We start from the raw sequence: 125,264 nt of genomic DNA on the forward strand, positions 1-125,264 counted from the left end.
GTACATTTACTCAAGTACTGTACTTAGGTGCAATTTTGAGTATTTCCAATTGTCTATACGTTTTTACCTCTACTCCACTACATCTCAGAGGCAAATATTGTACTTTTACTCCACTACAATTATTTGAAAACTTTAGTTACAAGTTACTTTGCAGATATAAATATATTATATTATAAAACATACATTGACCACTTTATCCCTATTTTATCCATAGGCCATTTGAAAATAGCCTGTAGATCTGCTATTTTCAAACATTTTAGTACTTTTACTTTTGGTACTTCAAGACGTCCACGATCATCCCTTTAGTCTTTCCGACATTCAGGAGGAGGGTGTTTTCCTGGTTGAGTAGTCCTCTCTACTCTCAGCCACTGAGGAGCTCAGCTGGAGTGAGGTTTTTAAATGGGTTTTAGTGCCTTGCGCAGCAGCACATCCGTAGTGGTGGTTTAGTGAAGTTGTTTTTATGTTCTCAGCAGTGGTGTAAAGTAACTAAGTACATTTACTCAAGTACTGTACTTAAACACAATTTTGAGGTATTTGTACTTTACTTGAGTATTTCCAATTTCCAATACTTTTACTTCTACTCCACTACATCGCAAATATTGTACTTTTACTCCACTACAATTATTTGAAAACAGTTACTTTGTAGATTTGGATTATTATTACAAAACATACAGTAACCACTTCAGCCCTATATACATTTTGGCCATTTGAAAATAGCCGATCTACAAGTGCATTGTGAGCTTATAGATCTGCTATTTTCAAAAGAGTTTTATACATTTGAAAACTTGAAATGGGACATTCAACTTTTACTTTTGGTACTTTAAGTATATATATATATTTTTATGCCATTGCTTTTGTACTTTTACTCAAGTTCTACATTGCAGTATTGATACTTTTACTTAAGTAAAAATGTTTAGTACTTTTTCCACCACTGGTTCTCAGCTGGTCTGGGGTTTTTTGTTTAGCTAGTTTCTGGATAGGCGGTTAGAGGGACAGGGCTGAGGTGACGTTAGCAGCACCCATCACTTTGCACTAAAGCAATGGGTGAGCTTACAGAAGATGAGGCTATGGGCTATGAGCTCAGCCTGCTGTGGTGGGAGGGAAGTTCTAACCTGGCTTTGTTGCAAAAGCCTGTATCATACATCTTGGTCATAAGATGCTGGCACAGTTTAAGGTGGGTTGAGCGTAATATCACCGTCAATACGTACAGGAATTGAACATGACTCAACCATGACTGAGTCCATTTCATCTTCCGTCGATCTGCGGCAGTCACATCTCTGGCTGATGATAAAACAATATTTGGTATTATAGTGACCTCTAGGGGATGCTCGGGGAAGTACTTTAATTGATGGATTATTTTCTGTAATTGTACACCGTCTACTTCCATAGAATAAAACAAAAAGGCTACATATTAAAACAATACAGATTATTGTTCTAATATCATGAGTCTGACAGCCACTCATTAGCATAAAGAAAGCCCAAGTAATAGGATATTAGTGCTTGGATTATATACGGTCCTTGTTATTAAAAACAAAATGCAAGGCACCGTAGATTTTTTTTTAAAGAAAGTCATTTCCCACTGCTCTATCTTGCTAAGCCTCATGTCTGTCAGTCCACCTTTTTCCCCGTTGCTCTGAGCTCCTGAACCAATCACAAAACCACATGCAGTACATCAGAACCAAGCTGCATGGTCGTCCACACTCAATTCCAGACTTCTCTGTAGATTTTTCGGTCAAGCCACCAGAGTACAAATAGATGTTTATTATGTAAATAAATGGTTTTAAAATGTTCCAACTGTTAATATGGAATGCATTCGGATAATACGGTATAGGCTGAGCATTACGTTGCCATGTACAGCATTTCAGTCCCTCCACGTGCCAGTGCCTCTCCCCCGGTCCCGGCAGAGTAGTTCCGGAGAAGCGGACTGAGTGGCCCCGTCTTTCCCTAAGAGGACTGACCGTGGGTAGCGACTGGGACGTAAGTCGGGGCTTGATCAACCCCGGCTGGGTCACCTGGGCGAGGGTCTATGTTGTTGCGAGACCCGAAACACCCCATTTCCGGGTCGCGCGGCCCAATTATTAGTTACGTTAATGTTTGGGCTGGGATGCTTTCCAGCAGGGACCTCAGTGCGGCTGCAGAGTTCATGTGCAGGGCTGGGCTGAAACAGTGAAACGCTAAACCCCCCCCGTTGACAAAACGGCCCGGGGGGTGGTGGGCTGGTTCGGACCAAAATGCCAGGGCTTAATTTTGGTCCCAGTCCGGCCCTGGGCTGCAACACTGATGATGTTTTCTTTATAGTCGGTATAGGCTGTGCATTACGTTGCCATGTACAGCATTTTATTCAAGCTGCAGTGTTAACACGGTGCAATGTTATTACGCACACACACACGTTGGTATTACTACTGTATATTTGTGACATCAACATTTTAGGACGGTGATGTCATGAATGCCATTTTTATGAACGCCTACGCGTTGAGCTTGCAGATCAGCAATTTTCGTCGTGCGAAAATGTTACTTCATAATTTGTACTTTTGAATACTTGAGTATTTACTTGAGTATATACTTTGTCCACCACTGGCGCCGACTCACCACGCGGCTATAACACCATTCGGCTCGTGGGGCTCAAGCCCACTCCTGCCTTGTTTTCAAGTGATGTAAAAAACTCATGCATTCGTTGATAAAAACATTCTTTATTTAATCCAATATTTTCATGGCACATGATATGGGGCACATGTTATGACATGATTGTAATGTTAGCCTGACTGGTGTAGTACAAAACTAACGTAACTAAAACTCATGAACGTGCACTCGGAGCACGGGCTGAGAAGGTCATGGGGCTCGCCGAAGCGTACGCCGCAACGTCCCGCAAAACCATGCCCGTCCAGGTGAAACACCTGCTTTTAGGGAGTCCTATAAGGGCAATGGTTGGTCTGTATATACACATATGTACAAACATAACTACAGTCGATTCAAAAAGTGCCACGTTAACACACTTGCACGCACGCATTCACAGTACACACACGCCCACACATGTACAATATTTATAAGAGCATTCATTTACATCCGAGTCCTACACAGACAAAACCCAACACAACAATGGAAAACCGACATGAGAGGTTCCACACACCTCTGCTCCACTCCTTCTCATCCCTCCATTCTTAGTCTTTTTTTCCCAGCTCAGTAGAGGCAGACCCTGAAGGCTCTTGTTTCACCTTTGCAGAGGTGAACAAGAGAAACAGGAGGGATACCAAGTCCTGTGGCGGTTCACACGTCCTGCTCCAGTCTGACATATATCCGCACATCAGTGGTCTGTGATGTCATCAGCGGTCTGTGATGTCACCAGGTCAGCCCTCTGTCTCAACCTCCTTTCAGAACAATCCTTTGACTTTCTTCAGCTTACCTTGCTTCCAACTGGCCAAACTTTCATACTCCTCTCTTGTCATCTCCAAAGCTTTCTGTGGGAGTACAAACACGCAAGATATTCAGAACCACTGCACTAATATACAGGGTCTGAAACGACTCATAGGATAACCAATTATTAAATATGTAATCAATTAATTAATCGAATAATCAGTTTAATGATGCATTATGTAGAGAAAATCAGACGCGCCATTTACAATTTTACCAAAATATTAATGCTCATTTGCGTTAAATTATACTAGAAGTTTTTTGACTGCTGGTTAAAAATATTAAGCAATTTCAAGATGCCCATTTGGCTTCAGATTACCATAATTGTGTATTTTATTACCAAAGTTTACCATCATTCTATGGTCTACGTACGATAATCATAGATTAATTGATTACGATTAAATAATTGTTAATTACAGCGCAACAATATACAAATAACACAAGTGTTATGGATGAGTATAGTCTGTCTTTCAATATTTCACAATCCTTATTTGGGGAATGCATCCCAAAACCCTCGTCATCTCCAAGGTGAGAAATGCAATGATGTAAAAAGTATCCACGAGAATACACTCATGCAGATGAAAACCACACGTCATTCCTCAAACGGCTTTTCCAATAACAATGTCCCATCAGCGTGGACAAAAGAGTGCTTTATCACTCGCACATTCAGAAAAGTGAAACCACACAACTTTGTTTTGTAGCCTGTGAGTGAACAACATGCCTGAAAAACACACACATTCACAAGTGAGATGTCATAACCCTATTTTATACTTCGTCATATGATGGTGTTGCTAGGCACAAATACCCCATCTACAAGCCCAAGCTTGTATATTGGCTATTTTTGCTATGTGTGAATGTTTTTGAAAATGTTTGCCTATAATGACAGCGGGTTGAAAGTGGTGAAAGGGATAATTCCCCCCCCAAAATTCCTTTTTTTCTATCGATTAGTCACCCTTATGGAGACATTCCTAAGCCAATAATTTGATGACCGGCAGCGGTTCCGGTAGGAGACACAAAGAAACTCCTTTGTATCTCCTACCGGAACCGCTGCCTACCGGTCCGCTGGTGGTTTAGGATTAGGAATGCGACAATAAATAAAATAATCCATTAATTCATGTCTCCATGGGGTGATTAATCGATGGAAAAAAATTATTTTTGTTGGGTGAACTATCCCTTTTGTGGCAGAAACGGAAGAGGACGTTAAGATTCGGAAAAAAAGACAGAATTATGGGCGATGAAAGTTGAATAACTAAGTGCGGGATGCTTGTTGTCGGGGCCTGGCCATGCTCACGTCAGAGGACTCACCTTCCCGTCAGCCCCTACACCCTGGAGGGTGGAGTGAATGAAATAGGTTAAGTATCAGAGAGACAGGCGATGGCGAGAGGATGACTGAAAACATAATGAAATGGTGTCACAACCACGTGTGTCCCACGATCCGACACAGAAAAGAGGGGAGTCAGAGATGGAAAGAGAGAGAGAAAGAGGATATTTTGAGGCCAGGGGGTATCCACGTTGAGACATTAAAGACATGTACAGTACCATCATGACACAATTATTATTATACTATAAACCAGGGGGCTTCAACGTTTTCAAGGCCAAGGACCCCTTAGCTGAGAGGGAGATGAAGCACCCCACTACAAGTTGTATAAAATTGTGTTGCAGATTAAAAGTCTTCATAGATTTCATAGATAGCTTCATATACTGTATACTTTCAGACATTTAACCACTTAAATCGTCAATACTTAGTCAATTTGACCGTTGGCTCTATACTTGGTCTGCTCTTTTCCCCCCTCTACACCAAACCTCTTGGCCGAAAATAGCCGATCTACAAGCTCACGACGCCTCGCGCTGCGAGGCGTCGTGAGCTTGTAGATCGGCTATTTTCGGCTAATGTTCCCCTCAGAATAGGGATTCTAGGGTTCAAGTTGTTCATGTAAAAAAGTTCCTATCACACAAAGATTTGGCGGACCCCCTGTAGTAACTCTGAGGACCCCCTTAGGAGTCCCGGACCCCCTGTTGAAGACCACTGCTATAAACAGTAATCGCACATTTGACACACGTACACGTTCTAGGCGTACGTTGCATCAGTATCAATCACTAAACCTGGGTCTCACCTGAAAGTCCTCGTCGTTCAGATAGACCTCCAGCCGGAGGGGGTCTACTCCCTCGGGCAGCGGCCGAGCCAGCAGGTCTGCCAGTGGGTAGGTGGTCTTACACAACCTGGCCAGCACGTCTTCCACCAGGATTATCTGGTTACACACCTCTGCCTCCTGGTACGACACACAATATTTACATCATTTATATACAGTAGCATATTTCAGACATTAACACATTGCGTGGCCAATCGCGTAGATCTACGCAAAACTAAATAATTGCGCAGCGTGCCAGTCGCGTAGATCTACGCGAAGTGGTCTTTTTTTCTCTCGCAGGTTCACATTTCATTGTAGGCCTCCCTTGCAGTGACACATTTCATTGTAGCACACACCCGGAAACGGAAATATCCGTATCCGGAGATTTTCGTTCCCACCCGCCGTCGCTCTAAATCTTCCCCTAATCCGCCATTATCTCGGTTGTTGTTTTTCTCCTCGCTGATCGCTGTTTAACATAAACCGCGACAACTGCAAAATGGAATGTCGCCGATTGAAACGGTCTTCTCTGGGCCACTCACACAGCTACCCTGTGTGTCTACAAACAGTTTAACGAGCGATCTTAAGGTATTTAGCGAGGTCTGTGGTGACGTGAAAAAAACAAACAAAAAAAAACTATAAATCACTGGCACTGGTGAGTACATTATGATATTAAACTCTGGCGTGGAATGTGTTAAAGACCAGCTGAAATGAACACTCTTTAAGCAGATGCATTTTCATAATGAATTTGCTGCTGTCGGGCAGCAACCTGCTAACTCCATTTTGATGCTTTAGCATTTTTTTTACTATAAATCAGTGCTATTGAACACCCTTGTGTGTTGGTAAAAAAATAAATATATTGAACCAAACCAACTGACAAAACCATCTAACTCCATTGGATCCTCAAACTTTCTGCTAAACCAGCTAAGTCCACCAAAGAGGGGTGGAGTTAGCTGGTTTTGCTGACTCCAGGCTCCACCCCCTTGTGACCTCCAACCTCATTGTGAGCTTGGAGGTCCATTTAGCTGTTCTTATCAATGATGAACAAAACCTCCTAACTCCACTTTTTTTTTTTTTTTTTTTCCCATTTCCTGAAAAGTGTATATTTTGGAGTTAGCTGGTTTCTAGCAGAGATATATAATTAACAATGCCAACACATTTTTACCAGGGACTTAATGCTGATCATTTGATGTTGCACTCCTCAGGAGGATTATTGGGTGATCCTTCAAACATTTCTTTTTAAGTTTTTATTTTATTACCATCCAAGAGCTGGCAATAGAGAATCTGTCTAGGAAAGCCGTGGGCACTGGGCAGGCATGCAGACTCATCACATGGGATCACATGCTTGACCCATCTAAGGTGTTTTGGGGCAATGAGCACTGCAATGCAGGGTACAGTATGTGGATCCGGTCATGGATTTCCACATGTAGGGCAATCTGCCTACCCAGGACACAACCAAGGATCATTTAAAGGCAGCAGATGTGGAAGGCTGCTAGAGTTTGTATGTGTCTCTTATAGGGGGTTCCAGGTTTCCAAACCAGAAAGCAGTGTGGAGAGACAGACTTCCTTCTGGCTGGGTTCCTGTTCTGGAAGATGCTGGACTCAGGCAAAGTAGCATGCTAGCACCTCCCTGGCCACTGATAGAAGGGTAATAGCTCTGCTTTTACCAGTGTTTGCTTCCGGTAAGAAGATATTCCCCATGTTTAAGTATTTCTGCAGGGATTCAGGCTCAGCATACCTCTCATATACACTATCTCTCCCCCCCCCCCCCACACACACACACACACACACACACACACACACACACACACACACACACACACACACACACACACACACACACACACACACACACACACACACACACACACACACACACACACACACACACACACACACACACACACACACACACACACACACACCTGTCTGTCTCTCTCGGCTGAACTGTTCAATAAAGTAGGACTACGTTAAAGCAAAACAATCTGTGTGACACGATTCTCTTGTCTAACGGTTCCTTCTTATGGTTTCAAATAAAATGATAGACCGTTTACAGTACACCTGCAAGAGCGCACATCCTGTAGCCTGCAGTGTTTGGACAACGACCTACCCTCTCTGTGATCTCGGCGATGTCCTCTCTGTGCTCCCAGCTAGGGAACATGTTGGTGAAAGTCAACGGTTCAAGACCAGCGTGGATGAGATACGATTTGGGAGGCTTCTTCTCATTCTTCTCTGTGGACGATAGTAGGCCAACAAGGATGTTTTAATGGAGAGCAAGGGAATGTAATTTGAACTGTATAGCACATTTGAATGGCAATTCAAAGTGCTTTACAAAAAACATTAAATGAAGCGGATTAAGACAAAGTGCAACAGAAACAGAAACACATACAATAAAAATAGGTATACGGTACAACATAAACTACAAGAATAGAGTTACAGCGCAGCACAATAAGTGAATAAAAAACTGCCTCAGTATAAAGGCAGTGGGAAACAACAGAAAGGTCTTCAGATTGATTTAAAACTAGAAAATGTGCTCCTCGGAGCACAAGTCTCCGCCAGCAGACTATAGCAATTATATTATCATAGCAATAACTAATGGATCAATCAGACTTGATTGGAACAGTACCTTCAGTAAGTCCAAGTCACCCGTCTGTGCGTGTGTGTTTCCCTCTGAGAACACCTAACATTGGTCAAGCAAATGTGGGATCATTTCAACTCTAGTCCTCTTCTACGTTACAATTGTAGATGAGTATGCTTTCTTAGCTTTGGCCTTCTGCGCCTTTGCTTGACCAATGTTAGGTGTTCTCAGAGGGAAACACACACGCACAGACGGGTGACTTGGACTTACTGAAGGTACTGTTCCAATCAAGTCTGATTGATCCTGTTTTACCTCACTTCAAAAAGTAGGAACTTTTTGAAGTGACACACCTATTTATAGAATTTTATTTCGTCACGCGTCCCTCTAGCCAATCAGAGGCATTGGTGTCAACAAATTGACACGTGTCACGTGGAGCTTGCCCAATGTTAGCTTGGCTAACAATGTTTGCTCACACAAAGCGAAAACATATTCTCCACCTTCGGCCAATGTTAGGTGTTCTCAGAGGGACACACACACGCACGGACGGACGGGTGATTTGGACTAGAAGATACTGTTCCAATCAAGACTGATTGATCCTGTCTTACCTCGCTTCAAAAACGTAAACGTTTTTTTGAAGTGACACACCTATTTATAGAATTGTATTTCGTCATGCATTCCTCTAGCCAATCAAAGGCATTGGTGTCAACATATTAATACGTATTAAGATTTCGGTCTTGTTGTGGGATCAATTCAACTCTAGTCCTCTTCTGTGTTACTGTTGTAGATGAGTATGCTTTCTTAGCTTTGGCCTTCTGCGCCTTTGCTTGACCAATGTCAGGTGTTCTCAAAGGGACACACACACGCACGGACGGGTGATTTGGACTAGAAGATACTGTTCCAATCAAGACTGATTGATCCTGTCTTACCTCGCTTCAAAAACGTAAAAGGCTTTTTGAAGTGACACACCTTTTTATTATAGGATTGTATTTCGTCATGCGTCCCTCTAGCCAATCAGAGACATTGATGTCAACATATTGACACGTATTAAGAGTTCGGCTTTGTTGTGGGATCATTTCAACTCTAGTCCTCTTCTACGTTACAATTGTAGATGAGTATGCTTTCTTAGCTTTGGCCTTCTGCGCCTTTGCTTGACCAATGTTAGGTGTTCTCAGAGGGAAACACACACGCACAGACGGGTGACTTGGACTTACTGAAGGTACTGTTCCAATCAAGTCTGATTGATCCTGTTTTACCTCACTTCAAAAAGTAGGGGCTTTTTGAAGTGACACACCTATTTATAGAATTTTATTTCGTCACGCGTCCCTCTAGCCAATCAGAGGCATTGGTGTCAACAAATTGACACGTGTCACGTGGAGCTTGCCCAATGTTAGCTTGGCTAACAATGTTTGCTCACACAAAGCGAAAACATATTCTCCACCTTCGGCGGAGACAATAACTGAGGCTTTGTTCCAGAGATGTGGTGCATAAAAACTGAAGCTGAAACTCAAAAGGAAAACAAGTGCATATTGTTTTGTTTTGTCTTATGCCCTGGCTGGGACTGGGTGCATTCTGCTATACACATTGTCACAAGTCAAACAACTGCAACGTGCCACTACAGTGATTCATTGCAACCTTTCGCCGCAACGATTCACTATAACGTTTCACTATAACGTTTCACTGTAACAATCACGCTAACGATTCACTGTAACGTTTCACTGTAACAATCACGTTAACGATTCACTGTAACAATTTACTGTAACGTTTCACAGCAACATTTCACAGCAACATTTCACTGCTTACTGGAACATGTAATTGTAACGTTTCAACTGTGTGTTTCAGTGACTATCATTTTGTCACAGTATTGTCTCTTGTGCGACCCATGTTGAGGTGGCATACCTCTACAGTACTGCAGCACAGTCTCCATGGCGCACTTCCTGTCCTCGTCCCAGCGGATGCGGGCAGATCCAGTGCTCTCACTGTCCTGGGGCCACCAGCCCTGCCACAGGTAAACCTCATGGTGGTTGTCCACCAAGAACAGGGCTAAACACAAGAGAGAGAAATGGGGAAGATAATATCAACCTGACGGTGCATACGACTAGGCTGGTGGTCAGCGTCATATTTATTGTGCATTGCATCAGGCCAAGGACCTCAATTCTCACATTGTGTTTCAAATCTGTCAATGATAACAGTGATTTCTTTTTTTGGATTTGCAGAGCAATCGTCCCTCCCAGGCAATGGGATAAGCGTCCTGCCAGGCTGACCATTTGCCAATGCTCCGGAACAAGCCAATCGCAAATTTCACTAGACGTTAAATTAACATAAAAATATACATTTATAAATGTGCCCCCATACCCCCAAATTATGAGTCTTAATCGCTGTGCACATTAAACTGAGCTGTCTTGAGTCAGTCTTTAGCCCCGTTTACAGAGTTTAGAGTGCATACTTCGTTGCATGTCAAATAGCGATATTTGTCTATTTATGCTGAATGTTCGTCTATTTTTGCCTATTATGACAGGCCCAGAAATAGGGATGCTGGGGCTCATGTGGTTAATGGTGTCAAGCTTCTTGATAAATTATGGTATAAATTGATGTATTGTGTATAATTTAAATTGGTTGTTGTGTATGAAGTTCAAGTGTGTGTGTGGGTGTGTGTGGGGGTGTGTGTGTGTGTGTGTGTGTGTGTGTGTGTGTGTGTGTGTGTGTGTGTGTGTGTGTGTGTGTGTGTGTGTGTGTGTGTGTGTGTGTGTGTGCGCGCGCGTGCGTGCGTGCGCGTGTGCACGTGTGAGTGTGCGTACCTGGTTGTGAGGCTGTGTAGAGGTCCTCCTGCAGGTAAGGCAGGGAGTTGACCAGCTGTGGGTCTCTGGCAGGGTAGAAGAACTCCACGGCAGAAAACTCTCCTGAGCTGCTGCTCAGCTGGAAAAGGCGTGGCGTGAAGTTGAACCTCCCGGGGTCTAAGGGTCAAAGGTCAAAAAGGGGTTTATGAGTAAGGTCACTAGTAGATTATACAGTCAATAACCCCTTTCACTTTGTGCAAACCAGCAGTGTTCAGTGTTCAAGATTCACCAGAAATTGATCTCATCCAGACATTAGAGGAAATACTACAATCTTTGTGCTTTGGTCTGCCACACAACTTTCAGTTCAATTGCGTGGTGGAACTCGTGACCCACGTGTGTTACGCTCATGTGATCCACCTACCTTGCAGCATGCAGTCGTAGGCTTTCCTGTCTCTCCTGCCCAAGGCTTCCCAGAATCCCGCGGACTCTGCTCCTTCGTGAAATTCACAGATGGTCACCTTGCTGCTACTGTGGAAGCCGGTTTCTAGCGGACAGCTGAACACACAGACAGACAATAGTGTCACACTGAATTCTAATAAATGGCAATAAAAGACATTTCATCATCATCATCAGTTTCTCACCAGTAGATACTTTAGAAGTCTCTGCTGGATGAGTTTTTCCTAACCCACACCACAAATTGTGCACGTCAAATATGTTTTTTTGCTGGGCAGAGAAAAATTGAAGTATTTCTGTGTCCTACTCACTGTTCTTTGATCTTATTGGCTGCCGTGCGCGCCACCTCCTGTGTGTGCGCCTGGGACTTGCAGCCGTGCCACAGGTAGATGAGAGCCTGGCTAACGCTCAGCAGCAGCATGGAGACCCGCGACCGCAGGCTGTTACAGTGACACGCCACCTCCAGCAGATGGCCCTCTACTGCCACCTCCCCCCGCACACAGTACAGGCGCCAGTCATCTGGGGGAAGAGGGATGGAATTCATGAATACATCTCTGAATTAATCAACCAGACAGATAACTGATCACACTTATGGATCCAACGGTCATGAAAAACAATATTGTAAATATTTAAAAAGGTAGGGTAAGTGATTTGCAATTATTCAAATAATTGCATTATAGGTCTATGTTCTGATAGAAGTCGTTACTATAGAGTGTCCTGTCCATATAAGGAGTCTCCCTTGTTTCTCCAGCTCTTTATTAAACAGAAAAAGCATTTTCAGTGCTCTCTCCTGATTGGCTCAAATGTTGTCACCTACCTGAAAATGTTCTATATTCTGTTTACTAAAGAGCTGGAGAGACCCCTGTGACCGAACAAACGCTCTGTAGCAATGATTACTATCAGAATATAGCACTTTAACCTTTTTAACAAAAAAGAAAAATACCCAAAAATATCACTTACCCTACCTTTAAATATATTGGAAGTATAAGCTAACAAAATCCTCAAACGTTTCTCAGTCAAAATGTCTCTCTGTAATATTGTTATTTCAATTCATACCCTTTCATAGAGAGCTACAGGGGCGAGGACAGAGAACAAGGAGATGAAATGCGGCACAGATCGCTAGCTGAATGCATGACGTGATTAGATCATCTGTACTTGTGTGGGATGAGCACCGTCTGCATCAACAGGATACAAACTACACAGTTCGTTGTTAAAATGAAATGAAGTGTTTCATCTAGATGGGGAAATAACACTCCAGCTATTGTCGCGCTGTTAAATTGCGCTTGAAATTGAATTATGTTAGGAAGTGCAACAGATTGTGTGCAGTGAGAAGAACAGAGGGCGTCACCTCGTCAAGTCCTTGCAGGCTAGATTGTGCATTTGTTCGTTCCTTCCACAATATCGGACAGAATAAGGGCCATATTGTTCTCCATGTCTGCTCTCTATATACCTCAACTCAAACTTTATTTACAAATCACATTTACAATGACCAAGGTCTGACCTCAGGGCTCTGGATGGTGTGATTGTATATAAATTCTGATGGCCAGACCATAGGGCTTTGAAAGTAAACAATAAAATCTTAAAATCCAATGGAGTGATGGGAAGACCGGGATGATGTGGCCGAGGTTTTTCTTGCCAGTGAAGTGGTGGGCGGCAGCAATTTGCACGAGCTGCAGACGCCTAAGAGTCGCCTGGTCGATGCCTACATACTGGGAGTTGCAGTAATCGAGCCTCGGAGAGATAAATGCATGGATTACCCTCTGTACAGTAGGTCGGGTGGGGAGAGATAGCCTTTATACTAGCCAAGAGCCTAAGTTGAAAGAAACTGATTTTGACCACAACTGATTTGATTGTCGAACTTGAAATTACAGTCAAAAGTCACAACAAGGTTCTTGACTGATGAGTGGACGTTAGCACTGAGCGGCCCCAGAGAGGTGATAGAAGGGAAGCGACTGAATTATGGCCAAAAGTTGTTGTTTGCTTTTAAAGCCAACTACAGCTATACACCTACTGTACGATCTATGTAGCGAGGTGGAGGATGAATCATTTGGTACAAACATAAGTACACAAAAAATATGTTGTTTCATATCAATTGTTTTGTAAATTTCTGCCGAAATTAACAACTACAGCTCAGTCCCTGTTGCTGCTAACCCCCACTAGTTGGTCTGGGGAGGGTGAGGCAACCACAAATAAGATGCGGTCACCAGCCACTTCTTTTCACCGAGAAGTTTCACCAGGAAGTGTTCTGTTTGTTTGTTTGTTTTTAGTTTTTAGACACTAATACATTCTAATTATATGTAATGTAAACGGTGAGGTTCCCTCCTAGGGTTTCTTACCTCACCGGCACAACAATATTCAGTCATCTTTCCTAGGAAAAGAAGTAGTATACTATGCACATGATTCCTGTTGTGCAAATCAATAAATCAAAGTCCAGTTCCACTCCCTGCGCTGCTCCGACCAACCTGTAGGAGTCGCTAGTGCAGCGACAGAGACCACCTTCCCCTGTGTTGAAGATATATTGTGGAAAATGAAATGTAATGTTTTATATCACTCTAGGACACTTCATGGACAATAGGACAGTGACCATTGTCATCCCAGTGTCATCCCTAATTAGTGGGATTGAGCCCATCTGTGCCAGAGACTAGGCTATCTGTGCTTATTAGGCAGACAGAAACACCTGCCTTCATGAATCTGATTTGAATTGTTTGGAAGATGACATGCCAACACATTGTTCCACCTCCCGTTTCCCCCTTTATATTAGTATTGTTAGACTTATAGAAAATAAATGATTTTAACACATTGGGTGCCAGAGGTTTATTAAAATATTATACGTTGAGTGCCAGCATTTCTTCCATCCACTTGCGTTATACATTTCGTGCTGTGAGAAGCCCCGACGCGGAAATGCATGTAAACAAAGCGTGCGTGCGAGACGGCGGAGGGTCCCGACTAACGCCTGGAACAATAATATTTCCAACGCGACCCTCCATTGCAGCGTGATCGCCGATCGAAAACGGCTCGTTTCCACCACATTAAAAAGAAATGGAGATATTAAGCTTTTAATCAAGGAGATAACATTGAAAACGCCGACCGGAAGGATTTTTGACATGGAGCCACATCCAGCCTCTTCTTCTCAGAAACTGCTTGGGTGATGTCAAAGTTTCGTTTTAGCGCCCCACGTGGCCCACATGTATAAAAATAGAATTGGGTCAAAAACGGTCCGGACCGTTTTCGGCACTTCTCGTTTGGACCCTCAAAAACGGTCCGGACCGTTTTTGGCATTCAATGTGTTAATTGCATAATAAGAAGTTGTCCGACTCCGATGATATTCACGCAACACCCTGCTGGCTTCTCACCCACGAACACAGCCAATTATTTTTGTTTGAGCGCCCGGCCAAGCCGGATGCACTGTGGAGAAATTGAAGTGGTGGGCAGGTACTTTAACTGTGCGCTACCCAGATGCCCCTCTAAGACTAATTTTAATAGACACACACCACTGCTGAATTGACATGTCATGATGCCTTTGTAAATTCATGTATTCATGAATGTGGTCTTACTCTGGGAGCTGTCCTGCTCTTCCTCTCTCTTCCCTGAGTGGATGGCCATCCCTCCTTTGAAGCACTGAAGGAAACATGGTGGCTCCTTGCCCTGAAGGACTTGCACCTGGAGGAGGCAGAGAAGTCAGTAATATGTTCATGAGAGAAACACACACACACACAAACACATAAATAATTGTTAGTCAACTTCTACTTCAGTTTATTGTCATGTCACAAGGGGTGTGAAATTATTCCCATGAATTGCAGTTACATTATACAGTATATAATGTAAAAAAAAACGAATCAAATATAAAGTGTGTGAGTGTTCCACAGTCTGTTGTGCAACATAGGAAATAAAAACAGATATCAAATGTGCACAAAGTGTATGGGAATAATAATGCAGGTACAGTCACTTGAAATGAGTGAGTACCAGTGAGTGCACGTAAGACTGACATTGCCATCTAGTGGCTGCATTCAGTAACAGGTTAAAAAAGTGCAGCAAGTACAGTAGATCAGGTATCGTTGCTTTCAGACGGAAACTTTGTATGTGCAAAAGAGTTACTTTTCAGTAAATGGGAAGAATAACCTGTGTTATTTAGTCACATTTTCATTGGTTCAATGTTTCTAAAATCAGCAGACATCACTTTCACTTACGCTTGAGAAAAAAAAGAAGTAAAAAGAAGCTCTACAAGCTCACAACGCATCACGACACGTGAGATTGTAGATTGGCTATTTTTGCGTAACACTGTAGTATGATGGAGTAGGGAATACATTTAAGAAAAAACATAAAAAGGTTGAAATATGGAGATACATACAAAGGATTCTGCCCGACAGCAACGATACATAAAGTAGGTTTATGGGTGTAAATATACAGACATGTGAGGCAGCGGGGTTCAGTGCCTGTTCAGCAGCCTGGTGGCATGGCTGTGTAAACTATCCCTTTAGTTTGCTAGTTCAGTAACTGATACTGCGGTACCGCGTCCCTGACAGTAGAGTAGCAGCATGAACCAATGATTGTGGCTGGGTGGTTAGTCTTGTTGGGACATAAATCCAATGTGCTCACACGCGCATGTACACACGCATGTGCATACAGGCACATACACGCGTGCGTTGGTATTACTATTTTTCAGGACAAAACTTTTAGGATGACAATTTTATAAACGCTTTTTTTTTTTAAACAATATATTTATTGGCATTTTCAATTATATAACATAGCAACAACAATATGGCTCTTGTGTTAAATGCCTATAAAAAAAATCAAACAAAAACAGAGCAAATAGACTTATAAACACTATTTGTACCCCTAACCCTACAGCCAGAGTTATAATTAGTTGCAAGCCGGTGTCATGTACCGAAAATGGCTTGTAGCGCTTCCATTTTTGGTGCACGACAATGGTTTGTAATAGTATAAATCAGGTATAACTCCATCCCTAAGCAAAGCCCATAAAATGCCTAATTTATGGGTTGGATCAAGACTATAATGTCTGCACAATCTCTATTTCTCAAAATTCTTCTGTACTTGTTGGGATTACATTTGGCCCTCACAAGTATAATATTACAAATATGCACACACGTGTGTGCACGCGCACACACACACACACACACACACACACACACACACACAGCTGTACCTGCGCTCCCCTCTCCTCATCCAGCTCCACTGTCATAAGTGCTGACGTCCCCTTCTCGCTGACGGTGGAGTTGCGTCCTTGCCAGAAGAAATAGCAGCACTTCTCCTTGCCGGCTCCTGCTGTCCTCATCTGCTCTGGATTATGTCTCTTCCCCACTGGAAGATCAGCAGACATAGATCATTAGCAAGATCAAAGAGCAAAGACAAAAAGACAGAGTGAAAGAGACCAGAACCAGACAGTTGTGCAGTGTGGTAAAGAGAGAGATACTGTAGATAAAAAAAAAGAGAGATGATTGGCATTACTATATCACAAACCGAGCTTTTCTATCTGGTGACAGAAGGATTCTGTATAAGGATGGGTGGGTGCAAAGGCCAAAACTAAGACAGAGCATCTGATCAGTAGCAGACCAACACGATTCTGTGTTAATTTTAGAACAGCCTGTCAAATGAACAATTAAAGGGAGCCTCCGCACACTCAAAACTGTTTTAATTTAAAATTTTCATAATACGGTATATAGCAAGCTTGCGGTCATAGACCTTCTTCAGAACAGCCTGTCAAAGAAATCTCACTCACCTACTGTACTACACTTCACCACTTATGTGTCCCCCTCTACTGTATCAGGCTATAGTAGACGTCTCACTGACCTGCGGTGCTAACCATGTACTTCCACTTCACCACGTAGGTGTCTCCCTCGTGGAACTGGCCGGTGCTCTGGCGCGGCAGGCGGCTGTAGTCGAACTCCAGGATGTGCCACACCTCCACGGCTAGCGTGCTGATCTCGTAGTTCCGCCTCTCTTCGCCCTCCACCAGACCGTAGCCTCGCCCCACGTTGACTCCCTCCAATACGGTGCGAACGGGCGCCTGGTGGACGGGCAGCATCAGGGAGGCATTGTATGCCCGCGGCTGCTCCGAACAGGACTGCTCCTGAGGTAATGACAGGGGTGGGGGATTTAAAAACATGGACGGACAGACGGACGGACGGACGGACGGAGAGACGGACACATGTTCCCCCTGTCCCCTCCGTAATTTGTGCCCATGGATATTGACCAATCAAGACATAGGAGGGAGAGGGAATGAAATGTCAAACAGTGGGGAGACAATTTTTTTTGTGCATCTCTAATTCTGTTGCTTCCTGTGTCTCATTCAAGAAGACTTCTATCCATATTACATTATTTCTTCCCAGGGAAGAGTTATTGTTTTCATTCTGTTTGTCAGTGATGGTCCCTAGATTACCTGAGTAATTGGGTCAAGGTCAAAGGTCACAAAAAAAGGTCAAAATCGTTCTTCAGCCATAACTCAACTTACCTTAACCTTTTGCTCATTCACGTGGTCATTGCCGTTCTTAGTGGGACTGGGTGTCTTCCTGGAGTCGCTCCAGTCCAGGAACTTCTCCTTGAACAGGGTTGTCTCGTTGTGTTGGGTTAGCCTGCCAAACACGGCCCAGTCAGGACGGCCCTGGCCTTTCCTACAGGTACAGAGCAAAGGAGAGAACAATTACGCAACTATACAAATTCATTCAATAATTCAATCACAGGGGTATTTGAAGTCCTCTTGATGCACCAGGCACACAGATATGGTTTTGTGATATGCATAACGCAGTGCACCTGGTTACTGTTAAATATAAATTATTGTATTGTTTTTTCTGTAGCTTGTTGCACAACAAAATGTACAAGTTTTTCTATGGAACCAAGGGAGAGAGAGAGAGACAGTTTGCCTCGGTGGTGAGATGAAGCCTGTCCATTTATAGCTTGTGATACATGCTGAGCTGTTTACAAGGCAGCTATTTACTGCTGTGTAGAAGCTGACAACTGACATTGTGGGAGGAATGTAACATGGGAATGCACAGCTTGACAGCTTGTGCTGCTGCCCTTGGAGTAGTTGATGGGGATTGTCCTTGATGCAAACGTATGCATTTCTCTAAGCAATTTAACTTCACATAAAGGACCTGGTGTGAGTTTGGGTTAACGTACAGTATGAATCAATTAATGCACTTGATTATATACTGTAATGTAGCTTGGTGTTAATGAATAAATATGCTTATCTGCGTGTCTATGTCATTTTTAGCATTGGCATGAATGACCTTCAGTAGTGTGTGTGTGTGTGTGTGTGTGCGTGTGTGTGTGTGTGTGTGTGGGGTAATGTAATGTAATGTATAGATCTCCGTTGTAGTTTGTGGGTTTCATACTTGGGTATGAGGGAGTTGCATTCTCCAGGGTCCAGTGGGTTTATGTCACAGTTGGTGTAGTCAAACGTGCCATTCCACAGGTGCTTGGCCAGCTGGAAGGCCACCTTCCTCTGAGCCAACGTCACTTCCTTCCCATGCCATATATACATCTCACTGCCAAAGTCAAACACCAAAACCTGCAGAGGAAACAAACAAAAGTGAGCGTGTCATTTTCTCCTATCCAAAAGGGTAATGATAGACTTTGAGACTTGAACTGTAAACGAATCAACAAAAGGGCAGGAAATATAGATTATTTTATTTTTATTTGATTATTAATCAAATAATCCAAGTAATATCATGCTCATGCGACATCGTCATCAAATTGGGTGCCGATGATTTCAAACATGCTGTGTGTCTAACTGGGCCAAGCCACGTGTCTGAACCACTCATGCAGAAATACGAAATTGGTGTTGAGACGATTTGGGCTCCGACCTGGGCTTTTCATCCAGCATCTCAAGAAAAATGTCTTGCCGTCTGCACCTAGAATGAGCTAGTGTGAGTTCCAAGTCTCACTGTACCTCTTTAGAGGTGAGCAGGGAGCAGCGCGGGACCTTGGCCCAGAAGTCATCATCAGGGACCAGCTTGTCGTCCATCAGACGGTATATACAGTTTGTCTCCATGATGGCTACCTCGTACAGTTCATCTTCATCTGGTGTTCCTGCTGCTACAAGGTGCAAAGAACAAGGGTTTTACATTGATTGCAACAAAAAAAAAAACATCTGGATTTTCTACAGCAGTGATTCTCAAAGTGGGGTCTGGGACTCCCAAGGGTCTTTGAAAGGATTCCAACGGGCCCCCAGCAAAATGTGTTAACCCATTGAGACCTGAAGCCGATTCTACATGTCTCCTAAATCTCAACAGTTTTCTGAAAAACCTATGTTTCTACATCAGTGGTGCTCAATCTTTTTCGTGTCAAGGACCCCCAAAATTATATGTATTTGGCCGCGGACCCCCATCAAAATAATTAGTTCCAGGGACCCCCAGAAGCAAAGATTTGAGTTAAAAATGTTCGCTTAAAAAATTAATATATTCAAAGATTTGCACACATTTTCACGATTTTTCAAAAATAGCAGATCTACAAGCTCGTAGCGCGGCACTCGGTGCCGCGCTATGAGCTTGTAGATCTGCTATTTTTGAATAGCCCAAAGTGTAAAATAATGCTTTTTTAGCTCAAATATAAAAATGACACAGTTCCAGGTCTTAATGGGTTAATATAGCATCAAAATCTGTTTAAACACTTCGCTATTTGAAAATAGCCGATCTACAAACTCGCAACGTGTCACAATGAGACATGTTGTGAGGTTGTAGATCTAATTAAAAAAATACATTATTTAAAAAAAAAATGAATATTTTCGAAACATTTTAACAACTAATCTTGCCCCTGGCATAAAATGTTTTCAGATGGGCATCAGTGGTCAACCACGGATGCCCTTCCCATGCATTAACTCATTCAGTGCCAAACTTATTTATGGCTTTATCATCCCTGTGCCAGAAATACATTGTAAAAAAAAAAAGTGCTTAGGAAGCGAGATACAGCCTTTTTCGGTAAGATGTTAAACAAGAAGTGAATAGAGCAGCAAATCTTCAAATCATGATATCTGGGGTTCTGAACTTTTCTTTTTTTTCATGACGTCGGCGACGTCATTGGCACTCTGGGCTTATAAAAACGTGACGTTGGCGACATCAATGGCACTGAATGAGTTAATTTGGGGGTCCATGACATGAAAAAGTTTGATGACCATTGCTCCAAAGGTCGAGGCGTCTAGTAAATTACAGTAAAACAGCGTACTTGTTTCAAGCATGTTATGTCTATACTGTATGTCTGTCACAGGCTATAATCCTTACACTGGTAGCTGCCCTGTCCTCCCAGAATCTTCCAGAACTCCTTGGAAACCTGACTGCTTGTGTTGACTCCCTCCTCAATGACTTGTACGTAGTTGGCACGGCAGCCCAGGTCTCTTTTGGTCTGGATGAAGTTGGCCAGCTCTTGAGCCTGCAGAAGATAAGACTAACTTTATTATTATATTCCTCAGACAGTCCTCCTTGCTTTCTCTGATTCCAGTAACTTGGCTGTAATTACTCAGTTGAGTAATTGGTTAATTTACCCTTTTACCTTCATTCTGAATAGGCATCCCTCAAAATGCAGGCCTATACTTATTTGTTTGGTAGCCTACTAATAATAATAATTATAGCTGGAATTGATATAGTGCTTTTCTGAGTACCCAAAGTCGCTTTACAGTACATGTGTGTGGACCGGGGGAAGAGGTTAAGTAACAACAACTTTGCTATCAATCTGTGCCATCAATCATTCTGTGAGAGTACCACAGTGGTTGTTTTACAAGAAAATAAGTATGCTTTGGAGTGCAACTCTTAATTCAGAGTGTAGTGACAGAATCTACAGTTAAGGATTAATGCATGAAGACACCAATGGCAAAGAATCTGAACCTAGATCAGTAGCAGGCTTCCTGAGCATCACACTGACCGTGTACTTCCACTGTCTCTGATAGACCTGTAATCTGCACTGATCTGATCAGAGCTCTGAAAATACCTCTTTTCCACCACCATTCTGAGACCAGTCCATTGAGTCTCACCACTCCGTTCCATGACGGAGTGGTGTGAACCACTTATTATATGTTATTATTTGTGTTCCCACTGTAATGGACCTGGGATCAGGACTAAAACGTCCCTTCAAAACACTACAGTGATAACATAAACAATGCTACGCTACTAAACAATAAACCCATTTCAGATCAGGCATTAATTGGTCGGGCTTGATATAGTCATTACAGACCAATATTAAAATATGCCTTTACCAGATCCCTAATTTTTGCGTCGCCATGGAGGTGCTTTGCTGAGCGCTGATCAATGGCTGTATTTTATACAAAACTATTTGTATTGTGAGAACTTGAGCTATTTACCTGAATAGTCTATAATCAACCATGTGATAACATATCATTAATTATCTATAGTTGACAACGGCTGTATTCTAATATGAATAGTGGTGGATTTGGAAACAATCGTCTCTCCTCAACTGTCTAGCAGTAGTAAATACATGCATTTTGGAGCAGCCTTTGGAGTGATTTCCCACCGCAGGGCCTAAAGCTAATAATTGAATACATAGATCATTAAAACACTTAAACCCTATACATAGTTGACCGGGTTCCCAAGGGCTCTATACTAGGTCGTCTCTTGTTTTCGCTCCACACTAAATATCTTTGCCTTAATGTTAGCCCCAGAATAGGCATGCTGGGGTTCAGATGGTTCAAGCGGCAAACGGTGTGCAAATGGAAATATAATTGGAGCAGTTATTTACCGTTCGCAGAACCGTTCTATGGTGCAGTGGAAAAGAGGCGTATACTCAGATCGAGGTCAATGACCCTCTCAGTCATCTGGCAAGGCAAACTTTGAACAATAGCCTCGGTCACTGTGACTGAGCAGAGCTTCCTGCAGCTGTTCACTTCCCTCCACATGACAGGGATACACACACACACACACACACACCGCCCTGTACTTCCTCCCAGAGCAGTGTATAATTCCTGCACGTGAAGCCCATCAATAACAGACCCTTTAAAGCGGTGTCAGTGTGCCTCGGTATTTAAGACACGTCATCACAAGGCTGTGAAGCTACGTTAGAGCCACTCACCGACTGAGTGTGTTGGACCACACACAAAACTACACACTACGCACTGCTACTGTACCTGAAACGTGTGAACCAGTGTACCCAGAAACTTTCCCTCTACATCAAATCTGTTCGGCGAAAATAACCGATCTACAAACTCACAACACGCCGCGGTGCGTTGCCACATGTGTAGATCTGCTATTTTCGCAGAATGTTCGCCTATCTCTACAGTCAGACTGACCTTGTTTTTCTCAATGACGTTGGCAAACTCTCCCGTCCAGACGAAGCAGTGATGAGGGGTCAACAGCAGAAAGCAATCTCCGCTGTTCAGGGATGATGCTCTGGGCTCCACTAGCCTGGTCTGGACATGCCGTCGGCCTGGTGTTCCACACAGACACAAACAACCACAAAGAGAGACAGACTGGGTGGCTTATCACTTGATGATGGATCGTCACATGCCAGAAGTTGTCGGGAGGAACTGTTTACTACAATGAGGCTGGAATAGTTAAACCCCCACAATAAAGGAGGTAGCCCCTGATTTAGTGGATTTGGTCTGGGATTATGGATAGAGCAGGCCTGGAGAGGTTGGATCAGCCAGGATAGATAGTGAAATGACCTGGAGTGGGGACGTGATTTAGGACTGCAGCTGTCACCCACAGTGGAGATGGAGAGACACGAGAATAGACCGTTTCTCTCATCTCCCATTTTAGACATCCTCTGGAGGGGACAACCTTGAAGCAGCATCCTCCAAAGCTTTTCCAAAAAATGCCAATTATCCCCCTCCCCCTCTTGCTCGAACTCAGAAATTAGGTTTGCGACAAGTAGCTTGATGACCCATAAGCAACAGACCCAGTGTGATTTGCTAGACTAGCCTGGATTCTCCAGACAAGGGGAATTCTTGTAAACAGCCAAGGGACATTAAGCTAATCTAAAACGTCGGCAAGAAACAAACGGATAATTTGCCGACTGTTCTGCTTGGTTAGCCTTTGCATTGTCTGTCTAGCTACAGTAATCTACTGATCCATACAGCAAACAAGATGCCTTTTCCAGCATGTCTCTTCCAGGGGACTGCCCTCAATTTCCCTTTTCTAGGGCAGTGCAGGAGATATTTCTCAGCAGTGTGACAGCCTCAGAGGTGTCATTATCAGTACGGTAACAGATAATTAGCACTCAGTCCCCTGAGTGTGTGTTGGCACAACAATCTGTAAGGCGTGCGATCGTTCACCACTGCTTCTTTAAACACTGTTCATCATCCATGCCTGAGAAGACAGCTTGTTGGCAAGATGGAAGAGGTGATAACAGTTGGTATTACAGTATACCCCTAGAAGGCCAGATTAAAGGGATCATGCTTGTCATCATTGACTGATCTATGCCCATAGCAACACTTATTTTACAGTAGCTTTTTAATCCCGTCTAGAGACAATACCTAGAATGGATCCCTGTGTGTTTTGTGTGTCGGTACACATCTGTTAGTTCAGGGGCCATGGGGGTCAGTCAACTGACCTTTGACCTGCAAGAGCATGAGCTTCTTGTAGGGCACGGCGCTGTTGTTGGACATCTGCTCGGAGATGTTGACGCTGCGCAGGTTGACACTGCTGAAGTTCTCCTTACTGGCCAGGCCGGCCAGAGCCACCTCGGAAAACCCGGAATTCTTGCTCACTGCAACACATGGGGCAGGGAGAGAGTGGGGTCATGACACAGATAAAGTGACACAGATACAGACAGACTGACATTGTAAACACTGCGGGGCGAAGGGCTCGCTTCTTTTTGGGCTTGTTTTCTTAAACCTGGTTGCTTGTTTCTCTCGCTAAACCTGGCAACTGTAAGGAAAACGACACACAGACCGCATGGGGCCACGTGCAGAACTGTTGTTATTAACGTGGTTAATAATGTTGCCGCGGGGGTCCCCGGACCCCCTGGGAGTCCCCGGACCACCGCGAATACATTGCGGACCCCTGCGAATACATCGCGGGGGTACATACAGCCATACAAACCTGTATGTATACCGTCGCGCATGAACGCGACTCACGATTGTATTATAGGATAACACACACACACACACACACACACACACACACATATATACATAACAATCTATAAATAAATGCATCTGATCTCTGAATACACTATTTTCCAAGGAGAATAAGATGATACTATCTTTCTCAGCCACATACAGAATTGAACTGGAATGATTTTTTGTGCCCAAAAGACTTGGCTGCAGTTGGGCTAGTCTCCACATTCTATCACCTCTACACAACATAAATAAATCTGTATGCATATTTATAACCGAAGGTAACAGTCAGCCAACAGATAAAACATTGCACAATAGTGTGGTAATTCACAGCCAGTGCAACAATCTCTCAGGGCAGCCAGAGCCGGCACAAGCGCGGCCTTCATTCTGTCAGCAAGCACTATAGAGTCGTTTTAAGCTGTGTTTTTATTGCTCTCACCGGAGATGTTTGGAGGAAATTGTGAGCAACACGCCTTTGACATTAGTGACTTTAGTGATGTCACTCTAAAAACAGCCCGCACATGGTAGATGACCATGTGCAGCTTACAATGGTAGAAAAACAATGGCAAGCTTTTGAGGATTACCCTGCATAATGGCAGGAAACTGACAGCAGTCCCAAATGTAGGACAGTTTAGCAGCATTTATATGCAATGTCCCATTGGGTTTGAATGTTTATGGAGCAATTCATAGTAATTTAATAGTGCAGAGAACTCATTTAAAAATATGTGCAATGTATGAGACAATGAATGTTGAAGGTCAATATTTTAGGTGATATGAAGTCTGCTATACCAGGGGTTCTCAAACCTTTCCATGCCAAACTAGAAAATGTGCTCCTCGGAGCACCGGTCTCCGCCAGGTCAGGTAGGTTATTGTTGCCTCCTGGTGGCCAATGTGAAAAGGGTGACATTTGCTCAACATAGTGTGAATGTGCGTGCAGTTTGAAAAAATATGAAAAATCAAACACGTCCATCTTGATCACATGACTATAGAGATCATGTGTACCGATTTGCGTGAAATTTGGATAAAATCGGAAGGAGTAATATATATATTTTTTTAAATATAAGTCGGCCTCCTGGTGGCGCTATAAAAGCCAGATGTGAAAAATGCAGGGCAAAGGTTTTTCCTTGACCTCTAGGGAGTGCGCTTACAAAGTTTTACACAGATCGTTGCAGTTATAGGTAAAAACACGAATCGGCCTGTTATAGCGCCACCATGAGGCTGATTAGAAAATGTTCAAGTGGCATTTCTTCCTCGGCATAGTGGAAATATGCGTGCAAAATTTCAAGGAAATTGCATGCTGTGTTCATGATTTGAGGCATTTTGTTCAAAACGGAGCACTTTTGGACAAAATCTGTAGGAGTACTGTCAAAAAATATGTTTTGCACAAATCGGCCTCCTGGTGGCGCTAAAAAAGGCCCATGTGAAAAATTTGGGGCAGAGGTTCTGCTGTGGCATCCAGGGAGTGTGTGTGCACAGTTTCACTGCGAGCAAGCCAACGGTGCCGGAGATTAGCTGTCCACAGACAGAATGACGGACACACAGACACACGGACACACGGACGGACGGACGGACAGGGGGCAAAACATACTCTCTCGCCATGCCTTTCGGCCTGGCGGAGACAATAACTATAGCCTCTGACTATTGCGAAATGGAAAAAAAGAAAAGAAAATAGCAAAAAAAAAGCATAATCTACAAGCATGACGCATTGTGAGCTTGTTGCTATTATCTCCTTTTTCTTTTTTTGTACTTTAAAAATAAATTACAAATACCCAAAATGGGGATGTCAGGTTAAAATGTGGTTAAAATGGCCCAATAATCTTATGAATTGAAATAGAACATTTTATATTTTAATTAATAAAATGTCCTCTCCTTTCCAATTGGCCCCACTTTGAAAACGTTTGTGCTATACACACACAGAATGCCCCGCACCGTTCTATCATCCGTGTCTGTCAGCATGTAAACTGTGAAGCTCTGTAGCATTAAGAGGTCGGTGCAGACTAACTCCTCAGTTATTGTATTTAACGATTACAGTGAATCTGAACCTGATCAAGGGAACTCTTGAGGCTGTGCTTTCACACAAAGGCTCTCTGTCATCATCTTATTTGTGCCATGTCAAATCTCTATAGCAGACGTTTCTTAAACCACATTCACACATGCTGAGTGACCTCTCACACCAAAACACAGAGAGAACATCAGAGAGCAACAAAAAACTGACAATTACTGAATAAAGGTTCAATGTGGATGCAAACAAAACATCTGTTACAGTTTATTTAAAATGTGCAAATTCCCTTTTGACTGGCAACGAATGGGGGGCTTTTTAAGTAGGAAAACAGAACAATTATAAATAATTATTGTATAATTTGGCCGGATTCAATGAATTGATTAATGGTATATATGAGGTATTCATAGAACGTTTTCATATTACCAGGTTCTGCAGTGACGGGTGATGTAATTGACGGCTACAATAGTTAAGTAAACAAGCAAAAACGTCTCTCTAATTGCACCAGATTGCTTTTTGTAAATTCTGGCAGTGATTTCAAGCAGTTTGAAAAGACCACCGGAATTGTCATTTAACCTGCCATGACATCAGTCCTTTTATGCCCATATATGAGATCCCTGCTGTCATCAGTAAATGCCCATATATGGGCATGACCCCTTTTGTGCCCATATGGACCTGACTGATTTGTTTGCGCTTGATGCCATGACGACATATTGAGGTTAGACGACACACTCAATATTTGGGCGTCACTGCATTGTGAACTCCTTATTGGTTATGGCTGAGTCATGGTGACATGTGTGTGACGACAGAGGTCCGCCCACCCGCCCACCCACCCATCCGCCGGCCGGCCCGCCCTCCCTTAAGCCAATTTTAGTATAGGATACAAAACAAATAGCAAATTAAACTTGAGTATTGGTACATCACACCTTTCATCCATTCACTTGTACTTGGTGTCATCAGATTAGAAGAAAAGCTGAGGTAATCATTTATTGTTGATCAAATTAAGCTAAATCAATTGATCACTTAGCAGAGCATTTTCTTTTTTTCCCACTATCCTGTTCCAGATCAATCCATACACTCTATCCACTCAAGAATATAGCCAATCCATCCACCCTAGAATCCATCCACTAAAGAATCCATCCACTCCAGAATCCATCCACTCCAGAATCTATCCAGTAAAGAATTCATCTACTCAGAATACAGCCACTCCACCCAAGAATCAATCCATCCTCACTCACTCTTCTCAGCCTTCATCCTCTTGCTCTCCAGCAGGCCGACATTGAGTCTCTGCTCTATATACTCGTGTCTGATGTCCTCCCTGGCAGCGAGCATCTTCAGAGGGTTCTTGGACGCCTGGACATTGCGGGAAGGTCGCACCGCTCGCCTGTGCTGCACCATCTCTGAGGTCAGCCTGTGAATGGGATCAGAGGTCAAAGGGTCGGGTGAGAGGGTCATCGTTGACAGAGAGCAGGTTTTATGACATTGACTTACTGTACGCTTGGAATCCCTCACAACATCTAAAGGAGCAGAGAAACTGTGATTCATAAACTTGGAAAACCAAATGTTAACCATCAAACACTGCATTTGTTTATTTGTTACTTTGTTTACCAAAGCAGCTTTTAGTCACGAGTACTTACTTTGGCGTCTGAGGACCGAAGATGGCATCAAAGTCATCGTCTATCGCCACCTTGCTGGTGAGGGTGGGGAACTCGTCCACCTGGCGGTAGAACTTGGAGAAGGTCTCATCTTCCAGCATCATCACTTCCTTTACCTTCTTCTCAGTCACTGTGATGGTGGCCTCAGGCAGTCCTGAAACTGTGGATAGAAAAAAACTAGGCTCTCTTAGTGAGGAATGGGACAGTAAATACATAATTCTGCACGACATACATACATAATTCTGTGTGTCAGTGAGGCAAACTGACCCTAATCTCAGTGACAAATCACTACTTAAACCAGAGGTGTAAGTAAGTAGCCTTGGGAACCAACCGAGCCATGGGGCCTTAAGGTCAGGATCTCCTGTTTTTCTAGTGTGAGCGGGCTTGATGTACAAGTACACCCCCTGGACATGATGCTAATATGTCACAGGGACTTTCCCCCAATCAAACCCTTGATGAGTGCCAAGCAGGGAACATCGGGTACCATTTTTATCGTCTTTGGTATGACTCTAGCTGCGATTGAACCCCGACCTCCCAATCTCAGGGCGGACACTCTAACCACAAGGTCACTGAGCTGGTGTAATCAGACTGTTGACAGTCTGATCACACCTCATAAAGATTGTGTGCAGACTAGAGGGAACACGGTGGTCACATTCTACACACTTTGCCACAGCCTGGACTTGAACCAAGAACCTTCTGCTCACCGAGTCCACATGATCACAAAAAGTTGGACACTCAGCATCATATCCATTCCACCACCTGACAAATGGGGTGTAGGCATTTGAACCAAGGGTCACCTTTCCAGCGAGAAGCTCTACACCACATGATATCAACTATCAACTATCAACACTACACAGACAATACTGACCTGGATTGTTGAGCTTGCCCAGGAAGGATTCCAGTTTGTCCAGCTTTCTGTCTGTTTCCATGTTTAAGTCTGGTATGGCTTTGATCTCTACACACACACACACACACACACACACACATACGTTAAGACACACACGTTAGACCCACATAGGTGCAACACGTTTTTTTTTCTTCACTCAGACCAGTGTTATGATATTTTATTGTTTAGAAGTCATGTTTGACACTTGTGCTTCACACAGCGATGACTTCTGAACAATTATTGAGAATGGGTAGACTAGACACATACCGTATGTTCACTTACATTCAGATGAATACGATATTTTTTTTATCTCAAGGCCATTGCTATCAGTCACAAGCATGTTACAAGAATGTTTAATACATTCAATGTAGTACAAATCATGCATGTTTATAGGCAAGACCAACAGCTTTCATATTCTATCAGCCATTAGTAGCCAGATAGAAATATCACTATTGGTGACTGATTATGACGTTCGTTACTTTAATGATGATGATGTACAATGCACAAGGTACAACACCAAAGGAAATTAGAATACACCTTCAATTTGAGAGCTCTCGTCCACATCTTTAAGAAACAAAAGGGCAAAGACAACACATTACATAGTGCCGAAATGATGTTTGGGAACCACAAACATAAGACACTGGGCTTTATTCACGAAACGTGCATACCATCAGATTGATTATAGTACTTTTTTTTTCTTTTTTTTTACTCGTTATAACTCGTTCTTGGCAGCCAGGGCATTCAGAAAAATACTCGTGATAACTCGTTCTTGGCAGCCAGAGAGTTCACAGCACTGTGTGTGCACTCGCTATGTCACACAATGATGTATACTAATGCAAATCAACATCAACAGGCATGTGCATTCATTTAACCCATTGAGGCCTGAGGCCGATAAAAAAAAAAAATCTAAATCCAAAAAGTTTTTTGAAAAAAAAATATATAAAAAATACTTTTTCACTTTTTTTCAAAAATAGCAGATCTACAAGCTCATAGCGCGGCACTCGGTGCCGCGCTATGAGCTTGTATATCTGATATTTTTGAATAGCCAAAGAAATCTAAAATGACACAGACGCGTCCCCGGTCTTAATGGGTTAAGGAGTGACTGGGATTCATAATTTGGTACACCTAGGGCTCACACTCCTGTGCATGTTTCATGAATACAATGTTGGCCTTTCGTAGGTTCTTTTCTCAAGAACAAAAGTAAGTAGAATTTAAGAGAGGTTTCATGAATGAGGCGCATTCAGTAGAGCACACAGTACATGCTGAATTAAAGAGTCACACCAAACCTGTGCACAATAAATCAAATTGGAAGATTGAATTAGGGGCCTGTGTGTAAAATCCGTTGTGGCCAATGCATGACTGGTGACAGTGAAATACTAAAGTCATAATGATTAACCACTTAAACCCTATATACTTAATTGACTGGGGTCCTCCAGCGGTCGCATTGCAACGTGTTGTAAGATTGTAGATCTGCTATTTTTGGTCTATTTTCATTCATGTTTGCCTTTTATGGCACGCTAGGGTTCAAGTGGTTAAGGGAAGGACAACCTGTCCCGCTGTATTCAATTAACCCTGCAAATTATGAAATGATGTCACGTGACGTAGTAGCTATAAATAAATAGCTAAAAATAGACTGTGTGGGAAAGAGAGAGATACTACTGACCGTCCTGAGGCTTGGAAATGGCAGGAGTGTTGTTCTTGGGTTTGGATGGCGGTGGAGTTTGGAGGGCAGAGGGGTCAGCCAACCCTGGTACACAAACACACGTAAACAAAAACAGTCAATAACTATGATTTGCTGCTGTGTATAACATTTACATACCACCATTGATGACAAAAGATCGATACCTGCAAAAGTCACTCGGAATTAAGTTTCATGAATTAGAGCAGTGGTTCTCAACCAGTGGTCCGGGGACCACCAGTGGTCCTTGAGGGGGGTTCCAGGTGGTCCCCAGCTAAATGATGGAGAGTTGGAAATCAAATGAACCCTTATAGATCTTTAACTCTTGAGAGTGTAAAATGTTACACTCTCAAGAGCTAACTCTAGCATTCAGGTGGCAAATGTTTCACCAAGCACACTAAATAATGGATGAACACAGTAGTTGTTCATGTTTTTTTTCAGTAAAGCAATGTTGTGGGTCAGTCAACATTGAACAAAAAATAGATCTTGTGCTGTGTGATCCCTGCTCTAAGATGACCTATCAGTGCGGTCCAGGAAATTTGAGAGGTTGCCCAGTGAAATGAAGAATAAATAAGAATAAATGAAGAATTTCACTTTTATATCTTTTGCATCAAATCAACACAATGAAAGAATGTACTATAATATAAGAATGTCTATCTGGTCAGATGTTATGTTATGGTACTGTAGCTAGCTAGCTAGGCCGGAATTGAACGAGTATATGTCCGTTTTCCATTAGCCATGCTGCTAATTCCTTTGCTAAGCCCACCAACCAAACACCCCCTCTGAACACAAACCCACCACCAGCTGGCCCTCTCTCCTGGACCCTCACTAAATAGGCTAACAGGCCAGCCATTAAAGCATTCCCTGTCTGAGTAAAGACCACACAGTGACCACTTTGAGTTGCCTGTTGGATGGGGTGGGTGGCAGTTAGGAGAAATGGTAAGGGGGATTCTGGGTAATGTGACTGATCTGTGGGCCAACGTCATGGTCACTCTACTGCGGTAGTTCTCAACCCGTTTTCCCTTGGAGCCCCCCTTTCATCTTTCTTACATCTGACAAAACTGAGAATCAGAATCAGTGTTATTGTTACATTTGCTGAAATTTGTTGGGCGATACGGACGCACACAGTTGTGTTTTTCAGACATGTTAACCACTTAAGCTCTATACGCGTATGACGAATAATGAAATTGGCTGATGCACAAGATCACAACACATCGTATCGCGCCATGTTGTGAGCCTTTAGATCGTATAATTTTGCATTTTTTTTAAACCCTTTGAAACATCTTTTTAACAATGTTATTAGTGTGCTTCAAGTTTCAAAATGTGGACTACCTCCAAACAGACAAGGCCCCCCTGTGAACTCCGGCGCCACCCCTAGGGCATTAACAGAATAGTCGAATATTCGACTATCAAACCGACTATTCGACTATCAAACCACTATTCGATTATTCTATTTTTTTTTTATTCTTTTTTTTTTAGTGGCTTCTACAGCAGACACGCAGCTGTGAGCTCTGGTGTGACGTCAACTCGCATTCCTTGAGTCGAGTCATCAATGCCATAAAAAAAAAAAAAAAAAAATTTTTTTTTTTAAATTATTATTATTATTTTTTTATAATCAAATCGATTAATCGAATATTCGAATACTTATAGGTCGAATAATTCGAATGCTAAAAATCACTATTCGTGAATTCCCTAGCCACCCCTAACACTGCCCGTTTTTATTGCTGCCGATGTGTGTTTGTGTGTGTGTGTGTGTGTGTGTGTGTCTCTTCCTGCCTTCAAAAGTGTGATACCCTATATTTTGTCATCAAAGACTGGAATGACTGACCTTTCTTGACCATGCGCGCGGCCACAGTGAACTGCGTGGAGTCGTTGGCCGCTCCCTTGCCCCTGGACTTCCAGGATTCCTCTCGGGCCACTATGAGCTGCTTCCTGTCCTGGATGGACATGTGGGCCTCTATGCTCTGGCTCTCCACGTCCTCCGCTATCCTCTGCTGGAGGAGCAGAGAAACAAGGCGCCGACATTACAAAACCCTCCAGAAAACCGACGTCACGGTCACACAAACACTTCAGAAGTGGGGCCACGATCACACGACTCCACAGTAGCCAAGCATCACAAAGGCATTAAAGACGCATCTTTCCTTATAGAACACAAAAGCAGCCCCTTCCCAACATTCAGAGCATTATGCCTGGTTTGAGTTCTCTGCTGATGATGTCATTCAACAACACCACAGCCAGACGGAAAGTGGAAAAGCCATCAGTCACACTAATTGTACAAGTTGCCGTTTTATTGCTTCACATTAAAGGAGAATACCGGACAAATTAAGTGTCCATTTAACACTGGATGCTTGTTTCTTTCCAGAACCTGGCAACTCGTGTTGCCAGGTTCTGGAAACAAGCAACCAGTGTTAAGTCGTTCGCCATTAACGGTGGCCTAGCAGGAAATTTCAGCGCATGTTTGACTATCATGAGACTCCACAATGACTAGCAGTAGAGAAAAAAACAACTTTCCATTGGTTATAATAGACGAATCTCCCTAACCCACGCGCTCCCATTATGACAACGGAGGGGGTTTAAAAAATGACGACAGGGGAATCTATGGAAAAAAAGAACGCCACTTTTCACGTCGATAGGTGAGTAACGAGACATCAAAGACAACACTTAATTTGTCCGGTATTCTCCTTTAAGTTTAAGTGAGACAAGCAGACAATTACGATGACACAAGCAGACGAGTTCTGACACAGAGCGACAATAACGTCATTTAGTAACAGTGTGCGACACAAATCTCTGAGCAGCTGGGGATTTCCGATTCATTGTTAATTAATTGGACAACTCAACAGGTGTGCATGGACTGCAAGAAGGCTTGGGGTGTTAACGTTGTTTGACTTCAATCTTGTAAAGTTAAATAAAGTGCTGAGTTTTGGACAGGTGTGGGAGTCACCTTCCGCCTCCAGGGATGCCTCTCATCCACTTCGCTGGGGGAGCTGGCGGCCTTCACGACCAGAGGGAGCGACACATAGGACGAGGGATGGAAGAGAGAGGGATGAGGATAGAGTGATAAGGAGGAGAGATGAGAGAGCAGCCATATACTGTAGATCGTTGGCTATAGTATGTGGGGCTGTCATGCTACATGGCTTCATAGGCATGTATCAGAGCTCTGAAAGAGTGAGGAAAGCAGTGAGCAGGCTGGTGCAGAAGTATAGTGCGGGTGGGATACTCATACAAAATATACAAGAAATGGCCAAGAATGTATTTGAAACTTTCTTTAGGAACACCCTATGGAACACAATATTTTAAATGCATTTTTGGCATTTAATAATATTTTGTCCCATAATTGAGTGTCCAAAATAAAGCATATAAGAAAAGTAGTTAAAAAAAGTTAAAATTTTAAATAAAATTGTTAATATTTATAAATGCACAAAAATGGCCAACAATTGTTGGCCATTTTCGTACATTTATAAACAAACAATGTTATTTTACCTTTTTTTCTGGGCGAAAGGAGCTAAGTGGATTCTAAGTTGACACTATTTTTGGACAAACATGTTTGAGCAAGGTGTCAAAAAAAAGCATCAGGAAGGTCATAAATCTGCTGTCCTTGGAGTGTGCTTGACATGTAGCCTCTTATTACAAATTCTACAGACACACGACGACTGTCCATTTTTTTTTTTTTTTTAAATAAATAAACATAGCCTTTACGATTAATAATACATTGATACATTGATCTATGGATGTCAGCTCTGAGCTATAGGGGGCAGAGAAGGCGAGCAGGCAGACAGACAGCAGGCTATACGCAAGGCAGCAACACCTGATCCAACCGCATGCCTACCTGGCTGAAAGGCTCATCAGGGAGAGAAATATGAACAGGGGGCTCAGGAGAAAAAGTACAGGCAAAGACTGGCTCCTATTGATGCATGGCCATAGAAAGTGGAAAAAAACACATACACACCCAGACACAAACACACAAAAACACACACCCACACAAAAAATGGGGACGGAGTAAACAGTAGAAGTGGCTGGAATGGAAACAGAACAGGAAAGAGAGCAGAGGTGTGCCAGACTGTTGGGATTAGGTTTCACTGATGCACGGGAGGTAGGGAAGGTCTCAGTCCTTGAGGTTTGTTAATGGAAGAAGGGAACGTTGCTGTCAACGTATCCAGTTTCAAACAACACCCACATTCTTTATATCTTTATCAAAGTCATGCAGTTTAGAGAAACTTAGAGATGGAAATCGCCATATTAATAAATGAATAAATAAGATAATTTTATTGTGTTCTGGCTTTTACCATTTGTTTTAGTTAAATCTCATCACTCCTGAAACTCTGATTTAAGACCATTTCTCCCATCCACGCGGGCACAAGCACACGCACAGTCGCACACACACACAGTAAAGACGATGACGAGAAAGCCTCGATACAACCCTGATTTTGAAAAATGGATTAGAGCACTTAACACATTGAATGCCAAAAACGGTCCGGACCGTTTTTGAGGGTCCAAACGAGAAGTGCCGAAAACGGTCCGGACCGTTTTTGACCCAATTCTATTTTTATACATGTGGGCCACGTGGGGCGCTAAAACGAAACTTTGACATCACCCAAGCAGTTTCTGAGAAGAAGAGGCTGGATGTGGCTCCATGTCAAAAATCCTTCCGGTCGGCGTTTTCAATGTTATCTCCTTGATTAAAAGCTTAATATCTCCATTTCTTTTTAATGTGGTGGAAACGAGCCGTTTTCGATCGGCGATCACGCTGCAATGGAGGGTCGCGTTGGAAATATTATTGTTCCAGGCGTTAGTCGGGACCCTCCGCCGTCTCGCACGCACGCTTTGTTTACATGCATTTCCGCGTCGGGGCTTCTCACAGCACGAAATGTATAACGCAAGTGGATGGAAGAAATGCTGGCACTCAACGTATAATATTTTAATAAACCTCTGGCACCCAATGTGTTAAAAGGTCACACAGACGTCAATGCAACACCATCACCATGATTGTAAGGGGGACACACGAACACCATATCACCACTTAGTTATACCTTATCTACAGGCAAACGCATACACACATGGGTATCACACTATGTTACACTGAGGGTCATATTTATCAAGGGATGTATGCTCTCCAGAAAACTGTTGATTGTAGATTGCTGACTTTGAGCCACTTGATAAATACCCTTCCTCAGTGTCGAGTGTGTGTGTGTCTGCGTTTCTGGCCTTATACTGGTCTTACCCATTGCTGATCGGACACATCATACTCATCGATCATCATGGGCACTTCATCGTCCTACAGACACGTGACCAGGTGGGGAGAAAAGGTACACATGTTCTGAAGAGCCAGTCCCAACAAACAGGACCATGGATTGCCCCCCAAAATCACAATCATCATCTCTATTTGCAGCCAATTAGTAGAATTTCAGGAGCAGGACCACGCCTCAAACAAATCACTTCTGTTCTCCTATATCTCCCTCCCGTTTGCTCTTGCATTCAGCTACGGCGGACTCCCTACAAAGCTTCCTCACAATGCAGATGGCAATCTCAGCAATCAGGTCTCACACTTCATTCTTTTCATTTCCTTTTCGTGTTTTCGTTCAATAAATCTACTAAACGCATCTTGATTGTTGGTGTGGTCCTTGCTAGAGAAACTATCATCTCACTATTAGTTTCCTTTCATCTGAATGCCCATTAACCTCGGGCAAAACAACGGATGACTTTATTTACTGTAACCGTTAGCATTCTGTTCCAGTCTCATTAGCCTCATCCTTACTGTCCCTTTGCTTTGATGCATCACAGGAAATGGAAGTGATTGGGCTCACTGGCTCTGCTGAATGGGAGGATGACAAAGTAGAACAACAACAAGAGGCTCTCCTTCCTCCCCAAACCAAATTTCGAGGCCTTGAACTTGATTAAGGAGACCTTTCTTATGCTTTGATTAAAACATTATGGCCTTTTCCTCTCACTTTTTGACTTTGTAATCATGGTGGGAATGGCCAGGAAAGGACTGCTCCAAACCCAATGTGTGTCTGATATTCCACAAAAGGGAGTTAACAACAATAAAAACCCATTGGAAAACGTGTTCCGGAAGCCAAAATTAATCAGACAAAGTAAAAACAGAGGTTGGAAAAATGGTTGGAAAACACCGTGACTTTAGGGCTAAGCTGAACAAACCCGGATAAATGAAATTGCCAAGCAAAACAGTTGTTGATGGAAAGATACAGTAGGCGGTGTTGTGAATACTTCTAAACAGAGAGGTATGTCATGTGCCCAATCCAACCCGCCCTTTCAGAAAAGTCACAACAAGAACGTCAAACACAGAACCACACTCCACATGCAGGGGTGGAAATTAGGTTTATTTGGAAAGGAAAAAAGGACATGCAAACAGAGAAAAAGGAAAACAAAAATGAAAGATGAGGTTTACAGGAAACATGCAGTCTAATGAGATGTAAGGTTAAAATTATAGGCAGCTCTGACTGAAAATATAGAGCTTAAGTTGGGTGACGAGTTAGACGTTATACAGTTGTTAGTCAAAAACAAAACAAATGCAAATTAAGTATACAGCCATCTTCTTATAAAGATATAAATTGAAAGAACCAATTACATACCATTACAGTAGTGATACATTGTGTGCTTGTAAATTGGCTATTTTAGCTACTTTTCACTGCCATATGAAGTATAAAATAGGCTATTAATCTGTGCAAAAACACAATAAAAAGATGAAATGCAGAGATACAATGCTTCTGCCCGACACCGACGAAATGCTACTGATGCTGAAACCATTACCAGATACTACATTTCTGCTGTTCAAGAACATGCACATAACTCTTATGTAATACAACTGCAAGCACATAAATCATGCAAAAGGTGTTGCAAAAGGTGCAGAAGAGAGAAACAGAAAGACAGAGATCAAAGGACAAAAGACAATACACAACCTCTCTGTTTAGACATATCCACAACTGCAGCCAAACTATTTGGTTTGAATCTGCCTCAAAAAACGAGATAATTTAATATCCAATTATTTCTACGGATCCTACAGTGTACAGCTCGACTTCAAAAGGCAGACACAGGGGAACTTGACAACATATGTTTCTACAGAGTGGCCAAATTATTCAAAAATTACTGCATTAAGATAATACAAAACTTATTTATGTCTTTTTTTGTTACATTTTTTTACTAATTTCTAAAGTGACAATTTAAGGACTTTTAAGACCTTTTTAATACCTCTAAAAGGAAAAGGAAAAATAAGACCATTACTGCGTCAAACGTAATCAACAAACTATACCATAAAGAATGGTCAAATATTGGCCAAATTGTCAAATATTACCTAAATGGCCGATCAACAGAAGATCGCCTATTTTCACAATATTCATCTGTGGAACCGAGTCAAACTAAATGTTATGTCTCAACTCCTGCCTACAAAATTCCACGTGCTTGACAGGGTGGCGAGGTCCCCGTTTCAAATATGATCATTTTGAAGGGGTCGCGGCCTGAAAAGTGTGAGAACCACTGCTGTGCGTTCCCAGTCAAAGGCTGAATGTGCGGATCAGATGGTTACCTTCTTCTTGAAGCTCTGCTCCACCTCCCAGAGCTGGGCTTGGCGTTCGGCCACCGCCAGCTTCACTCCTTCCTGTTTCTTGTTGATCCTGTTCCTCCAGTCATCCTGACCACTCTTCTTCAGCAACGCCAGTCTAGACGGAGGGAAGATGATGGAAAAGAGAGATGTTGTGGAATATGTGAAGATGGATATTGGAGAAATCTCACAGACAGACAGCACCCGCATATTAAAAGGTGGTGTAAGGGATAGTTTTTCTTTAAAGGTTCTATGACATTCATTTTCACTTTTAAAATTTTTTATGTTTTTTTGGGGGTTTTATGACCTCAATTACACCCCAAAAATCTGAACTTTGAACATTCAGTGGATTTTCTGTGGTCTGGGGTTTTCTGAATAATTAGGCTGAAAAGTAACCCTTCGGCAGTGAAGTCACAGGCGATTAATCCCGCCCACTCTCCTCCTCGCCCCTCCCCTCCCCTATCCTTTCCTTTGGGGGGGGGGGGGGGGGGGGCGGAGCAGAGGTGATGATTGACAGGCAAAATCCCTCAACAGCGACACCCGCAGGCAAAGATTTCTTTTTTCATTGCAGTTGAAAAGGCTTTAGAAATGTGAGAGAAAAACACCTGCCATGGATCAATGGAGTGGAATTTTTTGTTAAAACTTTTTATACACATTTGAAGGACCATGACAAAGACTTTTAATGTGTGGTAAAACTGAACGTCATGAAACCTTTAAAACAAAAGGTATTTTGTTAAAAAGTTAAAACTCCATATTCTAATAGTAATCATTGCTACAGAGTGTTTGTTCGGTTAACAGGAATAAATGAATTTGACAGTTCGGGGACACAGGCCGTAAGGCGTTGAGAAGGGTCGTTCGCACTGCAGAGAACATCAGCGGGTGTGTGAGCTGCCTAGCCTGGAGGACCTCTACACCCAGCGCTGCCTCAACAAATCCCTGTGGATTACTATAGACCCCACCCACCCCCACAAAAGCCTGTTCACCCTACAGTGCAAAAGGTTGAAGGGATACAATATCCTCAAAGCACACACCGGCAGGCTAAGGAACCGCTTTTTTCGGTTCTGGACTCTGGAATAATAGGAAAGAGTGACTGTGCAATAACTCTCAGCACTTTGCACTTTCACTGATATTTTGCCCTGTCTTTAATGTTTTTAGGTTGTTGTTTTTATTATGTTTTATTGTAGTGGAGTTTCCGAGCGCAAGTAATGTACAGTATGTACCTAACCAGCACATCTAAGTGACAATAAAGAGCATCTGAAGTGAATCTAATCTAATGTAATCAGGAGAGAGAACCCATTATCAGCTTCAATGTTATAGTGTTCCAATTCCAAATTCATCACTTCCTATTTCACTTGTTTATCCTGTATCCTGTAGGAGTTCTCTCTACTAATTGGATGAAATTGGCATCGTGACCTGAATGCATTTTCTGTTTAGTAAAGAGATGGAGATACTGAACAAACACTAGAATTTTATACTAGCAGTATATATAGCAATTTCACTTACACACCCTGTAAAATAAAAGGTCATTATGTGTAAAGAGAAAAATGTGGACGCTCCGCAAAACTCAAAACCTTTACTCTCACAATTGCCTGGCTAGCCCTGCCCTTGGTCCTAAACTTAACCTAATGGCAACTTTCCCTAACCCTAAAACAGTCAAGAAGTGAAGGCCAAAAAGACGTCTTCACTTTGAGGGATGTACTCGTGTTTCTGTAACACTGTGAGGACATTTTGGCCCCGATGAGGACAGAAGTACATCAATCATATACAGATGCTAACGTGATGAAACAAAGTCACAGCACATTACCAGAATACAGACCGAGTCTATAGCACGCGGTTCCTCTCTTTACACGGGGGATTCTCTTCCGTCAACTAGTCTAGCATGCTCTATACAGCATTTGCTATAACAAGAATCTCTTTTCCCATTAGCCTCTACTTCCCTCTGTCACAACACTGAGGTGAACAAAGAACAGGGTCTTCCCAGTTTGGTTTCTAACAAGCGTGTCCACAGACTCTCTGCAGTGAAGCAACGAGACGCTAAACAGAGCCAGCAAGCGTGTCATTTAGCAGCAGCCACGCTTACAAATACTGCGAACGTCTGGAATATAGCTAAACGCTAGTGACACATGAGCACGTTTACACCAGACATCACTTGGAGATGTCAGTCAGTGTAACTGGTCAGTTCATTCAGGTCCCTTCATTTTTACTGTCCAGAATAGGAGGTTGTTTCCTACACACTAGTTCACCACATTAAGCTTGGTGTTCCTATTTTGGGCATGTTATATCTATCTATATCTATATCTATATATATCACACATAGAATAGAAGGCTTTAACAGTAAAACAGTATGCTACTGGTTACAATCCAATCCAATCCACTTTATTTATATAGCACATTTCACAACCAGGGTTAAGGGTTTACAAAGTGCTGTACAGAAAATCATGCAAAATACAAGCTAAAATAAGCTAAAAAACACAGAAAACACCATCAAAAAACACAGAAAACAAATAGGACATAGACCACAGAAAACTCTCAAGCGGGGTTAAAATGCCAAGGTGTAAAGGTGTGTCTTAAGCCGAGATTTAAAAGTCTCAATGGTGGGGGCCCTTTTAACATGGGGGGGGAGCGCATTCCATAGGGTGGGGGCTATGGCAGCAAAGGCTCGGTCGCCTCTGGTCTTTAATTTGGTCCTTACTGTGACCTCGAGACTTAGCTGGCCAGCAGACCGCAGTGACCTTGGGGGGGTATAGACCTTTATGAGGTCAGAGAGGTACTGAGGTGCCAAGCCATTCAGGGATTTAAAAACAAACAATAAAATTTTAAAATCAATTCTGAAGCGAACAGGTAGCCAGTGGAGTGAGGCCAGCACGGGCGTAATGTGCTCACGCTTACTGGTTCCTGTCAGGAGGCGTGCCGCAGAATTTTGGACTAGCTGCAGGCGTGCCAAGGAGGCTTGATATAGCCCGACATATAGCGCGTTACAGTAGTCCAGACGTGTGGAAATAAAGGCGTGAATGACTCGCTCAAAATCATTGAAGGACAGAACTGATTTAATTCGGGCAAGCAGTCTCAGATGGTAGAAGCTGGAGCTGACCACAGCATTAACCTGTTTATCCAATTTGAGCAGATTGTCAAATTTGACTCCAAGGTTGGAGACAACATGTTTCACATAAGACTGTAGGGGGCCCAGATTGGTGGGTATAATGCCAGGACCACTAGGCCCAAACACAGTATTACACATTACACACTACATTACACATTACAGTACTAAGCCTTATAGTTTAGAATCTTGAGTCCACTACTAGAATTATGAATCCATCCTATATGGACATTTCAATACCCAGTTATATGAGCTTATAGAACACAGTACAGTATCTTTGTGAATTTGGGTCCCATGGAGATAGATGCCAGATTTAGCTTTTGGCATCAAGATGAAAACATTTAAGATCCCCAGCTATAATGGTATGATTAAAACACTATACTGGCAAAATGTGATTACATACAGTATGATGAATATGCATGGTGAGGATCACAGACAGTCATACTAAAACATTTTGCATAAAGAACAGAGGGTCACTTATTGAGCACTAATTCTTAATAGTGGGAAGCAGACCAGCTTGAACAGAGAGAATCAGGGGAGGGGGACACATGTTTTGATGGGTTCTCTCTCCCCATCTTACAACCGCCTCACTGTGTCCCAGTGAGGGGACATGCTGTTCTGACTGTTTTTGTACCAAAAGACAGGATAAAAAGGACATTGACTGGACATAGCCAGCTGTATCTGAATCTGAGAGAGCTGTAAGAAGGGGTTTGTTGCGCACAGAGAAAGCTATTAACACATGAAAACACCATGAAAGAATGTGAGACCAGTATGTTAGACATTTAGGTCTGCATCATGCATGTAATGTGTATTTGGGCAGCAAAAACTGCATGTGCTGTATCTGTATGTGTGTGTGTGTGATGCAATTCCATTACATCAATCAATTTGCAGCCAGGGGGTATAGCTTAATAGCTCAGCCAGCAAACTGTGCTTGGTAACATTGTTGAGATGACATAACTGTACTTATATAATCAATGCTGGTGCAAGAGCAGCTAAATCCAACACACCCAGTTGAGGATTTATTGATTAGTATACCAGCAAACACGACAGAGATCATGAAAAGCACAGTTGACTAACCTTTTTAAAGCCTGTTGTTAACAATATACCACTAACCACAATTTTCATTTGAAGTGTTCTTAAGGGACAGCAGCAGATAAGGCAAATAGACAAGCCAACCCAGATTCTCTGCTCCCATGGGTCCAGGAAACTGGGGCTATAGAACTATAATAGAATCCAAACGCGTAGAAATGACAACTGCAGTGACATGCAATGCATGACAATGAAAAAGGTGAAAAGACCAGCATAATTACCAACGGAACAACTAATGGACACAAATGCCACGACTATTTAATCAATGCTTCTTTCCATCCTACTATAGCACTAAGCACAAGCAGCATTTAATGTTGCAATGGAAAAGTCTGTTCTATCCATTCCAGTTCCCTGCATCAAAATGCTCCATCATGCTGTTACTGACCGTTATTACTGAGACTTCCTCCTGCCAGCAACCTACAATAAAAACTAAACGGTTTGTTATCATTGTGATTAATTTCTCATTCTCCTGTTAACCTACTTCTCACGGGAAGAGTTGAGGTGGAGGTTCAGCCTCCTGTTCAAGCCTTGTTTTTTTGGTCTACTGCAGTGCAGAATGAACCGAGAACCTTAATTAATCTAAACAGCTGCAATAACAAGGCAAATTATTGCAGGACAATCCATAGTCCCCCACGAGGAAAAGCAGTGATTGGGCTTTTAGGTTCACAGTGACCCACTTTTTGGTACACCACACACTGCTTAACTGGATTTTAACCAAATAAGTTTGGTCATCTGGTATAGGACAGGGGTTTTCAACCCTTTTCACATCAAGGTCCATTATTTATTCGGCATTGAGCCACAGACCACCATTTGATGAGATTTAGCCTCTCAGACCCAAGAATTCCATGCTGTATTGATGTTGGTACCATAGGAGAGATACTGTAACAGGCAAACGTTGATCAAAAATAACAATTATTTAATTAAGTAATGCAGATGTTTAACAATAATTGAACTCTTGAGAGTGTAAAATAAAACCAAATGGACCCGTAAGGGTCCATTTGGTTTCATTTTAGGCTCTCAAGAGATAAAGATCGAATAAGGGTCCAATTTGGTTACCAACTCTCCATCATTCAGCTGGGGACCACCTGGAACCCCCTCAAGGACCACTGGTGGTCCCCGGACCACTGGTTGAGAACCACTGGTATAGGATATGCTCTGTGAGATCACAGAGTGATAGAAGGACGGCGGGAAGGCAAACCTACAGTATAGTCCCCCCGCACAGGTCGGGTGGGGGACAAATAATAAAGGTAACTTATAAATGTATAAATACACAACAAAAAAAATACTTTCTCTCTCTCTCTCTGGAGTAAAAAACAAACAAACACAACTCCTTACAAGCTTCAGGCTGAATGAAGCTTTGCTGACACACCCAAAGAGGCCCACCTGTCTTTGATGGACATCTGTCTGGCCGTCATTGCGTCTGTCATCTCGTCTCCCTGTCCGATGCCGTCGATGTATGTGTCCAGCGCTGCAGGCTGAGACACACTTCTGCTGGGTGAACCAGACGCTGCCCTAGTGGACTCCTGCAGCTCTGTGAGTGTAGAGCGTAACACAGAGAGAGAGAGAGAGAGAGAGAGAGAGAGAGAGAGAGAGAGACACACACAGAAAGAGGGGGAGAGAGACAGAGATAAAGGGACAAACAGAGAGATTGAGAGATACAGAAAAAGAGACAGAAAGAGAAACAGTGAGAAATATGAGGAGAATAACAGTACAGTATATCAATAAACCTAGACTAGCAGCAGGTTGAAACAGCACACACACACACACACACACACACACACACACACACACACACACACACACACACACACACACACACACACACACACACACACACACACACACACACACACACACACACACACACACACACACACACACACACACACACACACACACACACACACACACACACACCCTCAGCAGCACACACACCCTCAGCAGCACACATAGAGCAGCATGGGAAGCCTTTTCTCACCAAGAAGCTCTCAACCATTTTTCTTTTTTTACAGGTACAGTAGGGATGCAATTCACAGCCCTGTGAGACAGCAACGGTGGTTAAACTGTTCTCAACCTCTCTCCCGCTCTTTGTCCCTCCCCGCTCGCCAAAGTGTGGAGGATAGAATTAGCCCTCTCCCTAGCGTGTGACATATTTCATCCGACTGTGTCATGCTTAATGACAAGCCCAACAGGCCGGCGCACACAGACTAAACCTAGGATGGGACTCTAAGTCACGTCTGCAACCACAAACCGCAACCTGCCGTGTAAACGTTCTCACAGAAGACACAGGAAACGTGGTTTTAAGAAAGATAGTAGCCGTTGTCTGTCATTTTCACTTGACAGCGACAGTGATACTTTGCTTTACTCTAAAAATAAATACAGGCTATATAAGGCTACAGTGCTATTTTCTCTACCAATCAACCGCAAAAAAAACAATTCTGAAGATTCAGGTGAAGGTAGTGTAATATTGCAGTAGATATATTCAGCTAGTTCAGTTTGTTCAGATTACGACAGTAAAAACAGAGAGGGAGATAAGAGAGATGAATAGAGAGAGAAAGAAAGATGGGTATCACACTGAGGTGTGACCTCTGACAAACGGTAAGTTAGCCAGGTAGAATACACAATAACAGCGGATGATGTCACCGAACTCAATCCATCCACCTCTCTCCCACCTGCAGTGGTGGAAAGTAACTAAGTACATTTACTTAAGTACTGTACTTAAGTACAATTTTGAGGTATTTGTACTTTACTTGAGTATTTCCAATTTCCAATACTTTTACTTCTACTCCACTACATCTCAGAGGCAAATATTGTACTTTTACTCCACTACAATTATTTGAAAACTTTAGTTACTAGTTACTTTTCAGATATAAATTATGATATAATGAAACATACATTAACCACTTTAGCCCTATTTTATACATAGGCTATTTGAAAATAGCAGATCTACAAGCTCTCGTTGAGAGCTTGTAGATCGGCTATTTTCAAATATTTAGTACTTTTACTTTTGGTACTTTAAGTACATTTTTATGCCAATACTTTTGTACTTTTACTCAAGTATTTTTTTAATTATGGACTTTTACTTGTAACAGAGTATTTTTATATTGCAGTATTGGTACTTTTACTTAAGTAAAAAAATTGAGTACTTTTTCCACCACTGCCCACCTGTCTGACACGCTTACCTTCAGTGACCGCCCTGCTCCTGTGGGTGTCTGGGTAATGGAGTTCCTGCGAGGAGGAATGCCTCTCCCTCCGCTGGCCCCTCGGCTCCTGTCTGTCCGCGAGCGGCTGGCTCTCTGAGCCGTACACGGCTCCGTCCGCCCTCCCCCTGGTCCGCCCCCTGAGCTGCTGCTGCTCCTCCCCCTCCTCCTCCTCTTCTCCTCCCCTCAGTCGTCCCGCCTGGGGGTGAGGGAGAGGGGCCTGCCGCACGGCGCTCTCGGGGGAGGGCAGCTTCCTCTTCCCACCTCCTCCCAGGTCGGCTTCCTCTCCCTGGGGCAGGGCTCGGTTGACGTGGGCCTGGTGGTCCACCACCACCACGGCTCCCTGGGACCTCCACTCTGTGGCCGTCTGAGGGGGTGGTAGAGGCCTGCCGCCGCCGTGAGGGAAAGGGGAGGGTTCGGCCTGGGCCGCCACCTGGGCCAGGTGGATGTCCCCGGCGTGGTCCGTGGAGACGGTACCTCCTGGTCTCAAGGCAGAGGACGAGGAAGGGAGGTGGTGGCCGAACCTGGCACCTGCTCCGTTGTGAAGCTGTGGTGTGTAGCAGAGAGACAGAGAGAGAGAGCGGGAGAAAGAGAGACAGAGAGAGAGAATGAGAGAGGAGAGTGAGTAAGAATGAAAATAAGAGTAACAGTGTTAGAAAGAACAAGTGACACAGACAGAGAGAGAGAGAGAGAGAACTGGGTCAGTTTGGGGAGGTGGAAGCAGCCTAATCAGCGAGCCATCCTGTCTAACACAGAAAAAAAAGGGCCAGGCAAAGGCAGACAGACAATGGCACAGAATCACGCTGAGTAATCGCCGCCTGACTGACTCACCGCACTTCCTGTGCATCAAAAGGCTGCCTGTTCACTCGGGTCAATCGTAGCCCACGTCACAAAAGCCATGCCAGCACCCCACTCCCCCCCCCCCACACACACACACACACACACACAAACACAACTCCAACGGGGCACAATGCATCCAGATATAGCCAAATGACTCCAATGCAGACTCTGAGGGTGCAAGTTCATAACCCTTTTACTAGCAGTTCTGTTCTAAATCAAAACAGACGTTGGTTCTTGCATTCTGGGCACAAAGTTTTGGAACTGATTAGGAATAAAAAATAATTTTGGCTAAGAATTCTTTTATCAAATACCCAGCTGTAATTTGCCCTGGGTGAGGGGATGATTAGCTTGTGCTGAAGTGCCACTGCACAATCAGCTGTCACCTCTGGCGACACAGTAGCTGTGGATAATGCGACAGAATTCTCAGCAGAGAAGACATTCAACGGGGCACAAAGGAACCAAAACTGCAGAAAACATTGACCTTCTAAGGTTCACAGAATGGCTGCATACCAGCAAGGTCAAGGCATCAGCACCTGCCGTGTTCTCAGCCAACTCCCTCCCCACACTGTCGGGGAATTCCAGTGGAAGGACCATTTTATTCACCAGGCACTTCCTCGTTGACAGTGATAAATCTATTAATTAATTTCAAGTGTTGATCAAATGCTATTTTCTTGTCTTGGTGAATAAATAAGACTATGACTATGTGATGTACAAATTATCGCCCGGCATTTGTCATTGCTTTCGGACACGGCTGTTATCGTAATAAACTGGCCCTCGACTGGATAGTCTGGATTACCGTATGACGAATACGTGGGTGATTATCTATATCAGTGCTGTTGGGCAGAAACCTTGGGCCCAATTTTGCGCGTCTTAATTACCGCCAGGTCTTAAGGCCAGTCCACACCAATGCAACTCCTTGCAACAAAACCGTTTTAGAGACCGTTCCAGCGGTGGACTCCCCTTTCCATCTATCTCAGCGCAAGTGGACATACATCGGTAATCGGTATGTTTCACTAATTTGCTCAGTGCTACTGCCGCCCAAAAATACCAGATCTCCAAGCAAAAAAATGACATCTGTGCAGGTGTCAGAGCGATGACAGGTGCATGGGCAGGAAAACATTTTTGGTCTCGTTAATTATGTTCTGGTCTTTGTTTCTGAAAAACATCTGTATCTGGTTTTCGTTCATTGCATCGGTTTCATCAGTAGAATTATTTTTTTTACTATAGGGTTGATGAGCAAATATATTTAGAATATCAAAATCAAATACATTTTAAAGATCTTTATCTATACAGTACACATTCAAAAGTGTAAAGAGTGAAACTGTAAATTACATGTGTAAATACTAAGCCTGACCTCTGGTAGTCGAATAGTCGACTAATTAGTCGAGGGGTGTCTGAGTCGAATGCCAATCTCTTAGTCAAATTATTAAAAATATATATATATTATTCGACTGAGAGATTGGCCTAGTTTTTTATATTTATTAACTAATAGTTTGCCAAAAATAGGATATACATCATGATTTATTGGGAGGAACCAATAGTATATGTTAAATCAGACACTAAGCACCCCTACAGCCCAAATGGAATGTTCCTCTATTGATGATGATGCCTCCTACGTGCGTCTGTTTTCGACCTCCTCCTTCCCACTCACAGAGACCGTGGAATACCAAATAGAATACAAATACCCATTTGTGGGTGAATGATGAATTAACTGCTCTTGTTCCCTCTCCTTCATCACAGAGGTTTCATTCATGGTCATGCCAGGCTGAAACACGGCCAGCAGCAGCATCCACAATCCATCCACGCATCAGTCCCCACCATGACACAGCAGGCTGATGATGAAGGACTGTACGCATGGTAAGCCGTAAGTGCCACTGAATCACACTTGTTTAAAAAAACCTGGGCCATGCAATGATACACTGCATTCACAAAAGACTCCACATGGGCCAGTAACTGCCTGGATAAGAGTTCTTCAGCTGTGGCCCTCAGGGTCCCCCCTTAGTGCTGCTGGTTTTCAATCCTGCTCCAGCAGGGGGGGGGGGGGGGGGGGGGGGAGTTACGTTAACACATTGACCGCCAGAGGTTAATCTCATAATGTACTCACCAGTGCCAACGTGTTATTGTTGTTTTTTTCATGTCGCCATAGATCTTGTTAAAATCCTTAAGATTGAGCCGTACACGGTCTGTTTACATCCGCGACATCTCACTGTATCTCCCAGTGAAAACCGCATGTCAAACGGATCTCCATGATTGTAGTTAGAGCGGATTACGTTAAACAGTGATATGCGAGGAGAAAAAACTACAGGAAGAGAATTGAGTTTCAGTGTGCGCTTTAGAATGGGAGCCGACGTGATCGTCAAAACCGGATCCCAAATAATTCTGTTTCCGGTCATCAAACCGGAACCGGAAATGGATCAAAAAATTCCGAAAGTGCACCTGGAAAATTTTCAACGCGAATCGGCGGTTCACGTAGATCTACGCGACTGGCACGCTGCGGCTTTAAATAGGTTCGCGTAGATCTACGCGATTGGCATTCAATGTGATAATGTCATCCCACTTCCCAGTCTGGGGGGGGATTAATATTGCATGTCTTGGTAGATGAATGCTGGGACACACTCGTCCATGTTTTTCATGCTGAAATTACATAATGCCCAGACAATCAACGCTATGAATAATAGTGTTTCTGAGCTTAAATGTAACCGTCCATTCATAGACTTGGAGGAAGATTTTAGTCAATCATGATGGGTTTGTGTCCTCTGATAAAGTACATTACGTTTTTCGTCTTTTAATGCCCCATATTTCTTAGAACATAACAAATCCTTTTTCTAGAGAATATTGTTATAGCACCCCCTTTAAAGAAAAGGTTGATGACGCTCCTTTTTAGGGATGGTACTATATATCTACAGTATATCCTATATCTATATTGAGGTTGATTACCAGCCCCCTGGGAATCCAGGTACCGTATTAGACCTGAGAAGGACACCAGATAAAGTTATTAATTTCGCAGTATTGTAGAAAATCAGCAGTACTAGGGTGCCCTAAGTACCAGGGTGGTTGAAGAAGTGGTTTTGCGAAACGACGCATCTCACTTAACCACTTGAACCGCAGCATCCATATTCCCGGGGGGGGGGGAACATAAGCCAAATATAGCAGATCTACAAGCTCACAACGTGTCAAGTTGCAACACGTTGTGAGCTTGTAGATCGGCTATTTTTGGCAAAGAGATTTGATGTGGACGGGGGGGGAAAAACTGTTTAAGTACAGAGCTAACTTATGTCCTGTTTCTAGTGGTTGTAAAACAGCCACAGAGGCATATTAGAGTCATTGCCTCGGTTGTATAGGCCTCTGTGGTTCAGCAGTTACTTTGCACCTGCCTGCCACACAACTGCCGACACCGGGGCTGAAAGCTTACTTGCAGGTGTTCTACTGGGCTGTCACTGTCAGACAGCTCCTGTTCATCACTCAGGTCTATGTCTGAGGCCTCCTGGAGCAGAGACAATCACACACAACTGAGGCTGTGCTCAGACTTTTTCACTTTAAAAAAATACAGACAGAATTTTTGAATGTGTTGAATTACCCATCTCAAGCTAGCTTAGAATCTGTGCAAGTTGATTTTAATACCGTAGCTAAAAAACAACAACTTGCGCTTAGGTGAGCAGTAATATCAAGTACACTGTGAGGCACAGTCAATGCCAGACGATGGTATGGTACTTTAAATCATTGGTTCTCAAAGTGGGGTCCGGGGACCCCCAGGGGTCCTTGAGGGAGTTCCAGGGGGTCCCCAGCTAAATGATGGATAGTTAGGAAATGGACCCTTATGGGTCTGTAACTCTGAGAGTGTACAAATGGAACCAAATGGACCCTAACGGGTCCATTTGGTTCCATTTGGACACTCTCAGAGTTAAATTAACATTGATTTTACAATATATAAATTGGGGTCCCAGAGATAGAAATGCCATTAAATGGGGGTCTGTAGCCAAATGCTTGTAAAACTGGGGGTCCTTGCAATTAAAGTGGTTGAGAATCAGAGAGCCGTAAAAATCTTCTCTTATGGGGGTCCCTGGCATATCTTTTGAAATGGGGGTCCGCGGGCTAATAAGTGTCAATTTGGGGGTCCTTGACATGAAAAAGTTTGAGAACCACTGCTTTAAATAGTATGTGATGTTATTTTAAAAAAAACTGATGATCCATGTCATAATGAGATGCATTGTAGTTGTACATGGTAGCATCAGTGTGACATATGTAGATGTAAACAGTGTAAAAGCAGAGTTCCAAGTAAACAATAGAAGAAAACAGGAGTTGAAAACTTTTTTTTTTGTTCCGTTGTAAAAACATTTATCTAGCTCTTCCCTACCTGCTCCAAATCGCCCAGTGTGATTGGCTGGGTCTGATAGCGGGCGTTGGCCCTGCGCTGGCGAAGGTCCCCTCTGGTTCGGGTGACCCTGATGGGGGGCTGTGAGAGGCGGTTGAACAGCGCCATCTTCTCCGACAGGCTGAGGGCGCAGAGGTCAGGTTCGTCCGGTGGTACCACCTGGCTCTGCTCCCGGTTGTTGTTTTTCTTCATCTCCTCCTCCTCCTCTTCAGGGGAAGCTTGCTTGCAGCGCTTGGCCTCCTGGGCATCTTGGATCTGCCGGGCCTCCCGCGCATCTTGGATCTGCCGGGCCTCCCATGCCTTCTCCCGGGCTGCCGACCTCTGCTGAGTGGACGCCTGCAGGCTGGGAGGAGGAATGACAACCAGAGGAGAGAGATGGGGGGGGGGGGGGGGGGGACACGAGACTTCTGATAAACACAGAGACACATGAGCACATGCAGGCCAGGAAGAGGCATGCAGGCATATAGTATGGCAGTCAATAATGTGTTGCTAAGATATGAATGCCAATCGGGGAGAACACGTAATCATCAGGAAGATGCTATTAAACAATACCAATGGTCAACACTTTAGACATGCAAGGTGAGACATGCCCAATGCAAACAGTGTGGCATGAGTAAGTTGCAATAGTAGATGGTTACACACACACACACACGCGCACACACACACCCCTATTACGAGGCATTCATTATGGAAGATCATTCATATACACCAATTATGCTCCACAAACACCTTTATTTGAACAAAAGACATCGACCTGACAAAGATCCTTAACATGATCAGAATGTGTCTTTTGTATAAATACATGCGTTGGTGGATCAATACATAAGTTGGTAGCAAAATAAAAAAAACGGTAAAGAGATTCAGTCAGTCTTAATCATGTAGTTCCCTCCAGTCTCACACGAGGGCGCCAAACATAAACAAAACCCCTCTCTCTGTTACAGTATTTCCAAATCCACAGAGATCTCATAGCATCCAGCACTTTGAGCAGGATAAAGCCTCAGTCAGTAACACCATCAAACACACAAAGACTATGGAGCAAGTGGCTTAGATGTGAGAACATATACATTCAGACACAACAACAACAACGCATTCCAGGGTGAATGTCGTCATGTTAGTCACTAGGGTCTGTGAGTGGGACCCTTTAAACCCATGCACATGTATGTGCCATGTATGTACCTGTACGGGGGCAGAGTACTGCTGACAAGGGTCGGACTAGGGACGCGTGCCACAGCAGTGTGCATAGTCACTGTTTGTGACACGGGTGGGGGGACACTACAGGGAACGTAGTCGAGTACAGAGACAAAGTCACACACACACACGATGACAGAGGACACACGGGTGAGAAAAACATGGAGGGAATTAAAAAACATACCGTCTTGCAATGGAATTCAATTATGTACCATGGAGGCACAAGTGGATTCAGACTTTCATTCTAAAGACGACTTATTCTTTGTTGTACGATGGAGTCGTGCATAGAATATAGCCGGTCTACTGTATAAGCTCTCAACGTTGTGACCGTTGTGAGCTGGTAGATCTGCTATTTTCGGCATCAACTCTGTTGTGCGACAAAGTATAAGTCCATAACAACACTACATCAGGAGAATTGTAACCAATTGGTTCATTGAATACCGTGTCTATCACGCTGCTTTTTTAACTGCTTTTTTAAGTCAATTGACGTCACCTTGAACGGTTAATGCAGCTGAAGAAGGTTACGTTAATTGCAGTTGTGTTTCATTTCAAAATCAACACCATACTGTGATGTACAATGTACTCAGAAGCTGTTGAAGACCAGCACTACTGTATATGGACTAAAGATGACCAAGTCATCCTCATACATAAGGTGATTAATTAGTGAATTGCCAACCCTACACCCTGTATCACATGCGTTTAAAATCAAAGATAAATCATCCATATAAAATATAGAGGTACAGTTATACAATAATGCTAAAAGGATGACACAAAAAGCCCTGAGGGCTTGTTTCCATTGTGGTCCTATGGGTCTGTTGCTACAGGCTACAACGACAAAAGATTAAACAAGTACAAGTACGGACAAAGTGTGAAACCGAAGACGGAGCTTCGAGCTTGATGACAGACACGTTAAATATTTACAGGACTTGAGGTGCGCTCAACATAACCGTCCAACCACAATAGTGGCTCACAGTTGATGAGGCCATTCATAAATATTTATTATGTGTGGTCATCTCTTTTGAAAGACAAAAGCGAGAGAGAGTCTCACTCATGTGACACAGGCGCCGTGCTATTAGATTCGGGTTTGAATTATAATTACGTGGTCACACGGCTCACAACACTAACATTATGATCTAAACGTGTGGTAATAATATGACTATTGACATCAATTCACAATTTAGGCATTTAGCAGACGCGCTTATCCAGAGCGTCAAGGTAAGCGCATACTGTACATCAATCAGTGTAGGGCATTAACGAATAGTGATTTATGATATTCGAATTATTCGACCCAAAAGTATTCGAATAGTCGATTATTCGGTTTGATTATAAAAAATTAAAACATTTAAAAAAAGTTTTTTTTTTTTTTTTTTTTTTTTTCAATGGCATTGATGACTCGACTCAAGGAATGCGAGTTGACGTCACACCAGAGCTCACAGCTGCGTGTCTGCTCTAGAAAAGCCACTAAAAAAAAAAAATCTTAAAAAAAAAAAAAAAAAAATGCTTTTTTTTTCTTCCGAATAGTCGAATAGTGGTTTGATAGTCGAATAGTCGGTTTGATATTCGAATATTCGAATATTCGACTATTCTGTGAATGCCCTACAGTGTAGTGCCTAGAATCAGTCTAAACAATATACTTTCAAAATAATAATCTGTACATTGAAACTATAGGATACCAGGTAAACAATGAACCTAGCATATGTCTAAATAACATGATATCTAAATGACATTTACCCTTTGCTCAAGTCTGCATGGTCGTCAAGACTAGGTCAACTCAAGTGCTACGGGCTAAGGTGGACACTGAAGAGGTTGAGTCTTCAGATAGCGGCGGAAAATTGGGAGTGAATCTGCAGTTCTAACTGCAATGGGGAGTTTGAATGCGTGTGAAGGTGTGGAGAGAGAAGAGAACATTGCAGAGGCTTACGTGGCAGCGATGACCACCTCCTCGGTGGTGATGGGCTGGGTTCTGGAGCGATCCAGGGTCCGTCTCAGTCTCCTCTCCACCGCCGCGTTCTTGGATCGCGGCTTTGGAACTCCGCCATCTAAGCTCTTCTCCAACTCCTGAAGTGGCGGGGTGGATATGGAAAATCGTTAAGAATGTCAAATCAATTTTCCCCTCGCAGTGAGTCAGAAGGGATATTTCAGTAGTGGAGATAGTCGCAGCGTTTTGGAGTATTAGAGGATTATTAACATTGAGGGTAAGAGCGGAGTTCGATGATTGAGTTTGACTAGCAGAGTAGATTAAATAATGTATCATGAAAGCTTAAAGGTAATCAGTCAAATTCCCTTTCATGGTTTCAACTGATGCTTGTTTCGTCAACTAAACATTTTGTACATGTGCTTTTTGCTTTTATTTTACTGCATTTTCTGTTGTAAAGAGAAAAAGGTTTGGTTTCAGTTATGTATTGGTACATCGTTACATGTTTAAATCTGAATAATGTGTGTTCTTTTGTTCACACTTACCGTGCAGGACAAATGTTTGTCTACCCATTTCTACCCTTAAATGTAGGATTAGTGGTGTCATGGCTGACATTATTGGACCAAACCAAGTGAAGCGGTATCTTTCCTCTAGGGAGATTTATTTCCTTTTTTTTAATGCATTCTAAAGTAAAGGTGAGTATTGCTTATCATTTAGACCCTTGTTGCTGTGCAGGGCAGTTATACTGAAAATGATACTTTGTGTCTTGAGTGGAACATTGCGCTGGGCTTACACTAACACTGTCTAGCATGAAGTGTAGAGTCAAAGTGGAGGAATGCGCTTTTTACAGTGATTGTGCGTGAGTATAAGGACAGAGGGAGACGGGGGCTGTGCGAGTGCGAGTGTGTGTGTGTGTGTGTGTGTGTGTGTGTGTGTGTGTGTGTGTGTGTGTGTGTGAGAGAGTGAGAGAGTGAGTGAGAAACGGAATGAAAGGTCAAAAGGTTAGACCTGTTGTCTGGTGTTGAACCTTACCCTGAAGAGTGACCGCTTGGCTGCCACACTTAGCTTGGCTCGTTCGTCCAACTTCTCCTCATCAGCTACGGAGAGAGAGATACCACCACAGAGTCAAGGGCTTGGAGACACCAGATCATAGACTTAGATGCACACTCTAAACCAGTGGTTCTCAAACCTTTTCATGTCAAGGACCCCCAAATTGACACTTATTAGCCCGCGGACCCCCATTTCTATCTCTGGCTCAATTTGGTTCCTATGGAACTCCCTCAAGGAGCCCTGGCCTGGGAGTCGCCGGACCCCACTTTGAGAAACTATGGCTCTAAACCCCCATTGGGTTTCCAAAGATCACAGGGGGGGCATGAGGCATGAGGCCTTGTCAGTTGATAACATGTTGCACAAAATCATAACTTGCTATCATGCAGTTTCAACATGGCATCCATATTTTGGGTCAAAATAGTCCTAAATATTGAAAGCATTTTTCAAATGTTTCAAAAAGTAAAGAAAAAACGTAACAAACTCTTAAACTTAACCCATTAAGACCTATTTTTGAAAGATCGTGAAAATTTGTGCAAATCTTTGAATATACAGTATATATTTTCAAAGCGAACATTTGTAACTCTAATCTTTGCTTCTTGGGGGTCCCTGGAGATGGGGGTACGCGGCCAAATACATATAATTTTGGGGGTCCTTGACATGAAAAAGTTGGAGAACCACTGATATTATAAGCAACATACGGTTTTCAGAAAACGGTTAGGATTTAGAAGACATTTGTAGATGCGTTCCCGGATTGAATGGGTTAAAAGGAACGTTATGGCGGGAAAAACACACAAAACAGTAAACAACCATATTTCTACATAAGACAATACAATTTTCCTTGCAGAAATGCGGTTAAGTCTCGCAGTGACTATCATCTCATTTATGTTCATCACCCCCTCCAGCAGTGTGACATCTGGAAATATAGCCTCAAGCTAAACTAAAGCTGAACCACATTTCAACACTTTGTGGCTGGAGTCACTGTGGAAGCCTGTGGACCTAGACAGGTGTGAGGGGTAGGCTATGTGCGTGCGCACACACACACACACACACACACACACACACACACGCGCACAAACGTGCGCACAATGACATCACCAAACAGCTATGTCCTTTCACTGATGCTGCAGAGCTGAGATCCTAATTCAATACAGTATATTGTGACTGTCGTGGCAGAACCCTTGTATCTCCATATTTCTTATTTTTTATGTTTTTTCATTAATTAATCCATTATGACCGGCCATATTTTACTTGGAATTTTAAAATTACAATAAATTGGGAAAATGCCCACAATGAGGACACCAGGTTCAAGGATCAAGGTGCTACATGACGTCTTGTGTACAGGTACATAAGAGTACAGTAAAACACATTCTGTTTCCGACTCCACAACATTGTAGCAGCGCACACTAATAATAATAATAGTGAACAGGGAATAAAGATAAAGGTAATCAAGAAGGAAAAGATGTTGAAAGTGGTTAGGTCTGTCTGTGGGTTTTTATAAATATCTAAAACAATGAAAAGTATCAACGAGAGCTTGTGACTAAATAATAACCAGTGGTGGAAAGAAACTAAGTTTTGTAGTTAAGTTCTGTAGTTAAGTACAATTGTTTGTGAGTAACTTTTTACTTGGCTAGAGTATTTCCAATTTGCAATACTTTTACTTCTACTCCACTACATCTCAGAGGCAAATATTGTACAAATATTTGAAAACTTTAGTTACTAGTTACTTTGCAGATATAAATTACTATATTATAAAACATACATTAACCACTTTAGCCCTTTTTTTTATACATAGGCTATTTGAAAATTAAAAAATCTACAAGCTCACAAAGCGTCGCATCGTGACGCGTTGTGAGCTTGTAGATCTGCTATTTTCAAACATTTTACTTTTACTTTTGGTACTTTAAGTATATTTTGATACCAATACTTTTGTACTTTTACTCAAGTAACATTTTGAACACAGGCCTTTTACTTTTAGCAGAGTAGCCTACTTAATCCACCACTGATAATAACTACTTTCTTAAATTTTCTGAAATGTAATGGTTTGGGACATAATACACTGTACAAGTTTTCCACTCGACAGCGACGATAGAGCATCCAGGGTCAGTGTGTGTGTGTTTATGAGAAGCAGATGAGGCTGGGTCTGCGTTCAGCAGATCTGCTGTGCTGTTATGCTACTGTGAGCACCAGTAATGAGTCCATAAAAAACCCCACTTCAAAATGTTGTGCTTTCCCATAAATTAACCACTTGAACCCCAGGATCCATATTCTAGGGGGAACATTAGCCAAAAATAGAAGATTTACAAGCTCATAACCACATTGTTTGAGCTTGCGGCTCACAACGCTATTTTTGGCGAAGAGATTTGGTATAGCTGGGGAAAAAGCAGTCCAAGTACAGAGACAACTCAGGTCCAGCTTACTAAGTCTACTCTAGAGGGTTTAAGAAAAAAAAGAAGAGTTATAGATAGAAGATAGTTCACCCTCAAAAAGTATTTTTTTTAATCAATTAGTCACCCCATCGAGACTTGAATTCATGGATATGTTTTAGTTTTGTCGCATTCCTAAGACAATAATTTGATGACCGGCAGCGGTTACGGTAGGAGACACAAAGAGTCTCCTTTGTGTCTCCTACCGGAACCGCTGCCTACCGGTGCGCTGGTCATCAAATGATTGGCTTAGGAACGCGACAAAAACTAAAAAATATCCATGCATTCAATTCCGTGGAGTGACTAATCGATAGGGAAAAAAAGTCATTTGGTGGGTGTACTATCCCTGCCGTCTCCAACCTCATTGCACCGATTCTTGCAACTTTGATATGAAACGACTGGAAAAAGAATAAATGTTCATTTACTTTTAGCTCAACTTCAATTTCTCTGAACCTCGACGAACATGCCAATCATGATGTTTTCACTGGCAAATAACTAAGGCATAAAAAGGCAAAACTCAAATCAACCGAGTCAAAACAAAATAATTTTGTTTCGGTGAGATTTTGATCGCTCCTAGCATCCAATATATGTGTTGTTCCTTGCCAAAACATTTGGATGTTTCAATGCTCCCTCCAACAAAAAAAATTGTATAAATGTAGCTATATCCTAAAACAAGAAACATACAGTATTGCTCGTCTATGCTGGCTAAAACGTTCACAGAGTATTGATGATACTGTAAAGCCAGTTTGACATTGCAGTAAATAAGGGGCACCGGAGGTGGAGTCATTGTCTGGGAATCTAAAGATATAAAGCCGCTTGGAAGAAAAACATGATCGTTTATAACCATTTACCAAGTAAATTGACTGTTTATAGTGAAGTACGGTAAGGCCCAGAGTGCACCCTGAACAAAATTGGATCCTCAATGATGAGTGCCTTGCATAAAATGTAAAGACACTCATCACAGTCAATTCATCACTGCATCCGATTAGCTGCTGAAACACATCAGCATCACTTCTGTGTGTCTGACCTTCATTCTTTTCTTAGCGATTATTCTATAGTTTAGTTTTTCCATTGATCCAAGAGTGTTTTTCAATGAATCACCGATTTTATCCTACACAACGTTGTAGTGCACAAATTGTGAGAATACCCAATCTACAAGCTCACATCGCGTTGCGATACGTTGTGAGCTTGTTTATCAGCCATTTTCACTATTTTTAATTAATTAAAATTTACACGTACAGTATAATGACATGCCCAAAATAGGGATCGATTAATAATCAATTATTCTATAAAATTATCGATTATTTTGTATTATCGATTAAATCGATTAGTTTGATTAACTGCATCCCTACATTCTGGTGTAAAACTTTCAGTACTACAGAATGTGTGTGATGCACCACTGTTTTCTTAATACTGGTTTGTAGTTTTTGCTGTGATACTGTTTAAACGCTACTGTAATATACTGTACTTGACCAGGGTCTGCAAGGGCTCTATTCTTTTTTCCCCTCTACACCAAATCTCTTCGCAGAAATAGTCGATCTACAAGCTCGCTTGTAGATCGACTATTTTCACAGAATGTTCGCCTCCAGAAAAGGGACTCTACAGTTCATGAGGTTAATTACAATCATTATGTATCATCAGTATTTTGGATGCATGTCTATACTGTAGCTGTATTCATAAACAGAATATCTATACATATTTTTTCTTTGTCCTGCTTACCTTCATTCGTGATGGCAAGTTCAGAGCTGGCGCAGGACCTTCAAGATTATGAGGAGATAGAGAACAAAAGACAATCAATTAACAAAGTGCTGCTAATATCCATGCAAACGTTACCTTATCCAGTCATGTGTATGGAGATCATGGAGACAGTAAAGAGGACTACCGGTAGTAGGTACAGAGCCAGAGGTGATATCGAGCGTGAAAGCAGCAGTTTTCTCATAAGCAGAAAAGTGGTATGTTGCCAATGTGACAGCGTGTGTTAGGAGGGAAAACTACGGAGGGGGAAATCTAGCGTAACGGGCTAATCTGGAGATTTAGACAGCATTACCGAAGACCGCAGGTTGTGTAAACACCAACAACAGCTGATTCATTCATTCAAGCCCTACTGTGGTCACATGTGATGTGGTGGTCAATGGCCACTGCTCAGGCCCAAATACAGAGACCTTTGGGCTTTAAGTTGCCTTCTCTGTTAGGTAGACCAAAGCATAAAATGATTAGAGAATCTAAACCGCAGAGAAAGAGTTTGTCTCTCTATGAGTGTACAGTACATTACATAGTGTGTGACTCCATCTTCCTCCCTGTGACGGAGACAGGGAGCGTGTGTGTGTGTGTGTGTGTGTGTGTGTGTGTGTGTGTGTGTGTGTGTGTGTGTGTGTGTGTGTGTGTGTGTGTGTGTGTGTGTGTGTGTGTGTGTGTGTGTGTGTGTGTGTTGCAATCCACACACTTGTCTTGACATGCTTCAAGACTTGATTCAATTCCTGGATAATGCTATTATATTACAATACTAATATATCTGATAATACTATTGTGTCTACCTCAGATTGCAGAAAGTACTGTGGAATAGCATGACGCTGATTAGCTTATTGATTATCTCAATTATCCATAAACCACAACAGGATCTCTCCTTTTATCCATATATTTAAAAAAGACAAACGGTTAGCTTCTGTATGATTTTCACTGACATGCATGGGGTGATCTCTATACAAACACAGCCATGCATGCTCCAGTTCAGCAAAAAATACCTATCGGTCTCCTGGCGCTCAGCAGAGGTGATGGGCTGCGTCCTAAACCTCTCTGAGGTCTTTCTACTCTCCCCGGAATTGATATACTGCCTGGGCCTGCGGCCCCTCTCCCTCTCCCCTCTCCAGGGGGCCTCTGAGCCCGCTGGCACCCTGTCCACCTCAACATCCCTTGGGGACCACACCCAGGATTGAGAGATAGACCAAGGTGAACAGACAAAGACAGCCAAGGAAAAAGAGAAAAGACAGTATGGTGAGATGGAGAGAGCAGACAGAGATCTTTAAAAAATAGAGGCATGGTTAGATTTTTGAATGAATATTGAACGTTCCCAGATCCACTGCAACCACACCCCTGGTTTTTAAATCGATAAGCAGCCGGGTCATGCCGATTAGTTCGCTGTTAGAGCACGGATTATTATAGTAGTCATAATGCCACAAATACACACGGGCGCACACATACACACACACACCTCTTTTTTAGCCACGAGACAAACAACACGCGGCACGAATACTGTAAGTCACAACCAACCACTGGAACGTACTGTCTTAAGTGATCAGCAGAATCATTAAGTTCATGTTATCGCAGAGGATTTAGTCAATCGTTAGTCATTCATTCGCCAGGCCGTGGAAGACAACAAGCAGCGATGCGTGCTCTGTGGAAGCCAACCAGCAGACAATGCCAGAGTGCCAATTTTTACTGTGTACCACCTACAGCTCAGGCCTGCGGACGGCTGGTGGGGTGGTGGCGCTCTCGATGTAAGAATGCCTGAGCTGGGCCACAGAGATCCTGGCGTCCAGGTGACTATCCCCGTTACTGAAGCCCTCTTCACTTGCCTGGAGCCCCCCGGCATCCCTGACCTCTTTGGGGCCCGGGTCCTGATGCTGCACGGGTCTCTGTCTGGCCACCCGTGGAGCTCCCACGTCTGCTGTGGAGCCACTCGGCACCTTGTCGGACGTGGCGGAGCCCTCGTGAGTCTCTCTGGGCTGGACGTGGGTGGCGGCGAGGCCTCGCTGGACGTAGATGGCGTTCTCCCGCTCTCTGGCTCGGCTCTCAGCCGCCTGCAGGCGGGAGGTGTGTTCCGCGGTTCTGGGTGAATCGGCTTCATCCTCCCATCTAGTTCTGGATCTGCCGCCTCTCGTCGTGAAGTCGTCCTCTGCTTCGGTATCCCTTCCCTGGCCAAGGCTTCGGGCCCTGGGTGCTCCGTGGTCTTCGTCCCCCTTGCCTCTACGTGGGTCCTCTGTGCTTCTCTCTCTGCGGCGGATCTCCGAGGGCAACACTGCTTTCCTGCTCTTTAGAAGGCCTGCTGTCTTGACCTCATCTTCTTCACCTTCTTCCTGGGACTGCTGCTGCTGCAGGGCCTTGGGGCTGCCGCCGGCGGCCATGGACAGGTAGCCGGGTTGGCCGCCTCCCTCTTGCACATCGGACTGCCCAGACTGGGACAAGTGAGGCTGGGGGTGGTGGGAGTAAGCCGGCCGAGGGCTCGGTGGGTCCGCATGGTAGCGTGTTGACGGCTGGGGGTGGGACTGGTGCTGTCTGCGGTACACCGGGGCTTCCATGACAGTTTCAAACTCGGGGCTCCTCTGGTAGCCGTCCTCCCTGGCAAGTCGCTCCCTAACTCGGATTCTTCAGGGAAAGAAAGAGATGGTTACCAAAAAAAACCCTAACACACACACATACTTCAATCATAAGTTCATAACTGTAGTAGCTGTTGCCGGCCAACTTCCACATCTCTTTCATCTGTAGAGACGTTATCATGTAAGGCTATTCTTCTCTTGCTGGCCCATCGGATACAAGACGAGCTGACACAGCACAACGCACAATCTTTTTTTCCGATCTAAACAACAAAGCAAGATAAGCTATGACTAAGGGATTTTATCCCAGCCCCCTTCCACCCCCACCCACCCCCATTTTTAAACCTTCTACCCTTCCTACTTCTGGGCAAGTCAGCAGAGAGACAGAGAACTGTTAGCGTAAGCACAGTAACCTGATACGAAATCTGAATAGCCTGGGGGGTAAATAAATGAGTAGCACTGTGACAACATTACCACCTGTGGGAGAGCTTTTATTTCATATTACTTGAACATCGTCAGCGTACAGAAAGAGGAGACAGTGTTAAATGGCAACACAGCAACAGTTGTATGACACGTTGGGGGGAGAGGGGGGGGTCAACTTGCTCCATGGGAACCAGCGCTTAGGATGATTGATGATGATTATGATGATGATGGTAATGTCATCAGATGAGATGTCAGGTGAACCCAGGTGAGTCTTGATATGCCAAACTAAAGCAGAGCTTCTTAAACTAGGAAATCCTCAGTGTCATAGTAGATAGCACTCTATGTCCTATAGGAACTTCTGAGGAACATAGCCTAGCCATTAGCATTGTAAATGACCCTTTATATAGCATCTTGTGTTATATTATTTTTTAAAGTTACTTTCAGGGCATTTATGCTTTTATTAGACTGTCTAGTGGAGAGACGTGAGAGATGCAGAGCGAGGAGCCGTAACGCATGTCAAAGACTCAAACCCATTACGTCATTAATAGGTCCCCAGCATTAGTGATGTAATACTGTACAGTGCAGCTATGTGTACACTTGGTGGCACACAGTGGTTCTCAAACTTTTCAGGCCGCAACCCCCCAAAATAATCATATTTGAACTGGGGACCCCCGACCCTGGGAAGCACTTGGAATTGTGGTTGAGGTGTGAGCATGTGTCGTATATTATCATCGATAAGGTCGCAGGCCTGCCTTGGAAGAGAGTCTTGAGTCAGACTCAGAGTTGAAGATACTTTGTAAGTCTTTATTTGCAAGCGATTACAGCAATGGTTGATTTCTTGTAAGGTGACTCCTCTGACCAGCAGGTTGTCCCCAAATTCTCACAACCTTGGGGCCAGCCTGGTGGATTGTGACTGGTCAAATGAGAACTAGGGGAGGAGTTGGAAAGGTAGGGATGATCTCTTGACTGAAGAGTATAAAATGTATTGATTGATGTGATTTTGTGTGCTCTGTGTCGAAGGACGAAGGACAGACACCATTGCTGTAATCGCTCTCTTGCAAATAAAGACTTACCAAGTATCTTCAACTCTGACTCAAGACCCTCTTCCAAGGCAGGCCTGCGACCTTATCGATGATAATATAGTCACATGTAGATCAGCTATTTTCTTAGGTAATATTTGGCAATAATTTTGGCCAATGTTTGACCATTTTTATATTATAGTTTGTTGATAGCTCTAACCCTTTTGATGCAATAATGGTCTTATTATAAAAATAAAAAAATCAGATGTATTAAAAAAAGTCCTTAAATTGTCACTTTAGAAATGTGCAGATTCTCTACACTTATACTGTATGTTGGTTTGTTTACTGTTGAGTGCTAAACAATGTTGCACATTAAGCAAATCATCTGGGGCAGTTTGAGAACTAGTGTAAGACACTTGAGCCACCAGGTTGCCCCATATACTGTAGCACCTTTAACAATAAACACACAAAACATTGCATGACTTTAAAAGCAATACATCATCATAGAGTTTTAAGATTAGTAGTTTTAAGATTACTTTTTAAACAGTGAAATCAACTCGGCTTCACTTATAAGCCATTCTCAGACTCATCCCATACGTTTAAGAACCTCTGCTCAGAAGGGTCCATGTGTTACGGGGAGGGAGGGGGGGGGGTCCAGTAGGATGGGAGAATGGTGGGTAATGGTGTAGGGACACACAACCACACGCCCACTGAGAGATGGGTGGTACCTGGATGGCCAGTTGATAAGCGACTGGGTGTCGCCTTCAGCATCAGTCTGGAGAAACCAATCACCGCTCGGTTTCACTCCAGCACTGCACCAATGGAAACGTTGCAGGAGACAGCATGTGAGTTATTGTGTGGAGTGGCTTATGTCAACGGACACTTGCCTTCTTGTAGAGTATGAGCAGTACAAGCACACACTATCGGGTTCACATTGAGCTTTGACCGGTATGATAATGGGCTTAGCGAATGGTTGGCTATTCCCAAAATGGATGTTCAACTGTCTGACGGGCCATTTTTGTTGTTGTTGCGGTACGTGGAGAGATGTCACACGCAATGAAACAAGAGCAATAAATCTCCCCTGGAATGTTTGTGGGAAGAAACGGTGATAGTTACGAAAACTCGCTTAGAATGAGAATGCTTAGTACTCATACCAGTGTCAGTCTACCTTATGTGGATTATGCGGTCGACACACACTGACATTTTGCACCTTAATCCTTAATGTACAACGCACTGACTTTTGTCTTTTTTATTGTGTGTTTTTCTAGCACCTTAATTAACGTCCATAAGTATATCATGCACAGTATACATCTGCTGCTATGCTCACGCACCTTTATCTTATCTCAGGTACCATGTGTAAATATGTAGATAACTTGTTTTGTTGTTCTCTTGTTTGATCTCCTTTCCCCCCCTTCTTATTCTTCCCTTTCTTTTTTTCTATGGAAATAACGATACGATGGGAGCTATGCACAAAAACAAATTTCACCCATTTTTTTACTTCTGTAAACCTGTGATGTGACAATAAAGCTGATTCCGATTCTGAATGCACAAGGCTGTCGTTCTGTTCCTGCAGATAGCATTATGGAGAGATGGGCACCGGTGAGCCCATGACAGTCAACTACGCATCCGTGAAAAAGCGGGGCACCATGAAGAACAATCCTGTCTGTAACCAAGCAAGGCCTTATCAGTCAGAGCAGATACTCACTAAAAAAGACCTCTGCCTCCAGCAAAGCCTGCAGGAGGCAGGTGAGTCATGCTGGTCCTCAGACATTCAACAAAGACACAGCTGTATTCCTCTCAGCCCCAAAAAATGATCTAAACATGGCAAATGCCCCACACAAAGAGAGCATGTGTCAGAGCAAGAGTCATTCATGAGAGAGAGAGCGCACGAGAGAGAGAAAGAAAGGACACAGGGTGGGTAGGTGAGATATGGAAGGGAGGAAGAGGACGAGGATGAATGACAGCGAAGAGAGGTGGACAGACAGATGAAGGTAGAGAAGGAGGCCTAGCTGGTTTTGATCAGGTCCAGCTGTGGGTTTTGTGGTCACAGTTTGACCGTGGAGTCACACTGGGATGCCCTGCTGTAATAAAACACCCTCCCCTCCAACACACATACATACCAAGCCAAGTTATGAAACCTGAGATAGAGGGAGAGAGAGAGAGAGAAAGAGCAGAGGGGAGAGAGATGGAAGTGAGTGAGAGGAGAAGAGAGAGGGGCTGAGAGAGAGAGAGAGAGAGAGAGAGAGAGGTTGAGGTAGGGCTCGGACAATAACCACATTACTGTAAGCTTACCATAAACACGATAATTATTGTTTAGTTTATTATCATCACTGAAACACCTCCATTCTATGTTCACGGGCTTAGAGAGATCAAACGTATGGCTTGTCACTCCACATCAGGGGGGAGTGGTGATGTATATTATACCCATACAGTTTACAATAGCCTGTTGACCTCGTTTCTAAGCCTATTTTGGCAAATTCTGGCTTTGAGCCAGGCGATGTGGGGCAGTTGTCAAATTTGGATGAGGCAATATGCCGCGTTTGTAGGGAAAGCGAGGGCAATGGATATAAAGAGAGAGAGAGACAGAAGGACTGGCTGCCTGGTGGGTAATGGAGTCAGAGCAAGTATGTCCAACTGTTCTAATCTGTGTCAACATTTAGCGCCAGCAGGGTGTGGAATTGTAGCCTGGTCTCAGCTGGGCTGCGTTGGGAATGGGTGGGATGGCCGTCCTATCAAAACTGATGAAGTCAGAATCACAATCGTGTGTACGTGAATATGAGAACATAACTAATTGCTATGAGTTGCTAAACTCTTTGTCTTAGCTTGTCTTGGCTGTAGAACATTTTGTGAGAGCCATCATCACCATGTGAGGAATTCTATATAAAACGTCTACGTAATTCACTTCAAAATCAAAATGAAACAATAAAGGTCTGGTGTGTTCAGGACAAGACAAAACATGCAATTTTTTAGTCAGGTTGCATCCACTTTTTCAGCTGCGAGTCCCAGTTGGACCAGGCCCAGCTCTGAAAGACCATTCTACTACATGAGGATCAGGTTGTCTGTCCTGGTGTAAATCTACAACATCGCCAAGAACAGGAACTTGGACACAAGTAAAGAAGGAGGAGAGAGATGGTCAGAGAGAGAAATAGGAGTCAAGGCAGGAAAGAATGTCAGCATAACTGATAACATAGTTCGGTGTGGCGTCACAGAGAATGACCAGAAGCTGGTTAAGGCTACAACAACACTGGAGAAAATCTGAACACAGAGAGATCGGGGAAATTAGATTTCCATGGAAGAACTACCATAATTTCTTCTCAGGAAATCATTGAGACAGAGAGAGAGCATACTATGTGTGCGAGGAGGCTCTGAGGGAAGAGATAAACAATCTCTTTTTGATTGATAAAGAAAGACGGGGGGAAAAAAAGAAAGAAGGTACAGACAGAAATCAGTGCCTGTCTGAGAGCACTCACCCTTGTCTGCTGAGGATGTTGTGGGCCTGCTGCTCAATGAACAGGTCCCCGGGAGAAACTCCGTGTTTGGGCGAGGGGACGGACGGCTGCCTGCTCAGCTTGGGCGAGCTGGGTGGCACTCCTGCGACCGCGTGGTCCTTAGCGGGCACCCTGGCGGACGACGACAGCGACGGCATCACGTCCATGTACGCGGAACCGGGCGGCGGGTCGGACGGGACCGCCTTCTCCTGTCGCTGAGCCCGGCGCTGGTTCTCCAGGTTCATCAGCCTCTCCCGCTCGGTGACGGAGTCCACCCTGGGCCGGTACGTCTCGTGCCCAGGGTCAGGCTGGCTGTATTGGGGTGCCGTGCGGCCGGCCCGGGGGCCAGGGACGGAAGCGGCGGCGGTGGTGGTGGTGGTGCAGGAGGTCAGGGTGATGTCCCTCCCTTCCTCTCCCACCGGCTCGGCCCTGCCGCGCCTCTCCGAGGCGTCGGACCCCTTACGGCTGCGGGTGTAGCGCGAGGAAGCGTCTGCGTCGGCGGGCTCGTGGTCCAGGGTGATGCCGTAGCGCTCGGCTAGCTGACGGCGCCTCTCCGCCTTGTAGCGGGCGATGCGGTCGGCCTTGGATTCCAGTTCCGGCGCGTCGGGGGCGGGGCCGGAGCCGTAGACGGGCTCGGTGTGGACGGAGGACTGAGGTTCGGGTCGGTGCTGGGCTCGGGGCTGTCGCTCTGTCGCGTTCAGGTGCATCTCTGGGCTCTCCATGTCCTCTGTGCCATAATGTTGAAGTGTGACTGGATGACAGAGAGAAAGACACACACGGAGAGAGTGAGAGAGGGAGGGTGAGAGAGGGAGGGAGAGAGAGAGAGAGAGAGTAATTACATCTTATGAGATGTATTTAAAACAATGGTTGTGAGCCAGATTTGAACCCACAACATTGTGGTTATGATAATATTACAAACTTATATAGCGCTTTTCTAGACTCAAAGAAGCTTTACAAAAACAAAACAAATAACGGTAATAAAGCAAAAATAAATTGTTTTAAATAAATAAAAGAAAATAGGGGCTAATATGTGTTTGTTGCATAAATAACTGAGTAACTACAGTAACTACCAACCATATACAACCATGTCATTAAATCCTAAACATCTCTGCTAATCTACTGCACCTCTGTATGGTACGGCTTGTTCCCACTAAGTTCTGTGTTATGTCCCTAATTCTGTGTACGCAATATTCCCTCCAGTGTAAATGCAAGGAAATGCCTTTAATTTGCTGATGAATCAAAACAATAATTTATTATTCATGTATAGTGCAACCGAGTACCCTGAAATGTGCACTATGAATAAAACCTCTTATTATTAACATAGTGGACCAACTGAACTGAATGAAATAGCATCTTGTGTGCCAGCGCTGTTTGCTGGCACACATTGCATACAGAAATCCTCAAAATGTTCTTTTTGTGTTTTTGCAAACACATTCGAGATCAGTCACAGAGGATTCGAGAGGAATTAATGGACTAAACAGAATTACGGACTTCACACAGAGCTTAGTTGAAACGAGGAGTAAAAGAAGTCCAAAATAGTGCACTAGTATTCTCACCACCACAGGGCTCACAGGGATCGGAGGCACGTGTATATCGGGGTGTGTCTTCTTCGAGCAGTCGGTTGGCTACCAGGCTGGGCAACACAGATGGGTGTACCTCGCAGTCTATCCCTTCCAACCTTCGGGCAATACGCTCCTTTCTACGCGAGGACAGACGAGAAACAAACTAGCAGTCAAAGTTATGTCATGGTGTTGTCATCAACGTGGTTATCAGCAAAAACACCTGCACCTTCTTAGAGGCTGTGTTGTCAAGTGCAACATTGCAGGGTTTTTCCTGCATAGAGTAAGTTTTGGCGTCCCCTAAGAGATTTTAGCCACCCACCCCCAAAGGAAATTCACCAGCATATAATGTTGATGTTAATGTTCAGTTTTACATTGCATTTTATTATTGCAATTACGGTTCAGTTAGTTTCACTTATTAGTGTGAATATTGCGCAAGGAACAGGGATTTTCTTTCTTGATTTTTTTTTGTTAAACCCATTTAGAACTGGAAAGCCTATACATTGTTATACCTTTCAATCCAGGAGAGCATCTGTGTCATTTTAGATGTTGCTATGTATTTGTTTGAATAACATATATCAAATGGTTTCAAAATGTTTACGGTCATGCATAGTCACCCCCAAAGGCCCATTCTGAGCCCTGAAAAACCCTGCATTGTACGACATTCATCATCATTCCTCTTACCTGTTCATCTCCCAATCGCTTGAGCTTGTAGTTATACCTTCAAACCGCTTCCTTAATTCTGAGACTGGAAAAGAACGATAGAAAAAATCAGCTGCAGCTGCTATAACAAACAGAAAGATAAGTAGGTAGTATTTGTTGTATCCTGAGTCAAAACGTACACTATACTATAAATACTGTACATATTGCTCTGTCCCAATGGCTATAATGTATAATGCTATACCGTAATCTACTGTACCTTGAACTACACCGAGCTGTATAATTGTTTTACAGTGAATCCAATTGATGAGAGAAGTCTTTCGTTATAAGTAAAGTCATCTGCTAGAGTCGCAAAATTAGGACTTATGACTTGATCATAAGTCCTGATTTTTGCAACAACTTCTTCAGGCTAACAAGCCAAGTCTCAAGTCTCCAGCTCTGCCCATGCTGTATCCACAGTATTTGTGTTCAGTAATGAGCAGAATTTCTCATGGGTGCATTGCAACCCACATACTCATCCCACAAATGCATGTTCCTTACAAATGGGGCACCATTTAAAAGGGAAATAAAAAGGCTTTAAAACAGCATCAAAGTTATTGCCAAGAACCATTGTTGAAACATTCTTTCAACCTGGCTTCCCTAAATACATGTCATTATTGTCAAAATTGTTCAAATGTTTTAATGTGAAGTACTAAAGTGTTTCAGTGATGAGTGATCGCTCTCCCCCTCACTGCCTCACTTTGTGCTGTCAGTGAAAATGTGAATTAAATGCTCTCCCTTCCCAACGAGACCCACCACCAATTAAACGTATTTGATTGGGCACCACTAATGGCGCAATACACACCAAGCATTATACAACCAAATTTCAAGCACAAACACTAATCGATGACCTGATTGCCGACAACAGCTTGGTGTGCAGAGGCTTTAAGCCTCAAGTCTACAAGCTCTACACAGCAGGGCTGTTTAACCGGGTTTTCCAGTCCTGTAAAGTACTTTCTTCAGGCTTTCTTTTGATTTCAGCCATAACTATTACACAGACTGCTACCAAATACAACCAAGATCATTGATTATCACAGGCCTGTGAGAAACTATAGCATGGATCCAGCAGACAAATCAATAACTACTCCAAGAGGGGCCTTCAGTGCTTTAAACAGCTCATCAGAAATCCTGGGACTTCGATCGAATGTCAAAATCACAAAGGACCCTGTCACTTAAAAAGGCTCTTTTAGAGTAAATTGTGAGGTTGATGTACTGCATACATAGTATGCTATGTAAGGATGATACATTCAGGTAGCTTTAGACAAATCTAGACAAGAATTAAATGAAACCTTTCCTCTCGCATTCTGATACGAATGCGTTTGTTGCACAATAGTAGAGCGTGCACCACGCACGCACGTACGCATGCACGCACGACAACACTTGGGAAAGTCGACATTGCATGGGTCATGTGTGAGCAAGCGGAAACAGAAAACCCTTACTCACCTTTGGGGAGGTTGGCCAAGAGACTGACATCTATATCCTTGGTGTTTTTGGCTGGGTCGTCTTTCTCTTCAAATGAGAACTCTTTCGAAAAGCTGAGGCGGGCAGGAAGAGAAGGAAAAAAAAACAGCTCTTACTGAAACAGTGCTGAGCTTCTGGGAAGCAGGATTCACTTATAGAGTGAAAATATAAGCAATTATTGGTAAAGGGCTCATTGACTGAGTTTTAATTTCTGTGCAATCTGAAGAATGTCCAAGTCATTAAAAAAAATAAGAAAGAAAGAAATGTTTCTGGAAGCAGCATCAGCTTGATGGATGTTCAAGAATCCACTAAATGGACCAGTTAGTTTTGGACAAAGCTGCTAAAACAAAGAAATTACTCATTCGAATAAGCACAGTGTTCACTTTTGAAACCAATTTAAAGGATTACTGTAAACTGCATTGAGTCCAGAGTTTTGCTATACTTATTGTAGGACACACACACGCACACACACACACACACACACACACACACACACGGTGCAACTTCCCCTTTGCTGTAAACATTCTGATGCTGCTCATGTCAGATTGGCTTCAAATTCAAAACCACAACCAAAGTTATGATACATTTATAAAACTCAATGAAAGACTATCTGTGGGAGGAAATGGTCAATTAAAGTAATGGTCATCGGGGGGGGGGGGGGGGGGGGCATTACTTTGTGGTCTTGTCCACTGCGGATGCTAGCTCCCCACAGAGCTGTGAATAAACTGACATGCAGACACACAAAATCTGGCACGTGTAAGCCCTATATCCGATGATCTTAAACATCATAACAGCGTCTACTTTCTTACTTACTGTAAGACGCTGATAAACGTCTTACAGTAGGGATTCTGACGTGTAAGCACAGCGTTTTTCTACCTCGGCTCTAGGCCTGTCGAATAGTCGACTAATCAATCGAGGCAGTCGAATATCTTTTTTTTTGCATGATTTGACTGAGAGATTGGCCTAATTTGTTATAATAATTAACCAATAGTTTTGCCAAAAATAGGATATATATATTATGATTTATTGGGAGAAACCAAGCAAGTATATGTTAAATCAGACATTAATTACCCACCAATGATCCTCTATTGCATAACAATTGTATTGTTTTGCATGATCATCGACTGAGAGATTGGCATTCAAATCAGACTGATTCAACTGCCAATCTCTCAGCCGAATGATGCAATCTTTCTTTTTTTTGTTGTTGCATGATTCGACTACCAGTCGACTATACCTAGGCAACATTTGGCCAATCAGATTCGACTATATAAATTCGGGGGACAGGCCTACTCGGCTCACAACAACAACACCACCGGGGTCGTTCAGCACCACAGTGTCAGGGTGTCTGTGCTTCTTGCTGCCGCGGAGGAAAAAACATTATATATAGAGAGGCTATAAGTATAGGTGGCGGGGTGGAGTATTTTGACACCGAGCCAACAACGTGACGCTGAACAATCCCACTAATGCTGCAGCAAGGTAACAGCGCCGTGACCTTATCGTTCACTTTCTCACTGGGCTTGGACGCCGGCCCATAGTCTGATCCACTGTGGCTTTGTCTGAAACCCTGTGCTGGCTGAGCCCGCGCGCTCACACTGCCTTACGGCCATACAAACACATGGGAGGAGATTGAGGAGCTATTTATGGATGAATAGAGACTGCAGTGTGTACATGCTGTATTAGTGTATGAAGTTATAAGAAAACAAGAACACACCATCGCCGTCGGGTGGAAACCTCATATGTCCAAACAGTAACTTTTTATTATAAAACAGAAGCAACAAAAATCGTGAAAATAGCTGATCTACGAGTGCGTCGCATCGTGAATCGCGATGCGTTGTGATCTTGTAGGTTTGCTACATTCACTAATTAGTGCAACACGGAAAAACATATGTTGAAATATGGAGATACAAAGGTTTCTGCCTGACAGCGACGATATACTGTAGCATTATTTTTGCTATATTTAGACCAGTCCAGCCTTTTCCAAACGTCTTACCTTAGAGCTCTTTTCTGTAGTAATCTGGGGTTGCTGAGTTTTATGGGGGTCTCACTCCCAAGTCCTGCAGAGAGAACAGAAAAAGGGTCAGTGTTTACAGAGAGGTCACGGACGTCATTTAAAAGGGTACAACTAGAGGAGACAGGCAATCATGCACGCTCCGCGTTCATTTAGAGCTTTTAATGAACAAATGCACAAATCAAAGAGAGCACATTAAGAGTTCTTGGGGTCAAACGGATAGTTTCTCCAGTGCTATTCTCTCCAAGGAGGCATTGGCACAAACCCACATTAAATCAAGTAGATCAAGTAGAAAAATGTGAAAGACGCTGCACACTGCCTGAATTAATCAGGTGCAACAATAAGTGACGGGCAAAATTGTTGTAATGAGAGCAATGTGTCAGCATGTTTTGTTTACAGACACCAGGTGAAAGTTCACAAGCAGCTGACTCACAGGGGGGCACACACACACGCACACACACACACACACACACAGTAACAGTCTCCATCTCAAGTGTCAGCCTACAGTATGTTCTGTGCATGAGGCAATAGCAAAACGCAGCGGACAGAAGAGTGGCTGTGTGATCCATCTCACAGAGACAGATGCTATAAAGTCCGATCGCACGTGTCAAGGTTGCCTTGCCGAGCGGATCAGACGATGCCAGCGGCCCATCAAATCACTGAAACAGAGGAGCAACCCAGAATTACCCATGAATACAGTAAAGGGAGGTGACAGCATGAATAGAAGTTATATTTCGTTGCTGTCCGGCAAAAACCAGCTAACTCCATTTTTCTGCTTTTGCATTTTTTTACTTTACGTCTGTGTGTTGATTAAAAAAGTATTAAAAAGTGCTTCTGACAAAACCAGCTAACTCCATTGGAGTTAGCTGGTTCCCCATCTCAAACTTTCTGCTAAACCAGCTAACTCCACCAAAGGGGGGTGGAGTTAGCTGGTTTTGCTGAATCCAGGCTCCACCCCCTTTTGACCTCCAACCTCATTGTGAGCTTGGAGGTCCATTTAGCTGTTCTTATCAATGATGAACAAAACCTCCTAACTCCACTTTTTGTTTTGTTTTTGTCATTTCCTGAAAAATGAACATTTTGGAGTTAGCTGGTTTCTGCCGGACAGCAGAGATTTAATAGAATTGTTCCAAAAACAAATGTGATACAGGGATGCTATGTAATCCCCATTGGTGGCTATTCCATTCTTTTAAAGTCTGGTGTGTATTAGGGAAATGGTCAAGAACCAGTAAACAAGGACAGCGTGCGGTGGTATAAACACCTGCCTTAGGAGATATACAACCTCATTACCTCAAATGCGTGGCTATTAGGCATCATAAACATCCTTTTCGGAGAATGTCAGTTATCTGGAATATCCCTTTAAGGAACATCGGTGCCTGGCTGAGTTATTGACTCCAAAACCTCAAGCGGGTGGTTTTGGCTGCCCCTGGACCTCGGATTGGCCACAGCAGGCAATTCTGGGACAAACATGTGGTTTCACTTCCATCCGGAGAGACCACCCCTCCAAGTTCACCTCACGGGCGCCCGACACACCCCTAACCCCCCCCCCCCCTCAGCCCGTCCTCAGAAAATTGCCCTTAATCCATTTAGACCGGGAACGCAGCTGTGTGTCATTTTAAGATTTCTTTGGGCTATTCAAAAATAGCAGATAAACAAGCTCATAGCTTTGAGCTTGTAGATCTGCTATTTTCTTTTTAAATCGTGAAAGTTTGTGCAAATCTTTGGAATATATATATACTTTTTTAAAGCGATTGCTTCTGGGGATTCTACAAAATGTCTTCTAAATCTTCTTCTAAAACAGTTTTTCTTTGAAAAAACATATGTTTCTATATCAGTGGTTCTCAAACTTTTTCATGTCAAGGACCCCCCAAACTTATATGTATTTGGCCCACGGACCCCCATCTCAAATATGTTGTTCCAGGGACCCCCAGAAGCAAAGATTGTAGTTAAAAATTTATATTAAATTCAAAGATTTGCACAAATTGAAAAAAATAAAATAAATAAAAATAGCAGATCTACAAGCTCATAGCGCGGCACTCGGTGCCGCGCTATGAGCTTGTATATCTGCTATTTTTGAATAGCCAAAGACATCTTAAAATGACACACAGATGCGTTCCCTTCCCGGTCTTAATGGGTTAACCTCCATTCCAAGCTCTGTTAGTCCTTATTAAGGGTGTTTGCATTGATGCTCAAATCCCTCTGACTTAAGGGAAAACATAATTTGAGAAGGAAGAAGTGGGAATAATATAGAAGAGGTTGTGTGCTGGGATCTGTTTTGGATAGAGGCATATTGTTTCAGCTGGGTGGAATAACAGGGCTCATTCCACACACGTCTTAACTAATAATCCTGGTTATCGGAGCTGATGCCATATTCCCATGACAATAGAAGAAAAGATTGCACTGCTGTAACAGATTGCTGGCGCGCACAATGCATGGATACAAATAGGCTAAATAGACATGACCCATGACTTAAAGAGGACCATTTGGATATTATGCAATTATCGAAGATTCGAGATACTTGTTGGCAAGGAAAATCCTCAAGCTCTAGAGTCAACTGTCAGTTAACAGAGAAAAATCCTCCATTTACACCTATTCATTTTGGGGAAAATACAAACATTTTTGATAAGCGTCAGTGTTCAACATGTAAACTTTGCATTTAAGTACCAAAAAAGTAGGGCTGGGTATTGTTCAAAAGAGTTAAGATTCAATACCGGTTCCTGAACACAAATTATTTCGCTACCAACTGTTTAATATATTTTTTTTAAAGACATTTTTATTACGATACAAATAATTCATTTTTGTTCTTTAAAGAAGTTTGATGAAAGTTACAGCATAAATGTATGTTGCATGCTTATTGGTTCAATGACGGCATCTGTGGACGAGACGGGACCAGTGGCTTCCAATGTAAAGGTCCGTGGGCGGTAGAGATGCGCGGATCGCGGTTTTAGCCGCAGTTAACCGCAGTTTGGGTGGATTTGGGTCAATCAAATATAATAATTAATTAATATTGGCTAAACCGCGGGTAAAAAAAATTGGGAATTACATTAATGATATCAATCTATAGGCCTATTATAGCTTTTAAAGAGCACAAAATCTCGCCGTGCGTGCGTTTGTAGTATTTCAATATTACGTCATTTTACATCAGGCACAAATTAGCCGCCTACTGCACGTTGACCGGCAAGGGGTCTTTGTACCGGCTGCAACCAGTGTTGCCATATTTTGCGAGAGAAATAAGCAGCAAGGTCTAAGCCCCAAAACAAGCACCAAATTACCCCAAAAGTCGCTTATAAAACGCAGACATGGCAACAAAGCAAGTTGAAAGCGAAAGTAAAAAGCTTCAAGCTCCGTCTTGTTGTTACCATAGATATGGATTGTATACAGTCACTACATCGCGACAGACAGTGGTGAGTAACATTGTTGAAAACTAACGTCAGGAAAATAATAATAATTTGATGCGGTTGGTGCAGATCTAGAAATAGGATGGTATAATTAACCGCGGTTGGATGGCGGGATAATGAACATGTATATGCGGATTCGGGTGACGATAAACCCTATCCGCGCATCTCTAGTGGGCGGGGTGGGACAGAGCCTTCCAATTTTATATTTGAATCAATTCCTGACTTGCCTACGTAAATCGGTGACATTTGGAAATCCAGCTCAAACAGGATGATAGCCAGACGGAGAAGCGAAGTGAAACAAAACCAAACGCTGAACGAGCGCCTCTGTCTGGATTCCAGGCTAACTCCCGCAATCTTGGAAGGCAATTGTAGCTATTCGGAATGAAATATGAAAAATAAGTCTTGATTACATGACTGCAGAGATAATTTGTACCGATTTGACACAATCTGTAGGAGTGGTAGCAAAAAAGATTGTTCTGCAAACATCGGAGGTTATTTTGAAAAGTTTTGATTGATTGATTGATTGATATCTTTATTGAAAAATAATCCCTCGGCTTCAGTCATTCCGGCCTCCTGGTGGGCATAATAAAAGTTGTGTGTTGTGTGTCTAAAATGATGTGGCGTATACAGTATGCCGCTCTAGCTAGCTGTGTAGAATGTATGTTATTAACACTGTACTGGTATTATGTTCAGTACTGTCTAGGATTGGCAGATGTACTGTATCTGCATGATTCCTGCAGGAAAATGTAGATAATTTCAGTTAATTTTCAGTTTTCTAAATGGCTAAATATTCTAATATTCAAATCACATTTGATTCCAAAAATCCCATAATGAATGGGCTCTACTATGACCGGCCTATCAGTCACACAGGCTGATCTAACCCAGAGCTGTGTTCCTCCAGCACCTCATATATAGCCCATGAATATGGGCATGTGAGCACACGCGAGCCTATCAAGACGAGTGACCTTTGAAAAGCCCTGGTGCCTCAACACATTCGTCATTCCAGACGTGCACATAAAAACCTCCACAATGATCACAGATGTCGCTCAGCCTTTGATGCCAGCTATAATCTACAGACGCACTACGTAACGTATAGTCTAGCACTGTACGGCCCGGGGGGGGAATGGTGCTGAGGAATTCTCCAGCACTACAGTGTGTGTACGTTGATGATGCTGTAAAAACAGCTTGACACTGATAGAGCGTGGGAATGAGATGGTTTCATGACTCAGTGGAGCTTCACTCATCCTCTGAAGGGAGTGCAGTGTTTTATGTGACATTATCAAATTTCTTGAAACACCATAACACTGACGGTTCATTTTTTAGGAGGCCCGTAGCTGAGTGAGTGGATAGAGATGCCTTCTGTTCTGGGAATCGGAAGTTTTGACGGTTTGATGTCTATATGTCAAAGTGTCCCTGAGCAAGACACCTTTGATTGATTGATTGATTACTTTATTAACAAGTTTGAAAACAGTACAGCAGTTAAAAAAAGCTATGCTAAAAAGGATAACACAAAAAGCCCTCGGGGGGCTCGTTTCCATTGTGGTCCATTGTACTCAATTCATCATCACGACATGCAATACATACAATAACAAAACATTACATATCAGCAACAACACTAAAAGCGATAGATATATTTACAGAAAAAAGGGTGAGGTGGGGGCGGGAGGCAGAGGATGCTCCTCCCACATGGCTCCTTGGAGCTCGCTGAGGGAGTGCATTGTTTGGCATCAATCTGAGCCATCTGAGCAGCCATCTGCTGGGGTGAAGCAGTAAAAGTAATTTCCCCCTCCCCCAGGGACCAGAAAATACTCCCTTTACTTCAATTTCCCCCAAAAAAGAGAAGATGGTGGTCTCTGGGAATCGAGTTGCTCTCCTAATTCTCTTATGAACTACAGCGACCTGTGTCACTGAAAGCTATGCAGAGATGCATTACATTAAAAACATAGAGCTGCTGATGTCAAGCCTAATTCTAACCAGACACACACACAATAGTTACGGTACCAAAGAGGCATGCGGGGTGAGCATAGGCATATGTCTAAATGGAGGTATAGGATTAACTTCCGCGATTGGGATTAACAGCAAAGCCAAAAGGAAATGTGTCACTCCTAAACCATGGACATTACATCACACACTTGTTGCGGGGTGTTCGCGTGTGTGCCGGAGGTGTGGCTGGGGTCAGCTTAAGCAGCCCACCCTGTCCTACCCTACCCCGTGACCCACTCCGGTTAGTCACCCACCTGCTGACTAACTCAGAGGAGCTTATGATGTAAAGAGACAGGTGAAACAGTCAATGGGGGGGGATCACAAGGTGAAGTAGTCCAAGTACTTTCGTGGTACAAATGGTGTCAACTGCTAACATTGTGCTAGCTTGTAGATCAGTTCTTGTCGTCAGTGGCGCGACACATTGTTAGGTCGTAGATCTGTTCTAAGTTGTCCGGCAAGTGACGCCGTCATGCAATGGAGTACAAATCAAGCCGGAGACAGGCCTTCACACGGAAAATGATCAAGCTCAATGATCAAATGACAAGCTCACAACATGTTGGGTTGCGTTGCAACGCGTTGTGAGCTTGCCGATCGGCTATTCTCAGAGAAAGCTTTCCCCACAATAACAGAAAACAGTCTAGAACCCTGAGGCTCAACCATATGGGGATTAATGGCAACGACAATGTGTGATAATGACACAAATGGCTCATCTCAGATACCAGGCTCAAGTCCGGATGGGGGAGGGGTGCGGCAGAAAGCAAAGGAGCAGATAAGTGGGTGCTTTGACAGTTATGTGTGGTAAATCAGGAATGACAACACACACACCCAAACAAGCTTCCCAGGAAGTCCTTTACTGTCGCAGCAGGCAGCATGGACACCTGTTGTGGTGGTTTCCCAGCCAATATGGAGAGCTGGATCACAACCCTCCAACCCTTCCACACTTCACGCTGGGCAAGACCTGGGCTGTTGGTTGTCTAGGAAGTGACAACCGGAAACGGTTGAATTTGACGGAAGTACCGCCCAAGGAAATGACGTTGATGCTTTACAAATCTGTTAACATTCTCCGTGAATGAAACGAGTGTTGTGATTGGTCAAAAAATATCGTTTCCGGGGGAAAAGCGTACGACGGAAATCCTACCCACTCAGGACTTCCTAGACACTCGCTGCTTTAGGTCGTGACCAGGCTCTTCTTTTCGCAGATGAGTGAGGATGGGACCGAGGATACTGACACTAAAGGGAATGTGAAATGATTGTACACCAGGACACAGCCCTATGGCAAGGCAGACACTCACACTATGCACAAGTCCTAACTCCTGCATACACACACGCACGTCGCACACGCACGCATACAATACGCAGTACGCGCAATTGGACAGATGTAAAGCCTAAATATGGCCACACATTTACAGTCCACACACACAACCAGATAACGGTTCCCTAAATAAGTCAGACAAAGTGGCTGTGCAGTCCAGGAATAGCTCTCTCTCTCTCTCTCTCTCTAACCTGCCTCCTGCAGTGCTAAGAGTTGCTTATCTCTGGTGCCTGGTTGGTGTGTCCTTGGAGGCTACAGCTGCAGCCTGCAGCGCAAGGACAGCTGGCTGGAAACGGGGGCAGTAAGCAGAGTGTGCGAGAGAGAGAGAGAGAGGGAGAGAGACACACTGCAGTTTGCACAGCATGCCAACTCCCCACCACACAGCACCAGTCTCACAGCCTCTAGTCGCTCACGCAGCTCTGCTCCGCACTATACCTCGTCCCAGCAGAAGCTTTCATCTCGACTCTCGCCCAAAACCCCCATCATCCCCTCCTCCATCCCCCCAGATTGCAGGCTCCCTTACCTTGGCTGCAAAACTTGACATGGCTCAGGTAATTCGAAATCCACGGGTTGCGATACATTTTGGCAAAACAGGTGAAGGACACAGACACACAGGAAAGAAATGGGGAGAGAGAGAGAGAGACCGAGAGAATGAAGCTGAAATGAAGGGAGTGAAACAGATGGAGGGGGTTTAGAACCACGGAGCAGGCATCTGACTGGAGGGTGATGATGCAGATATACACGCAGTAAGTCAGTGCCCCAGGACAGAGAGAAAGAGAGAGAGAGGAGAGAAAGAGGGGAGGGAGGGAGGGAGAAAGAGGAGGGGAGTCAGGTAGCGCTAGAGCAAGGAGTGGATGGAAAGGGAGGGGTGGATAGAGAACGAGAGACGATCCACGTCCGAACGGCAGAGGCAGTAAAAGTAGCGGTGATCCCTGCAGGTGGAGTAGAGCTGTGAAGAGACGCTCCCCTTCGCCTTGGCCCCTCGCGCTAGCCCGCCGCTATAAAATGCTAACTGCTGCCCACCGCCACTCCAGACTGCTTGGAAAGGCTAAAAAGCCACTCAACGCGGGCTAAGCTCATTAGCCGAGACGAGGAAATTAGGCCCCATCCTCGCTACGCTGACAGATGGGAGCCTTAAGAAGAGTTCCTGCATCCTGCAGAATGACACTCCGCGGGGTGGCAAGGGGAATAGAGGGAGAGGGAGAGGGGGAGAGAGAGAGAGGGGAGAGAGAGATAGAGATATAGTCAGGAAGTCCCAGGAGTGTGCTGCGTTCCCTTGGCAGGCGGACAAAGAGTTTGAAGCCAAAGAAGCCGGTGCAGAGCGTCAAAGAGGCAGCGAACGCAGCATCGATGGAGAGAGGCTGAATATAGAGTGAATACAGAGTGAGAAGCGAGAGGAGCATGAAGTCCAAAATGACCCTCTCAGATGGATGAGAAATTCCACTCATCTCTCAGTGGTGACAAAATAGAGGAACGGCGAGCAAGGAGAGAGGAGGGAGGGAGGGAGGGAGGGACAGAGGGGAGAAGAAGGGACAAGGTGTGTAGGAAAAAGTGAGAGACAGGCAGAAATGAAGGAGAGAGAGCGCAAGAAGACGAGTGAAAGAAAATAAAGCAGAGGGCGGGAAGAGGCTAGAAGGAGCAAGCAAGAGCAAGAGAGAGCGAGAGAGAGGGAGGGAGGGAGAAAGAGAGAGGGAGGGAGGGAGGGAGAAAGAGAGAGAGAGAAGGAATGCAAGCAAGTGAGAATGAGGGAACCAGAGAGAGAATGTGAAGTCAGCTGTGCTGTGGGGGCTAGTGAGTAATGGTGTTATACCAAATGCTTTAGCCATCCACAGAACGGTCAAAAAAAGGCACCGGGGGGACAGAAATAGACTGATTTATCGCCATCTCAGAATTCTCCCATTCTCTTTAACACACTCATCAAAAGTCTGCGTGTGTGTGTGTGGGGTGTGCGTTTCCGAAAATACACACGCTTCAATATTCCCTGAGAGTCGGAAGGCAAATGCATCGTCATAAATCTGCACCCTGAATTTATTATGCTGTAATTGGATGCCATTGAGTAAACTCTAATCCCACTCACCTGCATACAAACACACACACAGTGTACATATCAACATGAGGGCAGTGGTGGAAAAAGTACTCAAATGTTTTACTTAAGTAAAAGTATCAATCCTGCAATGTAGAAGTACTCCATTACAAGTAAAAGTCCGGAATTCAAAATTTACTTGAGTAAAAGTACAAAAGTATTGGTATCAAAATGTACTTAAAGTATCAAAAGTAAAAGTACAAAAATGTTTGAAAATAGCAGATCTACAAGCTCAGTTGTGAGCTTGTAGATCTGCTATTTTCAAATAGCCTATGTATAAAATAGGGAGTAAAAGTACAATATTGCCTCTGAGATGTAGTAGAGTAGAAGTAAAAGTATAGACAATTGGAAATACTCTGGTAAATTAAAAATACCTCAAAATTGTACTTAAGTACAGTACTTGAGTACATGTACCTAGTTACTTTACACCACTGCATGAGGGTCATGACTTGCTTATCATTCTACAGATAGGGTCAAGGGGTTGGCACGGACCCCCAAGATGCCTTTCAGTTGCAGCTCCGAAAAAAGGTTGACGGCTCTCTTATCTCGGCAGCAACACAACAGACCAGAGCCTGTCACCACCAAACACACAGGCTTCAACATGAACCAGTTCTCCTGGGAAACGGCAAAGGTCACATGCGTGACTGCGTTGAAACCCATTTGGCACCTCGGAATTAAGAATAAATACAAACCACGTGCATGCGTATGTGGCTCTTGTGCCACCGTGGCAAAATTACTCACATTTTTTACTTAAGTAAAAGTATCAATACTGCAGTAGATATACTCTGTTACAAGTAAAAGTCCGGAATTCATAATTTACTTGAGTTAAAGTACAAAAGTACCAGTATCAAAATGTACTTAAAGTATTAAAAGAAGAAAGTACTATTATGCAGAATGTCCCGTTTCACAAGATTTCAAATGCATAAAGATCTTGTGAAAATAGCAGATCTACAAGCTCACAATGCGTCGCATTGTGAGCTTGTAGATCTGCTATTTTCAAATGGCCGAAATGTATATAGGGCTGAAGTGGTAAATTTTTGTAATAATAATAATCATAATCTACAAGGTGACTAAAGTTGTCAAATAAGTGTGGTGGAGTAAAAGTACAATATTTGCCTTTGAAAAGTAGTAGAAGTAAAAGTAAAAACTACCTTCAAATTGTACTTACTGTAGGTACAGTACTTGAGTAAATGTAATTAAGTTACTTTCCACCACTGATTACTGAAGATATAGAATAGCATTCTAGTATTCAGTGCTTTCTTTTCCTTGCAGAGTGCAAGACTGCCTGGGGTGTGTTCATAGTAAAAGAGGGTGGCATATTATTTGTATGCCTCTCGGAGGTGAGCTCATAGGGTCTAGCATGCAACCTCACACTGTGCGCTCACACTGCTAACGTGCCAATTCACACTGGAGGCGAGGGGAGGGGGCTCTGCCTCCACACAACGCTCTACCACGCTGCTATGTGCAGCCTTCACCCTGCCTGGGGGGAGGTCCTAGCCTGGGATTTCTTTTACCCAAGTAAAACAATACACTCAAATGTTTCCGTCTGCCAATTCAATTCATAGTTGTGAAATCGAATCCAGATTGAAAGCATGCCCACGCGATTGATTCACACAGCCATACTGGTTTTCATTCACCTCATTTAGAATGCACACCCAATAGCATGAACTAATCTTTTAGTTTTATGTTTTTTGCAGTTTATGTCAAAACAAATCTAGGAGTCTCTTTTCCTACATTTTTATCCCACGATTTTGTAACCCATTTTTTCACCCAGTACCAATTGCCTATGTAATCCTGGGCGGTACTCTCCCTCTGCCAGCCTGGGGAGAGCCCATAACTGAGCTCATGCCTCCTTCAATGCATGAGGAGCTAGCGAGCCGCTTCTTATCACCTGACAGGGGGGAGTTTACCCGGTAGGATGTAGCGCGTGGAAGGAACACGCTATTCCAACCAGTTCCTTTCCCCTCCATCAGGCGCCCCGGCTGACCAGGGGGAGGCAGTATAGGGACCAGGATTACTGCATGCTTTTTGTGAGGGTACCGACCCTAGGAGACACGGGGAGAACATGCAAACTCCACACAGAAAGGCCCTTTCGCCAACCCCACCTAGGGTATGGGCACTGATGACACGGAGGAGAGGACACGCCCCCAGCGTCCCCGGCGGGAATCAAACCCAGGACCTTCTAGCTGTGAGGGTACAGTGCTACCGACTGCGCGACCGTGCCAAATCTAGGAGTCTAAAAGCAGCACTAGCAGTCCCTAAAGGCCATACCGATGCTTACACCAAACCTAGGAAAATGAGGAAAAGCCATGGAGTGACAGAAATTAGTTGAAATTAGTATGCAAACTGCCTGTTAGATCATAAGATATCTTGTGTGCAATTGGAAATGTTGGCCTAAAGGTGGCACAAAAAAGGTTGTGAGGTCACAAAAATTAATAAAAGTCATCTTCCAGGGGGCATGAATGTGCTCAGCAGGTTTCATGCAATCAACCCATTCGGTTTTGAGATCTTGTGTGCAGTTGGTAAGAGTAGCATGCTTAATAGGTATCTTCGGCCAACTACCAATATACCGGTACCTAAGCATGTTACTCACCTTAACAAGAAATTGCAGGCCGAGATCCCAGAATTGTATAATATAGTGCAGTGCCTGTTGAGGGGTGGTGTGGCCGCTACTCTGTCTCTGGTGTTTGAATTTCCCCCGCGGGACAAATAAAGGCATCTATCCATCTACAAAATGACAAAGCATGGCCGGCTACATTGCTGTCAAGTTGCAGTTTAAGTGTTGCTAAAGTCACACTGCGTAAAATGAAAAGGGTAGGGTAAAATAACAGGGAACTGGTTGACAGCAAGAATGAGTTTTAGTTGCATTCATAGAACGGAGCAGAAATTGTGGGGACTGGGGAGATAAATGGTGAAACAAAAACATGATTGATGCGTCACTGCGTCATTGGAGCGCAGAAAAAAGTTGACGCCAGGTCAACTTGTTTTTGTAGTGCATAATGCGCGTTACGCAGAAACAAGTGCCAGGCGTCACTTTGTAGCTTCATGTTGCAGACTTTCATTGAAAATGACTTGTAAGCCTGTTGCTTTGTCACCGCTATGAACACAACGTGAGCCTTCCTCGTTCCTCTGCAGTGCCTTAGTGTTGTTCTCCGTCAGACACTTAACATTCATGACTGTGTCTCCACAGCAGCACTGAGCTCAGGGACTGTGCTCTGTCACCAGAGAAATGTGGTGCTGATGGGTCCATCTGCATGGAAGAATAGTAGAGGGTAACCCATTTACAGCCACTCCTTAGGCAGATGTAACAAAAGTAAAAAGGTAGAAGCAGCGATATTAGTATTGGAACTAATAACAATAGCAATAGAATTAATACAAAAAAAAAAGTCCTTTCACACAAAGATTTGGTGGACCCCCGGTAGTAACTCTGAGGACCCCCTAGGGGTACCGGACCCCCTGTTGAAGACCTACAGTATGGTGTAGTGGTAGTATTTGTTTTAATAGTACACATACTGACAACTATTAGTAGTTGAACAATATATTAAATAATCACTGGAAGAGGCCCTAGTGTAGATCAGGGGTGTCAAACTGATATGACTGAAATGGCAGGGTTAAATCTGGCCTGTGGGATGATTTGGGTGAAAGGAAATAAAAGGTAAAATAAATCAAGAAATGTTATTATCTTTCTGTGTGTAGCAGGCGACCTCTCTCTCCCCTTGCCACTGCCATTCAGTGTGCATTGAAAACAATGGAGGCAGCGAGTGACCCTCATGCTGTGTTCACACTGGTGGTGACAAACTAACAGGCTACACGTCATTTTCAATGGAAGCCGTGATGCACTATAAAACAAAGTTGCCCTCGCTTGGGCATTTTTAAGCTACATGACTGATGTGGCTCTATTGGGGATGATTAATTCATGGTGTTGATGCAACTTTGACCGTCACAGGAGTTTGTGGAGCTGGTACCGAGATATTGTGTAGCAAAAGCCTGAAAATGGACAGTGCCACTATACAGTATAGCGATCAAAACAGTTGATATTACAGCCAATGGACTCAAACATCAATTTGATGCATTTTTTTTGCCTGAAACTAATGGCCTAGCCTGCCAGAGTGAAGACCAGTGGCTTTGCTCAGATGTTATATTAAATTAGGCTTACGTACGGAGATAGGACTATTCATTTATGGGAAAGGGAAGCCGGTTGCTTCACATTAAATCTAATCTAATCATGTACTGTAGGTACGCAACTACGCATGTTGGGCATTTCATTTGAACCAAACGGTCTTCATGTTTCAAAGTTGGATATGATTGAGTAAACGCTACATAATAAGGGCAAAGAGTCAAGAGTGTCACTACAGAGCAAAAGCATAGCAATGCCCATTTCCCACACATTCAAACTACAGATCGATCGATCGATCGATCGATCGATCGATCGATAGATATATGAATGATCAGAATTGATCATAAAGTGTACTTAAGAATGTTTCCACAAACATTGAGGCATTCATAATGGTCTTTCTCACCTGAATAGTTTTTCATATTCTCATCTGAATATAAACATTAACAAATCTTCCCCTAATCCGCCATTATCTCTGAGTTTTTTTTCTCCTCGCTGAACGCTGTTTAACATAAACCGCGACTACTGCAAAATGGAATGTCGCCGATTGAAACGGTCTTCTCTGGGCCACTTACACAGCTACCCTGTGTGTCTACAAACAGTTTAATGCGCGATCTGTGGTATTTAGCGAGGTCTGTGGCGACGTGAAAAAAACTAAAAAACAACAATAAATCGCTGGCACTGGTGAGTACATTATGATATTAAACTCTGCCGTGGAATGTGTTAACAGTGCCATGCGCCCCAGTCTGTTACTCAATATTATCATACTGTAGAGCACAAGTTGTTTGCCTGAAAGACCACTGGATACTTGGACACTGCAGGCAGTACTCTAATAATAACAACAGTAGTACAAGAGAGCCTGATACAGAAACTATCGGTATGTTATAGCACAATGCAGGATCCACAAGTAGCAGGCTAGGTTTAAGGCTGATCCAGTCTGATGACATGCCTGAGACTCGTCTGTTTAGGATCCATCAGTCACAGCTTTAATCACCTGTTGTCCATGCACAGCCTATCAAATATCACAGAGGCTGAACAATCACCCATTTATGACATGAAATAGGATCACCGTCTGCCTCAGTCAAACACATACCAAGCTTGCCCTCCTGATCGTTGCTATCGTCACACTATCACGGTGCTTATCACTGTCAGCTGTCTGGCTGCTTGGCAGTCGGCCTGCAGCTGATGTTTGTTTGTATGACTCACCTGCTACAGGGATGAGATCATTCCTACAAACGAGCCCTTCTACCCCGTCATTAACGATGACGACTCTTCGCTTGCCAAGGATGGGCAAGACCGTGCAGGCTGCAGCTGTTGCGCTCTAATCTTCGAAAGGTGGATTGTAGGGGTTTATTGAAAACAGTAATGGGCCCCGAAAAATCCCACACGATACCGTGGGTAGAAAAAAATGTGCACAGAAGCATGGCAAACAAATACACAGATGTTTACAGACATAAAGGGGAAAACAATTAGTGGCATTTATTTGACAAACCCATCCTGAGTTCACAGAGGAGTTCATTAAAAGTTATGCTGCCGCACATGTGGCGAACACAAAAAGCGTGTAGAGTTGCATTAAGAGGCATTACTTAGTTCACAATAACACCACTAAAAGATTACAGAAACCAATACACACACACGATAAACAACCTTGGGTAAATCACTTGATTATTTACTTTGGGTTAACCCTGTATTGTACTGTAAACTGATGGATAGGGATGTATTCCGTTTTTGTACATCATTAAAAGTACCATAACCCAGCCTAAAATGGTTATACGAGTGATGTAAAAAAATCAACCAATACACTGGGTGCCCTGATGAAACTCCTCCTGCTTTTACACTTTTAGGATCTTGACATTTTAAAATAGTAGAAGAATATCTCAGGCGTTATATAATAATAATCGACATCGGCAATAATAATTGCCGATGTCGTCAAAAAAGTTAAATAATGGCCGACATATCGCCCAGACTGATATATATCGGTCGGACTCTTATAAAAATAGCTGAATATCTGAGTGAGGAACGTCATGTTTAATATATTAACAACAAACAGACCCAATAACAACAAACCTCTACACCAATCATCACCACAGATGTTAGAGTTCAAAGTCTAGCTCGTTATGCCTGTACAATTTCACATGTGCAGTCAATGGGTTAGGATTAAGATAACTATTGCCAGATAGTCGCCATTGCAACAAAAATGTACTCAAGCACAAGGAGGCTACCCAGCACGTCTGCTAGGGGCAGAAACGTTAACGTTTTCTCTTCAAGAGAAGAGAAGAGAAGAGACGAGAAGGCCTGGGCTCTTTCACAGTACTCGTCTAAAATAAAGTCCAGATTTACAGCATCCCACAGGAAAGATATCTGTCTTTTTCTGGCGAGAGAGCAGCAGAGTGGTCCAGCGCGCTTTGGCCATGCAGTCTCCGCAGACACATAACAGAACTCAGGCCTGCACTGCACGGCCATAAATTCAGATGGGAGGGCGGGGTAGGGGAACGAGAGGTAAAGATATTCATGCTCACGCACAAAATAAAGGCAGTGGGCGGTGGCGAAACCAAGACTAAAACTCCATTTGCGATATTGTTTGATGTATTTTACTGGCATGATGGGAGTTTGGAAACCGATTTTCCAATGTGCCATTTGAGCTCTTAATAGTAAAGGAGGTGCATTAAAAAAACAATGCATTTTTATCCAAACACATCATTAAGGACTCTAAAGGTCCTTGCACACTGGTGCGTCTTTTCGTTGCGTTTTTTTTACAACAATGAAAAAAATTGAAAAAACAATGAAAAAAAAAAAAACGCAACGAAAAGACGCACCAGTGTGCAAGGACCTTTATGGTGTGAAATATGGTCTGGGCCTCTGGGGTATCGATGTGAGTAGGCAATAGCCTAGGGCTACTGTGTGTTGTTGTGAAATTTCAAACGTTCACTTCACACAAATATCATTCAGCGAACACAAAGACACATTATCTTAGGATTGTGTTTGTTTGTTGTAAGGGCACGTCTAGCTTTACCGAGGCAATACCCCGGACTAAAAAGAGAAGGTGTTAACAGAGTCAGATGGCTAACTTAAATACTGTTGTCTTTATGCACTTTTAAGGTCGGATAAACTTCAAACTTTAAAAAGACATTCCTAGTTCCAGAGTTTCATACCAAGTTCCTTTCACAAGGGATTAAGTCTTTTAAACTTCACTGTGTCCCTTCTGAAGATAGATAGGGCCAAGATAAGACTCACGTCAGCTGTGGGCCAACACAGACACACATCAGCATGGGTCTCCTAAAATAAAGCAGATAACAGGGTCCTATGAAGAGTGGAATGCTTCAAGGGGCCCGGCAGAGATAGTGCCTCCACGTCCTTCATACTGTAGGCAGAACCTCAAAATACATTTTATAACCTAATGCTGGGAATCATATTGGGTTCTCCAATACGGTAGATATATTTTAGTGTAGTGTAGTATGAAGAAATATAAAAAATTTAAAATATTGTATTATAATCTTTTTACATTTAAGCCATAATCTATGGAAACATTACAAACGTAGCCTATAAGGTTATTTACATCTTACAGTATGTAACTATCTTGAGTATTGGGGTTGTGGTTGGATGAGACTTCATCACTGATGAATCTCATTAAAGAATAATATATAAATTCTATGTTATTAACATTAAAAATGAACAGTTTGTGGTTGGCAGCACCCAATAATGATGTGATCCTCAACTAGGGCATGTGATCTACCTACCACACATCCACAGCCAGGCTGAACAGTGCCCTGGGGAGAATGTCCACACTCGCCCTCACACCTCATATGTTTGCTCACATAACAGCGTAGACTTTGTGTGTGTGTGTGTGTGTGTGTGTGTGTGTGTGTGTGTGTGTGTGTGTGTGTGTGTGTGTGTGTGTGTGTGTGTGTGTGTGTGTGTGTAAGCAAAAGCTGGAAGAGACAGAGAGAGTCAGACAGAGACTAAAGAAAGATAAAGACAGCGAGCTAGAGAGAGAGACACACAAAGAGCAAAACAGAAAGAGAAAGAATTTGAACGAGCGAGAGTCCGACAGCACATCTGGTGAGGACGGATCCACAGCACCAGAAATGTCCACCAATTCCGTTTGCCAGTGAATTCCTGGTGCTGTTTCCATCTGGGAACATCTTCTCAGGAACCTGTCATCCAGCTTCGTTTAGAGAACGGGAACACAAAAGTGGAATGGAGAGACGCTGCTGGAAAGCTTGTACCCCTCATTTCATTTCTCTCCAGAAATGTGTTGGGGGGGGGGGGGGGGGGGGAGAGACGGTCGAAGTTGGCCAGAGGAGAAGAGGCTGCCATTAGCGTACTCAAATCCATCTGTAACAGCACTATGGGAGCCTGGCAGCAAACACCTATTTCCACAGAACTGACTGGGGAAGAATCAGTGAACCACAACTTCACAGTGGATGTTTCTGAAATATTGCGAAAAACAAACATTTATTACAGGTCCTAAAGCCACTCATCATAATGGGAGCACTTTTGAACAGGCATAATATAATAGTTACTTAAGTTACAAGTAGACCAATATAGCATGGTAATTTATGGCTCCTCTCCACCTCCTTAGGATATGATTTACTTTTTGGAAAAATCATTTTATTAATTGGACGTTCCAAACCATTTTCTGGATGTATAGTCTATTTAAACAGACTTTCACTACACAGAGATGCCTAAGGCCAACTCATAGTCCAGATGTGGGATACATCGACCGGACCCCACTGGGGTCTGCAAAGACTAATGATTAGGGGTGTGCCCTAATTTCACGATACGATACACGATATTGGGCTCACGATATCGATACGATATATGGCACTTTTTTATTATGAAAATATATGGGGGGGGGGAAGCAAATGCAAACAAATACTTCGGTTTTTGCAATATTATTATTGCAAAAAAAAAAAAAAATCTTTTTTCAAAACGATACGCGGGACGATATATCCGCTCACCCCTACTAATGATGCATGTGGTGCAAAGCTCAATTTTTGTGACAGCACTCTTACCTACATGTACAGTAGCTTCACCTAGTGGTGACACACAAACTCAAAGCATAAACTGTGTCACATCCACTTGCACCATCACAGTGAAACAGCTGTTCTGTGTTAGAAATGACAAAAAATATACATGAGCTTTGGGTGATTTTAACTGCAATTTCTTAAAAATAGCATAGTAAAATGATTGATATGTACAAAAGTAGTGTGAGAACACGATTGGTGTCCTGAAAAGGAAACCATTGCATTTGTCGACTACAGAAATAGTGCTTTTCCAAATGGCCTAAGTTTGAAGCCATATCACAACCGGACAATGAAAAGGCAAAAGAAGGCAGACTGTCCATCTATGGTCTGTCAGCACCGTATGCACCCTGTACTTATAGACTCAGCGCCCATAAAGCGGCCACAGATTCACGCTCAACCTCACTCTCTTCTCCACACAGATCTCCTTCTGAAACTCAAATAAAAAGCGTCTGAAGAATCATGCTGCGCAGCATCCAAGATTCTGAGACATTTCTAAGGGAAGGCCCAAAACCCAATCATCGTTGAGGCTTATCGCAGAGACCTGTTTCTTTTCAGAGCTAACAGCTCAGTTTGATCAGAGCTGGTGATTCCTGTTAGTACTGGGATAAGTACTAGCAGACACGCGACCAAGCTCAAGGGATATGGGGTAATAGATTGTAATCAAAGTTAACTTGGTCAGGTTTTAATTTGCAATGAGTGTGTTCGTGTCTCAAATATTTGAGTCATTACTCAAAGCATTATGATAAATTGAACTGTAAATGATTTTTGTCTCTATGCATTTTAAGCCCCAATAAGCCCAAGTGCTCTAAGTGGGTCAGCATGCAGTATATGTCCACCTTTTTACTACTGGCTGGATTATCATGGAATTTACTTTGCACCTTCATGCTCCCCAGAGGATGACCCCTACTAGGCTTTCCTCTAACACCACCATTTAGGGGCAGCGGGGGCCTAAAGGTTAGAGGGGCGCCCTTGTTGCCGGAAGGTTGCCGGTTCAATTCCCCGGACCGGCATGAAAATCTGTGTGGGGAAGTGATTGGTCACCAATCTGAACCCCCCAACTGCTCCAGTGGAGCTGCTTAGTGGCCAACAGTATAAGACTGGTTGTACTAGTCAGCTCCCAGGTTTAACCCATTGATACCTGGAACGCATCTGTGTCACTTTTAGATTTCTTTAGGCTATTCAAAAATAGCAGATATACAAGCTCATAGCGCGGCACCGAGTGCCGCGCTACGAGCTTGTAGATCTGCTATTTTTGAAAAATCGAGGAAAATTGTTTTGGGTTTTTCTTTTCAAAAATTTGTTAGGATTTAGAAGACATTTCTAGAATCTTCTCAGGTCTTAATGGGTTAAATGTGTGTGTCTGTCTGTGTGTTTCTATGTGCAGGGCGTTGCTGAAAAAAGATTTTGGGTGAACCCATGGCTTTTCCTCTAAGCACCACCCAATATCGGCTATGTCCAAGTGTTTTTTTCTCTCCTGGGCACAGCATATGTTTTGAATTGTTTTCAATGAGAGTGCCCGTTAGTTATGCTATGCTAGAAACACCGGCAGTGTGACGAGGCGCTGAGTGTCTATTCTGCGCTGAGCTGTGCATGTCTGGCATTTTCACCTCGTTTCAGAAGAGCTGAAAAATGTGGGCGTTTAGGAGAGCTCAGAAGAGCACCTCGCATTTTCAGCCGGGGGAAAAAAAGGCTTTGGTGGACACAAGGCCTTAAACCACAATTTCTGATTGGGTGTAAGGAGCGGCACAGCCTCTAGGGGCTGTGAGCGGGGCTTCTTGTTGTCCCAGAGATGATACAGTAAGTTAATTTATCCCATTCTCTTACTGCATCTTCTGAGCAAGGACACAGTTCAGCGAGGCACTATCAACACTGTCCTCTCTCCCGCAAATAAAAAATCAAGTCCAAGTTTATTAGATGAATCCACAATATAGCACAGAAGCAAAACATTTACAAGCACACCCATAAACACAGGGCAGAGTAGCTATATATATATATATATTCACAAGTGGATAAAATAGAAAATGGTCGTAAAATAAGAAAAATAAATACAAGCGGGTAATAAAAGAGCAAGAGGTCGTGTCCACTGACACTGAGGCATTTTTCCTGGCTGAAAACACCAAGGCGCTCGCCTAAAAACGCTCGAGTTGAAAATATTTCAGCTCTCGGCATGCAGATAAAAATGCCACACGTGAACACGTCACATTGCTGGGGCTTCCAAAACCGCGGTGCTCAGGAATAAAATGTGTTGGTGGACACGGACCCTAAATGCTAACGGTACAAATATTGTTTAGCAGAACACACTTTGCGCCGTGAGCTCAACCACAGAAGCTTGTGTCAGAGGACAAGTCTGGGGTCAACGCCAACAGGGCAGAGAACCCAGCTAAAAGCATGTGCTTCTATTAGTAGCTCTTCATAAAGTGCCACTAATTAGATTTAAAAGTGGGGGGTTAAAAATAAAAGAAATGCATCCCAGAGACGTAATCTATTTGTAAGACCCTCAGGGCAGCAAAGCCCCTGGAAGACATTGGGGAAGAAGTCTTCAGTCTCTTCCCTCTTGGACCTACAGACAGCTGGGGCATAATGACCCTTTTTTCTACCACCCTGTTCTACCATTTGCCTCTCTCTCATCTAGGGGAGACAGACAAGGGAGGGTGTTTAAACTCATCACATCTCTTTTACAGCTACAGAACACGTGAAACTCTCTTAGGCTTATGTGTGTGTTAACATAGACCTTATTTTCTGCATAAAAACCCTAAAGCATTTGAAATCTGGCAAGGGAACCCACTGCAAAGTGCAAACTCAATACTGGGTTTAACACTGTAGCACTCTCGTGCCGGTACAAAAGGCATGAACATACAATAAGACAACACAGTCCAAGACGTTACAGTAGACATGGTGTGTATATTATACTGTATGTTCAGGACATAATCTCTAAAACATAGTCTAACTGAGAAACAGGCATTTCTGAAGTGTTAAAGCAAGGACGACTCCGATGCATACACAACAGTTTTATGAAAACTACAGCAAATGGTAAATTGGATGAGTGTTTCTAAGCTAGTCTCGGGCGTTCACTGTGGGGAGGCTTGCACTTGCAGATCTACGGTGACTGACCTAGCAGAAGTGCAAACACAATAAGATAGCCTTGGGACATTCTCAGCACCACTTAACCTGTCAGTCAGTCAGTCAGTCGTATGTTCAACACAGCCCTAGGTGATGATAACAGATATGTCCAGAGTACAGTAAGACTTTTAGCAACAGGATGAGACATGTGTAGCAACGGTGTCTCTGTCCACTGGCTAATGAACACTTTCACAATGAGCTGTAAACTGGCTGACCCCAATTGTTTCCATTAGCATTGCTACAAAATGCTAACAAACTCCCAGTGGTCATTTCTAAGTCGGTAAATGTACTACTACCGTTTTTCAATTATTTTGTAAGCATGGTAATGTGGGAACAAAAATCATGACCATATCTGTTTTGTTTTTTTTGTTGTTGTATTTTCTGCTGTTTTTGTAATGGGTTTTTCTTATTTGTTTTTGTAATGGGTTTTTCTTATTTTTCTGTTTTTGTTTTTCATATTGTTAATATCTATGTGATGTCTATTTGCTCTGTTTTTGTTTGATTATTTATAGGCATTTAACACAAGAGCCATATTGTTGTTGTTAGGTTATATAATTGAAAATGCCAATAAATATATTGTTTAAAAAAAAATAAGCATGGGATATGCAATATCAATACCAGAATATTAATACTATATTTATAATATTAATAATATTAAAAGTCAATAACTGTCAAAAAGTGGCTGGTGTAATGTCTGGTGAATACATTAGCATGAGATTGAGCAATCAATTTCCAAATGTAGACAAATTGTATTTATTCACTCCCAACAAGTTCTTAGAATGATCACCAGGCCTCATGTCAGACATCTGCTGGACAGATCATACCTTTTCTAAACCCACACACAACACAACACCGTGTACTTCCTCTGGCTGGCTGTCTGCCCACTAATCAACGCATCCATTGAGAAAAGATTATGAGCTCAGCTAAACCTCCAAGTGACTGAAGCAATCTTATTTCCCTGGCTGACACAGTGACAAACAGCTGAGAAAGGTGACACAGCAGTGACACAGCGAGGCCAACAGTCAATGTTTCACAATGTATAACAGTATTGGACAGTAATTGTAACACAGCTCTACTTTCCGGCGGAAATTAGATCATCATTTGCCAATTAAGTAACTCTGTAATCTGTCTGGTATATTTTTAGTTGAGACCCTGAAAATAAACACGCACACACACACAATGTTCTGTCATAATATAAAAGCAACACCACAAACTGAGAGAGTACAAAGTATTGCACACATAAAACAGTTTTTCCTGAGAGCGTACAAAGTAGTACAAAGTATTGCACACATACAACTTTCTCACCATAGTATACTGTTATATAAACAAAATAAACAAAACTACAGTGTCAACATATACTGTAGTTTTCCATACTTCAGCTTTTGACTTCAGTACTCTAACCAAAAATGGACATGATGATTTCAGTGCCGTGGGTACGTGTGTGGAAGAACTTCTGTCTGGAGGAATGCCTTGGAGGAGCATACTGATTGTGTGTACTGTATGTGTTTATGTGTGCAGGGTTCAATTTGCTGGAGGGACGTGGGGGAATCAATTATTTTAATATTCCCTGCCCATTAATTTTTATCGCAAGTATCATCTCTGCTTCTGGCCAGACTTAATTAATAATGCATTTCCTTTTGGGAAATGTATCCACAAGTTTCCTAGCAAATTATGGGCATCGCTTCCTGTCGATTTAATCCCTGATACCTGATCAAATCGACAGGAAGTGATGCCCATAATTCCCTAGGAAACGTGAGGATACTGTTGGCTATATTTGAAATTTAGGTTTGATAACATCACAATTAAACAACAAATAAATAAAAATGCATGTTATGTACCACACATTTTTCAATAACAGTGAAAATAGCTGATCTACATGCCATTTGTTGTACGACAAAGCATAGCTTAAATTGTTTTTTTTATCGAACCCTGTCTGTCTGTCTGTCTGTCTGTCTGTCTGTCTGTCTGTCTGTCTGTCTGTCTGTCTGTCTGTCTGTCTGTCTGTCTGTCTGTCTGTCTGTCTGTCTGTCTGTCTGTGTGTGGGGGGGTTTGTGTGCTGCCCTGTTAGGCACCACTCTATTTATGTCTGAGTATCCTGATAGAGCGAGAGCAGGTGCTGTACAATGAGCAGCTGTAGTCTCATAGTCATTCAGCAGTGAATGAATCACACATGGAGAAGCTTTCTAGCCCTCAAAAAATCCTAATCCCCACTTCACCCCATTCCTGCACTCCTCAATACAGACTCGGAGAGAGTAGATAAAGCAACCTATGGAAATATCAACTGGATTTGGATTGATTCCTGTAAAAGTGACTGGAACCATCAAAACCATATCAGCCCATTACACAAAGCACAATATCCACTGTGGCGTTGAACCCAGCATATCAGAACATGCGATCTATCACTGAGAAATAGCACATTAACAAGTCCCATATGGACGGATATAATTTGTTGCCGGGCAGCTCGTTGTCAAAATAGGTAGGGTAGGATCCAAAGTGGATCTGAAGCGCTCAGAGACCTTAAAATGAACCAGACAGTTACATATCAAGCAACATCTCATAAGCCAAAATCCCTCCCTTCTCAGGGACACTCATAAATGTCCCTGAGCAAAATTCACTTTCAGTAGAAAAGATACAGTAGAAACACAATGCTATAATCTCATGTGTTTACAATTTTTATAGCATGGTTTCCAAAAAGATAAAGAAATTGTACATTTATCCATTGTTAATTGTTAATAAATCTATTGTTTTGTATAGATGTTTCTTTGACCAGGCTGACGCATATTAATCAGAATATTAACATGAAAAACAGAAACTTTCCCCACGAAAGTGAACCATTTACAATTGTCAGGAAATCTCACCGCAATAATCAAAACTTTGGCCAGTGATCAAAGAAAACCTACTTACTTCAAGGTCTCTTCTCAGGCGGGACTGAAAGCCATTGTGTTTGAAGGTATACAGTACAAGTCTTTTTGGGAGTCTTTATGGTGGTCTGCTAGTTCCACAGTCCAGGGGAAGGTCAGAGCTCTGGAGTCTGGAGGGGACTAATGGGACATAGCAACGAGTGACTGGCCCTGAGGCATGGCCACCTCCCCCACCCCCCCCCCCCCCACCCCCCTCAAGGAAAGCATGTGTTTGCTGTAGCAGGCATGAACCGGGGGCGGGGGGGAACTGATAAATTTAGAACGGTGCTTTCCCACTCCACTAGCACCAGGCCAGATCAATTGAATATACCAAGTGATGGGAGTGGATGGGCACATGAGATGACAGGGGAATCAAATATCATGATTGAAGCGTGATAGACTCGTAAGAAAGGGCAACGCGAGGGCAAAGCTAAGATAAGAGAGGGCAAGAGGGCAAAGCTAAGATAAGAGAGGGCAAGAGGGCAAAGCTAATGAGATTCAAAATACTCATAGGCCTACCTTACGATGTCTAAAATGTCAGGTCTTTTTAAACCATGTGGCAAACGGCTGCTAGAATGATTAATCGACCTAATTTAAGTTCTAGAATGGGAATGTCCCCTGAATGTTCCAGAGGGGCAGCGTTTGACTGCCAGCATGGCATGCTGGGTATTCCTATGCCAACGTCCTGGGGCCCCTAGACCTGAGGCCCCTTAAGTGGACCTTGCAATTTATGGAAAGGTAGTCAAAACGGAGCATTGTGGGTAACTAGAGAGCCGGTGAGCGAACGCCATTTACGGCCCTGGATACCAGGGCTTTGATATCACTCAATCTCCCTGAAATAGACTATGGCTATTCACTGGGATCAAATCAGCTGTCAGGCAAACAATCCCTCTACGACACAGTTACGCAAGTTGTATTAATTTGAGTTGTCACAGTCACTGGTAGGCAGGTTTCTGAACTGTCCAGAGCCCTCTTCTGAGACACAGAGTGAGTAGACAGAAAGAGTGCGACCTTATGATGAGCACTAGTGAGGACATTAGTGAGATATGAAGATAAGTGGTCCTTAGAATACAGTTTGGCTAAACTTATTTGTAATTCATTTTTATTCTTGCACACACACACACACACACACACCCACACACACACACACACCCACACACACACAGTGTCTTAACCCGTGATTTTGGATGTTAAATTGGATCATGAGGTGTTCTGAACAGGATCAGAGACAAAGAGAATCTACCCATAGAACCATATTGAGTTATTTTGTGGGGTCTTAACTCCATGGACCAAGTCATATTGAAGTGCAAGCCAATAGAGAAGGACTGGTTGCCAGTGACAGATGAAGAGCAGCAACTTGAACCCTGTAGCCCGGTTGAAGGGTGCACGGAGCTGACAACAGTCAGGTCAAGGTCTACAGTACCAAGTAAATATCATGTGGACACTATTTAAAGCAGTCATAACAACAACAAACCATAAGCTCAGCCTAGTTTGTGAGTTGAAAGCTATAAGGGTTAGGGGTAACGTGAGCTATGGTGAGGGGCTGATGCGTTTGGTTATATATAGGGGATGATTCAGCTACTGTATATGAGGTGGAAGTATGCTACTGATCTAGGGCAGGACAGCCCTCACAGCAGGGGGCACAGGGAGCTTTTAGAACTTGCTGCTGGGCATGCATGGATGAAAGCTATCAGCCACACACCTCATCTCCGATTAGATGGAGACCAGAGTACTTTTCCAAGCACTTCAAAGCTGTACAATGTAAGGTATAATGTACGATGAGCCTTTGTGTCTGTCCTGAGCTGTCTGGGTTTATCTTGCAAAAATTACCGCCGCTTGCTGCACATAATCTCCCTCATTGCATTAAATCAATAATTTCCCACAAAATATTGATTTAAGACTAAAAGATTACAGCAGGGTTTGATGTGTTGGGGGGGAGGGAATCCAGGGGGCATCGTCTGGGCCAAGGGTTCATGAAGGTGCAAAGTCCAGAAAACACCACGGCAATCCAGCAAGTAGTTTTCGATATATCTTCTTTAGAGTATTTTCTTTTTTCCAATATTGTGCAGCCCTAGAACAGGGGTCTTCAACAGGGGGTCCGGGACCCCTAGGGGGTCCTCAGAGTTACTACAGGGGGTCCGATTAATCTTTGTGCGATATGATTTTTTTTTAACCACTTGAACCCTAGCATCCCTTTTCTGAGGATAACTTTAGCCAAAAATAGCATATCTACAAGCTCACAACGCCTCGCAGCGCAATTTTTGGCAAAGGGGTATAGGTGTAGAGGGAAAAAATTGCAAACCAAGTTAAAAAAAATGTTTTAATCTGAAACAATTTTATACAATATAGAGGGGGTCCCTGCTTCATCTCTCTCTCAGCTAGTGGGTCCTTGGCCTGAAAAACGTTGAAACCCCTGCCATAGAATGAACTGCTAGCTTTCTATCCTCAAATCTGCTATGTGGTCAGCGAGATCCCTTGGGGAAATATTTCTCAAAAGTCCCAATCAATTGTGTTTGGAATGTCCGTTTTGACTTGGGCGAACGTGGAGCGAGGTCCAAGACATGACATAACGAAGAAAACACTGACTGAAACAATGAGTTGGACCGGCGGACAGACCACTCATTCATCATTCTGATGATTACACGTTTAAAAACGTCCAAAACCCCAGCGAAGGAGAACATTAGCCAGCTGGAGAGGAAGGAAGGGACTCGAACGTTGCACAAAGAAGACCCTGCGATAAGCACCAGGGCTGTGTTTCAGCTGGCCGACGAACAAAGGACAAACTGGGCAAAGGCAGGAGACACTGGGCGGATGCCAGTCCATAGGTCAGGAGGATGAAAGTGAAAATGGGGCATCCGAGTGGCTCCATCAGTGAATGCGCTGACCACAAAATTGTCTTCCTATTTAGATTTGGCACAGCACCTCTCCACTTTCACTTTTAAGTTTTAGGCTTTTTACTGTTTCTTCACTGTTCTATGCTTACAGGCATTACAAATAATCTTTAAAAAAAACTACCGTAACTGAGAAGGAGTAAGTGCATTTTTATATTCTTTTTTTGGTGGTTGGTGGCATTGCATGGGCTGCATTAATAGTATACTTAATTTAAAAAAAGATATACACCCCTGAAAATTCTAAATGCCCCTGAAATCAGAGGGGGGGGGGCAAAGAAGATGGACACCAACGAGTTCTGCAGTGTTTTGCTTTGGACAACAAAGCAAAACACTGATTTCCCTTGCTTCTCTTGGGTGAGTTTCACAACAAACAGCACCCTCTAGTGTCAACAACCAGACAGAGCCACAGAATCCCACTCTCCTCGCCTCCTTTCTTCTGGTTCTACTTACTTCAGCCTCAGCACTATCCTTCCTCCAAAACATCACCCCCACTGATTTGTTTATTGCTGTCTGAAATTGATTCATGCTTTCTCAGCAGGTTGAGTAATGAAAGCAGGGCACCACGCCAACTTTTGTGAGAGGAGGCGAGACAGGGGGGCTTTGCTTTGTGCTTTCTACAGGTTAATACTGAGCGTTTGAAGGCAAAGAAGTGTTCAACTCACCCACCACAAAGAGGCTAATTAGTGGCAGAGAAGCATTAGTGCTTTAAGAGCCAACAGAGAGACGTGGCAGTGAATGTGATTTCAATTTAGCCCTCGTTAGTCAAGGCCTGAACGCTAACATGGCCCAGACACACTGTACTGTCAGCACAACTGAGAAAACTGAGAGCAATGCAACTCTCCTCCTGTTTTTCCATAAACAGCTACAAATAGACCACAACAATGTCCTGGCTGGGATGCAGACAAACTGGAAATATTTGTATTTCTAAACCCACCCCCCCTTTCTCCCTACATTCTTACTTAGACAAAGGAAGGCCAGCCACGTAGGCAAGCTCACATCTACTCGTTAATTACAATATTTGATACAGTTTAATTAATACAAAACCATCCATTTAGTTGGTGTGACAGCTCTGTGCACTCCCATACAGGGAGACATGGAGGGCCCATTGTGTTCTCCTGAGACTACATAAGAGACCAGAGACTGGGCTCGCTCAGGCCTGGACCCATCCTTTCCATCCGTGAACAATGCTTTTCCCACTGAACACCATCCAACGGCATGGGCCACCATTCACACAGAGCGCCGAAGCGTGAGCTGCCAGTGCCCAATTAAAGTGAGACACTATAAAACCCTGTTTATATGTCTAAAAAAACTGTTGGGGGGGAAAAAATTGTTGAGAAATAACAGTAAAATAGGCTGGAAAGAAAGACAGCCACTGCGTTGAATCATCATCTGTAAACTATTTTCTATCATGCAATATTTGTGAGGCTCTTTCAGATCAAATAGTAGCCTACCCCTGCGTCAAAGGAAGGAAGAAAAAAGAAAAGGCAAGGATTCAGTAAAAGATGCCTTTTAGATGAAACAGGTGACACCTTAACATTGTCCCAGGGTTCTTCAAAATCTAACCTCAGCGCTGCATCTCGCTCGCGCAACAAAGTTGCCTCAACCAACCAACCAAAAGTCGACACACTCACAAGCCGATAGTTAAGCGGTCTCGCTGAACACTTGATTAGCTGCACGTCAGGCCCACACACACAGCCTTTCCTACAGCACAACACAGATGGTGTTCACATTGGATACAAATAGACGAGTGCCAGAGGAGACAGCAGCTTCAGACAGGAGAGAAAACAAGAGGGTTAACAGTGACAGACACTGAGAAAAAGTGGTAAAAGCGTGGGTGTGAGTTAGTGAGTGAGTGAGTGAGTGACTGACTGACTGACTAAAGTAGAGACCGAAATCAAACAAATGGAAAATAATTTGTCAGGGGACGAGGTTGGGATAGATTTCACAGATACTCTTCACTCTTGAGAGTTAACCACATGAACCCTAGCGTCCCTATTCTGGGCATGTCAGAATAGGCGAACATTCGGTACAAATAGCAGATCTACAAGCTCACAATGCGATGCGTTGTGACGAACTGTGAACTGTGGGAAAAAAAAGCAGGGAGCCAAACTTAAGACACCTGGGGGACCTCAGTCAATTGGGTTTACGTGGTTAAATGAACAGTGTGCAGAAATCCCAGGGCCGACAGTTTCAGCCTCTAAGCTCCCCTCCATCCCTCCTCCCCTATCAACGACATCCCTCTCCCTTCTCTGCTCTGCTCCCCTCAATCCATCTCGTTCAATCAGCCACTCCACTCCTCTCTCTCTCTCCCCGTCTCACCCCCCACTGTACCGTACTGTGATGACCTACATGTCTAGTCAACGGAGACTAAATGGCTGTTACACAAACCAGACCCCGCTTCCCACCATGGCCCCTGGCCCCGGCCACGGCAAATAAATGAGCCTTCAGAGTGCGTTAATGAGCAGATGTCCATGCAATGAGGAGTGCACAGTACGATCGCAAGAGCACAAATCAGCCAAAACCAACAGATTGAGAGATTGAGAGATTTAAGATTGGTTCAGATGACAAAACGTGACAAAACAAAACGGTGAACAGAACCGTACCTGTCATGGTGCTCAGATTTTTATTGGGAGAACGCATCTCTGAGATAGTGTGGGTTCTTTCCGTTAAGAATCAATCATCTTCAGCCATGTCAAAGGGCAGACGGTAAGAGAGAGGAGAAAGTAAAGGACACCGCAAGAAAGAGCATGAGAGAGAGAGAGGGAGGGAAAGAAAGAGACCGAATGAGTGTGAGATTTCCAGAGGGTAGGACTGAAGACACAAGAGTCACGTGACCAGACTGGATGCAACTGGCGGTTCACCAGCAAACCTCAGCCCACAAACCCACAGGGCGGGTTTGGCGGTGACACCAGCGTTGGCCCGCTCAGCCGGCACTCAACGGGGACATTGACGCTGTCAGTCTGGCGTCTGGTGTTTGGGAAAAAATCAGGGTCCTCGCCAGCGATGCTTCAACCACAGAAGAGGAGACGCGCACCTGGGGGTCGGTCGAACCGTGGTAACGGACATTATGATGGAGGTAAATAGAACACTGGAACGGCCATTTAGTCCTAACGAGCTCCAGTTAAAAGGACGAAGGAAGGGGGGGATCCCGTCCCAGATAGAAGAGGAGGAATCCCTCTGTGCTGCTTCCAAATGCCACGACGAGCCAAAGAGAGGGACCATAAAACACAGCAAAGGAGAGAGAGAGAGAGCGAAAGACAACTTTCCCACATGGATGAGGATCGACCGCCCTAACTGACAAAACACAAACAAGATTCACGTTTGTCCTCCCAAGAGATAACTGGGAGTGTTCCATCACTCCCCCTGACAGTTATTTTTCTTCCAGGTCAAAAGGTTAAGTACACCCAGTCGCTTGTGTGTGCGTGTGCATCAGACTTCAGATTCTGCCACAGCAGACACCACACCATTAGACGTTATTAGACCACATCAAATATCATCAGACAGGCCTCAAATGCAGCAGGTACACTATATTAGAATTTCAAACAAATGCCAAAACCTGTTGACCCATTTTTTCCCTCATAAAATAATCCCTTTGTTACACTACTCAGACAGGCCTGAAAATGAGTCAGCAAATGTACTGTAAACAGCTCAGACTGTTACTCTTAGTGCTCCATTCTTAACACTAATTTGATTATCGTGTATGAACACGTGCATGGAGTGCACTTTATGGTCTCAAAACAATCTGATCGGTCCAGGAGAAGAGGTCAAAGATATATGGGGGGGGGGGGTTATATAATACTAACATGTTACTCAGATAACACAAACAGCAGTGGTCATAGGTTATTGATAACCAACAGTTTCTGCTAGTGTTGGTAAATATATTGAATTCCCTGATAGGATATATACACATATATATACACACATACACGCACACACTCTGTGAAAGCTTTCCTATAAATGGCATGTTGTCAGCCAGGACGAGTATGGCATCATACCAAGGACAATGATGAGCAGAACCAGGTGCAGGGGGGTTTGTGTGTGTGTGTGTGAGAGAGACGTGCTACGTCTGAGTGTGTCACCTCGACACGGTGGCCGTATCAACATTCCGCTCTTCAAGGATGACTCCATTTGAACTCACCACCTACTTCTAATAATTGCTAACAGACTAGACATGGGAGAGCGGGGGCAACAGCATGCAAAACCAAACTAATAAGCCCTTTCAACCACACACGATGCCCTCACACAGCTGAATTAGTCATGCCGGCATCAAACTGAAATAAAATAGATGACTATTGTATCTGTGAACTCAGTCATCCCCACACACACACACACTCAAGAGAGCCTCTGTCATTACAGCAATTCCATATACAGCAATTCCAATACCCATAACATCTTGCCCTTTCTCTAACGTGTTTGAACATCCACTTGACCGTGACCCCGTGTCAGAAGCACCCAAGCCCCAGAGGCAACTGGTAGCACTGACTTGATACTGTACAAATCCATTTAAAATGTATCCACATAAGCCCTATTTCTTTTTACTTCAACATGAGATGGTGTCACGTAGCTCATCTACAGGGTCAAAACGCATCACATCACGATGTGTTGAGCTTGTAGTTCGCCTATTTGTGGGGGAGGGGGGTCATTTTCGCCTACAATTCACAAAACAGGGACGCCAGGTTGAATGTGGTCAATTACAGTCTCACACTATATGGCAGGCCCCACTTGCCTGCAACGCCAAGTAGATTAAAACAAAACAAAATTATTTGCGAATGCCGTTTTTCTCAGGTCTGCTGTAGGAGTGAGTAATCGATGCCTGACTTGGGTCTAACATGAGCAAGCAGAACCTTTATCAGGAGCCAACTATTACACATGTATCTCTCACTATAACCCACACATGGATGGTTGTAAAAGTACACACCTCTGTCTTAAACTGATGGGTAAATGTCATAAATAATAATATATGCACATTATGTGACTCACTCGCACGCACACACACCAATATGTTCCTCATCCATAGGGAATGGATGTGGGTGGATTCTGTGTGTGTGTGTGTGTGTGTGTGTGTGTGTGTGTGTGTGTGTGTGTGTGTGTGTGTGTGTGTGTGTGTGTGTGTGTGTGTGTGTGTGTGTGTGTGTGTGTGTGTGTGTGTGTGTGTGTGTGTGTGTGTGTGTGTGTGGACTCAGCAGTAGACTGTCTGGTACCTGTCAGCAGATCTCACTTAGCTCAAAGACCTGTTGGTCTGGATGAGCTACTAGGCTTTAACTCCATCTAATAGCCTGCTCAGCACTGTTGAAAGCTCCTACAGTATCAGCATACCATCATTTAGAATGAGTATTCTTCAAACTAGTTGGGTGGGACCAAAGGTGGGTTTCCAGATGTTCTGTTGGGGTCACAAATAAAAGACCTGAACTTTTCTAAATAGCAATATTACCAGCCATGGGTCAAATCAGAAGTTTTGCCAATAGCAAATCATGCACAAACTCATCCATGCTTTTTCACCAATCATCTTGTTTTTGCAATTCACATTTCCGGACTGTCCAAGAAATCATTCAACAGCCTCCAAATTGCTCAAAATAACACAGCGGGGGTTCTTACAAGAACACATTTCCCCCAGTCTTGCCCCATTGCACTGGCTACCCTTTTGGCATCGATTTTTAAATCGTATCGTTTTTAAATCACTGGGCCTTGCAACTTCTTATATTTCTGACCTTCTCACCCCTTACGCCCCTCCGTGTAATCTCAGATCAGCCAACTTATCTGTTGCCCTCAGTCCCAAGGACAGAGGGCAAAAGTGAGGACATTTAGCTGGTCCTCACGTTTCAATGGGGCCCACAGAGTGTTGAGGTTTAGGGTTTGAATTAAGAGTTCGGTTAAGGTTAGACATGTACTGTAGCAGTATGGGTTACAGTCAACATTTAGGGGTTAGTTAGGGGAGTGGTTTTCAAACTTTTTACCAATGGGCAATCCAAAATCTCAAGGCACATCTGTATTCAGAGCAAAAATAGTGAAAATGTGCGGGAAATAAATAAATCGTAATAGGGACCCCAGGTTGCAAGTGGTTAAAATATATATATTTGCAGGGTATAGAATTTGCATCTGTACTAGGAAATTAGTGCACACAAAGTACAGTACGGATAGAGTAAATTAAAACATAAATCATAACTTTTTGTATAATGCAATAATAATGTACAGTGAGTGGCCACAAAATCGCTAGACACACCTGGACATCTCTCGTGGCACACCGTTTATAGAACCACTGGCAAAGTTAGGGAATGAAGGCAGTCAAAGGTCCTCACATGCATGGTAATACAATCCTCTGTGTGTGTGTGTGCGTGTGTGTGTGCGTGTGTGCGTGCGTGCGTGCGTGCGTGCGTGCGTGCGTGCGTGCGTGCGTGCGTGCGTGCGTGCGTGCGTGCGTGCGTGCGTGTGTGCACTTGGCAACAAACTGCCTGTTGTGTCAACACAACAGCTGTTGAGCTCCAATCATCATCATATCAACATCTAGGAAGACCAAAACAAACAACGGAAAATTTGTCCCCCACTGCCAGCAGGTTATTAGGTTATCGAAGGGAACGTTACTCATGTGCTTTGGAAACACACTTTGGACACGAATGTACCCAAATCTTGACAAACATGGACAACATGCATAATGTGATATTGTCAAACCCACACAAAGCCACACCCCATTATGTGCGATGAGATATCATGACATCATCATAAATGATAAATTGAACTGGCTAAGCTGATTTGCATCACTGTCTGTGTGTGTGTTCAGGGAGAGGAGAGGTGACTGCCAATTACCAAAAGCAACCAGGAGGCTGGACTCATGTTGCTAAGACCAGCAGACCTTTAGTGAGGAGAGTGAACTATATGGTGGTCCTCTGGCTGGAGGCCTGCAGGGCCGTGGCGTGCAGGCATAGATGGCGTCCATTTCACCCCAGGCTAACCTCCCTTCCAGGCACGGGTCTTAATCATAGACCGTAAAAAATATGGACGAAAGGAACGGTGACGTCACCCATTGGTTTCTACGGACCGTAAATGAAGCTGATTGTTCAGCAACGTAGAATCTGCCATCTTTAATATATGCCATTGGGCACGTCGGAACATGTGACCAGGGAACCGGAAAACAATCCCCAAAGAATGCTATTGGTTGGGTAGCTTGTCAATCAAGAGCGGGGGCGGGGAATGAATGCTATTGGTTGTGTAGGTTGTCAATCAAATCATCCCGCCCCTCCTGGAGCATAGCCTACTTTATCGTCAATTTTAGAATAAATTGGACCATAATTTAGCAAAACGCATATCATGATGATTGAAAAGAGACTTTAAACTAGCGACTGGAAGCATATAGTATTTATGACAATTCTTATTAAAAGGTAAGAAAATCTAGTCTAAAGTTCGTCAAAAACCCATCCGCTCACAATGAGAGAATATTCCTTCTGACACCTGCAGGGGTAAAACAGCGCCATACAGGCCATTCATATGAACTGTCTCTCTTCCGTATCGGCCTCATTGTAAATATGTCAGGCTGGCCCCTTGGTCTTAATACAGGCAACTTAAACTGGCCCTTGGGCTACAATGGAATTTACAATTATGTTACAGTGCCATCTTTATATTGTCTACCGTTTTCAATATTGAACCTAGAGTTATGCATCCATGTGGTCCATTGCAAGATGACCTCAGTGTCCTAAAAAAAATGCTTCTACTGCAACCTGTTGAAGGATTTCTAACAAAGCAACAACGATGTACACAGAGTAGGAGGCTGGATTCAGTAGGACTTCCTACAGCATTATGGACAAATATCCATGGATTACTTACACTCCTTGATAACAAGTCCATAATCCAGAGGGGAACCGTGGATAAAAGAGGGCCTTGGCAAAAGCTACTAGCTTTGGTGCTTGGGGTGCGTATAGGTTTGGCCAAAGAGGAGAATGATGGGACCCAAAGGGCTCACAACAATAATTGAAAACGCATGTGGAGGGATGGGCCCTTCTGAGCAAACAGCGAGCGAAGACAGTCCTTCTATCAACGTGGAACTGTTGCCATGGCAAGGAGGGTAATGTTTGAGGCTGTCGACACAACGTAGCAGAGGTCTGTTGTTGATTCACCACATCACAGACATGCATGATGTCACTGACAAATGGTTACCACCGACTGGTGGACACAAAACAGCAATACACAGAGAGAGGTCAAACCAAGCGTGGCTGACCCCAGGAAAGCACCAATTGTGTGTGCACGCGCGGTGCGTGCGTGCGTGCGTGTGTGTGTGTAAGAAGGGGCTGTTATTAACCACTTCCTACTGTGGTCAATGGTCCATGCCGCTTCATAGTGATCCATGAAGCGTATCTTCTTGGCAGCAGGTGGTGAACTTTTGTGTGTGTGTGTGTGTGTGTGTGTGTGTGTGTGTGTGTGTGTGTGTGTGTGTGTGTGTGTGTGTGTGTGTGTGTGTGTGTGTGTGTGTGTGTGTGTGTGTGTGTGTGTGTGTGTGTGTGTGTGTGTGTGTGTGTGTGTGTGTGTGTGTGTGTGTGTGTGTGTGTCTGTCTGTTCCGTCTTGAACAGCACACATGTGGCATTGCTATAGACTTAACTGATGTACTTACAAGTCAGCCATACAGATGTGTTCAAACTTCTTCCTCTGGCATCTAATCTGAGCATGAGAATCAACCGGGCCTGCAAAAAGAATGGCATTGATTTAGGATTTTGTGCAAGTTAGAGATGTGTCAAATGTCTATCAAATCCAAACAGCCCATTGAACAGCATCAGACTTGCCCTTCATACAGACAATTTGAGAAAGAATAAGTGTAAAGTAGCCTACTTGTTAAGAAATCCTGGAGAGAGTAAAATCCTAATCCAATTTACTGCTCATGCAGAGGGATTGTTTACATGTTCCAAGCCTTAATATTTCACAGCAGAGCTGTTCTCTTTTGGAATTTATGCTGTAAAGCTTCCTCGAGTGTTCAGACAGTTCACTAATGTGTTTGCATGTTATTTGATCTTTAAAATGTACACAACATAAACTCCCGCTCCTGGCTGACGCCACTCCCTGGTCTGCAAACACAGCTGATTATTTGTCTAGATAATAAACAAAGTATGAAACTTTATCCGAGTACATTAAACCTAAACATTGGTGTGCCGATAGCTGGCCATCACCACATGAAGCCAAACACACATTCATTTGGCTATGGGCAATACCCAAATACCAGCACTCTCATTCCAGTTGCCAACCACATTGGGGTCAATTAACAGACAAGACAATACTGTAGCATTGTCTCTGTGACCTACATTGGCCAATGTTAACCGATAGAGCCCCATTCTCAGTTCTTCTACCGCATCCTACAAAACAAACAAGCAGCTACAGCCATGTAAGATCTCTCATCCCAACAGCCTTGTAGCCCTGATGTTTCTGGACATAGATGTTGTCTACCTAAACAATACATATCCATAACTTATGGTGACCAGATGTCCTGGTTTGCCCGAGATTGTCCCCGTTTCAAACTGGGTGACCCAAGTCCTGACAAATATCTCAAACGCTAAAATGTCCCGCCATTTTGAGGCAGGACATTTTAGCTTGCTGTTTGCCCAAGGGTCAGCTCCAGTGGAGCCTACACCTTCATGTTTCCTCTGTCTTTTTTATTCAAGGGTTCCGGATCACAGATGCGCCGTATTCTGTTACTTAGCAGTCATCCACAAGCTCAATGTCATACAAAACTGGCTTGACTTGATTAGAAACCAACCTCTTTGGTAACAAAATCGTAAAAACCTGTAAGATATTACTTACAGTTATGGTGAATAATAAAGCTCCCTTGAACCACAATATGTTTTCCTTGAATATTAAGACCATTTTGGAGACGGTTGTACTTTTGGTCTTGGAGAACAAAAGAGGTGGGGCTGTTTGTGGGAATTATAGACCAATAAATCATTCTCCTTTTACATGTTATCCTTTGGACACCATGGCAACGAAGCCCACCCAAACAAAACCAAACATCCTTGTCACTCTATCAGGACAAAATTAAAAGCCACAGAAGTCATGCAGTAACTCTATTCTTCTCTGTTACAGGTGGAGTCCCCGTTTTCATCGCAAACACTGAGTCACGTCTCCCAGCGGGTTGAGAAACACCCAGCATCTGCTTCCAATAGTGCTCAGCCTTCCCCCCCCGACAAGGGGGGTACGTGGGAGTCAGCAGCCCCAACAGACCCATCGCCAAAACCCAGGCCCCCCAAAACAATGATGTAACGCCCAACAGGCTTATGTAACTGACCTCCTCTAGCAGTTTCTCACTCTGAAATAGAGAGCTTTGGACGCTCTCGGAAAACAAGTGAGAGGCGAGCGTGTTACTTCAGCGAGGGCACAGAACACCCCATGCCAACTTCCTACACATGTACATGCCTGCATGTGAATGATGCATGCGTGTTACACTCGCACACATGCACTCCTGGAGCCCCTAACCACACAACGGTGTGCTAGGCTTACACTGGATTTACACAAAACATACTGATCAGATCAAAGCATAAATCAGACTGTACTGGGATCATCCTTTAATAATCCAACTATCTCAGGACATTTTGACATTGACCGGGGCCTGCCAGTTGCCTCAAATGAATGTTGTCCTCAAACAGTGACCTGGGATCAGTGTTTGTCACAAAGAGGAATGGGGGATATGTTTTCCTTCATTTTTCGAGGGCCCCAGCAGCAACGTCAATCTCACGGTCCCACTGATAACTCGATACTCCGCTTGGAAAAGGAAACGCGCTCGAGCTTTGAAAACAACAGTGTGTGTGCCGTCACGGGTTCAAACAAGTCATCAGTCAGGCTCGAGATACGGAGCGAGAGGTGATGTTTTGCTTGTGGTTTGGAGAGGAAAAGGTCATTTGCACAAAGGAATTGAAACATGCTGACATCACCTGAATTTATAACGTGAGGCAGACGTTTGTAGACAAATTAACAAGTCTCAGTCTCAGTCAATGCCTGCCAGTCGCTGAAACATTACCAGTAACACCGATGGCAGATCATTTTATGAATGCTGTAACATAGAAAACCAAGAGAAACATCATCTTGAGTTATTAGGGAATTGGTTCAGTGAGGAGTCCTCCTTTTTCTGGGGGAACAGCCAAATCAATGGCCATAATCAATCTCATGCCCCTCTGTCCTTTACTGCGAGCAAAGTACGAGGCACTCAAGCCTTCTCACCATCCCTCAGCGTTCGCTGACCTCACATCTGAAAACTTGGGGGAGGAAATGGGCGCCGATTAGCCTCCACGTACTTCCAATTGGGAAAAACTGTGCCGGGGAAAAGCACACAACTAGCCGTCCCTAATTGCTTTGAAGGTATTTGTTTTGGCAGCTGATTCATAGGTCTCTACCTGCCAAATAAGAGGAAACGGAGCGACACTCGAGCAGTGCACTGCTCCCTACCTTGACTTTTGGTTTTTCTAACCATGTTCAACCCGGCAGACATATTTAGGACATGTCATTAGGCGATAAGATAAAAAAAAGTTTTTTTTTTTACTTGACAATAGTGAAAATAATAATAATAATTTTTTTTAAATAGGATTTCAGCTGTTAAGCCGCAGTTGTCATGCTCAAAGGGTCCTTCCAGTGTCCGATTTATGTTCAATTTTGACATGCTTTGAGAAATAGTAAAACGAGGAGGGAGATGCCAGACCCAGTCAGCAGTTCTTAACTTTTCTGCTGCATCCTCTATTTTCCTTGCAGCAGATACAGTATTACAGTAAGTGTACAGTAAATGGAACAATGCAATATGTTAACCACACACACTCCACTCCACCACACCGCTCTGTGATTATCAGAGCCACCTACAGAGTACTGAAGAGCGACAATAAACATCAAAGGGAGACCACTTGAATTGCATTCCACAGCACTCACATAGGCAGGGAAAGAGTTAAACTTGGATCAAGACTATCATAGATGCATTTTATCGAGTCTGACTTTTACTTTCGTATCTATGATAGCCATGCAAATGTCAAAATCGATAAAATACAAATAGTCTCGATCAGTGGTGGAAAAAGTGCTGACATTTTTTACTTGAGTAAAAGTATCAATACCACAATGTAGAAGTACTCTCCTACAAGTAAAAGGGCCCGTGTTCAAAATGTTACTTGAGTAAAAGTACAAAAGTATTGGCATCAAAATATAGTTAAAGTACCAAAAGTAAAAGTACTAAAATGTTTGAAAATAACAGATCTACAAGCTCACAACGCGTTGCGATGCGACACGTTGTGAGCTTGTAGATCGGCTATTTTCAAATAGCCTATGTATAAAATAGGGCTGAAGTGGCTAATGCCGATGCGTGTTTTATAATATAATAATTTATATCTGCAAAGTAACTAAAGTTTTCAAATAATGTAGTGTAGTAAAAGTATAATATTTGCCTCTGAGATGTAGTGGGGTAGAAGTAAAAGTATTGCAAATTGAAAATACTCCAGTAAAGTGAGAAATCCTCAAAAGTGTACTGAAGTACAGTACCTTTGGGGCGGCCATAGCTGAGTGGTTAGTGAGCCCGCCTAGGGAACCAGCTGGCCCTGGTTGCCCCAGGTTCGATTCCAGGCTATCCCAGCATATGTGCCGATGATATGAAATTTGTCCCTGAGCAAGACTCTTAACCCCAATTGCTCACAGGTTCTCATTGGAAACAAGACCGCAAGGACTTTCATGAACGACCTGTTAAAAGGAATTATCCTTATCCTTACCTGAATAAATGTACTTAGTTACTTTACACCCACTGGTCTTGATCCCAGGCTAGGAAAGAGTCAGTGCTGTTGCAGCTACAGTAGATAGATGTCTCTCCTCCTGTCCCCACTGCAGTGCTGCTTGGGGTATTGGATAACATGTAAAAAGGTAACTTAATACACACCCGGCCGCCGAAGCCTTTCTTCGTAGATAATAAAGAAGACTAATCTGTCCTGGTGCCTGGGTGTTCTGTTTCACAACGTTTCCCCAAGTAACACAGACAGCATAATCGATTAGGCCACCGACTATTAAGCCTTTACTTTCTGCATGCAGGGCTTGAAGGCAGGTGACTTGTGGACCTTTAAAACACCTTATACACCTGCTGCAGGTGCAAATGGGGCCAGTGGTGTAAAGTAACTAAGTACATTTACTCAAGTACTGCACTATAAGTGCACTTTTGAGGAATTTTTACTTCTACTCTACTACATCTCAGAGGCAATTGTTATACTTTTTTACTCCACTACAATTATTTGAAAACTTTAGTTACTGGTTACTTTGTAGATTTTGATTATTATAAAACATGCATTAACCACTTCAGCTCTATATATACTTTGGCTATTTGAAAATAGCAGATCTACAAGCTCGCAAAGCATTGTGAGCTTGTAGATCTGCTATATTCAACGATTTGAATACATTTTATATGAAAACTTGGGAAATGGGACATTCTGCATGAGTACTTTCTACTGTTGGTACTTTAAGTACATTTTGATACCAGTACTTTTACTCAAGTACATTTTTAATTCCGGACTTTCACTTGTATTTCTACATTGCAGTATTGATACTTTTACTTAAGTAAAACAATTTTTAGTACTTCTTCCACTGCATATGGTGGGGGGGGGTATCTCACCTGCATGCGTGCATGCCCTTCTTGAGCAACATGCAGTTGAACCTAGTGGGCTATCACTACAGTGACAAACATCAAAGGCAAGCTAATGGGTTGCATACATAATAACAATAAAGATTAATTTAACTATTTCCTTCGCTAATTCTTCATCACACAAAACACGGACGATTTGCCTTTTAAATACCTGGACTTCTGCAGGATATAAAAGAAACGAGGAGGTGGCTTTAATGCGTCATGAAACTCAAATGACTTGATATGTGTTATGTATGTGTTTATCAGTGGTGGAAAGTAAGTACATTTACTCAAGTACTGTACTTACAGTGAGGTATTTACTACAGTTTATACTGGAGTATTTCCAGTTTTCAGTACTACTTCTACTCTACTCCACTACATCTCAGAGGCAATTATTGTACTTTTACTCCACCACTGGTGTTTATAGTAAAGTTTCTTCCGTTGACATATCTAATTCGTCAGCTTGTTCAGCCTAAACAAAGCTCGTTTCAACTCACGCGGTATTAGGATTAATAATTAGTGTCAAATAAACTCACCGATGTTTTCTTGGAAGAAACGGAACCTCTGCGACAACAAGCTGCAAAACTATTCAACGCCCAAATCCTGTTTCAACGGGACACACACGAACTGATCGGACTGTCATATAGGCTGTATGTACGGTACTCTGCTGCTCCACAAACAAACTTGTCTCCAGTGTGTGTGTGTGTGTGTGTGTGTGTGTGTGTGTGTGTGTATTCACTGTGTTGAACTGCATGGAGCTCCGCTTCCCTCACATCAGATGGGAGTGAGGAGTTCTTAAAGGAGCAGTCCGACTTCTAAAAACCCCAAACCTAAATCTCTCTCTCTCTTCTACTAACCCATCATCACCTGTCCTGTGCGTGTGCTTGTGTGCGTGTGTGTGCATGCGTGTGTGCTTGCGTGCGTGCTTGCGTGTGTGCGCGCGCGTGTGACAGGTGACAGACAAACGGTGGTGGGAAAATAACTAACATTTTTTACTGAAGTTAAAGTATCAATACTGCATGTTATCATGTAAATACTCTGTTACAAGTAAAAGTCCGGAATTCAAAAATGTACTTGAGTAAAAAGTATAAAAGCATTGGTATCATAAACTATTTAAAGTACCAAAAGTAGAGTACTCATTATGCGAAATCATTTGAAAATAGCAGATCTACAAGCTTTTAGATCGGCTATTTTCAAATGGCCGAAATGTATATACAGTAGGGTTGAAGGGGTAAATGTATGTTTTGTAATAATAATCCAAATCTACAAAGTAACTAGTAGCTAAAGTTTCCATATAGTTGTAGTGGAGTAAAAGTACAATATTTGTCTCTGAGATGGAGTGAAGTATAAAGTAAAAGTATTGAAAATTGGAAATACTCCAGTAAAGTAAAAATGCCTCAAAATTACAGCACTTGAGTACATGCACTTAGTTACTTTCCACCACTACACGCACGCGCACGCACACGCACACACACATACGCACGCACACACACACACACACACACACACACACACACACACACACACACACACACATACGATGAGGGATGATTCATGCCTTTAATAGATGAGATTTCCTGAAGTACGCATGCATGAACGCCTACCGTTTTCTTACACGAGCGAGTGTGCGTGCGTGTGTGTGTGTAGCTGAGCATTCACGCGTGAATTATTTCGCACGACACACAGTTTCGCCTGCGCGTGCGTGTGACAGCTGTTTGTTAAAGTCACATACAAGTGCGTTCGTCCATTAGTGCCCTTTTCCTCCAGTAGATGGTGCCAGTGAGCCAAAAATAATAATATTAATAATAATAATAATAATAATAATAATATAATTATTAGCTATGTATTTGTAACATAACTAAAATAGTTAGGGAATTAGGGAAACAAGAGGTAATCATATTATCTGCAATTTGAATATGACACATATAAAGTCAAACTGTGATTTATCTTGAAGTAGTTTTTTTATTTGCGCAATGCATTGTGGTCAAAATAATTTCTGCGGGCATTTGAGTGAGAGCCGCCATTGATCATGGTACGGTGTACACATTGTTGTGCGTTCTTCCAAATTAGTAAAAATCTCCGGACATTTTACTTGCTTTTACTATGTGTGTTGGACTGGAAGTGGAACCACATTTCTTATCCGAAAAAGACCTCTGTGGTAAGTTTGTGTTAATGTTAAATAATAACTTTAACGTAAATGAATTGGAGCATACAGCTAGGAAGGGAGCTAACGTTAGCCCTCCTTAAATTAGCCACAAAGCCTTCTTCCCCATAGATATACATATATATATATATATCTATGTTCTTCCCCCTCAAACATTCGGTCCAAATGCAGTTCTAAGTAGTCAAAAGGTTTCGTTGACATTTGTGTGTGTAACTGTAATTGTGTTAACACTTGGATTAATAACGTTTAGCTTGCGAGTTTTTTTTGCCAGATTCTGTGAGAGAAACAAGCAACCAGGTCTATAGGAAACAAGCCCAAAAGAAGTGATTATGGGCCATATGAGCACTTTAAACATATACATCAGCTACAAGCTCTTTGTGAGCTTGTAGATCTGCTATTATCGTCAAATAAAACTCCGCCGTAACCTAATCGGCCCGGGGTTACGGCGGAGTCGGCGGACCCCTTTCGGACCCCCCTAACCGACTGAACAACGCTTCCAAAATGGGTGCGGTGGAAAGCTGCTTTTAGACCCTCTATACTTAGTACTTGCACTGTACTTGGTGTGTTCTTTTTCTACACCAAATCTCTTCGCCAACAATAGCCGATCCACAAGCTCACAGTGAGATCTGCTATTTTTGGCGAATGTTCCCCCCAGCTCCCAGAATGGGGATACTGGGGTTCAAGTGGTTAACCGTCAAGTATAAAGTTATTTTCAATCTGTCATAATGGAAAAAGATATTACAAAGTAACAATGTAAAAATGATGGGGTGCCATGGATGAAGACATTGTTTACAGGGGTGCCCTGAGACAAACATGTTTGAGAACCCCTGGTGTACAGTACACAGTAAAACGTGTGTCTGTTTGTTTGTAAAGCTACCTGTCTTAGAGCTGTCATATGAAAATGATATTTTTGTATATTACATGATTAGCAGTAGTGGAAAGTAACTATATAAATACATTTACTCAAGTACTGCATTTTAGGTACTTTTACTGTACTTGAATTCAATACTGTACTTCTACTTCACACCTCAGAGGCAAATATTGAACTTTTTACTCCACTACTACAATTATTTGTAGATGATGATAATTTGTAAGTAATTACAAACAAACAAAAATGCATGTTTACCTCTTTGGTAAGCTAGACCCATAGCCTGTTGGGTCCTTGTATACAGTGTGTTATGTATCACTGCTTATTGTAATATGTTTTATAATCCGATTCCGTGAGTAACACTTGAATCATTCAGTTGCACACGTTTTCCACAAATAGAATATATATAAATGTATGCATTTTAGTTTTCCTGTATCCTCTGACAGGAGTGGTGGAGCAGCTGGTTTATTACTGGTGACAGCTACGACACTCATCACTGTGCCCTGTGTGATAAGGTGGGCTGGTCTTCTCTGAGAGGCGCAATAGTCATTGGCACCTATTTATTTATAAAGCCCTGATTGGAAAATTAACACCTTATATCTCATCCATGCTACGTCAAAAACCTAGTCACATTCTAACTCACTCCAGCGATTGGCTAGTCCTTCTGGTTCCTTTTGCCAGTTCGGTACTGGGAAAGACTGCGTTTAGCATTGGTGCACCTGATTCTTGGAACCTCTTGCAACAAGAGCTTAAACTGAATACCCTAGCATCTATTGGCCATTTTAGGAATTTATATAATAACCGTGCATTACCTGTATGCAACCGTTTTAACTGATTGCTGTCAACATGCAAATGTTTTTACTGTTGTAAACATTATCGTTTCTCTTGTTGTTCCTATGTTATTTATGTGTCTAATCTCGGCATCATTGTAAATGAGGGTCTTCCTCTTCTCTTCTTCTTGCGTATGTCATCAGATCCTCAGCTCCGTTGCAGCAAGCCAGTCCAGCGTTTCGTCATCCAGGTTCAGGCCTAGGTCACCATGTGGTGGGCGGTGTTTCGGGCAGCTGGTCATGATGTGTTCCACAGTCTGTAGGGGGTCTCCACATTCACAGTGGGCACTGTCCGATCACACCATTGACCCTCCCTCATCACCATTCCATCTGTGGTCCAGCCTGTACAAGGGAGGCCGGGTGCTTCGGTGGCTCCGGTCGGGGGAGCGAGGCGAGCGGTTTCGGGGACGCTGGCTCCTCGAAACCGCCAGTCAGCCTGCAGCTATATCCTCCCTATCTATCACTACCACTACTACTATGACTACTACTGCTAATTCTGTGCCTGCCACCCACCCTCTAATGTCTTTCTTGTCTGTTTTATCATCCCTTGTCCTGCAGGCTGCACTTTCATCCCCCCCTCCCCCTCACCCATCCCTACATCTACCTCTGTCTTCCTCTGTCACTTTATCTCAAGAACCAAGCGCTGCCGTGGCCACACCTGGCACCAGCACACCCCAGGCTCCGCCTGTTTTCAATTTATCTTCTACTCCAGGGCATGCCACCCAGCCAAACACCGCTGCCACTAACTGCGGTGGCTTCGCCTCACTACCACCCTCTTTGCTTTCCTGTCCACCTCTCAATAACCCCTCCCCCCATCCTCCCTTTTCCCTCTCCACAGCTCGACCCGTGGACCCACCACCCAACGCGCTATCCAGGAACCCCCAGACCATCTCTGCATCTCTCCGCAACCAGCTCCTCCTAGGTAACGCCATCGACCTAAGCTCACTCCTTCGCCCCTCCAGCAATAACGAACCCCGCTTCGTGGACTGCGGCAATATATCGATACAGCTCCGCAGCGCCGGCCCAACACGCTCATCCGTTCTCACCGTAGCGGAGTTCTGCCTGGCATTCGGAATCTACCGTGACGTTATTTGCTCCGTCTATCCAGCCCGGCGCCAAGAGCTAGATGACTACCTGGCGGTGGTACTAGACCAAGCTGTCCGTTTTGGAGGAACCCTCTACCAGGAGTAGCACCGCCAATTCTACGCTACAGCTGCTGCCAGGATCCAGTAATAGAACCTGGCCACCTACTGGGGCCACTTAGACCTGGAGTTGTACTGCCGCCTCTACGCTGGCAGGGCGGCAGTTTCCTGCAGCCTCTGCGGGAACCCTGCCCACCCCGCCAGCCTGTGCACCCTAGCTGCTTCCCGTCCATCAACTTCCCGTGCCACCACAGCCAGATCAGCCCCCGGCCCTTCCCCCCTCCCTTCTTGGCCTACCCACTGCGCCTCCCACACCCTCCCCTATATACCCCGCAAACAACAAAACAACTGACTGGCGCGGGCGCCCAGTTTTGTTTTGTGGGAAATTCATGGTATGCAATTCCTGCAAATTATTGCACGTCTGCAACCACTGCGGCGGCGCACACGCCAGGGCTTCCTGCCCCCAACACCCCACCAAACCCTCCGGCCCTAGCTGACATTCCAAGCACCTCTCCACTCCCATTAATATTCCTGCCTTGGCTTCCGAACTGTCAAACCACCCAGACTCAGCAACCGTCTGCTTCCTCCTAGGAGGCCTCAATTTCGGTTTTCCCCCTGGCCTTGTCACCCTCCCCACCGACACCCACCTCTGCCGCAACCTCCAGTCCGCCACCACCGACCCCGACACGGTCACCACCCTGCTGGCCAAGGAAGTGGCCAATGGATTCATAATCGGCCCTTTTTCCACCCCACCCTTCCCCACCTTCCGCATCAGTCCCATCGGCATTGCCACAAGGAAATATTCAGGGAAAAAGAGAATCGTAGTCGACCTTTCCTACCCCCACGGCACTTCCACACCAGCATTAACAGCCTCATCCCCAGTCAACATTATTCAATGCAATATTCCACAGTAGACGGCGCCATTAATCTGATCCGGCTAGCCGGCAAAGGCGTGTGGCTCGCGAAAGCAGACGCCACTGCAGCCTTTAAGGTCCTCCCACTCCACCCAGACTACACCTCTCTACCTCTGTCCCTTCCCTCCACCACCAGGTCACTTTTGACCCTCAGTGCCAGATGGAACTCCGCCTTTGGCATCTCCTCCTCACAAACTGGAACGGAATCACTTTTTTCTATAACAATTTCATTTCCTCCCCAGAGGACATACAACTCTACACCGATGCCGCCCCCTCCGCAGGATTCAGAGGCTACTACGCAGGACGATGGTTTTCGTCCCCCTGGCCAGACGGTTTCCACCAGCTCGACCCGGACCACACACAATCTTCCACCCCGTACGAGCTCTACCCCATTGTAATCTCTGCAGCCCTGTGGGGTTCACAATGGACCAGCCACAGCATCCTCATCCATTCCGATAACCTGTCTGTCGTCCACATCATAAACAAAGGCCGTTCCTCATCTCTCCCATCATGTCACTCCTGCGCCGTCTCACATGTCTTTCCGTTACCCACCAATTCATAATCAGAGCTGCCCACATCCCAGGTCACCACAATGCTATTGCTGATGCACTTTCCCCTTTTCTGTTTCAGAAGTTCAAGACACTGGCTCCACACTCAGACCCGCATCCTGTCCCGGTTCCTCCATTTTTGGACATCATCTTTCCATAGCCCATCCTCTCCACCACCTCATCCTCCAGTCCCAGCAGTCTGCCCTCCAAGGTGTAGCCGACTCCACCCTGTCCTCCTACTGGACAGCCTGGAGAAGTTATAAGTATTTCCACCACACTCACGACATTCACTTTCCCTCCCTAGACCTCATCACACTTTCAGCTTACATTAGTCACTGTCACTCCGCCCGTTCCATACGCTCTCATACTCAAAGGACTGCAGCGCAGCGAACCGTGCCTTCCTCCCAGGCGTTTACCCCTCACCTTAGATATTCTCACCGCTTGTATCCACACTATTAGATCCGGCTACGCCAACCCCTTCACCAACTTCACTCTCGAATCCATGTTTCTGATAGGCTTCTATGGCTTCCTCAGATGCTCCGAATTCACCACAGCCAATACCCATTTCGATTCCTCCATCTCACCCTGCCTTTCCGACCTAGCAGTCCACGACTCACTAGTCTTCACCATCAAACGGAGCAAATCGTCCCAGTACCGCCTAACACCCATCTATCTGTTCCGTCTCAATTCCCCAGTCAGCCCTTTCGAACCTCTGGCTAACTACGTCCACACCAGACTTTCCCAAAACCCCCTACCATCAGACCCACTTTTCATTAACGAGCATGGAACTGTAGCCACCCCGCAGCTGGTTCCTACACCACCTCCGCCAAATCCTCACCCGATCCGGATTCTCCGCAGAGAATTTCTCAGGCCTATCAGAGGTACATCCGCACTAACCTCCAGGACCTCAGAATTGCACATAATTCACCGTAATTTAGTTACCGATCTTTGCTAACTTTTTGGGGGTAACAGCCTAAACGTGCCGTGCTGATGACTCCTATTACCAACCTCGAGCACCGTGCTGATCACGCTAACGACCTCCACCCCAGAGACTTGAGGGTCGGCGACCCTCCCCCGGAACCCTCCACCCCTCCGTTCCATTCCATTCCATTCCATTTATTCAATAAAAACCCTTAAACTTCCATAAAGGTGTGTTTCTTTGCCTAGTGAATGTAGAATTATGTGCAGGATGTAATTTGTATATAGATGTGAGGAGACTTAATTTAACTGACTAACCTTTTTTAGAATATTTAATTTTCATAGAAAAAAAAACACACTCACACTTATGTCAGTGTGCCAATGATCACCCTCCCCTGTGCCAATGTTGGCACTCGTATGTAAGGGTGCCTACCCCAATTGTGTAATAATTCATTGTGGCCCTTTGATGTCATCAGTTTCGTAGGCTTGCCTTCCAGATGACCAGGGAGGATTGTTGTAGCCAACAGATGAGCACCACCTTCCCCACAGGAGTCGGCACCAACCGCCAGTCCTTCCCACTCTACACCTGATGCCCATATCACGTTCAACTCTACGTTACTCTGCTGGCTGCCATCGCTCAAACCCAAGCTACCCTGCAGACCAATGCCCACCGTTCCAACTTCACGCTATAAAAATGTTTTCTCTATACTTGCCTACCTGAAACTTGCCACTTAAAGTTGCGGTTGAATGTATAGGCCAGGGGATGGCTACCTTTGACATGAGTGCCATGTTTTAATTTCTTGATAGTCAGTGTGCCATGTCAACATTAAGTTTAATTATGACACCACATCAAAATGTTATATTTCCAACTGATTTTGATTGTCCATATACTGTACATAACTGTTTTTCTTCTTCTTTATCATGATGTAATGATCATTAAACTCGGATCAATAACCCACTTATCTCCCAGACTCCCTCCCCAGTCAGAGTTAGGAGTTTGAATGAATATAGAATTATGTGCAGGATGTAATTTGTGCATAGATGTGAGGGGACTTAATTTAACTTGACTAAACCCTTTTTTGAATATTTAAAATTTAAAAGAAAAAAAAAACTTCTCTCACACTTATGCCAGGGTGCCACTGATCATCCTCCCCTCTGCCAACGTTGGCACCCGTGCCTAAGGTTGCCTACCCCAGCTATAAAGTATTGGTTTACTGTATTATAGTATATGATATGAGTATGCAACGCCACTATGTATGTTGTTCGATGTGGTGGAGAACCATTGAGTAACGTATGTCCTCTGACTGTTTGTATTAACTGATGTCACTATATCTATGCATTACTCTATGACGTCAACACCAAAAAACGGCTTGTTTATTTACTTTTAAAACTAGACTATTGCACTACAGTAGTGTAGTTATTAAACTAAATTAAATACGTTGTGCTCTATATATCTGAGGTCACACACTGCCACCAGTGAAAGTAATAAACCAATTGATGATGAAAATAAAACTCATTTTTTTAATGTCCTGACGATGCACCTTGATCCAGGTGAGTATAGGCTAAGTGTGCATAAACACCCAGTAAATGGGAAGGAAAACACGGCAGTGAAATGTTATGAAGGTGAAGTGGTTTATCTCGGTTATTAAACATTTCAATGTCAAGGACCCCTAAATAGACAATTATTGGGCTCTGGACCCCATGCATGACATTTTCCCTTTATGTTGGGTACATGATTATGAACTTTTATGTAGATTTACAGGCCGAATAGGGAGAAATTGCAAACACTATGTTGAAGTGTAAGTCATGACTGTCATGTTTGATTGATTTTGAAAGAGCCATTGCAAAGTTATACCGTAATGCAAGAAAGAAACGTGAATAAAATACAATATGCAAATATAATCAATTATGCTTTTTTATTCTCAAAATTGGATTTACAACATCAAAGTGCATAGTGAGGCTTTAATAAATATGAACTGTGAAGGTCAAAGAAATGTTCTACTGTCATCACAATAATAAAAAATAACATGCAGGATAAGCAAAATGTGTGTCCAAGTCAATCATGGAAACTTTAAAGAGATGGTCTCAATGTAGGCGGGTGCAGTTATGGTTTGACCCAAAACAAATTGCAACAAAAGGTTTTTCAATGGATTATTGTAGTATTAGGTGTACTTAATAACATATCAAAAGTTTACCAAAATCGGACCACTAGAAAGGTAACATTTTCAAGATGGCCGCCGCCAGTTCCTTAAAAAGACCATTACTCCTTCATTATTCATCCTAGACAAGTAATGTTGGTGCCTAACCCCAAGTGATTACAAGTTCAATTATAAAGGAATTGGTTATAAGCATGGTTATAAGCACATATATATATATATATATATATAACAATGTAGTTTGACATGTCTCCCTTTTCTACATAATGCCCAGGATTGGTGAATTGGTAATTCACATTCTGTTGAAGCTTTCAGGAGATTTCTTTTCATACCAAAAAGGAATAAATTCATTATTACTGGGTGGTACTGTGACATTTGTAAACATTGTAAGTCAGCACAGAGCTATCACAACATTTAGTGTCAACTGTCTTGGGTAGGGGTGGTAGAGGAGTGTGGCCGGATAGGGTTCAGATTTGCTTGTCACAGACATCTTATTCCTGAGATTGTAGTAGTTGTGTGGGGTTTTAGTGCAAAATTAATTTCACATGTCATTTATTTTGTGATTGGTACTGCTGGCAATAACCTTGAACTTTGATCTTTTTTTAAAATCTTTTTTTCTGGATAATTTTAACATCTCGGGCATAGGAGCCAGCATAGAGGTCCACTTGGGACCAGTGGGACCATCCAGTGAGCCAGGCGACATAGGGATACTCCTCTCAGCCTAACGCATAAGCTTCATTTCTGCCTCCTCCTCACTCTGTCCTCCAGCGTGAGGTGAGCGCAGGCTCCCTAAGCCACTTGGAGTGAAATCTGGCAAGATACAAGTGTATCTTTCATGTATCGTTTGGGGAACTGTCTTCGTTGAAATGCGTGGCGTATAATTTCTCCTCCTCAACATGACGACCCTCCGAGCTCTGGAATAGTCCAGCAATCCAACTGTGTGACACGTCATAATTGCTGTCACTTCAAAATTACACTCCTTGCCTCCTCGCCTCCTCGCTCGGAGGCAGGGCTTAGGCGGGAGTGGAGGACTTGAGGATGGACACTTGAAAATTGGAATTTGGCTATCGCGATGCACAACGTGCATCAGGGGCTGACAAGCCCCATTCTCTTTAGCTGCCTATGAGCACTCGTCCTGAGCTCCCAAGTGCCCACTATAGCTTTAATGGGACATGTCTGAGCCAACTGTTGAAGGTTTTGCACCTCGGACATGGGGGAGAGGAGAAGCTCAGGGTCTCCTTGGCTCCTATAACTGTGTGCCCAGGGAGCAATCCAGTGACCCCCACTCCCCATACTCCCCTGTACCCACCTGGGGGGAACCCGAGGCCCACTAAACTCTACACCAGACCCCATTTTACCTCCTCACACAACCCCACCCTCATACTCCCCTCTGCCTAGGCACCCAGTAGAGAAATGGGTTCTGACAGCTCTGCACTAACCTCCGTAGCCACCCCTCTTTACACACTCACACTGATTGCCTTCCTAATGTGTTAAAAAAGTTTTTCAAAATCTTGTCTACAAGATGACAGTTTGATTCACATTTGATCCGCAGAGCTATCCAAAATGTTTCAATATTGCAAGCAATACTATATCAACTGACAATATTCTCTTTCTCTGCCACCTTCTGAATGACTATTGTGACTATTGTTTTGTTGTGTTTTGAGGATATCTTGAAGCCTTGTTCCAGTAAAACAAATATAACTAGTTGAAACGGGTGAACATTTCAGAGGGTATTAATAGAGTCAAAAACAAAATATTGGATTTCACATTATCTAAATGTATCTCTGCAATTTGGACAAGTCCTGTGGATTTCTATGCCCCCAAAACATAGGGTTAGACACAAAAAGTACTTGTCTAGGATAAATAATGAAGGATGGCCATTTTGGACGCCATCTTGAAAATAACACCTTTCCAGTGATCAAACTTTGGTAAACTTTTAGTATGTTATTAAGGACACCTAATACTACAAAAAACTGTTGAAAAACGTTTTGTTGCTATTTGTTTTGGGTAAGGTGCTTTTTTTTCATAACTGCACCCGCCTAATGAAGATGTAGGCTACAGGGCATTTTCATGTTTCATCATGTTTTCATTACTCCTCTATAAAACGATATCAAGCTCATAGACCCCTTAACAGACGACGTCACACTGATAAGAACCAACCAGTATGCGTGCAAACAGTTTGCGCGCAATGAAACCCATTCTATAAGGTCTCGCTATGACGCGCCTCACCAGCCAACACACCAAAACAACAGGTTGAGAATAGATTTTGTGAAACAATCACCTGTGTGCATCCAGTCTCAATGTTGGTAAACACATAATTGGTTTATAAAACCTTACATTGAAGTCTCAAATTAACTATCTCTTGGCTATGGTGACCAGATCCAAACTGTTCATTGGAGGGACAGAAGTACCACTTGTGTGGGACAATGTGGGACGGGCGGGAATTTATAGCAAATTATTACTTAGCTATTAGATGCCTTGATGTCATATTCGTCCATAGGCCTAATACTGCTCATCATTTTGTTATGACCCTGCTGTAGGCTATGGGATATTTCTCATGTTATTTTAACAGGCTTAAAAACATGTCTTGCTGGAAAAGAGACAATGAGAGAGATTTACAAGTGGAAAGCCAACTATTAGGAGGACGAGGTTCAAAATGCAACAATTACATTGTTTCATTTTGAACCGTTGCTTTTAAAACAAGTTTGCAAATAACTGTTATCTAACTTGATTCTGTAGTAGACTATACTCCTATTTTGCTTTCGATTAGATCAACGATGCTGCAGCGGTTCCTTTGAACATTGTCTCTCCACAAAATAAATGTGTCCCTATCATTTATTCACGTGCTGCTTTAGCCCTGAAACATGACTGTTCAAATGTACATATTTTTTGTTTTGATTGTATTGCTGTATTGTTGTATTATGCTTTCTGCTTTGGCAATGTAAACGTATGTTTTCTCATGCCAATAAAGCCCTTTGAATTGAATTGAATTGAATTGACTGTCATACCGAGCGTCATGTGAACCAT

General features: G+C 43.5%; 2 protein-coding genes across 27 annotated transcripts; one reads left to right on the plus strand and one right to left on the minus strand.

The window, feature by feature from the left end:
- Positions 1–2,674: 2,674 nt before the first annotated feature.
- svila (supervillin a) lies at positions 2,675–113,287 on the minus strand (the record flags this gene model as incomplete). Of its 26 annotated transcripts, XM_080418395.1 has the most annotated exons (44): positions 113,234–113,287; positions 107,694–107,763; positions 72,251–72,314; positions 70,243–70,334; positions 68,785–68,848; positions 68,098–68,240; positions 66,524–67,292; positions 63,782–63,865; positions 60,752–61,663; positions 60,043–60,210; positions 59,021–59,058; positions 54,861–54,925; positions 53,835–53,971; positions 51,902–51,997; positions 50,708–51,068; positions 49,766–49,837; positions 45,496–46,060; positions 43,697–43,844; positions 38,113–38,245; positions 35,794–35,847; positions 34,402–34,476; positions 33,517–33,567; positions 32,404–32,569; positions 30,561–30,644; positions 28,880–28,966; positions 27,994–28,171; positions 27,595–27,767; positions 23,850–24,005; positions 22,588–22,724; positions 20,573–20,720; positions 19,246–19,391; positions 18,689–18,864; positions 17,809–17,968; positions 17,148–17,427; positions 16,504–16,658; positions 14,894–14,999; positions 11,651–11,858; positions 11,308–11,441; positions 10,908–11,063; positions 10,009–10,152; positions 7,645–7,766; positions 5,523–5,678; positions 4,714–4,734; positions 2,675–3,455 (listed from the first exon to the last, which is right to left on the minus strand). In XM_080418395.1, exons 5-44 carry the CDS (start codon positions 68,790–68,792, stop codon positions 3,369–3,371), a joined length of 7,059 nt encoding a protein of 2,352 aa, XP_080274521.1. In that variant the 5' UTR covers positions 68,793–68,848; positions 70,243–70,334; positions 72,251–72,314; positions 107,694–107,763; positions 113,234–113,287. The 26 variants fall into 26 exon arrangements, 25 of the variants coding, with proteins under 25 accessions (XP_080274521.1, XP_080274522.1, XP_080274528.1 ...); XM_080418396.1 differs by lacking the exons at positions 107,694–107,763; positions 113,234–113,287 and adding an exon at positions 96,210–96,336; XM_080418402.1 differs by lacking the exons at positions 107,694–107,763; positions 113,234–113,287 and adding an exon at positions 79,485–80,441 and having other exon boundaries at positions 68,113–68,240.
- Positions 113,288–114,727: 1,440 nt separating this feature from the next.
- On the plus strand, positions 114,728–122,109 carry LOC308077186 (uncharacterized protein). Its single transcript, XM_080417784.1, has 4 exons — positions 114,728–114,855; positions 116,176–116,244; positions 116,704–117,481; positions 119,246–122,109. The coding sequence occupies exons 3-4, from the start codon at positions 116,800–116,802 to the stop codon at positions 119,620–119,622; spliced, it is 1,059 nt and encodes a 352-aa protein (XP_080273910.1). The 5' UTR covers positions 114,728–114,855; positions 116,176–116,244; positions 116,704–116,799; the 3' UTR covers positions 119,623–122,109.
- The last annotated feature ends 3,155 nt before the right edge of the window (positions 122,110–125,264 follow it).

The sequence above is a fragment of the Gymnoscopelus braueri genome (assembly GCF_963280865.1).
Source record: "Gymnoscopelus braueri genome assembly, chromosome: 21".
Taxonomy (NCBI): Eukaryota; Metazoa; Chordata; class Actinopteri; order Myctophiformes; family Myctophidae; genus Gymnoscopelus; species Gymnoscopelus braueri.

Coding starts and splice junctions, on each gene's coding strand:
- LOC308077186 (XM_080417784.1), top strand. CDS start 116,800: ATGATGTGTTCCACAGTCTGTAGGGGGTCTCCACATTCACAGTGGGCA. Junction 117,482..119,245: donor CCGCAACCAGCTCCTCCTAG/GTAACGCCATCG, acceptor TTTCTGTTTCAG/AAGTTCAAGACACTGGCTCC.